The sequence below is a fragment of the Castanea sativa genome, chromosome 10 (assembly GCF_040712315.1).
Source record: "Castanea sativa cultivar Marrone di Chiusa Pesio chromosome 10, ASM4071231v1".
In the NCBI taxonomy this organism is placed as follows: domain Eukaryota; kingdom Viridiplantae; phylum Streptophyta; class Magnoliopsida; order Fagales; family Fagaceae; genus Castanea; species Castanea sativa.
The window spans coordinates 2974180-3087768 of NC_134022.1; the positions used below are offsets into that span (position 1 = coordinate 2974180).

Here is a 113589-nt window from a genome sequence, read left to right on the forward strand (position 1 = left end):
TAGAGAAAGAGAGGGAATTCACACCTCAATCTAAACTCAAATATGAAATTATAACGTTCTATTAACAAGCTATTTTACAATCCGTGTACATGGATATCTATAGCCCAGGAGTTAGTTATTGATGATAACATCATCCTGATTAACTAACATTTATCACATGTTAGAATACAATTCTAACATATTAATCACAGGCTAGATTTAACTTCCAAAAATCTGGCCCGTGCATGTGCCTTTAACGAGTTTTCCCTCTAATTTTCAAAAACTACAACAAACTTGGCACATGTAGATTTAGCTACAATAACAATACGACATTGTGAAATTCAACCCTTAGGCTTGGCTGGCCTTGTGCCACATCACTCCTCTGTACCACGTCACCATGTCACATCATCATCATCTGAGTAATGCATTAGAATCCAGCATAAATATTGGAGTCAGTAGTTGTGCAGCTCTAATGTGTAAAATCTCACTCCTCCAAACTTTAGGTTGGCTCTTAGTGGGCTAAGGAACACTCTAGTAGTCACTGACCATTTTCTCGGATTGGTAATGAGTCCCAGGTTGGGTCTCCAACATAAACTGACACGTGTCTTTGATTTAAAAAACCCCTCAACAACCCCTCAACACTCTGGTAGTCACTTGCTACCCCCACTAGAAAAACCACCATGCCATCTTGCTAATACTACAGCAATTCACACATGCAAATGCCCTAGCCCATCCATAAAAGAAAAAAAAAAAAAACCCATCAATGCCTACACAAAATTCCACTAACTCGCACAACAATCCAATCAGGACCCATTCCACATGGCCATTGCAAAACCATACATGCATGCGGCTTTGCCATGAACCGCCATGAACTTCACCATTCACAACAAAAGCATATAGCCCAATGCTACCATAAAGCTACCAAAACCCTAGGCAAGCCAACACCCACTATGCACATGCAGCCACCATGACCAAGAAGCCTCAAACCAAACCCCACATCCATCATTCAAAACCGCCTACACTGCCAAACAACACCAAAACCCATCCTTCAAAACCAAAAAACCCATGCGAAACCCAGACCAACAAAAACCATCACTAATTCAAAGGCCCACGCTAAAACAATTTCCCGACATTCAAACTCACATGGCCAAGCCATACCCACGTGAATTCTATATTAGTTGATCAGCCACCAAACATTAAGGGATGGAGTGAGTGATTTTGGTTTCAGAACTGAAACTTTGAGGTTTATTTACTAATGTTTGTAGCAAGAAATTGTGGAATGGAAGTTATAATCTTCAGGTTTGTGCAATGAAAGAGAAGAAGAAAAGAAATAAGAGAGAGGAAAAGCAAAAAAAAAAAAAAAAAAAAAAGGAGAGAAGAAAACAGAATGAAACAGAATAGTAAAAGGAGGTGATGGAGAGATACAGCTGGAGGTAGGTTGTTAAAGGAGAGAATAGTTGGTCAACAATGAGGAAGGAAGAAGACAGTTGAAAGGTAGCAAAGACAGTAGAGGGAAAATTTTGAAGGAAAGAGGGGGGAAAAAAAGACTATCTCCCAAATAGCAGCATTTTATACACTTTACAACAAAAATGTAAAGGAAATTGACAGGAAGAATGGATTGCCCAGGTTTGCCAATGTGGGGGACCAAATTGACTATTCATGTAGAGTTCAAGGACTTAATCATAATTTAGCCTATTTTATTCTATGTTTTTTTCGGTTTTTTCTAGATTCAATGGTAATTTTGTAATTTTGTGATTATTTAAGTGTCAGTTGTGGGTCATAATTGTGGGCTTTGAGTTTTATTTTATTATAAGGTAAGTATTATTAGTTTTTAAGGGCTTTTATGTGTGGGTTTTATTCAAATTCAAATGGAGTATCTTTATTATTCAAAGTAGGAGTTCCAGCTTTACTAGGAAAAGTGTCACTGTAATATAACATATATATATATATATATATATATATATATAGAGAGAGAGAGAGAGAGAGAGAGAGAGAGAGAGAGAGGGTTGATTAATTTAAGAGATTTTTTTTTTTTTTTTTTTGAGAAAGAGACTGGGTATTTTTAATTGTTAATATTGAGGCACGTTAACCTTAGTGTGTTCCTTTCATCTTTACAAGTCTCTTTTCTATTTCCTTTGGCATTCTGTCACTATTCATGTGTACTGTTCATGTGTCTGCCCACATGTACTGCTCACATGTATTGTTCACGACAAATCACATTAACTGTTCATAGCTTTTGGACAAGTTCGATATCAATTTCTTCTCACCTCTATTGCAACCCTAAACGTCCTAGTTCCCATATCCTAATCCTTCTTTCTAAAGTTCTAAACACTAAGTATAAATCCTCCTAACCTTAAGCCTACCACAAGCACATGTAAACAGGCTCCCCAATGAAAACAGGTGGTGATGCCAAACACCCTTAGGTGGTGATGCCGAAGGTTTGCAGGTAGGTTCTAGGTGGTGAAGCTTAGAATTTGTTTGGTTTATCCCTTTGTTATCCTTATTTTCCTACACTGTTCTACATCATTATCTATAATAGAAAATCCCCTAAATGTTTGCCTTTTCAAAAGCTTGTCACATTAGAAATAATACAATGGAATCCTGTATTTCATGTGAAACCTACAGGCTAGTCTAAAGAATGAAATAAAGAAAAGAAACAAAAAAGAAAACTGAGAAGGTTGTTTTCTACACCATGAACAGAATCATGAAGTGAAAACTACCACTAGAAACCAAAAGTACATCAATATGTAAAATTTTTATAAAGGATTCAGAAAGCTTCTGAAGTGAAGACTAATTGATCTAAAAGAAGTACCTATATAGTAAAATGCCTATAAAAATAAAAAGGTATCAAAATAGTAAAATACCACTATCAAACAGAAAAAGGGTGGGTTAGAATTGGATGATAATGAGTAGAAAAAGATCAGACTTCATGAGATGAGCCTAATTAAATTGGATGGGATCGCAGATGAATTGCTAAAAAATGAGAAGAATGTAGCTAGAATCAAGACCAACATGAGCATAAAAGAGTGAAAGATATATTGAAGATTGTAGGCGGCAATGCAATTTTCGGAAGACAGAAAAATTAGAGAGAACAGAACCTCCAGGAGGAAGAAAGATAATCACAAAGTTGCAGAACAGTCTTCTACAATAGAGTAATACATGCAACTATCAACTTAAGTTTTGTAATTATAGATTTCTGCTTCCATTGCAGACTGAAATAGTCTATGTTTTTTTTGTGAACTACAAAGTTTCTAGTAATCACAACTGCCAATTGATATCACTACCAGTTTTAGAGAACTTGAGCTTCAGTTTGGACAGTTTTTTTCTATTAAGCTTAGCAATATATATACACACACACAACGTAGAGCTTTTGTTAAATTTTGATGGTGGGATAGAAGTTCTTAACTTAGTATGCAATATTTAAATCTGATTTAACTTTATTGGAATTTTTTTTTTGAAGAGAACTTTATTGGAATTTAGTTTCATGGGAATAGTTATAATAATCCAAGGCTATAGTTGTCTTGATTTAGAAGGTATAGTATCTTTTTGAAAATATTTCAAGTCTGAACAGATTAGTATTCTTTCAAAGGGATTACAATGCAAAGAGTGGCCTTCAAATAGTAAATTTGAATTTCTCTTATAATCCAGCTAAGATTATAAGAGAAAATGAATAAAAAACAATTTTTAGTTTTATTTTTATGTAGCGATGGACAACGTTTCAATAAGGGTATTAAGGACATTGTTCATTGTTAAAAAATTGACAACTTATTGAGCTCGATGCATGAGGCTTTGGGTGAGTTTAGCCAAAGTTTTTAGCTAACCTAGTGCATTTTAATGGGATTCTTTCATTTGAACTTTTGGCAATTGCTAACGATATATTAGTGCATTTTACTCTATAGTGGGACTAAATAAGGCCTTGTGTTTGACGCTGCAACTATCAACAACACATTTGATCTTAATATGGTTAAAGTGCTTAAAGCTTTGTATTTCAATTGGTTGAATTTTTTGGTATTTATAATAGGGATATTTAAGATTTATCTATAAAAAAAATATTTAGGATTCAAATTATCTCTTTGATTGTAACTATCAAATTAAGAGAAAAAAAGAAGTTTAAAATGCAATTATTTTAAATAGTAGTAGGTACTAGGTGCTGTCAAAAGTGACGAAGAGGTTCTATATTTGTGGTAAAAACATTGGGATTCCACGTTAGATGCTGCCAATTCTTGGAATTAAAGAGGGAAAAACTATTTTCCAACCTTCTACTTTTTCATGCTCTCATCCTATTTGCATGCAATTCAGTTCCTCAATCAAACAGGTTGTAAAGCAGGATTTTTGTAGCTGCAGGTTGTTTACAACAATTGGTAAATTCAATTTTAAGGCTATGGCTTAGCAAAATGATTCTTAATAAATCTGTGAGATTGATGTGAAAAAATTAATATTAAATATTTGTGGGCTTACTGTGGTTTTAGTTGGGCGTAATTGGTTTCTTACTTTGATCCAGCATCAGGAACCTTCACACTTTGAGCGAGAACCAAATTAAGACAAACGACAACATTTTTTATCAGTTTTTGTTTTTATTTTTTTTTTTAAAAAACACTCAAAACGACGTCTGTTTGTGATATATAACTAAACCCTATTTTCTCTAAGATTGCGAAGTGAGATGCCTATATCTGCAGGAAGACTGTCCAAAAGGCGATTTGATTGCAGTGAAAATTTATTATTGGTGAGATAAAGTACCTCGAGTACAGAAGGATGGTACCATATAGATCAGTGTTTCTGAGAATTAGATATTCCAGAGAAGATATGTTGAAGATGGAAGAAGGTAAGACTCCTGTTAGTTTATTATTTTGTAATCTCAATATCTCCTGATTGAGTAGGTTCCCAATTTCTTCAGGAATTTCAGCTTTAGAGTAGCTAGACATAAAGAATTAAAATGGAACAATTTAGAAGATGCAACTAACATAGATTAATTTTTAGTATTATTTTGATGGGAAAACAAAAAATGAGTAGGATTGTCACATTCCAACTACCTCTCAAACATAGTTATGTTCCCAAATCCCCAAATTATTTATCCTTAAACTATACCTTTGAAACTATTTAGGCCAAGGGACAACCTCTCAAGCCTCAAGCATGGTAATGTTGCCAATTTCTCTTGGTATGCCTACTGTAAACATATTTGAAGACAAACGATAGAATTTGAAGCTTCCTGCCTTTGTATAAATGGGAAGGAATCTGTCCAGCTAACTTGTTGAAAGAAAGGTAAAGGCATTGTAGAAATGGAACATGATAGCACATATAAATTGGAAGGCTACCATTTAAGCTGTTATTTATGAAATGATGCTTTGCAATGAGGAGGTATTGAACATAGTGGATGGTATGGAAACCATGAGCTGGTTATTATCCAGGTATATTATCTTCAGGTACTGAAGATAACAAATTTCCTCTAGTATATGTCATTGGTGCTTAGACTCAATGTCTCAAGGTTTGAGATGTTGGAGAGGGAAGGTGGGATTCTACCTGTGAAGCCATTGTCTTCAAGAAGTATAATTCACAGCCTAGATAACGTTCCAAGCCATGTTGGAAAAAATCCACTAAGATTGCTGTACTGCAAATTAATGAGATTTTTAATCTATGCAATTGACTTGGTTCATCAGGCAATGGGCCACTAAAGTTGTTGTCACTGAAGTTACTGCATGGTTGAGTCTAGCATATTACTTAATCTGAATCCAATACATTCTTCAAATGAGATATCACTAATTAAATGGGAAACATTTTTGGTCATATCAAAAGAACTTCAGAAATTGATTTATTTTCTTTGATGCGGTTTAGAACCGTCAAAGGTTGAACCTTTGGCATATAGGTCAAATTGCTTAACAAAATAATGACATGACCATATTTCTGAAATTTCATAAAGTGAATTTCAATTTTAATATTTTTCTAGATTAAATTTGGTAATCTTTTTATATTTGGGATCTTAATGCTACAAAAGATGTCTTGCTTGATTTGTGTTAAAGCTAATTTGTATGTTATATACTTTATCTCCTCATCAATTTACCGTAGTAGATGATGAATTTGGACAAATGTCAAGTTTTGAGAAGTATATTGTATCTGGGATTGAGATTCATATTTACAATTGTTTTAAGCATATTCCATGTGGATTTACTTTTCTTTTGTTGCAGAAGATGTTGATAATGAGTTGGCAAATTTCAAGGCATGGTTTTACTATGTTTATTATAAATCCTGAAACCCAAAAGTATGCTCCACCACAATTTTGATGAAATATATTTTTCTGTTTAATGTTGTTAACAATTTCTAATTTTAATATGATTTTTCTCAAAGAAAATGTAGTGATACACATTGAGAAGACTTTGAAACCCAATAGCATTGGTTTATTTTGTTGTCAAGGACTTTTAGAACTTAAAAAAAAAAAAAAATCAATGTATTTCTTATGAACTTAGTTTTTTATTTTATTTTTTTTATTCTTTGGTTTAATAATTGATTATTATTTTGTTTGGTTTCTCAATGCATATGAAATCTTCTACAAAATATAAATTTACAAGAAAAATAAGCTAAATAATAGAGAAAACTTTTCAAAAGAAACTTTTATTAATAAAAAAAAAAGGCTACATCGCAAATTCCATTTTCTAACTTTGCTTAAAATACAACTTCTCACCGCACACCTTTGGTACAATGGTCACTCTACAAGTACAAATGCTTGTGAGGTGTGGGGGGCAAAGGCCAGAGATCGAGTTTTCAAGGGGGAGCTTCACATGCATATACACTTAGATTAGACCAGAACAGAATTCTATCTTGTATAAAAAAAATTCCCCTTCTCAGTCTCAGTCTTAGTCTCAGTAGTTAGTATGGGTGTAAAGAACTTGTGGGATATCTTGGAATCATGCAATAAAACTCTACCACTTCACCGTCTCCAGTAAGTTTCCCACTTTTCTTTTCTCTTTTTCTCGTCAACCAAACAGACCCTAATGATTATTTTTCTTTTGGGATTTATGTTTGGTTTTTAAAATTTTGAATTATGGGTTTTTAGGAACAAGAGGGTCTGCATAAATCTCTCTTGCTGGATGGTTCAAATTCAAAACGTTAGCAAATCACACTCTTGTATAAAAGAGAAGGTTTATCTCAAAGGTCTCTTTCACCGCCTCAGAGCTTTCATTGCTGTTAATTGCACCATTGTTTTTGTTACAGGTACTTAATTCATATGCTTTTGTCTTTCGGGGTTTCTTCAATTCTGTCATTTACTTTTAAAACTAGATTTGTGTTTTTAATTTAATCCTTTACTTACTGTGAAGATTGGTTTTTGGTTTTCTGTCAAATAATGACTAATGGGGCACTTGATTTTTTGGAATAGTTTGCATAGATGAAAATGAGACTCTTATAATGTAACAGTTCTCTGTATACATTCTATGTACATGGGATTTGGCCCCTTAAGCGGTTAATGTATGAATTCTTGCTTATCTATTAAGTATATGAAAACAATGCATTCAGTTAAGATGTCATTGCTTTCAGAGCATGGCATTTGACCACATATCTTAATTTTAAGTAATCTTTGCTGCCTGTAGATGGATCCATTCCTGCTATTAAGCTATCAACTTATACACGCTGCTTAAATTCAGGAAGTGAGGTGAGAATCCTTGTGTGCAAATGCAATCATTGTATGTTGTTTACTTTCTTTTAAACTTATTTTGGGTCCTTTTCTCTTTTGGAAAGTTCTTCATACTAACTTCATTTGGTTTATGAAGGCAGGTTACTCAAGATGATAGAAACTTGCAAAATGTTAACTCTCTACAAAGAAATATGGGATCCGAGTTTTCATGCATGATTAAAGAGGCTAAAGTTTTGGGCATGGCACTTGGCATTGCTTGCTTAGATGGGTAATGTCTACTGTTAAAGTAAAATTTTTTAATATAGGATTATAGAAGCAAGAACTCACTAATTTTTTGTCAAATAAAGGAATATTAAAATTTATCTACATGAAATCTCTTAATGGGTTTAATGAATAAAAAAGTGTAACGAATGGGCACTAAAAGAATGAAATAATTATAAACAATTTATTTTATCTTATTAATCTAACCAATATTGAAAAAAGCATTTTTGTCTAATCTAAAATTTTCAGGTCTAGTATGGTTTGTTTTGCGTGATATTATGGTAAATCATGATGCACCACATCATTCAATAAAACTATATATGGGAATTGTGGGTTCCAATTAGCTTAATTGGTAAAATCTCTTGTCGTTGAATAAGAGATTTGTGGTTCTATCTCTGTTTGCATCAAAAACCAATTAGTGTCTTAGTTTGATGATAAAGGACGCTCATCAGAAGCGAACGTCATAGGTTGAAACTCTACCCCTTAAAAACAATATATGAGAATATGTTTCCTTGAAAGAGGAGAGAAGGGCTTTGATTCATGGAAATACTTTTGGGAAAAAAATATTAGTGCCCCCCCCCCCCCCTTTCTTTCTTTTCGTCTATTGTAAACAAAAAGACCTGAACTAACTCTATATATGTTTTTGTTTTATTTATCTAAAATTTAGGATCGAGGAAGCTGAAGCATAGTGTGCATTACTACTCCGAATCGTTACATGTGAGTACACTTTTTACTATTAGTCATGTTGGGATTATTCCATAGGAGATGCATACTATGCACTATCATATTCTCATTATAAAACATCATTGACGTTGGTGTCATCATTATCATTTTTCATTAACATTACTATAATGACCATCAAGATGGATGTTTCACTTCGGACTCAGATGTCTTTCTTTTTGGTGCAAGGACAGTGTACAAAGATATATGGTTGCATATTGAAATTTCTTAGAGTAACTTATTTTTTGTGTGCTAATTATGCATCCATTTTGCTAATAAATTAGGATATGGTGGTTATGTCACTTGCTATGAATTGACAAACATAGAGAGACGGCTTGGATTTGGAAGGAACTCATTGGTAAATTCCTAATTGTCAATGTAAACACTTATGAAGCTTTTTAGAACAAAAATAATAATAATTCTTTTGCTATGCAATTGATTAACAATGACAACAACCAAACCTTAGTCCTAACTGTTTTGGGCTTACTACTTCGATATTTGTTTGATTGGTCACGTGTGTGGGGTCTCAAATAATACCTCTTTTGTGTAATTTTGTAATTCTTTTAGGTTATGAAGTGCTTATCATCACGAGTCAGTTGAAACTTTTTTCATTAATAACTTATTTTACTAATAAGAAAAAGTGAAAAAGAATATATTAATGGTGGAAATCACTTTTTCGTCCTTACATTTTCAGTCAATTCTCACTTTAGTCCCTACATTTTATTTTTACCGAATTTAGTCCTTATCCTGAAAAACACTTCTCAGTTTGGTCCCTTCCGTTACTCATTTAACAGAATTATCCTACATGGCAAACGGTCCAACAGTAAATGCTGACATGTCCATTAAAATAATATTAAAAAAATTATTTACATTTTTAAAAATGCCATGTAAGTGCACAATTTGTACCCGGATCCAAAAAGAGTAATGGACTTAGGCCCAAAGAGCCTTATACAATGAAATTTGTAGAGTATGGATTTGAAACCTAGGCTAGGGATACTGGAAAGTTGATAAACATGCTAGAATGCCGCAGTCTATGCAAGAAACAGATGAATGTGACAAAATTTTGTGAATATCACTTCTTGTCAATAGCTCAACATTCAACACCATGGACCATAGCTAATCTTATAGCAGTCTATTATTACTACTACAATTTACTTTTTGGTATCGTTCAGGACAAAAAAGAAGAGTTTCAGTTTAGAGTCAATTACAAAATACTCACACCTATCATTTTATCTTCATAGAGCAATCTACCTTATTTTAATCACTCCATTCGTATATATGCTGAAAATTTCAGCCAATTTCATGCATTCTTTGCATTAAACCATAAGATCAAACATTAAGAAGTTTACTTGAACCTTTTTAAACCCTGATTAGCTCATAATCCTACTATCAAAGCTCCTAGTCACCTACCTCTAAATATGAAGGGGAAATGAGAGGGATTGAGGTGGGGTAAACAAACTTTTATAGAAGAATAAGATAACAGGGCGTGAAGTTCAAGTTCATGTTATTTAGTCCTGAATAATTGATGTGAAATGATAATCTCTGTTTGGTTGTTTAAACTATTCTGAAAAAAATCAAAGTAGCAGCATAAGATCTAGAAGAATTCAACAAATATGAGAAATTTGCAAAAACTAAACGTTCTCACCGTTAACCAATAGAAAAATCCACGTAGAAGATTCAAAACTTTAGGAAGATCATGATGTACTAAATTTATCATTTCAGCAAGATCTGCAACATCATAAACCAATTCATAAAACATTCAACAGTATATTTCATTTCAAACTGTACAAATATTTCATTGAATCAAGATCCACACATATGAGCATTACGTAAGTTTGTAAACATTAAGCACAATTACAAAATTAAGGAAACAAACACATAGAAAAGCAAATAGAATAATTTGAGATTCACTCAGCAATCATAGAAAAGCAAATAGAATAAAATGAGATTCACTCAGCAATACAGATTCTGTCCTTTGGTCATACTTGGAATTGCAGTCCTCACTAAAATTGCAAAAGATAGCATTGCATCAAATGATTCAAAATAACAAGGATCAATGATCAAGATCATAAACAGAGAAAGGAAAAAATGAAAACAATATCTGACATAATTCTCATAAATTTTCAAGAACGCTGCAATTAATTGAAATAAATGGAATTAGAAAATAGCCAAACCAACATTAGGCATTAAAAGATCCCACGTACGTATAGGCTATAGCTAAACAACCATAATGGAAAATTGATGGATCTTGACAAAAGAGAAATTAAGTCAAAGATAGCTGTCTCACACTCTCACTCTCACCAGCAGCTTTACAAAAGAATTATCTACATCAGGGATCAATGTGGTAAACAAAGTGAGAAATGGAACATGGTAGGCCACTAATCCCAGAACTAAATGATGGGCTAGGTTTATGTTCAAGCGATTAAAAAAATATTCAGACAAAGTTAAATTCTGATAAGATCATTCTAATCACATTCTATGAAATAGGCCATGAGATTAAAAATATTCATGGATGTTGATTTGAGTTGTCACATAATGAGTTAGAGGAAATTTCCTCTAAACCTGTTTGGGGGAAAATTGTGTCCAAAAAGGGGGAGGGGTCAGCTACTTCAATCCTATTTGCAATCGTAATTGGAATCATGTGATATAGCATGCAAAAAATGTTGTAAAAAATATACTCCATCTGTCAAGCAATAAATGAAATTTTGCAAAATGACACACATTAATGAAACAAAATAAACATTGTAATCTTCCAAAACGCTTTTAGGAGGGCAAAGTGTTTTGAATTATCCTACGCCTCCCATCTTGGGCAATTTACAAAGATTATTATGCCTGTTTTGTTTGATTAAAATGCAACAAACAATGTGTTAGAATGTGTTTTACATGTTTATCATCGCAGCCACAATCCTTCAAAGAAAGATAAATCAAAAAGTCAAAAATAAAAGCAGCTATTAAATCCATATCTAACTTACCAGAATAGTGATCTCGATATGATTTTCCGAGACGACCTACATCATATACTTTTATCCTGCCACGCAAGTCTCTATGGCGTTGCATTGGTTTGCGATAAGAAAATTCATGGAAGAGTACCTCATACTCCTTCTGGTTGTAAGGCATTCTAAGAATTTCCATCAGTTTCTCCTTAAACTGAGAATTACCTCTTCCAATAGTTCTCTTAGCATGCCACTGGTGGTGTACATCCTTCTCAATGATACAAAGAGCAATACAAGAAAATTCCAAACAACATAAAATCGACAGGTAATGAGCCAATAGGGTACAAAATTCATATACAAAAAGAAAGCAAAGTTGTTGTGAAGTTAGATACATACAGCTGAGTTCATTAGCAACTTATTTGTAACAGCAAGCTTATCCGTATCAGCTAAAGTTTCGTAAGCATCATCCTCTAGTTTCACCTAGTGACATGCAACCCAATACAAGTTAATTTCATAAATAAAATCTATTGCAAATACATATACAAAAACCTTTCTTCTTCTTCTTCTTTTTTAGCATTATAACGCTAAAATCATATGCAAACAAGGAAAATTATGAAAAGTAGCCAAACTAGGTACGTACAGCTGAGTTTGCTTCAAACTTTGTGGCATGAAGTGAAGTTTCACCGCCAACGTTTTGAGCTTTCAATCGTTTCCCCCTTTTGGCCAAAATATCCGCAGCAATGTCATCTAATTTCTGACGATTCAAGAACAACTGATAACTTTCAGAATTTAAACTGGAACCCTCACCCATCCCATTAGAAAACTGATTTGCAGGTTCTAAATTCTCCATCTTTATCGCCTTCAAAATCTTTGGTTTAGTATGTGGAACTTCTGGACTTTTCGGTTCTCCTCTCTTCACAGAATTCCTCCAATCTTCTTTTCTTGAAGTCACTGAATTCCTCCTATCTTCTTTACTTGGAATCGTTGAGAATATCATATCTTCTTCTCTTGGAATTGCCAAGTTCCTCCTATCTACTGCTCCTCTTAGAGTTGTCAAATTACTCTTATTATTTTCTTTTAGAGTGGCCCAATTGATCCCATTTCCATTAGACAGCGCGTTGTCCTCCCCTTCGTACTTTTTATAAACAGGGATCACACCCTCTCCAGAGATTTCCAGTATATAAGAATTCCCATCTACCCTCAAATTATCCAAAAACATCTTGTATTGTGGATCTAAATCATTATCGACATCATCATCTTGTTTTTCTTCAAAAGACTTCCCATCTTCCCTCAAATTATAAGTGAACATCTTGTATTGTGGATCAAAATCATTATCACCATCATCATATTCTTTTCCTTCAAAAGACTGGGATTGTTCTTCACTGTACTTTCTCAAGGCAAACAAGAAATTGTTGTAATCCTCGTCTATTAGTGGACCATCTTTACCATCATCCCCCATGGTTGTTCTAGGTTTCTTTGAAGCACGAGAAGAAGTGGGCTCAAACTTGCGACGACCAAAGAGCAATCTCTTCAATGGCCTCTGCAACTTCACATCAATAATGCAGTCTAAATTTTCGGGAATAGACAGCTTGTCTGAAACTGGAACAAAGGATTTCTCCTTAGCCTTAGAGGCTGCCATTCTGGTTTTAGGAACTGCAATACACAACAAGTGCCAAGAATAAAAACAAGCAATGTCCCTGCCTTTCTGCCATATATCTCAAGGGGGCATGACATGACACAACATGAACGAACAAGGGAACAAAGCAAATCACGGTATAAAAATGTGAAGACCCTACCAATAGCCTTTTATAAGAAAAACCCAGATTCAAATCCTCCTAACCATTGAATTTCACACACACACACACACAAAAACCCCAAAATGCAGCAAATAGAAGTAATAGTAGTTCCATTATCACAAGCCTCAGAAACTAGAGTATGAACAAATTGTACAAATAATAAGCCTTTTTTATGATCTTTATTGTACAAATGATTCTCATAAGCTAAAGTTACAGAAATAATTTCATCATACAAGGAAATTGGAATTTTGGTAACTCCAAAAATCCCCAATTCTTAATTTCAATTCTACAAATAAAAATCAGAAGATAATCACAACTAAAGTTCAATTACGTGATTAACAATCAACAATTTGGATTATATATAAAAATGGGGCCTAAAAAACCCTAACCCTAACAATGCAATCTCTTGAAAGTGCAGGAGAAATTACCAACCGGTCGGAGATCGACGATATTCCGGCGACGGAAGGTGACGTGGGGATCGGAATCCCGGCCACTGAGGCTTGCTTTTGCTGGTTTTGTCGTCTTCTACTGTTTTTTCTTTTCTTTTTTAGAAATTAATTTTTAAATAATACTTAGTTTTTAAAATTCAACTATATAGCTTTTTTTCTTATCACATTTCACTATGTTTTGAAATTTGAATTGGTTTAGAAAAGTACTAAAGTTACAAACTATTTATCTTTTGATTTTTCATTTTTATTGAACCCAAAAGGCCTTTTAAATTTTTTTTAATGTTAATCAAAATTTCACTTACCATTTTTTCCAAGAAATTTAAATAAAAAAAATTGATCAAAATTGAATTAATTTCTACAACTTCTTTCTTCTAAACAAATAAAATAAAATTCTACAACTTCTCATTAATTCATTTAAGTCCTATCACTTTCTTTCCGTCTATGTTCAATGTGGTCCTTTTGCCCGTTTCCATTAAAATGTGCTGTAAATGTTTAAATATTTATAACAATGAATTATTTGGACAAAATTAGAAAGTGTAATTTGTAGTGTAGTGAGAAAAAAAAATATTTATTGTATTATTTATACTTAAAACAATATTTTAAATTATGTTTTTTTTAGAAAAAAAAAAGAGTAAGAATTTGATAAAGTGAGTTGAGTGGAAGGTTCTATTTTTATGTAAGTGCGTGTGAGATTTTCAGTAGTTTTTCATACATATGTAACCTTAGTCATTTATAATTTTGAAAAAATAAATAATTAGTTGCTTGAAAAGATCTAAACACCCAAGTTAGGGGAGAAAAAAAAACCGATAATTTTGAAATTGACAAAACTATAGTACAAATCCTTAAGTGCTTTATCTTAGGTTATATAATTGAATTCAACCATTGAGTTACATGGACTAATATGATAAATAATAAATATAGTGTTATCTTTTTTAATGATAATTAAATTCAACAATGCAATTTATTAATAAATACAAACACATGATTAAATTTAATCTGGGAAGTAAGAGTATTTAAACATATATTTTTGCAATCTATAAAATGGTGAGCCCTACACTTGAATTTATTGTTTAGCTAATATTTTCTAAATATTAGCTAAAATTTATCCAAACTCTTTTATCTCTTAAATTAAGGAGCTTATATTTATCACAAGAATTCTCATACTTCAAATTTAAAACTTATAATTAAAAAAAAAAAAAAGTACATGATGAACTCTATTCTCTTATCATTATCCACACAAAGAAAAAAATTATCTTATTAATGTTAACTAACTTGTAACCCTGTGCATATGCATGAATATAATTAAAATATATACGTTAAAATGCATACAATAATTATTACCTATATAATTTAAATATTATTGATAGTTATTCTTTTCTTTTTTTTAACTCTTTAAAAAGTCCATATATTTTTTTAAAAAAAATTTATGTTCATTAATTCTAAACTCTTTGGTTTTTGTATGGTACTTTACTTTCACGAAATCAAGTATTTAGTAAATTTTGTTTTTCACTTTTTTTTTGTAAATTTTATATTATTAAGTGGATTATAAATATTTAAGATGGTAATTAGTATTTAGATTGTGAACTATAGAGTGATTTTTCTTTTTTTTTTTTTCTTTTTTTATGGTGCTTTACTTTCAAAAAATCAAGTACTAAATAATTTTTTTTCTTTTGTAAATTTTATATTAATTAGATTATAAATATTTAAGATACTAATTAGTATTTAGATTGTGGACATGAGAGTGATTTATCTTTATTTTCTTTTTCTTTTTCATTTTGTATGGTACGTTACTTTCAAGAAATCAAGTACTCAGTAATTTTTTTTTCTTTTGTAAATTTTTTTCATTTATTCATTTTCAACTATATTTTTAAAATTCTCAACTACTATATTTTTTAAATCTCCCAAGGTTATCATTTTTGGTAACATTTTAATTTGAAATTTATCAAATCTATAAAATTTGGAATGAAATTATTCATTACTTTTCCCTACAAAACTCATTAATTTTTTAGCCTAGTTTTAATTTTTAGGTTATGATTATTATTCATTAACTTATCATTATCCCTTTCTAATTTTTCTTTTAAAAAACCTATCAAATTTTAATTTAAGGGATTATTATTATTATTTATTAGAAAATACCTCATATCATAATCCAGTAATCTTCAACTAGCCTCTAAGCATGCGCTCACAAGTGTGCTCAAAGGCTTTTCTATTTTTTGGGTAAAGGTTAATAATTTGAATCCATTATAATTTGGGATTACTATATTTTTTTAATCATAAAATATACGCGTGTGCTCAAAGGCTTTTCTATTTTTTAAGTAAAGGTTAATAATTTAAATCATTATAATTTGGGATTACTACATTTTCTAATCATAAAATACCTAAGAGTGTGATGAGTGTTATACATTTGTGGATGAAATATTATGAGTTATTTTATCTTAACAAACTACATGCCCAAAAGAACACCTTACGAGTTATTTTAGATTAGTCTACATGCCCAGGCTGAAGGAAATTAGTAAGAGCAATTGGAGTCAGTAAAATTTTCATGAATTTAAAGGAGAAGAGAACAGCTTAAGAAGAAGTTACCATCTCGATGTTAGGGATGTGGGAAATTTGGAGCCACTCCTCTCCTGTCTCTCTTTCGCAGCATTCGTCTAGAATCGAACTCCCCCAAATCTTGAATTTCTGTAATGGAGTTATAGGAATGAAGTTCGGCAGTGACTTTAACTTTGGGCAATCGTAGATCTTCAAAATCATTTTTTGCTTTTGGGTTGTGGGTTTGATATGGTTTGATTATGGTGGTTTGTGGGTTGTGGTTGTTGTGGGTGGTGGCGGTGCTGCTGCCTGTTGAGTTGTGGTGGTTGTGGGTGAAACGGGAAGGGAGAAGGGGAACGGGAGAAATAGGGTATGAGGAAGGAGATTTGTGGGTATGGTGGGTTTTGATTGAGGAAGGTGAAGGCAGAGAGCTATTTTTGGAGGAAGGAGAAGGTAGAGAGTTGGTTTTTGCGTTTATCGAGTTTTAGAAAAGTTTTATTTTGCGTGAAAGGTTTTTTTTTGTGTTTATGTTCTTTTTTATTATAAATATTATGCTGATATAGAAAAATTGTGGGAGTTTCAGAGGTTTCGATTATATATATATATATATATATATATATTTATTGATGATATGATGTAATTATTTCAAAATTTTATTGCTTTTACACTTATTTCTATAACAAAAAAAAAATTATTATTATTAAATAATGAACTTGTAGTTGTTAGTTATTTTTATTTATTTATTTTTTATTATTATTATTATCACTTTTTAAATGTAACAATAATGTTTTCTTTTCCTTTCCCCTAGCTTCTTTATTATTATTTTTTTTAACCTTCGTTTTCCTTTATAGATTTTGAATACACATTGATGGCAAAGATTTTCTTTCTATTTTTCGAATGAATTTTATATAAAAGAAATTCACCAAAAATAGAAGAAAAAAGTTGAATATAATTTGGTGGGGTTGCGAAGGGGTTGAAATTCTTACGTATTATGATATTATCCGTCGACCCTTGGCTCTCAAGTCTCAACCGAATCAAGTTTTTCTTACTTTGATGACTTGAGATACATTCATGCGAATCAAGTTTTCTTGCTTTAATGACATGAACTACTTATCCATAGATCTAGTTTCTAAATCCTTTCATGACTTCTTAGAACATATTGATTCTTGACGAATTAACTTCTAACACTAGCAAGCGTTATTCAACATTTTTTCTTCCTTAATAATGAACATATGTTAGTTGGGATGCAATGGCTAGGACTTATTAAGAGCATTCACATTAGGCTTAATGAAATTTTAGCCAAATTTAGTATAAAATTTTCACTTTTGTTAGTTTAGCTAATATACTATTTACAAACAAATACATCAATTTCAATACTCTATCACTATCCCATTTTAATATTATTTTCTCTCTTCATAAATATCATTTTTTTTACACATGTACACCATCCTTCCCAAACACCTACCAAAGATCAAAACACTCAGCTACATCAGATAAATTTCACATTTTATCTTTGGAATCACTACTGCTTGAGATAAATAAATAAATAAATAAAATATTTATTTATTTGGGTTAAATAAATAACAACACAACCATTGTCGTCCCCCTCCGAAACCTCTGTTGATCTATGTTGATTGGAAATAAGCGAGAGGCATACGCATGAGATAGAGAGGAAGCACGTACGCAGAGTCAAGCAGAGAGAAAATGGGTAAAAAACAATTTTTATTTTTATTTTTATGTAGCAATGTACAATGTTTCAATAAGAGTATTAAGGACATTGTCCATTGTTAAAAAAATTGACAATTTATTGAGCTCCATGAATGAGGCTTTGGGTGAGTTTAGCCAAGTTTTTAGCTAAACTAGTGCATTTTAACTAGATTCTTTCATTTGAACTTTTGGCAATTGCTAACGATATATTAGTGCATTTTACTCTATAGTGGGACTAAATAAGGCCTTGTGTTTGATGCTGCAACTATCAACAACACAATCTTGTTATAAACTTTTTTTTTTTTTTGGCTGGATGACTTGTTATAAACATATCAAGAGTTCTTCCAATTTAACATGATATTATATGATCGCTTAACAAAAGGAAATGTGAAATGTTACAAGTTGTTTTCACCAAGGTCCAACTTTGTAGCAAAGTGCAATTCCTGATTTTTATAGGTATGGTTCCAGAAAATTTATTATTGGTGAGATAAAGTACCTCAAGTACTGAAGGATGGTAACATATATCTGTTGGGAGACTACCATATAGATAATTGTTTCTGAGAATTAGATATTCCAGAGAAGATATGTTGAAGATGGAAGAAGGTAAAACTCTTGTTAGTTCATTATTTTGTAATCTCAATATCTCTTGATTGAGTAAGTTTCCAATCTCTTCAGGAATTTCAGCTTTAGAGTAGCTAGACATAAAGAATTAAAATGGAACAATTTAGAAGATGCAACTAACATCGATTAATTTTTAGTATTATTTTGATGGGAAAACAAAAAATGAGGAGGATTGTCACATTCCAACTACCCCTCAAACATAGCTATGTTCCCAAATTCCCAAATTATTTATCCTTAAACTATACCTTTGAAACTATTTAGGCCGAGGGACACAACCTCTCGAGTCTCAAGCATGGTAATGTTGCCAATTTCTCTTGGTATGCCTCCTGTAAACATATTTGAAGACAAGCGATAAAATTTGAAGCTTCCTGCCTTTGTATAAATGGGAAGGAATCTGTCCAGCTAACTTGTTGAAAGAAAGGTAAAGGCACTGTAGAAATGGAATATGATAGCACATATCAATTGAAAGGCTACCATTTAAGCTATTATTTATGAAATGATGCTTTGCAATGAGGAGGTATTGAAAATAGTGGATGGTATGGAAACCATGAGCTGGTTATTATCCAGGTATATTATCTTCAGGTATTGAAGATAACAAATTTCCTCTGGTATATGTCATTGGTGCTTAGACTCAATGTCTCAAGGTTTGAGATGTTGGAGAGGGAAGGTGGGATTATACCTGTGAAGCCATTGTCTTCAAGAAGTATGTTTCACAGCCTAAATAACGTTCCAAGCCATGTTGGAAAAAATCCACTAAGATTGATGTACTGCAAATTAATGAGATTTTTAATCTATGCAATTGACTAGGTTCACCAGGCAAAAGGCCACTAAAGTTGTTGTCACTGAAGTTGATGGAAACTAAGAATGAGAGAATGTAAGGAGGAATGGTGCCAGTTAGACCAATGTTAGGAAGATTCAAAGCTATGACTCTTTGGTACCAAGCACTACAAGTGACTCCCATCTAGATGCAAAAGTATGTTGTTGTAGACCAGTTATGTGACAAGGGATTTTCAGGTTCAAATGAGATATGGGACTTGAAAGCAAGAAGGGCATATTCATTTGTTAAGTTTGTTAAAGATTCGGTTAAGCAGGCTCTGAAATGGTGTGCTAATAACACTGAAACATAAAATGGAATCTATGTAAGAAGATGGAATCTAGGTAGGTCGCTTCAAGGGGACCATAGCCAAGAGAGAGCGAGAGAGAGATTTGCACAATTGCAGTATATTCATCAATGAGTAGTTACAATCCAAGTGTACCTTCTTATATCAGACTTGGATAACCCCAGATTATCAGCTAAGTAAGCTAACCAACCCAACTAACAATTGCTAACTCGTCATACCAGTCAATCACAGCCTCAATGTTACTATACAACCCGCACACAATACAATTTGTATAGATTCCTAACAGAAAACTAAGGCAAGAGAAGCACAAGAATTATGAAAGATAGAGACAAGATGAAGCAATAATTAAGGAAGACTTATGTTAAAAGGAAACTTAACTAGTTCATGGCAGACTACAGCAAATGCTTATGATTAAATAGGCTTTTTAGCCAAAACAAGCCATCAATGCTTAGCTCAAATAATTTTTCTGCCTTTGTTTTTTTATCTCTAGTAATTAACAATGGAGATCATTTAAATATCACCATAGAAAGAAGTGGATTATTGTTTTCAGTATGATTTTCATGTATGCTAGCGCCATACTTCTATGAGGATTCTAAATAGGACCTTCAAAGTTCATTAACTACAAACTTTCTTACAAGTGGGAGAAAGCATGCCACAGGACATTATTGAACTGACTTGCAGGTTGCAAGTTTCATGCTCATTTTCATACGTTCAATACAGGTGACAAGACATGCTTTCGTATTACAGAGACCTTTAGCCAAAGCAAAGCTTACTATTCACATCCCACTTCTTATAGATTTGAGATACCTGTTCTGAATTTTCAATTAAGAAACTGCATACCAGTAGCAGATAGATGCCTAGGAACATGCAAATATAATATCAAATGTCATTCTGGCGAAGGTGCAAAACTGGGTTGAGCTGTAGTACTTTTGCAAAGATAATGAAGGAACCAACATAGCCTAGCCCGGTGATGGGTTCAACCATCAATGTCCTCACACAACCTTTGGTTTCGTAAACATCTTCTACTTCTTTCTTCCACCCCCCCCCCCTGGTGAATTAGAATCTATTCATCACAAACAATTACAACAGTATTAATTAATAAAGCACAACATTTTGTGTCCTAAACATATTTTTGTTTTCTTTAGATGAATGGGAATTTATTTCTTAAAAACAATTACAGCAGTATCAAGACAAGCAGACTACCAAAGAATCAAAACCATACAAAGATCCCTATAAAAAAAAAGGGGATAAAATCCTACAGATAATAGGACAACATATCATCAAAAGAAAACGGAAGAATATACCAATCCAACTGTTAGGACTTAAGAATCAGATAGTCTCCTATTTATCAAAAAAAGAAAAAAAAAAGAAAAGAAAAAAGAATCAGATAGTCTCCATCTAACCTTTCTTTCTAGATGAATCCTCAATATGCCTGCTTGATGCCAGTCTCCATCTAACCTTTAAGACAATAATCTTGAAGATAGTTCCTTCATCTTTAGATTGTTACCATGCCATTGAGTGTTTTCTACATCCAACTGTGATATAAATGAGCAATCCAAGCAACTTTAAGAATGAGAACAACAATGTTCTTTTGCCTTTTAGAACTCCAATTGCCCAAGCTAACTCTGCATCCCAAGTACTAGGTTTTCTAGGAATGGAACAAAGCTTAATAGTTACTCCCAAATATGTTTTAATATCCAAGAGAATAGAGACGATGATCTCTACTTTCTCCATCTTCTAAAAATGCAATGAAGTACACCATCTTGGTAAATCCCATTGCAGCCACCAATCGCTAGTGGATAATCCTATTCTTAATAGCTAGCCAGTAGCCAAGCAGTGAAACTATGCTTGCGAACATATTCAGAAAACTACAGAAGCCTGCACTACTAAATTTTCGGTAGAGTAACTCCAATAGCACTCCATGTTTCCTAAAATTCGAATATTACAGATTTTGCAACTTCTGAAGTGACATTTTCTTCTGTATTCTTAATTTCTTATCAATGTTTCACCTTAGTATACTGCCAACTTTAGTTACCTACAATATGCCAATTTTGTTTCTTCAATGAATATACCATTTCATCCTCATCACTAAACAAGAAAAAAAGAAAAAGAAAAAGATGAACCACAATATATCTATCATCCAGTCAAAGATAATTAAGTACCATTCCCATCTTCAGTAAGACATATGAGAAATTGTCCACCTAAATAGGAGTCTGAAAATTTATAAAATTTCCACATGGCAAATAGCTAGTAAGTGTCCAGAATCCCATACAGTACCTTGTAAGGGATCCAACTAATAGCCTTGAAATTTGTTAAAAAAACATGATTATTTTTTCAAGTTATGCACAATTTTGTTGTTCTTCCTTGAGACTTTACAAAGTGATCGCTAGGAGATTCTAAAGAGAGCTAGCAAGATAGCCGGATCCCAGATGAACAATGGGAATAGATCAACTCTAAAAAAAAAAAAAAAGTAACAAAAACAAAGCCTAGGTGTCATTTCAAGGTATAGTATGCTCATTTTATTGAATCCATTGCTTGTCTAAACTAAAATTTAATTTTACAATATTAATCTATAAGGATTAAGTGAAACCACAAATTGGATTGCCTTTGATGTTCATAGGAAGAAACACCATATTCATATATGCTAATGGAGTGTATTAACTAACACAAAGATGTTATAGACACATCCAAATACTGATTAACATGATCACATAACATTTGCACTAAATATGAAGAATCATGCAACATGTACTTACAATGAAACAACACCCTAAAGCTTGTGCCCATGTGATCTAGACATCATCAAAATATTGATTAACATGATCAAATGACATTTGCACTGAATATGAAGAATCTTACAACATTTAATTAAAATGAAACAACACCCTTAAGCTTGTACCACATATGATCTAAGAATTGAAAGTACATAATTCTCCACTGCTTGTTCAATAATAAAGGACCACATACACTCCAAAATTCAACCACAAAGCCGAGTGCCAGGCTGACATAGAACCAATCAACTTCAAGTCCACCAGTTTCTTTACTGCTTATGTTTTCATTGTTGGGTTTTACACCATTTGTAGTACAATTAACTGTAAGGGGTGGTCCACAAAGTTTGTTTCCAACATAACTAGATGGATTGAGGCTTTGTAGCTGAGTGCTCAAAGGGATTTTCCCGGTCAAATTGTTGTTTGACAAGTTCAAATGATTTAAAAATGTCAAACTTGACAGGCTTGAGGGAATTTGACCTGAAAGTTGGTTCAAAGAGAAGTCTATAGATTCCAAAGATCCCATAGTACCTATATTCTCAGGAATACTTCCAATTAAGAAATTATATGACAAATTCAACGATTGTAATCCTTGAAGACTAGTAACTTCTTTGGGGATCTCTCCTGATAAATTGTTCTTGGAGAAGTCTATGCTTTTTACCAATTGAAGAATGGTGCTATACTCTAGAATGTTCCCCTTTATAACAAGCAAGGCACTTTCAAGAGGAAGAGCTCCACCAAAATAATAAGATTGATTATAAGAATTCAAGTGGTCATTTGAAATATTATTTGTGGCCATGGCACTAAAAATTTTAACACATCTAGGTATGCTTCCAAATAGCTTATTATGTGAAAGGTCCAGTATCTGGAGTGAAGTTAGAGTACATAATTCTTTTGGTATGTGACCATGGAAATAGTTTGAGCGAAGGCTAAGAATCATCAAGCTCGTACATCTATGCCCAATCCATGAAGGTATGTTTCCAGCAAACCTATTTTCAGCAACATCAATAATTACCAACACTTCACAATTTTTCAAAGATGATGGTAATTTTCTAGAGAATGTGTTGTTGTATAGGTGCAAAGATTTAAGATAAGTCAAAGACCCCATGGATGCTGGAATACTGCCACTGAAATTGTTGTTCCTCAAATTCAAGACCTCCAAGTTGTTCCAATTCATCAAACAATCAGGTATTATTCCTGATAAAAGATTGTTTTCAAGATTGAGATATGCTATCATTTTGGGCTCATTCACCTTGAAACAAAAAAAGTGAGAAATAGATCCAGAGAATGAATTGTTAGAAAGATCTAACACATCCACGTGAGAGGATATATAAGGTAATGGACCTTTGAAATGGTTTGAACTTAAATTAATCACTGAAGCAGAAAAAATCACAGGACTTTTTGGAATTTCTCCATGGAATAGATTGTGGGAGAGATTTAGATAGTAGAACTGTGAAGACAAGTTCCCAAATGAAGGAGGAACCACATCTGCAATCCTTGTATTAGAAATATCTAACAACCACAGATGCCTTTGTGAACAAAGCCATGGGGGAAATTTTGGCCCTAAATTCCATGATCGCAAGGATAAAAACTCAAGCTGAAAAGGAGGAACCCAATTTTGACTTACTTTTAAAGTCAGTTGATTTCCAGATGCATATAGTACCCTCAAACTGGTTAAATTGGAAAAATGAAATTCAGACACAACACCTTTCAACCTATTAGAATCAATATATAAAGTCTCAAGTTTGGAAAGCTGTCCAAAACTTTGAGGGATTGTTCCGTTGAATTGATTGTATGAAAAACATAGGTATGTCAAAGATGAAGGATTTGACAGAGACACTGGAAGTGGACCCGAAATTGAATTATTCCAAAGAGAAAGATGTACTAGTTTTTTAAATTTCCCAAGTACATTAGTTAAATGACCAGAAAGTCGAGCATGATTTAATTCTAAGCTCTCTAGTCTAGACAACCTTGATAAAATTTCTAAGATCTTAGATACCTCTTGATTCAATCTGTTGGATGGCAAGTCAATTGTAATACTAACAGCAGATGTTAGGTTTCCAATGGCACTGGAGATTGTACCCTGCAAATTATTGTAGCCCAGGTTGAGAAACTCAAGACGACTAAGACTATACAACCAATTGGGAATTGAAGAGTTGAAATTGTTGAAAGATAGATCGAGGTGACTAAGAGAAGTCATGTTTTGGAGATCAACAGGGATTGGACCTTGAAAGTAATTGTAAGATAGATCTAGAGAAACAAGATTACGAAGACCAAAGATCCATGATATGATCAAAGTGTTTTCAAATAAGTTCAATGAAAGATCGAGGGTGAGGAGAGATGAAGAGTTAGCAGTGGGAGTCGGTGGAATGAAAGGCCTAAGTTGGCAAAAAGACAACCGCAAGTCCAACAAGGAATAGAGTGTGTTTGTGACTTGAACCCAATCAAAGGCTTTGCTAAGATTAACAGAACTCATATTGAGATGTTGTAGCAAAGGAAGACCAGAAAGCCATTCAAGGTTATTCACATATAAACCATGAGTTCTGGAACTTTCGAGATTGAGAAAGCGCAAACTGGAGAGATTTCCTAGTTGATGAGGTATGAGTCCCACAAATCCCGCATTAGAGAGATTAAGATGGGTCAAACTCTTCATTAAACCGAGAAAGGAGGGAATAGCAGTAGAAGTGAAATTATTGAAGCTGAGGTCAAAGTAATTCAAATGCTTCAAATCAAGCAGAGAAGGATTTAGCTTACCACCAAGCACTGACGGCACATAATAGCTTGTAAGATTGAGTTGGTGGACGTGAGCAGTGAGGTTGTGGCAGACGACACCCTCCCATAGACAACAATCCCCATGGGCAGTCCAAGAGGAGAGCCGGTTTGAAGGATCAATAAGATGTTGCTTGAAGCTAAGAAGAGCCTGTCGCTCGGTATCGATGCAACGAAGCTCAGAAAGTCCGGTGCAAAAGAAGAAGAAGAGGAAGTTAGGAAGAAAGAGAAAGGCAAGGAAAATGAATGAAACGGGTCTGAAGGAAGCCTCCATTATGAATAGAATTAGAAGTAGATAGTTGTGAAAACAATAGTAGTAATTGGTTGGTAATTTATAGGAGAGTGATGATGAGGAGGGTCTAGTGCAAATTAGTTTCTTTCAGCTCTCTCTTTCTCTCTGTTTGCTTTTGTTTTTTGTTTTACGCTTATAAAATTCTACCCATCATTATCTCCAACCAGGCGTATGACTAGTCGTAGTCCAAAGTCCAGCATTGACTGACTTTGGTAAGTACTAATAAGTAATAGGGCCCTCCATTTTTATGTTGATATGGCCACATATCATATCAATTACCTTACCTGCCCGTATAGAAATTTCATTAGTCAATCTTTTTTTTTTTTTTTGGAAAGCAATTTCATTGGTCAATCTTGATAGGCATTGCTCGTAACTTTTATAAAAATTCAGGAATGATTAAGTTGAGTTTTTTTGGGATGGGTGGGAGCAATAAATTTTAACGGAATACAGTGCTTTCTTGATTTATATCAGAAAAAATAATTGAGAAATTTTTGTTTTTTTGATAAAATATATTGAGAATTGAGAAGCACCTATAGTATGCTAAATTACATATTAAAAAATGATAAAAGTTAGTTTGGAGTTTATCTTGATTTTATGGCTTTTTTGGCCAAAAAAAAAATACTATTATTTTTTTATTATTACAAATTATGGTAAAAATCTTATTGGGGAATAGCCTCTCTTTATAAACATTATTTTAAGCATTAAAATATCACCATTTGCAATAAAATTGATTATATCACATTTTGCATTGAAATGGCTTGAAAACACAACTTTAGTATAAACACATTATACACTAAAATTGCAAATTTTGAAGTTTGGATACAAAACATGATTTTTTTTTTTTTTTGAGACTATTTTTCAGAAAATTTTTCCACATAAAGTAGTATTATTTTTTCAAAAATCTCTAGATTTTACTTTAAAAGTGTTGCAAGAAAAGGGAGTATAAAAGGTTTAATGATATTATAACTATATGCAAAATATTACTTACTGGTGTATGCAAAATATTAAAACTAAAGTTGTTTGACTTTTGGCTAACCACATAAGATCATGCTATATAAGCCTTTGGGACTTCAATTTATAATATAGATAATTATCATGAAGCATATACTATAGATTTTCAATTTACTTCCTTTAGATGCCTAGAGGTTTTATATTGTTCTAATTAATCTGAATAGTTTCAAATGCCATATTTTGGAACTTTAGAGTTGATTGATGACATGTTTTCTATATTTCCAACTCAATGCTTTTGAGGAAATGTTCTTCATAGAGAATTGGACAAAGAGTTGAGCTTGATGGTTTAGGACTTGTATATATTTAAAATCCAAGCAATATGAAAGAGAGTCCTCCAACTTGCAAAACGTGATAGAGACAATTGGTCTTATACTAATTACAAAATTATGACTATTTTTATTTGTATAAAAAAAGATTAAATAGAGGTTAAACAAAATATCCAAAACTTTGAGTCTCCATTTAAAAACCCGAATTAGACTAGCTCCTAACCATGATGGGGCTACTACGCTGCCACAATTGTGACTAAGATCAAAATACAAAACGATAATTCTGAATTCGTGATTATTCAAATAATGATAAATTCATTTTACTACTTTTTTTATTTTAGGAAATTATAAATTTATAATTCAAGACTTTGAACCTCTAAAGTCTTGAAAAAAGAGTTTTGAAAACTTTGTCTTTATTGTCCAGAGTCTTTGGATTTAGAGTAATCTATACGCTGTGAAGAACTTTTCATTTATTATTTTGTTTTGTAAAAAAAAAAAAAATTATTGTTTGGTGTTGTCTAACACAATTGATGGGGAGTATGCTTGATAAAATAAGAAGGATGTTAGTTTGAATCTCTCATTTTTCCTTCCTTGAGGCCAAACATTTTTTATAATTTTTTTATTAAAAATAAAATACAACAAAAGGCTTGTCTTCCACTAAAAAAGTAAAAAATAATAATAATTTTGTCTTATTGAAAGCATTCAAAATTTCTAATCAATTCATGATTCATGTTCATAGAGTTTAGACTACAAAAAGCAACCACACTCATCTTTCTCACAAGTCACAAAACATAAACCCTTTTGCATAGTCTTCCACTACAAAAAAAGAAGTCTTCCACTACAAAAAAGAAAAAGAAAGAAAAGAAGTCTTCCACTACAAAAAAATAAGTCCTCCACTATAAAAATCAAGTTTTTCATTTTTAAAGACATTAATAGCATGAGGAATATTTTAAACACAACAGTTTTTACAATAGCCGATTAGACAAATTTTTATCGATTCTTATTTGAGCATGTCATCAATATCGTGTTTTCACTTATCAAATTATTAATAATAATTTGTCTTTTCAATATTTTTGATTTTTTTTTTTTTTTTTTGTGTGTGGCATTAGAATTATTTGAATTCTTCTTAAGCAAGATAAGTTTTTTTTTTTTTTTGGAAGAATTTGAGTAACACAAGTGATTAGGGAGAGTCCTTCATTAAACTAAGTCATTAGTTTGAATCTGTCATTTTTCTGGAAAATGAGAGATTAATTGATGGTTTATTTATTTTTTAACAGATTAATTGATGACTTAGGACTTGTGTGTGTGTATATTAAAAGGAGTCCTCTAGTTTGCACGATGTTAATAGAGACAACTAGTCTCATAGTAATATGAAAGGAAATACTAAATTTGCTATCAAAGTTTCTCTCCTCTCTTCCCCCCTAATTTTGAACTGCCAATGCCAATTTTTTGTGGAATTCAGCACTTAGGGTAGCAAATTCTCCCAAGTCTCTTCTCAACTACCTAAATTAGTTGACACAATCAACATAACACCTATAAACTCAAATGTTAATAATATTTAGTTGAAAGACTCATAAAATTTGAAGAAAAATAACCAAAACTTTGAGTTGCTTATTCGAAAACCCAATTTAGATCAAATGCCTCCTAACCATAATGGGGCTGCTATGTTGCCACCATTGTGATCAAAATCAAAATACAAAATGATAATTCTAAACTCCTAATTGTTCAAATAATGATAATTCAATTTATATACTTTTCTGTTTGGAAAATTACAAATTTATAATCCAAAGACTTTGAATATCTAAAGTCTTAAAAGAGAATTTTGGAGACTTCGTTTTTCTTTTCTAAAGTCTTTAAAGCCTCCTTGATGCTGGGCAAAACTTTCCACACATTAGCATCTAGTTTTCTCCACTGTATAGTTTTTCCAAGAAAATGTAGTTCTAGTAAAGTAAAGTTTATGGGTCTTCAAAATCTTGTCCACCGCCTAGTTTTTCCAAGAAAGTGTAAACTTTCCACACATTATAGACTGATAGGGTCTAGTTTTCTCCAAGAAAGTGTAGTTCTAGTAAAGTAAAGCTCATGGGTGCCCAAAATCTTGTCCACCATCTAGTTTTTCTAAGAAAGTGTAGACTTTCTACACATTATAGTGTCTAGTTTTCTCCGAGAAAGTATAGTTCTAGAAGAGTAAATCTCATGGGTCCTCAAAATCATGTCCACCTAATTTTCCACATGTTAGTGAAAGTGTAATTCTAGTAACATTAAAGTCTTCTTTTTTTGATAAATAGTAACACCAATGTTGAATACATTCAATAGCATTTTTCTCCATCTAGTTTTTTAGTTAATATAACTTATAAATATATTTAACCCAAAAAGCCTAAACCCAACATATATGAGCTCAATTATGATATATTAATCACTCATTCCTTTCATCATTATTCGATGTTGGACTTCACTCACACGTGTACATCCAACATCTAACACTCTCATATTAAAAAAAAAAAAAATCTAATTCTCGAGTTCTAAGAAGTGACAAAGTTGATGTGGATAAAAAATCCATGTAGAAGTCAAGTTTCTTGAAATAAATTATAAGATTGTTATAACTTATAAGAGAACTTGAGTCTTAAAGGATTTTTATAATATTTAAGTTTCCTTTAAGGAATTGAGACTCGAATTCCATGTGAATTTTTATCCGAACTCGAGTCTCCACGTTGATTTTTTTTATCCACATCATATTCGCTACCTCTTGGAACTCGAGTCATCGAGAAATGAGTTTCTTGAGTGAACTTGAGTCCTAGAGACTCAAGATGCTTCATACCTAAAATGTTTGTTTTTTAGCCACATAACAAAATTGTTAACAATAACTGTCCAAAGGGGGAAAAAATCCAGGTTTTCTTTGCTAATGGGGTGAAATTTTGGTAGGGTACTGAAAGTCTAGATATAATTCCCCAAGTCAGAAAAAAAAAATACTATTAAAATGTATCAATGTCAATTAGTTAAATTCATGGAGCAGTATAGTATAGGCATCTTTGAGGTCTTATGTTAGTCGTTTTGGTTTTAATTGATTTATATGCCGTTTATTTAAATAATTTTGATTGTATTTCTCCTAATTTTTCAGAACTTTTTCAAAACTATTGATGGATTTGATCGAGATCTTCTTGTTTTAAGAAATCTTGGGCAATTTGTTTGAACTTATCTTATTTTTTAGACCCTTAACAAGAAAGAGCCATTTGTTTGAAAAATGTGTGTTGTTTCTCTAATTCACTTGGATAAAATGCTTCTAAATTAGGATAAAACTATCTTGTCTCATTGTCTTTGGTTTCTCTCTCTCTCTCACAGGGGAATCTTTGCGGAAAGTTAAAAAGGCAAGCAAACCAGTGACGATTATGATGGACCACGTGAAAACGGAAGCTCTGATGAACTACAACACCCGGCCACAAAGGAATGAAAGGTTCACATACTTTATGGCCCATGGTGACTATGATTGTGAGGAGTACTTGGATGTGGTGACTTGGAAGGTTGATGGAATTTGGAAAATGGGTTCAAATACTCTGTAAATCATTGGATTTCTTGAATGCAAATTAATTGTTATTTTTTATATTGATTATTGTTGGTTGCTGCATTATCATTTCCCCTTTCCTTTGGCATATACACTTTGTTTTTAGGAAAGTGTCTTGGGTCATTTTGGTTGGAGTAATTTAATTTAACAACAAAACTTTATAAATTATTTTGTAAAACAGAGTCTTATAATATAAAGCAACTTTGTATTACTTATTTGTGGTAATTGCTCAATTCATGTAAGATTATTGGACTTGTTCGCAATGAGAAACTGTTACACAACTAGGAGACAAGAATACAATTGCAATTCATTGTAGGCTAATGATTCTCGTCCTCTTATATTCAAACCTAAAATCTGCACTCTTGATGCCCATACTTATTAAGTCATTTAATAATTTTCAAATTGTAATATATGCATACCACTGCAAACAATATAATTGGAATTAAGTTCTATGTCTTTACATATGACATATGTGAACTCATACCTAGATTGCAATCAGATGACAATGCTAATGCGACTTGGTCACAGTAATTGGAAAGTACAAGGTTAATAATTTAGCTAGAGGTAGCATCTAGCTTCCTCCCATGCCTAAATCCACTTGTTAAATATTTTCCACAGTTGTGTACTAACCTTCAATCAAAGAAAATGTCATTTTATGTTTAAGAGTATAACTTACTTTTGTACTTGTTAGGGGTCTTTGTGCAATAGTGGCACGCGTCTTGTTTTGATATGTTAGTGGCTAGACCTTGGTTTTTTGGGAGTAGTCGAGTCCGGTACTAATGCCAATGGGTTGTCCATTGCTTGCTACTGTTACGTTTTCTCCTAGGCAAAAGACAATATTATGAGTAATGAAAATAATAAATTAGTGTGAAAAATAGTTTTCTCATGTATGGATTATTTTAGCATGATTTGAGTTATGAAGCATAGTTAAATGTGAGAAAATATGTTTAGATAACTTAAGCAAGTCCAAGCAAGTATCTTTGACAGTATTAAACAAATATATTTGTCTCTGCCCAACTTAGTTTATGTATAGATTTAAATCCATGCCAACAAATACATTAAGCAAGATTATATGCAGATTATATTTCAGGCATGGTTTTGCTATGTTTATTGTAAATCCTCAAACCCAAAAGTATGTTCCACCGCAATTTTGATGATATATGTTTTGTGTTTTCAATTTAATGTTGTTAACCATTTTTAATTTTAATAAGATTTTTCTCAAAGAAAATGTAATGATACACATTGAGGAGACTTTGTAACCCAATGGCATTGATTTATTTTGTTGTCGAGGAAATAGAACTTAAAAAAAAAAAAAACCAATGTCATTTCTTATGAACTCAGTTTTTTATTTTATTTTTTTATTTTTTGGTTTAATGACTGCTTATTATTTTCTTCAGTTTCGTAACGCTTATAAATCTTTTACAAGACTTAAATTTACAAGAAAAATAAGCTAAATAATAGAGAAAACTTTTCAAAAGGAACTTTTATTTTTAAAAAAGGTTACATTGTAAATTGCATTTTCTAACTTTCCTTATAAGTATTTATAGAAAGGATTTAATCCTTTAAGAGATGAAACAAGTCAAATAACATAGTCCTACGTCTTCTTAGAGAAGAGAAAACAACTTAATTAGGAAAAAAAAAACATAAAATCCTAATTCAAACTATGAAAAAGAAAATTCTAGTACAACTAAGGGAAAAAAAAAAAAAAAAAAGTCCAGCCCAAAAGTACCAAATTTTGTAACACCATAAAAAAGGCCCAAATCTGATCCATTGGGTCCAATCATTCTCTCTAGTCACTCACTCACCATGTTCAGTACACAAGTTGCAAAAGAACCCACACAAATCACCTTCGCCATTTTCATATTTTTAACGGATAAGTAAAACTTCATAGTGTTCAAAATTCCCCCTCTCTCAGTCTCAGTAGTTAGTATGGGTGTGAAGAACTTGTGGGATATCTTGGAATCATGCAAGAAAACTCTGCCACTTCACCATCTGCAGTAAATTTCCCACTTTTCTTTTCTCTTTTTCTCGCCAACCAAACAGATCCAAATGATTAATTTTCTTTTGGGATTTATGTTTGGTTTTTAAAATTTTGAATTTTGAGGTTTTTAGGAGCAAGAGGGTGTGCATATATCTCTCTTGCTGGATGGTTCAGCTTCAAAACGTTAATAAATCACACTCTTGTATGAAAGAGAAGGTTTATCTCAGAGGTCTCTTTCACCGCCTCAGAGCTTTCATTGCTGTTAATTGCACCATTGTTTTTGCTACAGGCACTTAATTCATATGCTTTTGTCTTTCTGGGTTTCTTCAATTCTGTCATTTACTTTTACAACTAGATGTGTGTTTTTAATTTAATCCTTTACTTATTGTGAAGATTGGGTTTTGGGTTTTTGGTTTTTTGTCAAAGAATGACTAATGGGGCCCTTGATTTTTTGGAATAGTTTGCATAGATGTTTGTGTTGGTGATTTTTCTTTTTTAAAATGAGACTCTTATAATGTCACTGTTCTCTATATACATTCTACGTACATGAGATTTGGCTCCTTTAGTGGTTAATGTATGAATTCTTGCTTATCTATGAAGTATATGAAAACAATGTATTCGGTTAAGATGTCATTGCTTTCAAAGCATGGCATTTGACCACATCTCTTAATTTTAAGTAATCTTTGCTGCCTGTAGATGGATCAATTCCTGCTAGTAAGTTATCAACTTATAGACGCCGCTTAAATTCAGGAAGTGAGGTAAGAATCCTTGTGTGCAAATGCAATCACTGTATGTTGTATTGTTGTTTACTTTCTTTTAAACTTATTTTGGGTCCTTTTTTTTTTAAAGTTCTTCATACTAACTTCATTTGGTTTATGAAGGCAGGTTACTCAAGATGATAGAAACTTGAAAATGTTACCTCTCTATGAAGAAATATGGGGTCCGACTTTTCATGCATGATAAAAGAGGCTAAAGTTTTGGGCATGGCACTTGGCATCCTTGCTTAGATGGGTAATATCTACTTTTAAAGTAATTTTTTTTTCAATGTAGGATTATAGAAGCGAGAGCTCGCTAGTTTTTTGTCAAATAAAGGAATATTCAAATTTATTTGCATGAAATCTTTTAATGGGTTTAATGAATAAAAAAGCGTAACAAATGGAAATTAAAAGAATGAAATAAATATAAAAAATTTATTTTTCTTATTAATCTAACCAATCTTGAAAAAAGAATTCTTGTCTAATCTAAATTTTCAGGTCTAGTATGGTTTATTTTGCATGATATTATGGTAAATCATGATGCACACCTTCATTCAATATATGGGAATACGTTTTCCTTAAAAGAGGACAGAAGGGCTTTGATTCATGGAAATGCTTTTGTGAAAAAATATTAGCACCCCCCCTTCTTTTTTTTCTTCTATTGTAAGCAAAGAGACCCGGACTAACTCTCTCTCTCTCTCTCTCTCTCTCTCTCTCTCTCTCTTTGTATATATTTTTATCTAAAATATAGGATCAAGGAGGCTGAAGCACAGTGTGCATTATGAAACTCAGAATCGTTATTAGTCATGTTCATGTTGGAATTATTCCATAGGAGTCTTAGGAGTTGCATACTATGCGCTATCATATTCTCATCATAAAACATCACTGACATTGTTATCATCATTATCATTTTTCATTAACATTACTATAACAACCATCAGGATGGATGTTTCACTTTGGACTCAGATGTCTTTCTTTTTGGTGCAAGGACGGTGTACAGAGATGTATGCCTTGGTAAGTAGATTCACATTTGGTTGCATATTGAAATTCTGTTGAGTAACTTATTTTTTGCGTACTAACTTTGCATCCATTTTGCTAATAAATTAGGATATGGTGGCTATGTCACTTCCTATGAAATGACAGACATAGAGGGATGGCTTGGATTTGGAAGGAACTCATTGGTAAATTTCTAATTGTCAATGTAAAATACTTTTGAAGCTTTTTAGAACAAAAATAATAATAATTCTTTTGATATGCAATTGATTAACAATGACAACAACCAAGCCTTAGTCCCAATTGTTTTGGGCTTGCTACTTCGATCTTTGTTTGATTGGTCACGTGTGTGGGGTCTCAAATAATACCTCTTTTGTGTAATTTTGTAATTCTTTTAGGTTATGGAGTGCTTATCATCATGAGTCAGTCGAAACCTTTTTCATTAATAACTTACTTTACCAATAAAAAAAAGTGAAAAAGAAATGACAGAGTATATTTTGGATAGGATAATATGATGGAGAATATATGTGGCCAACCCTAAATTAGTTTATTGAGGATCTATAGCCAATCCCAAAATTTTGGGATTAAAGTTTTGCTGTTGCTTTTGATTTATAGCTATGCAGGTGTTTTGATCATCAGTTCCAAATATTTGGTTTTACAAAATGGAAGACTTCACATTGCTGTTACCATTGAACATTTTTTGGTCTTCTAGTAAGTAAGCATGATTCACAAAGGGATGGTCAGCACTTGCAAGTTATTGATGTATATTTGAAGCCCAAGTGCCCACTCGGCAGATTCTGATGCTGTGCATGGGTAAAAATGTCAGTTCTGTTGTTTGTTGGGGCTAATGCTGGTTACTGCATATGTGAGAGTGTTTAAAAATGTAATATGTTCGGACCTTTTTTATTTTTATTTTTTCCTTTTTGTCCCTTTGTTTAACTTATAGATGATTTGCTATACACTATCTTTCATTTATTTTTTCTGCTCCAGTCATGTTTTAAACTCTAACCAACTCAACCGGTCAATCCCCACCCAAACCCAAAAGAAGCTGAACAGCAGCTGTAAGGTTGTGGCTTTTGATCATTTTACAGATATGGGAATGCAACATGTATTTATATGAAAGGATCAATTAGGTAAACTTCTTTAAAAGAACCCAGTCTTTCTGATTCCATTAGAGTTTTGGAAATAATGATATTTGCTGGTTTATTCCCCCCCCCCCCCCTAAATAGAATGTCATGTCTTTTTCCTTGACTTTTCTGATGAAAGCAAATATGATGTGATATTACTCCCAGCATGCCAAGCATTGCTGTTTCCAAAATCTACATCCACACCATGTGATAGGATTGCATTTTCCATTATAAATGAGACTAATATGCAACTTCTTTTGGTTTCGGCAGAGCTAGTTTACTCAGCCAAAATTCTATGTACTCTAGCTGATTATGATGGCATTTTGAACTAGAACTTTGATTATGTCAGTTGAGTATTTGGGCAATGGAAAATCTTTTAATGATAAAAACACTTTAATGCAATGAAGCACTTATCTGTAGATCAGTTCCATATAATCTAGTCTCTAATATTATTATGGTAAGAATATTTTAGTCTTAGCTTGAAATACTCAATAGGGTTCACCAAAAGCAGTGAAACTCAAGCTCTTAGCTTACCATCAGCTGGGTAAGTTTTAGCTTTTCCTACACTGCCTGTATTATTCTTAGCCCATCTATAACTGGATTCAGATTGTGTTAGTGTGGTGCTTATATTGCAAAATCTTGGGAGTGAAGTACTGAAGTTGCTTTTTTATTGCTTTGCCTTTGTAGGGTCTTGCTCAATATCCTTTTTAACATGCCAAACTTCAGCAGATATGCACTTAGTTTTTTGAGTGGCATCTTGAGAAAACAGGTTCTTCATTCATTCCCTTGTTCATATTTCATGCCTTAAATGCTCATGCACACATACATTAAATGTAAGAATTTATACAAGCACTTTGTTGATTTTGGTTGTCTTAAATAGTTAGAGTTTGTAGTGGCTAAATGGAAGTCAAGGATTTTGGCTATTGTCCTGGTAACTCCCAAAACAAATTTCTCATGTGAAGTCAGAATGTTGGATCTTTCCAATGGTTAAAATTTTTGGTGTGTTTTTTTCGATGGTTTAAGTTTTAAAATTGTTCAAGTCTTTCAATGTGAATCTAGAACTTGGTGGATTAGGAAAATGTAATTTTAGGATGCTTATATTTGAGAATTGTCATGCCAGATGTTTCAAGAGCATGAACCCTGTCCATCTGTGTGCATCATTTGTTTGTAGTCTGAAAGAATTCACCTTTGTTTACCCAAGATATCTGCGGAATGTTATGGGTGCTACACATCTTAGTTAAGAAACTTAACACATTTTGAACAAGCACAAGTATTTTACCAAGAGCCTTGCAGATTAGCAGCATTGGCTAGTCTCCTTCCTAAGAAGAACCAGGATTTGAATCCCTTCTCCCCCACCTGTTGTAACATTTGAATTAAAAGTAATATATGAATTAAAAAAGAAGAAGAAGAAAAGAAAAAGCACAAGTAATTCAAAATGCTTGCCATACCTATATCTAATTTTTTAACATTTTTTTTTATAGATAACGAAAAAATTTTATTAAAAAAAAATAGCCAACTCGAGTACATTGGAGATGTATTGTGGGGGCAAAAAATCAAGAACCAAAATTACAATGATCAAGTAAAAGAGTAAGAGAAAAACAAGAAAAACGCGACAGGGCTACACTCCAAAAAAGGAGTGTGTAAGAAAAAGGACTTAATCTCTAGCAAGGAACATTCACATTCCTCAAAACAGTGAGCATTTCTTTCCCTCTAAATACACCACATCAAACAGTGTGACACAAGTCTCCAAAAATCTATATTGCGATGCCGTCCAAAGTTACATTGCCAAGATTCAAACAACTCAATAACCTTAAGTGGCATAACCCAATGCAGCCCAAGCAAACAAAACACCAACGACCACAACTCACATGCTAAGGGATAATGAAGTAGAAGATGATTCACTGACTCTCCACACCTTTTATACATGTAACACCAATCAAGAACAACATTACGCCTTTTGCGAAGGTTATCAATTGTAAGAATCTTACCTAAAGAGGCTGACCATGAAAAGAAAGCCACCATTGGAGGAACCTTCGATTGCCACACCAACCTTCCAGGGAAAGAAAGGGAAGGAGGGTAGAATGAAAGATAAAAACTACTAACCTCAGACCCTCTACTCCTAGCTAGCTTCCAACAAACCTTATCAAGACCAACGCCCAACACTTTCGAAGAGTAAACAATGTTCATGGACCGAACAAAAGATTCTTCCTCCCAATCTTGCGGTGAATGACGAAAATGGAAATTCCAATGCAGCTGCCCACCAGACCTGCCCATAACCTCCGCCACTAAAGAATCCCTTGCCTTGCTAAGACTGTATAGTTCTAGAAAGGCCTCTTTAAGGGAACAATCTCCACACCACAGGTGCTTCCAAAACTTCACCTAGTACTATCACCCACATCATATCGTAATAGTTTAAAGAAGTTCACCCAGCCTCTTCTAATAAACCTTCAGAGCTAACACCATAAGGACTAATCGCATTTTTTGTGCACCAACCACCCTAAATATTCCCATATTTTGCATTTATGACCCTCTTCCATAGCGCATCTGTCTCTAAACCATACCTCCATAACCACTTGCCCAACAAAGCAATGTTAAAACTTCTCAATCGTCTGATACCTAGCTCCTCAACCTGCATTGCCTTGCAAACCTTCGCCCATTTCACCAAGTGAAATTTAGAATCACCATTCATACCACTCCAAAGAAAATCTCTCTATAGTTTCTCCATACGATTAGCAACCTTCCCAGGTACAGGAAGAATGGAAAGGAAATAAGTAGGTAAGGAGGATATGGTGCTTTCAATAAGAGTGACCCTACCTCCCTTAGATAAATTAAGCCTCTTCCAACCTGCTAGTCTTCATTCCATCTTCTCTAATAAGATAAGTGGAAAAAATGGATTTTGTCTTGCATTCTACTGTTAAATTTTTTATAATTTTCACTTTATTATGTAAAAAGTTTTGATAGTGAGTAATGAGTAATGACTCCATTTTTCCCATAAGCAATAATAGGCTGAACGTTAAAGTGCAAAAGTTCACTACTCAGGGAAAAACCACTTAGAACAAATGGCCTAAAAAGCTGGTTCACACTTCATGGAGCACTTTTCATTTGGCACTTTCTAAATTTTTAGACCTCAAATTAGTGTTTTATTCCATGAGTTTGTTTTAATATGTTGTCGTCAATAACCATGTGCCGCTGTTAGACGCTTAGGCCATTGATAACTCCTTCAACAAAATTATAGTGCTGGTAAATTGCCATTTGGCTCCAAATATGAAGCACAAGATATATAATTAGGGCATGCAGAGACTTGCTCAAACCATAGTTCGTGATATTAAAGGCAATATGAGAAGTAGGCAATTGTAATAAACATTTGAGGTATGCATACGTAATTGCCAGTTGTAACTTGGTTGTTAAAGCTGAGTTCTGTCTTCATTGCCACACTAGGCTTTGTTCTCTCTGAAACGTGACAATTGGAGATAGGTGCTAGATATTTCTTGAATAAGAAAATAAGTCAATATATAACTCCTTATTTCATTTATCAAAATTGAAGGACGGTGAAATTTACTTATTTACATAAACATGAAATAACAAAGGTGATAGACTGATAGTGAAAACAAGGGATTGCAAGTCGTACTGATCAATCACATACATAATAAAGTGAAAATTATAAACATTTGAATTAAGAAAATTTTGTCTCTTTTTTTTTTTTCCCCCTCAAGAAGAATGTAACTGAAGAGTGAGGATGAGAGAATAGCGATTCCAGAGCCTGCAATTCCTAACTAAAAACAGCCTTGGCTTACAAATCTAACCGTTTAGCTTTTAAAACTTTAGATGCTGGTTGATGATTTGGAAAGCAGGTATAGATTTGGAGGTCAATGCACAATAAGATATGACATCCTATGTTGTACATTATTTATAAATAAATAAAAAACAAACAAACAAACAAAACTACTACTTGGGTTGTAAAGTAAAAACTACACTTAAAAGCATTTACATTAGTTCGTACAAAGGTTTTTGTTTATTTTAGAATAATAACCTGCTTTTTCTATTTTACATATTTTTCAAAACTCCTCACATCAAATTATCTATTTTACACTATTTTTTTAAAATATCCATTTTTATTTATTTTTTTAAAATTGTTTCTTTTTCTTTACACATAACAATCACCGTCTATTCTCTTCCTTCATCCTCAAGATATGCTAAAAAAAAAAAGAATAAACAACTAAATGAATAGTATCATAATAAATTTTCATAGTTAACTTGTAAATTTACACAATTTTATATAGACTAATGTGTGTTATTGTAGAGTTTGCACAAAATTCAAGTACATCATTTTATTTATTTAAGACTACTTCACATAATTACCTACTCATGAAACTTGTAATCCTTACCAACAAATGTGGAAACACGGATGTAGTGGTCACTTCCTCAAAGTAGAGCGTGTCTCCCAAACTTGCAACGTTTACAAGATTATCAACTGCAGAATTTAGGGAAAAAAAAACTACTCTATTTGAAAAAAAATAATAATGTAACAGTATTTTGTGAATATGGTAGTGTAAGTGCACAATTGTACCTGGACCCACAGACGAATGTTGGGTCAGGCCCAATGAGCCTTATACAATAAAATTTGTAGAGTATGGGTTTGAAATCTAGGTTCGGGATGTTGGAAGTTTAATTAACAGGTTAAAATGTTACAATCTGTGCAAATGATGAACAAGAATGACAAATAGATCTCCTCGGACGCAGGCCGAGGACGATTTGTATAAATGTTCTCTTTCTAGGCTAATGTTTACAATCCTTAGCTCTTATTTTTGTTTAGCAGAAAAGTGCCGATCCCCTCTCTTTCCTCTCTTGCTTCCTTATATACTTCTTCTCTACTGACTTCTCCACGTGTCATATAAATCTTCCCATTAGATACTTGTCCCATCCGCCACCTTCTTGAAGTCTTCAAACAATAGCAGGAAAGCTGAATTCTACTGTTCAGAGATTATTTCCCCATTAATGCGGCCAGGGAGGTAGATGCAGGGTCTTTAATGTGAAGCTAGCAGCCTTTTACTTAGATATTTCCCACACATTCTTGCGTCCAAAGGGTGCTGGGATCGCCCTCTTGCCCACTAGTTATTTCCAGGATTCTGCCTTTAACCTCCTTGGCAAATCCCAAGATCTTCGCCGAGCCCATCCGAGGAGACATTCATCCTCGGACAGCTCCTCGGACGTCTGTCGTGTAGGCTGACTCATGGGCTTAAAAACCCCCTTAATAAAACAAACTGGTACTAGCCAACCAGGCCCAAAGCTCAAATGTTTATTTGATAGCCTTTACCCCCCACAGGTAGTATAAAAAACAAGTTTATTTATTGAGTCAAAGACCCTTACAAGTTGCAACTCCAATGACATGCCTATACCAACTCTAATAGCCTTCTTACATGAGCGAGCATTAATGTGATTTCAAACTCTAAAATTACACCTCACATAAGTGAAAGAGATTCCATGGGTTAATGAAAATTAATTAGAAGCATGTTTTATAGTCATATATACAGCAAAAAAGATTCCCTATGTCTAGCTTGTTATATTAGATCCTATAATGTTTTCAAGTGAATATTAGTTTGTTCAAACAGGGTTTATTTTCTTTAAATTTTGAGCATTAGAAAAGCATGTCATGACACTCAAGTTAATTTTTGGTCATTTAAAGCATGCCATATCAAAGTGTGCAAAGTGCACACAATGGTAACAATTTAATGCAAATGCTGTGATGCCATGTATTATAGTTGTTGTTGTGGCTGCAAATACAAACTTGTTTATCAGAATTCAAGTTGTTTTATGCTATATGCAATCATCAACATCCAGTCAACGGTTTTGGGTGAGACATACCATGCCCCTAGAAGTTTATTGTTTCATTAACAAATCTCCTACAATTCTCTTCCTTGACAACATCTGCAGCTATAATTGTGATATGCTTTGCACTGATACGTCTTGCATTCTCACTGATCACTCGGAGCCTGTTCTCTCTCCTAGCAACAAATATAAGATTTGCTCTCCTCTTTGCATATTCTTATGCAATTTGCTGAATTCACAGGCAAGCCAGATATGGCATGACCTTATTAGACTCTGAAAAATATTATTTATCATGAAAAAGAGAGTGTATTTTAATGTAAATCAAGTCAAATGAACCACTTATGTGATAGGCATGCATAACTCCTTATTTTAGTGGAGAGTCCATATGAAAGTAATTGCATGGCACTCACAACTTGGTATCTAAACAAGTTGTGAAAATTTGTGGAATAACTTGTATCCATACTATATAGACGTGGCAAAATGGGCAGGTCGGGTTTGGGTTGCAGGTCAAAAACGGATCATTTTAAGCGGGTTAAAAAGGGGTTTGGGTCAATCGGGTTGTGGGTTGGGTCGAGTTGACCCGTATTTTTCACATGATTTTTTTTTAAAAAAATTTTATAAAGAAAACACCATGTATTTTCCATTTGGAAAGTCATGCAACGAATTTCTTGATGTAAATTGTATTATTTTGAATTCATCACTTGTATCAAGAATGAATTCAGTTAAACTCATTAATACTTATTCAATAATTTTAAAATTATACAAATTCTAACATTGCTATCTAAAACAAAATAACACAAAGATAAGTAAAACAAATACACAAGTTTTATTTCTACACAATATCAACATCCCAAAATATAAAACAAAATCATAAACGACTTATTGGATAGCTCATTTGACAAAGAATAAAAACATATAAGAAATTTACAATCTTGAAAATTAATTTTTTAATCTATTATCAATTGTGGTTGTCACTCTATTTCAATTTGAGATATGCATTAAAATTTGATTGTTTACTTATTTATATATGGTCTCTTTTATGAATATCATATCATTGTTAAGCAACACACTCTAGAAAATATCATAATTTATTTTGAAAAACCTTTTATTTTGGACATAAATTGTTCAAAAATAGATCTAAACATTCATAATTTATGCTAATTTGATACTTTGGCTTCACTATTTTCACATTTGTGAATGTTTCTCATACATGTTTACAATTTTAAATTTATGTTTTTAATTCTACTGTAACTAGATTATTTTGACATGTACTTTGCTATTTGATATTTAAAAATCTTTATTTATTACAGAATACTCAGCCATTCATTTTTCAAATAATTTGCATGTAGTTATGTAAATGTCCCAATTATTTCCTTAAAGCTCGCAACAAACAATTAAACCAATATTGTCTTAATTTTTTTTACCAAAAAAAAAAGTTAAAAAATGGTTCGGGTTCAGTTTAGGTCGCGGGTCGGGTTGACTCATAAAAAATACGGGTTGGGTCACGGGTCAATCCGTTTTTACTTCGGGTAAAAAAAAATCGGGTTTGAGTTGGGTATTTTTCAGGATGGGTCGGGTTGGGTCAGAAAATTTTGATCCATTTTGCTATGTCTAATACTATAGTTGTATAGTCAACTATTATGTAAAGACACAAAATTTTACAAATTATGTTTAGTACATCACTAGCATATGGATCCACAACTAACACATTTTTTAATGTACACCAACCGTAATTGGCCAACTCAATGGCTGTAAGCAATGTTTTAAATTACTTATTCCTAATTCATATTAATACTAAGCCTTGTTTTGATAATTAGGATTGAATTTGGGCCCACACTTTACAAAATGATGCCTAGGTCAGAGATAATCTTCTTTAAGGATCTTGAATGCTATCATTTTAGGCCAAATCGGCCCAATACCACCTTTTTAAAAAAAATTTAGGAAAAAAACACTGTTTCGGAAGTAATTGGGTAAATACCACTTTTTCCAGTACTCGAGCTCACTAAACTCGAGTACTAGATTTTATACTTCCACCGTGGCATGCCAGCATGAAATCTCTATTAAAAAATGCCACTTAGTACTTGAGTTTGGTGGATTTGAGTACTGTATAATCTGGTACCCGAGTTTGGTGGACTTGGGTACTGTATAATCTGGTACCCGAGTTTAGTGGACTTGGGTACCAATCTGGATTGGCCGCCAGCTTTTGATGGGATAATGCCATTTGATACTCAAGTTTCATGTACTCGAGTACTGTTAACAGTACCTGAGTTCTTGAAGCTCGAGTACCAATCTGGATTGGCCCGAATTTGTTGAGTCATGTCGATTAATACTCGAGTTTCACGAAACTGTCTCCATCAACTTGATTTTTTACAGTATTATTAGTAAGCTCCTGCTCCTTTATATCCTCATTATTTGCACCTGACAATTTCTGCTTTTGGCACCGGTGAGGAATGTAACTATGAACAACTGATTTGATATCTATCACAAATGAAAAAACTAGATTTTAAACTTCTCAACAAGTGCAGGCATTTGAATGTCATGTCCAAACAAAAGAGAGAAATTTCACGGCAATTACATTACAAAAGGAATGAGCCCATTCATTGTTGCCAAACAACATAACAAACTAGCAAAATATATGCAATATTCTTGCCAAATTACCCAGATAAAGCCACAGAATGTGATATAACTATGACTTTGTTCCTTAGCGTCTGACATCTCAGCATCCTCATAAAAGTAAATAAATAAACTTTAAACAAGCTTCTTAAATTGAAAAATGGGAATTTTGTATTTCGTATGGCTTTATCGATATAATAACATAATTACACAACACTCAAAATGTTGAGCTCCACTTTAGCCATTCAACTCTAATTTTCAGCATCCCAACTATTTTCCCCTTTCAAGCTTAATGGCAATACACGACAAGAATGATCACTTCTGTTTATGTTCCGACTACTAATCACAACCGTTCCCCGACCGTCTCTTGAAAAAATAAGACTCAAATCAGTGTTGAATTAAGCATGTCTTTACTTAACAAGTACCTCAAGATGTTAAAAAAAAACATTAAAAAAGAATGAAAAGTGGCACAATGATTTTTAGAATCATGTCTGCAAAAACATTAGGCAAGGATAAGATGTGGCATTGTAATTGAACAAGGAGAAGTCCAAGTCAAATCATGCACCTTTTTTTAAGCGGATAAAAACAAATCTATTAAAAAAATGAGGATGAAGCTATAATATACGGAAACATTAATTATAAAGTTTCAATATCTTATGCTCAAGGTATCCAGCTCAAGCTGACTTGTATGTAAATTTATAAAATGGTTTCAACTAAATAGGAATAACTGAAAACACAGCTTGATTGCGAAGGCACAAAATACAAGTTGGAGAAGAGTCTTGAATCCTAATAGGGCACAGAAGGAGAGTAACCATTTACAGAACATTCAATGAAACTTCTGTATTACAAATGTAAAGTTAAAAGGATAAATAATAAGAAGTAAAGCAGGAAACTGAGACAAACTTCCCCAGCCAAGGAAAAGCCTTATCCACAAAATGCAAAGGAATAGTCAACATGTTTTAAGTGTATTATTAGAATATGATTGCTGGGACAACACTAAGCCTACCTATCAGTTCCAACAACTATGAAAATCAGTCAATGATTTGAGCATTTCAATTGACATTGTGATACCTTATTTTCTGTCAACTAAGGAGCCAAGGAGAGTGTCATTATGAAAGTACATCAAAAAGCTATATTTATAGGGATGCAGATCCACACAAGCACAAGCAACAAATATTTCATCTAATATTGAAATTACTCTCCAAATCAGTACCTGCGAGAGGAAAGCTTTTCGGATTCCATAGTTAGAATCAATATCCAATCGCCCTCCTTTACCAACGGGAATAGCTTGTCTATATCTACAATATCCTACAGTTGTATTCCCATGAAAGGGCGGTGCTTCGGCAATTGTGGCATGCGCAACCCATCTAGCAATATGAGTGGCATGTTCTTGAACCCAATTTTTTTCGTGCTTGCCTTGGAGTGTTATCTTGTGAAGTTCAATTGAAGTATCAACATTGTTCGGTACGCCTTGCTTCATCCCAAACTGTCGAAGAACACATTCGGGGTGATGGCCTTCAACCACCCAAAAATGTATGAGCTGCACGATGGACCTCCATATGTGTTGGCTTGCCGTACAATATGCGGGCAGGGAACCCAAATAATCTCTATATGGCTCCCAGACAATCTACAATGATCCAACAAATGCAAACAACCATATTAACAATATATGTGTAACGAATGTGTAAAAAATGTGTAACAAATCTGACCAATACATGCCAAAGTGGTTCCCACTTGTAAGGCACGATACCTGATTTGGCCGGAGTGAAGCAAGCGACACACGATAGGCGCGTAGGACATGCATTGGATGGTCAGTTGTTATCTTAGCCCATTTCCATCTACCAAACAACACAGACATAACCTTCATATTAGTTACTTACATAATTCTCATGCGAAAAAAATTAATGCGGAAATGTAAAATGATAACGAAGTTGAAGATCCTACATACCTGACAGCAAGTGGACCTGGGGGCAGTGCCTGGTGTGGATGCCTCATCACAGGACATATTTGTGGAAACCTTGCCCACGCCCATGCCCACAACTACACTAATAGCAGTGCACCACCAATTTGCTTGGCTGTCTTCTCTGATGCCTTACAGAGGTGTCTATATAGCCAACTTAGTGTTGCACTACCCCAACTATAATTCTTTCCATTGCTGATTGGATTGAAAAATTGTAGATACATGATTGAGAGCCATTCGCCAGACTTGTCCATAAACAATATACTACCCAACATTTGGAGTATGTAAAACCAAGCATACTGTTGCACATGCACCTCAGTGGCGTCAGCAAGAAGAGGGTTGCGAAACTGCTCCTCCAGCCATTTGGCTTTTATCCTCAGCCCTTCCAACACTGCAGTGTTCTTTTTTGTACCAACTGGTCTGTCCGGTGAAGGGGAGTACTTAGCAATTCCATGTAAAAGTCACACCAGTTGTCCATATGGGTAAATCCTACCACCGGCAAGTCATGTACAAGTACCCCCATGATGACCTCTATGTCTTGTGGCGTGATGGTCATCTCACCGTGGGGCAAGTGGAATGAGTGCGTCTCTAGCCTCCATCTCTCCACTAAGGCCGTGATCAGTGCATGGTCAAGGTCCATATGTGGGACCTGAAGTAGCCCATCTAACCCCGCATCTGTGATATAAGTGGCAATCCGTGGATCTAACCCACCATCAAACAGACCTTTATCTCGGTGACGACAAGTCAGAACACTTGGCACTTCCTGCAAACAAAGCAGCTTAGTATTAATAATAGCATTCACTAACCACGTAATAATTACACTTCAAACATAACGCCCAAAATCTTTCTACTACATAGGTATTGACTACGATTTTCAACACAAGTGCATACCTCGCCTACCAAAGGAGCATCCCAAAGCAAACTTGAACGATGCATAGGTTGCCTCATCAAGACAGTCCCTATAGAGGGTCCTGCTCGATGTGGGTCCATTCCTGGCATAAATTAAAGGTGATTAATGGCCCATTAGCATATTCATCAAATACCCATAAGCTAAATCAAAATGATAGCATCTCACTAATTTTTTTATTTGTTTTTATATCAATAATTTTTTTATGACCTTTAAGAGGGGAAATGCTATTGTTGAGGGTGGCTCAAGTATAATTTTACTGAACCAAATTGCTAAAGTCAGTACCTATATATACATGTTCTCTTTCTTCATCCCTTTGTTTTGTTTTAAGTTATATTTAATATTTAGTTGTATTTTAAAGTTAGTATTGGAATTTGTATATCAATGAATATGAATATACCAATTGTTTGATTAATTGCAAAATATAAACAATAGGCTATATATATATATATAAAATAAATAATGACCAATAATTATTATGACCAAAAACAAAAGCTAATCTTTGTGCTAAAAAAGAATGGAAACAATGGTTTAAGTTTCTTACAACAAAACAACCAATTAATTATAAAATGCAAGCAAATATCTCATTCTCAATTTCTTTTGTTGCTTCATTTCAATCTAAACACATGAGCATAGATTTTTTTTTTTTATAAAATTTTTAAAATAGCAAGTTTGCAACCCATCCACCTCCCTAATCATAATGCATGAAAGAATGAAACATTCATTAGATTTAAAATAATCAATATAGATGTATTAGGGTATACTTTAAAATAAAAAGAATGATGGTATAGTGGTCCCTACATTCATGTATTCCCAGAAATAAGATTATTTGAAATACTTTGGTCAAATGAATTGAGCTATAGATGAAATTATGCCGACCAAAACATCCATCCTTACTAAATTTTAAAAAGAATGTTAGCATATTAAGGTTATGGTTGTAATGTAGGAGATCCATTGCCCAATAGGAATCAAGACTAAATACACTATAATTAGCATATCTCAATCACTATGGAGAAAAATCTTTGCAATTTATTGTGCAGGTCATTATAGTGATTCCCATTAACATTCTAGTTAGTATAATTCATCCAATGACAATATAACTAGGAGTTAGAGCAACGACAATAGTTGGGACACCCACAGTATTGAAAAAAATTATAAAAAATTATCAATTTTTTCCTTCCAAGTATATCATCCAGCCAAATAGCCAACAAAGCACTAGCTATGGCACCACCTAGCATTGTGGATATGATCAATTTTTGAAACCATTGACACTCATCAATGGTTGGAAAATCTTGGCACATGTAAAATAGCGCTACTAAGATTACACCTATAATCATGAAATGTGTGTAATTTATTTTTATGAGATTCTGCCTACAATTAATCATGGAATACATTTATACATGTTTGACTTCAAATTAGTTTTTCTCAACTCTACTCATTATAATTTTTTCTCTATCATATAAGATAGGAGGAAATTTAAGAATAAAATTTTGGTATGGAAATATTGATTATCTTAAACAAATTATTGTTATTTATATGTTTATTAACATGTTTAGTATATAGTAAGTGCAAAAATTTACTCCAAAGTAGAGATTGGGTTTAATGCCACCTCTTAATTTGTACTATGAGCTACTGAGATTAATTTGATACAACCCCTCCCAAATCATAGTGCATGAAAGAAATGAAAATTCATCAACTTTAAAGACATTGGTACAAAAGCATTAGGGTAGAGTTTCAAATGAAAAGAATGATAGAACATTGCTCCTCACATTCACTTATTTCATAATTAGATTACATAATTAAATTCACAATTTTCTAACTTAAAAACTCATGGAAAGAACAAAAAAAATTACCAAAATTGCTAATATTTGAGTGCGAGAACGCCGCCGATGAGATGCGCTTGTCTCCGGTGGAGTGGGTGCAAGGGCGCCGGCGATGAAATGGGTTTGAGAGTGCGAGGTCGTCGGCGATGAAATGGGTTTGAGAGTGCGAGGTCGCCGGCAATGAAATGGGTTCGAGAGTGCGAGGTCACCGGCGATGAAATGGGTTTAAGAGTGCGTGGTCGCCGGCTCCAAATGGGTTTGGGTTTGTACGTTTTGGGTGTGGAGAGTGAGAGTGTGTCTGGTGAGTGAGAAATGAGAGATTAGATTTGAACTTTCACCGGTTTTAGTGAGCAATACTTGAGTTTCATGTACTCAAGTACTGTTCACAATACCCGAGTACATGAAACTCGAGTATAATGGGCATCATATACACCCAAAGATGGTTGCCAATCCAGATTGGTACTCGAGTTTCAAGAACTTGGGTATCTTTAACAGTACTCGAGTACATGAAACTCGAGTATCAAATGGCATTATCCCATCACAAGCTGGCGGCCATTCCAAATTGGTACCCGAGTTTAGTGGACTCGAGTACCAGATTATACAGTACTCAAGTGCACCAAACTCAAATACTAAGTGACATTTTTTAATAGAGATTCCATGCTGGCATGCCACGGTGGAAGTATAAAATCTAGTACTCGAGTTTAGTGAGCTCGAGTACTAGAAAAAGTGGTATTTCTCCAATTACTTCCGAAACAGTGTTTTTTGCCTAAATTTTTTTTAAAAAGATGGTATTGGGCCGATTTGGCCATCATTTTAGTATGAAGGCCCAATAGTCCGGTGGACCCAAAAAATAAATTTTTAAGGAAGAAAAAAAAGATTCATTTAGAATAATAAATAAAAAGCATAAATAATCTTCCATACTTCAAAGAAGGAAATCCTAACTATTTATATAATATAAATTCTAATAAACATTGAATACTAGACGTGTATTGATCAATGAGTAGTTACAGTCCAAGTCTACCTTCTTATATCAGACTTGGATACTACCCCCAGATTATCAGCTAATTAAGCTAACCAACCCAACTATCAATTGCTAACTTGTCATACTAGTCACTCACAGCCTCGATGTTCCTATACAACCCACACAATACAATTTGTACAGATTCCTAAAAGGAAACTAAGGCGAGAGAGGCACAAGAATTATGAAAGATACAGACAAGGTGAAGCAATAATTAAGGAAGAATTATGTTAAAAGGAAACTTCCCATCATCCCCCTGGTTCTAAAGACTATTTATAGGAAGCATTCAATCCTTTAAGAGATGAAATAACACAGTCCTACTTCTACTAGAGAATGGAAATCAACCTAATTATGGGGAAAAAATAAATCCCAACTGAACTAAGGAAAAGAAAATTATGGTCCAACTACAAAAGCATAAAATAGTGGGATATCTTGGAATCATGCAAGAAAACTCAGTTTCAAGTTTATTTAATTAAGATATCTCTATTAACTTCTAGTTTTTATTTTTTCTGTAGTCCACCTTCTCTCCTATACACTAGTTATAATTAAAGAGAGCAATAATTTGAGATAAAGTAGTGGCGGTGATATGAAAATCATCAAATAAAGACTTACTTCTCTTTCTTACTTCCATTGCATCTCTGCACCATCCTCTAGCATAAACTTACCTCCAGTTATTTCACTTCCAATCCAACCATGTGTTGCAATTTTTATTCAAACATCATCTTTTACTTCAAATCTCAGTGTCTGATAGAAGTTTACAAAAGCTGCCTTTGCAGCCTAGTGGTTCAATTTTCAAAACACCAAAAGAAGAAGAAAACCAGTAAGTGCTGTCATTTATTAAGGGAAAATGGCATCCAGTGAGATGGAAGAGGGCAAAACAAAGAAAATGCAAAGGAGAAATCAAATTGACCTCATAAACTTGTGTTGTATGTGTGTGTGTGTGTGTGTAACCGTGTGCATATGATACCGATTGGTTTTGATAAAATCTATTATGACAAAGTTAGGAAGACCATGAAATTGAATCATCATATTCATTCTTCTAAGACATTTCTAGCTATGAGTTAATGACGTGCAGATTTTCTCCTTATTATGGTGTTGTATAAACAGTGAAGCTTACACTAAGGTCATGCATAATTTTTATTCTGATTTTATCGTCTGCATAATATGGTAAATTTATCCCGTCAGAATCCTTTTTTATTTTAATAATAATTGCAGACTCGCACGATGCATGAGAATAAATAATTATTTTGTATTGTAATATAATGTATAATTTTTACTCTAAAATTTTTTCAAGATAATTTGTTCTCTGTAAATATTAAACAATTTCTATTTGGTCTTTTCTCAAAAAAAAAAAAAATTCTATTCGATCCAATTAGGTCTACTTCAGTTCAATTTGGTCAACTCGGTCAATTTTGACCCCCCTTCAGTTCATTTTAGACTAATTGAGCCTTAAATTGATTCTTTTTGTAGGTTTTATTTTTTATTTCAGATCAAAATTTCATTTTTTTTCTTGATTTTTGGGTTGAGAAGCATGAAATTTTATCATATTTAGGCTAAACACTTTAGTTTTGAGTTAAAAAATACAAAGAAAATACTAATATAGACATTAGAAATTAGAAATATGAGCCTTAAAAATGCAATAAAAATTATAAATAATTAAAGTGTTATTCAGTCCACATTAGTTCTATTCAGTCTATTCAGTCCTCTTTGCTCCAATTTGGTCCTATATAGTCCATTCTATCCTCTCAAATTAAATTCGGTCCATTCAGTCGAATTCAGTCTACTTCGGTCCATTCAGGTAAAATTGGACCTATTCGGTCCACATTGGTCCTATTCAGTTAATTCTGTCTACTTTGGTTCTATTTGGTCCTATTCGGTCCATACTACCCACTTTGATCCACTTTAGTCCTATTCAGAACATTCGTTCCACTCTGCTTTTATTCGGTCCAATCTGTCCACATTGGTCCTATTCGGTCCACCTTGTTCCTATTTGGTCCTATGTCCATTTGGTCCATTCGGGTCATATTGGTTCATTTTGGTCCACCTCAATCTATTTTTGTGCACTTACATCATGAGAAAGCACATGTTTGGGTTGAAGGCACCTAATATAAATCCAAATTTATTAAAAAAAAAATTCAAACTCATAATATCTAAAATTTTAAACATAGCATTTGTTGTGTATATCGTTCAATGCACTAATTAATTAAAATTCATATGTAATATGGAAAACATATCCACTTGTCAAAACTATGGTTTCTAAGACCATATTTTTATAATATAATATAATATAAATGATTTTCTAACATCATGTTCAATTTAAGTTCTTACTTGGCTAATGTTTGGTTGCCATTGACCAAAATTTTCATATTAATACTATAGCTTGAATTGTGAGTGATGGCATGTTTTTTGCTCGATTCATGTAATTTTCCGATTTCATACTTTCATGTACTTCTTATGTTTGTTTCCATAGTGATTTAGAGATTAATGGATGCTTGGAATGACAATTCCGTATTTCGAAATTCATAATTTACCATTTTTGAATTTGTTTTTTTATTCAGGAAAGATACTTCATCAATATTTGAAGGTTGTAGCTGCCATACATGCCAGAACCATAGAAAAGCATACATTAATCACCTACTCAATGTTCACGTAATGATGGCTTAGACCTAATAGAAACGTACAAGTTTTCATTGGTCCCGATAATAATGATAATAATTCCTATTGTTGTAGTAATAATAATAATCCTGTTTAGTTTATTATTATTATTTTTAAATCATAACCCTGTCCTTGATGTTGCAGACATTACACACATCATTTTTTGAGATTCTTCAACACAATAAGAGAATAAATTTAAGGCAGGAAACTTTGAGCAGTTTCACAGACAGTTTAATGAGGAACTCAAATGTAAATAGGAGGGATTGAATCCTAGATATTAATAAGCGAAGGGCTTCTAATTACATTTCTATTGGAGTCTAGTTTTGTCATAATCTTGTCCTTGATGTTGCAAACATTTCAAACGTCATTTTTTTGAGATTCTTCTGCACAATAAGGCAGCAAACTTAGAGCACTTTCACAGTAATCTACGCTTTTTTTTCCCTCTTCTCATTGCAAATTAAATTGGAGCTTCATTGCATAAGTTGGAGTTCATAAAGAAAATGTTGAGAACCAGTAAGAAGATGGAATCTAGGAAGGTTGCTTCAAGGGGACCTGGGCCTCCATAGCCGAGAGAGAGAGAGAGATTTGCACAATTGCAGTATATTCATCAATGAGTAGTTACAGTCCAAGTGTACCTTCTTATATTAGACTTAGATACTAACTAACCCCCAGATTATCAGCTAAGTAAGCTAACCAACCCAACCAACAATTGCTAACCAACCCAACCAACAATTGCTAACTTGTCATACCAGTCAATCACAGCCTCAATGTTACTATAGAACCCACACACAATGCAATTTGTATAGATTCCAAACAGAAAACTAAGGCAAGAGAAGCACAAGAATTATGAAAGATAGAGACAAGATGAAGCTATAATTAAGGAAGACTTATGTTAAAAGGAAACTTAACTAGTTCATGGCAGGCTACAACAAATGCTTATGATTAAATAGGCTTTTTAGACAAAACAAGCCATCAATGCTTAGCTCAAATAATTTTTTTGCCTTTGTTTATTTTCTCAAATAATTAACAATGGTGATCATTTAAACATCACCATAGAAAGAAGTGGATTATTGTTTTCGGTATGATTTTCATGTATGCTACGGCCATACTTCTTTGAGGATTCTAAATAGGACCTTCAAAGTTCATTAACTACAAACTTTCTTACAAGTGGGAGAAAGCATGCCACAGGACACCATTGAACTGACTTGTAGGTTGCAAGTTTCATGCTCATTTTCGTATGTTCAAACAGGTTACAAGACATGCTTTCGTATTACAAAGGCCTTTAGCCAAAGCAAAGCTTACTATTCACATCCCACTTCTTATAGATTTGAGATACCTTTTTTGAATTTTCAGTTAAGAAACTGCATACCAGTAGCAGATAGATGCCTAGGAACATGCAAATGTAATATCAAATGTCATTCTGGCAAAGGTGCAAAACTGGGTTGAGCTGTAGTACTTTTGCAAACATAATGAAGGAACCAACATAGCCTAGCCCGGTGATGGGTTCAACCATCACTGTTCCTCACACAACCTTTGGTTTCACAAACATCTTCTTCTTTCGTCCAACCCCCCCCCCCCCCCTGTGAATTAGAATCTATTCATCACAAACAATTACATCAGTATTAATTAATAAAGTATAACATTTTGTGTCCTAAACATATTTTTGTTTTTTTTAGATGAATGGGAATTTATTACTTAAAAACAATTACAGTAGTATCAAGACAAGCAGACTACCAAAGAATCAAAACCATACAAAGATCATTATAAAAAAAAAGGGATAAAATACTACAAATAATAGGACAACATATCATCAAAAGAAAACGGAAGAATATACCAATCCAACTGTTAAGACTTAAGAATCAGATAGTCTCCTATTTATCAAAAAATAAAAAAAGAATTAGATAGTCTCCATCTAACCTTTATTTCTAGATGAATCCTCGATATGCCTGCTTGATGCCAGTCTCCATCTAACCTTTAAGACAATAATCTTGAAGATAGTTTCTTCATCTTTAGATTGTTACCATGCCATTGAGTGTTTTCCCAATCCAACTGTGATATAAATGAGCAATCCAAGCAACTTTAAGAATGAGAACAACAAAGTTCTTTTGCCTTTTAGAACTCCAATTGCCCAAGCTAACTCTGCATCCCAAGTACCAGGTTTTCTAGGAATGGAACAAAGCTTAATAGTTACTCCCAAATATGTTTTAATATCCAAGCGAATAGAGACTATGATCTCTACTTTCTCCATCTTCTAAAAATGCAATGAAGTACACCATCTTGGTAAATCCCATTGCAGCCACCAATCCCTAGTGGATAATCCTATTCTTAATAGCTAGCCAGTAGCCAAGCAGTGAAACTATGCTTGTGAATAGATTCAGAAAACTACAGAAGCTTGCACTACTAAATTTTCGGTAGAGTAACTCCAATAGCACTCCATATTTCCTAAAATTCGAATATTACAGATTTTGCAAGTTCTGAAGTGACATTTTCTTCTGCACTCTTAATTTCTTATCAATGTTTCACCTTAGTATACTGCCAATTTAGTTACCTACAATATGCCAATTTTGTTTCTTCAATGAATGTACCATTTCATCCTCATCACTAAAAAAAGAAAAAAGAAAAAGAAAAAGAAAAAGAGGAACCACAACATAGCAATCATCCAGCCAAAGATAATTAAGTACTATTCCCATATTCAGTAAGACGTATGAGAAATTGTCCACCTAAATAGGAGTCTGAAAATTTATAAAACTTTCACATGGCAAATAGCTAGTAAGTGTCCCTTACAATGCCTTTTCACTACTGCCCCTCAGATAGGTGACCTGATATTAAATGAATAACATTTCTCTAAATAAATGAATCATCCAATTTTAAATATCCCAAAATTAAAGGAAAGCACTGCTGAGAGACATGTTATTTTGAAGAAAATTAACTATTATTTGGAAGACGAAAACAAAAGTGTCAAAGTAATCTTACAACTATATAAAAATATTGTGTACATTTTATGAACATTTCAAGAAAAAAAGGTAGAAAAACTTGAAAATCAGGATCCAAGGTAAGTTTATTTATTTCTTTGAGATTTAAGAAAATAACTCTGAGAATATTCTCCTCAAACATTGAAGGCCAAATTTGGCAGGGGATAAGTAGAGTTTAGAGACCCACTATTTTGTAGCCTAGGCTTCCTTCTTAGAAATTTGATATAAACAACATGTATAGTTTGCATAGTCATTACAATCTTGAATCGTTTTCGTTGAGAGTTTACAAAGTGATCACTAAAAGAGATTTTAAAGAGAGCTAGATGAACCCTTAGCTCATCTATGGGGGTAATATATCAACTTTTATTTTCAAAGTACACAAAACAAAGGTATATATGCTCCATACAAATATGGGATAATAAAAGACTCTTAAAAAGTGCTAGAGAAAAGAAGTATATTGGAGCACCTTGGTATATGTCCCAAGGCTATTATTGGAAAAAATCCAATACCAAAAGACAAGCAAGTTGCCATATTTTTGGACAAGTGTCATTTCAACCATCCAGCTTAGTACAAATCCCTCTCCAGCTTGGTACAATTCCCTCTGAACCTATTCCAGTCTAGATCAAGGAGCCCACAATGTGTGTAGTTCTGCAACGAAAAAGGTACAATTGTGAAGAAGCTATTGTTGTTCAAGCACAGGGGTTCAAGCTTATATAAGGGAGCCAATGAGTTGTGATTGTGAATCACATCTGAAAGGTTATTGTTCCCAATTTAATTGGGTCAAAATAGCTAATGCATCTAGCATTGATGAAATTCTCTTGAAAGAGATTTATCTGATATGTCAAGAACTATTGTTGTAGACCATTGATACATTTAGAGCTCAATCAACAAGTTCATAATAAAGTTCCAGAACCAGTTTAGAATTGTCTGAAATTCCTATTTGTGAGATGTCTAACTGCATAAGATTTCTGTATTGGTAATGATGCAGGGAATTGTGGACCAATTGGACAAGCACTCACTGCAATGGCATTGAGTTCAAAAGTAGGATCCCCACTGGGGCTTACATTCATGACAATCGGGTGTGAAAATGTAAGGTCCATGAGTTAAACAATTTTTCAAGAGATTTAGGATGGGGCCACAGAAGTTGTCATATATAGAATAAAAGATATGCAAGATGCCTATAATGGCCTAAGAAATCTGGGATTTGCCCAGACAGCTGATTGTTGGACAGAAAAAAGTTTAACATTGCAAAAAGATTTAGTTTGGCACTCGGTAATTGGTGTTGTAGATTACTAGAGTCTAGGACTGGTATGAAAGTCTATTGTGCCACTGAAATGATTCATAGAAAGATTAGCCAAGAGCTTCGTAGCTCAATTGACACCTCATGATGTTTCCAACAAAGACATCCGAGGTTCAAATCCCCCTCTCCCATTTTCAAAACTATTATAAAAAAAATTAAAAAAAGATTCATAGAAAGATTAAGCTCTTCAAGGGATAGACAATTAACATTTACAGGGACTGACGAACGTCATGAAGTTGGCATTGAGATAACCATAATGTTAAAAGAGAAGGGAGCTGATTCATTACCAACACTTGCATAAAAATATTGCATAGAAAAAAGATGAGAAACCAACACTAGACTATTCATATAAAGATCATTTTCTTGTAGATTAAAAAAGCAAAGCTGTGATAGATTTCTAAGCTCCTGAGAAATGAATACTCCAAATCCTGCAAATGAGAGGTCAAGAAGTCTAAGTCTCTCCAAGTAACCAAAATAATTAACTCAATTTATTTATTTGTTCTAGCTCCAATAAAAAGGATTAATCTTGCCACCCAACAGTAATCTATATTTATCAGAAGAATATTAATTCCTAGAAGGAGGTCAATCCAATTTCCACTTACATTCGCATGTTAGAGTCCAATCCATCTTCAGCAATCTTGAACAGACAAAGACAAGAGCCCGTTTAAAGGACTTCTACCAGCTTTGAAACTTAAAAAGGGCTTGATTTTATTTCTCATTGCAAGTTAGATTGGAGCTTGCATAGGCTGGAATTGTAGGGATTACAGAGAAAACAATGGCAAGAGAAGCACACAAATTGTGAAAGATACAGATACGATGAAGCAATAAGTAAGGAAGAATTGTGTTCAAAGGAACCTATACACATTTAATAGTAGGCAACAACACAAGCATATGGTTAAATAGGTTATTTAGCCAAAACTGGCCATTGATGCTTAACTAACAAATAATGTTTATGTCTTTGTTCATTTACTCTAGTAGTGATCATTTAAATATCACCTTAGAAAGAAGTGGACTACTGTTTATGATTTGATTTTCTCACCACATGAGAATTTTCATGTATGCTTTTTTAATAAGTAAATTTTCATGTATACTAGGGTCATGCTTCTTTGTATACTTTAAAATAGGACCTTAATGTATACTACAGACTTTCTTGCAAGTGGGAGAAAGTATTCCACTGGACACTATTGAACTTGACTTGCAAGTTGCATGTTCATCTTCAATATGATGTTTGAGAAATTGTGCACCTATATAGAGAACCAAAAATCTATAAGACTTCCATTGATATGACCAATCCCAATTAAGTTTCCAAATCCCCTTGCAATACCTTTCAGTGTTGGCCCTTTGAAAGCATAACCATGACTCTTAAAAAATGCACTATCCAGTTATAAATATCCTGAAACTCAAGGAAAGCACTGCTGAAAGGAGAAAGTTATAGTAAATTAAATATCATTCGGGAGACCTGAGTAAACAGAAGCATAGCAGTTGACTTACTACCTTATCAAAATATTGTATACATTTAATTAACATTTCAAGAAAAACAAAAAAGCTAAAAAACTTTAAATTCAAGATCCAAGGCAGTTTTTATTTATTTCTTTAAGAATATCAGAAACAATTCTCCTCTGACATCAAAGGCCAGATTTGGCAGGGGAGGAATGGTAAACTTTAGAGAGCCACCATTTCATAGCCTAGGATTCCTTCTTAAAAACCAGTTGTAAGGGATGAAACTAATAGCCTTGAAATTTGTTAAAAAAACATGATTATTTTTTCAAGTTATGCACAATTTTGTTGTTCTTCATTGAGACTTTACAAAGTGATCGCTAGGAGATTCTAAAGAGAGCTAGCAAGATAGCCGGATCCCAGATGAACATTGGGAATAGATCAATTTTTTTTTTTTTTTTAAGTAACAAAAACAAAGCCTAGGTGTCAATTCAAGGTATAGTATACTAATTTTATTGAATCCATTGCTTGTCTAAACTAAAATTTGATTTTATAATATTAATCTACAGGGATTAAGTGAAACAACAAATTGGATTGCCTTTAACGTTCATAGGAAGAAACACCATATTCAGATATGCCAATGGAGTGTATTAACTAACACAAAGATATTATAGACACATCCAAATATTGATTAACATGATCGCATAACATTTGCACTAAATATGAAGAATCATACAACATGTACTTACAATGAAACAACACCCTAAAGCTTGTGCCCATGTGATCTAGACATCATCAAAATATTGATTTAACATGATCAAATGACATTTGTACTAAATATGAAGAATCTTACAACATTTAATTAAAATGAAACAACATCCTTAAGATTGTACCACATATGATCTAAGAATTGAAAGTACATAATTCTCCACTGCTTGTTCAATAATAAAGGACCACATACACTCCAAAACCCAACCACAAAGCCGAGTGCCATGCTCACATAGAACCAATCAACTTCAAGTCCACCAATTTTTTTACTACTTATGTTTTCATTGTTGGGTTTTACACCATTTGTAGTACAATTAACAGTAAGGGGTGGTCCACAAAGTTTGTTTCCAACATAACTGGATGGATTGAGGCTTTGTAGCTGAGTGCTCAAAGGGATTTTCCCAGTCAAATTGTTGTTTGACAAGTTCAAATAATTTAAAAATGTCAAACTTGACATGCTTGAGGGAATTTGACCCGAAAGTTGGTTCAAAGAGAAGTCTATAGATTCCAAAGATCCCATAGCACCTATATTCTCAGGAATACTTCCAATTAAGAAATTATATGACAAATTCAACGATTGTAGCCCTTGAAGACTAGTAACTTCTTTGGGGATCTCTCCTGATAAATTGTTCTTGAAGAAGTCTATGCTTTTTATCAGTTGAAGAATGGTGCTATACTCTAGAATGTTCCCCTTTATAACTAGAAATGCACTTTCAAGAGGAAGAATTGCACCATTATAATGAGATATATTATAAGAATTCAAGTGGTCATTTAAAATATTATTTGTGGCCATGGCACTAAAATTTTTAACACAACTAGGTATGCTTCCAGACAGCTTATTATGTGAAAGGTCCAGTATCTGGAGTGAAGTTAGAGCGCATAATTCTTTTGGTATGTGACCATGGAAATAGTTTGAGCGAAGGCTAAGAATCATCAAGCTCGTACATCTATGCCCAATCCATGAAGGTATGTTTCCAGCAAACCTATTTTCAGCAACATCAATAATTACCAACACTTCACAATTTTTCAAAGATGATGGTAATTTTCTAGAGAATGTGTTGTTGTATAGGTGCAAAGATTTAAGATTAGTCAAAGACCCCATGGATGCTGGAATACTACCACTGAAATTGTTGTTCCTCAAATTCAAGACCCTCAAGTTGTTCCAATTCATCAAACAATCAGGTATTATTCCTGATAAAAGATTTTTTTCAAGATTGAGATATTGTATTATTTTGGGCTCATTCACCTTGAAACAAAAAAAGTGAGAAATAGATCTAGAGAATGAATTGTTAGAAAGATCTAGCACATACACTTTAGAGGATATACAAGGTAACGGACCTTTGAAATGGTTTGAACTTAAATCAATCACTGTAGCAGACAAAATCATGGGACTTTTTGGAATTTCTCCATGGATTAGATTGTGGGAGAGATTTAGATAGTAGAACTGTGAAGACAAGTTCCAAAATGAAGGAGGAACCACATCTGAAATCCTTGTATCAGAAATGTCTAACAACTGTAGATGCCTTTGTGAACAAAGCCATAAGGGAAATTTTGGCCCTAAATTCCATGATTGCAAGTATAAATCCTCAAGCTAAAAAGGAGGAACCCAATTTTGACTTACTTTTAAAGTCAGTTGGTTTCCAGATGCAAAAAGTATCCTCAAACTGGTTAAATTGGAAAAATGAACTTCAGACACAACACCTTTCAACATATTAGAATCAATATGTAAAGTCTCAAGTTTGGAAAGCTGTCCAAAACTTTGAGGGATTGTTCCGTTGAATTGATTGTCTGAAAAATCTAGGTATGTCAAAGATGAAAGATTTGATAGAGACACTGGAATTGGACCTAATATTGAATTATTCCTAAGAGAAAGCTGTACTAGTTTTTTAAATTGCCCAAGTACATCAGTTAAATGACCAGAAAGTCGAGCATGTCTTAATCTTAAGGTCTCTAGTCTATACAACCTTGATAAAATTTCTAAGATCTTAGATACCTCTTGATTCAATCTGTTGGATGGCAAGTCAATTGTAATACTAACAGCAGATGTTAGGTTTCCAATGGCACTGGAGATTGTACCCTGCAAATTATTGCTGCCAAGGTTGAGAAACTCAAGACGACTAAAACTATACAACCAATTGGGAATTGAAGAGTTGAAATTGTTCCAAGATAGATCGAGGTGACTAAGAGAAGTCATGTTTTGGAGATCAACAGGGATTGGACCTTGAAAGTGATTGTCAGATAGATCTAGAGAAACAAGATTACGAAGTCCAAAGATCCATGATGGGATCAAAGTGTTCTCTAAATAGTTCCTTGAAAGATCCAGGGTGAGAAGAGATGAAAAGTTAATGGTGGGAGTCGGTGGAATGAAAGGCCTAAGTAGGCAATTGGACAACCGTAAGTCTAACAAGGAAGGGAGTGTGTTTATGACTTGAACCCAATCAGAGGCTTTGCTAAGATTAACATAACTCATATCGAGATGTTGTAGCAAAGGAAGACCAGAAAGCCATTCAAGGTTATTCACATATAAACCATAAACTTCGTAACTTTCGAGATTGAGAAAGTGCAAATTGGAGAGATTTCCTAGTTGATGAGGTATGAGTCCCACAAATCCCGCATTAGAGAGATTAAGATGGGTTAAACTCTTCATTAAACCGAGAAAGGAGGGAATAACAGTAGAAGTGAAATTATTGAAGCTGAGGTCAAAGTAATTCAAATGCTTCAAATCAAGCAGAGAAGGATTTAGCTTACCACCAAGCACTGACGGCGCATAATAGCTTGTAAGATTGAGTTGGTGGACGTGAGCAGTGAGGTTGTGGCAGACAACACCCTCCCATAGACAACAATCCCCATGGGCAGTCCAAGAGGAGAGCCGGTTTAAAGGATCAATAAGATGTTGCTTGAAGTTGAGAAGAGCCTGTCGCTCGGTATCGATGCAACGAAGCTCAGAAAGTCCGGCGCAGGAAAAGAAGAAGAGGAAATTAGGAAGAAAGAGAAAGGCAAGGAAAAGGAATGAAACGGGTCTGAAGGAAGCCTCCATTATGAGATGAGATTGATAGAATTAGAAGTAGATAGTTGTGAAAATAATAGTAGTAATTGGTGGGTAATTTATAGGAGAGTGATGATGAGGAGGGTCTAGTGCAAATCAGTTTGTTTCAGCTCTCTCTTTCTCTCTGTTTGCTTTTGTTTTTTTGTTTTACGCTTATAAAATTCTACCCATCATTATCTCCAACCAGGCGTATGACTGGTCGTAGTCAAAAGTCCAGCATTGACTGACTTTAGTAAGTACTAATAAGTAATAGGGCCCTCCATTAGTCAATCTTGATAGGCATTGCTTACCTGCCCATATAGAAATTTCATATCAATTACCTTACCTGCCCATATAGAAATTTCATTAGTCAATCTTTTTTTTTCTTTTTTTTTTTGAAAGCAATTTCATTGGTCATTCTTGATAGGCATTGCTCGTAACTTTTATAAAAATTTAGGAATGATTAAATTGAGTTTTTTTGGGATGGGTGGGAGCAATAAATTTTAATGGAATAAAGTGCTTTCTTGATTTATATCAGAAAAAATAATTGAGAAACTTTTGTTTTTTTGATAAAACATATTGAGAATTGAGAAGCACCTATAGTATGCTAAATTACATATTAAAAAATGATAAAAGTTAGTCTGGAGTTTAGCTTGATTTTATGGCTTTTTTGGCCAAAAAAAAAATTCTATTATTTTTTTATTATTACAAATTATGGTAAAAATCTTATTGGGGAATAGCCTCTCTTTATAAACATTATTTTAAGCATTAAAATATCACCATTTGCAATAAAATTGATTATATCACATTTTGCATTGAAATGGCTTGAAAACACAACTTTAGTATAAACACATTTTACACTAAAATTGCACATTTTGAAGTTTTGATACAAAACATGATTTTTTTTTTTTAAGAGACTATTTTTCAGAAAATTTTTCCACATAAAATAGTATTATTTTTTCAAAAATCTCTAGATTTTACTTTAAAAGTGTTGCAAGAAAAGGGAGTATAAAAGGTTTAATGATATTGTAATTGTATGCAAAATATTACTTACTGGAGTATGCAATATATTAAAACTGAAGTTGTTTCACTTTTGGCTAACAACATAAGATCATGCTATATAAGCTTTTGAGACTTCAATTTATAATATAGATAATTATCATGAAGCATATACTATAGATTTTCAATTTACTTCCTTCTAGATGCCTAGAGATTTTATATTGTTCTAATTAATCTGAATTGTTTCAAACGCCATTTTTTGAAAGATTAGAGTTGATTGATGACATGTTTTCTATATTTCCAACTCAATGCTTTCTAAGAAATGTTCTTCATAAAGAATTGGACAAAGAGTTGAGCTTGATGGTTTAGGACTTGTATATATTTAAAATCATTTCAAATCCAAGCGATATGAAAGAGAGTCCTCTACCTTGCAAAATGTAATAGAGACAATTGGTCTTATAGTAATTACAAAATTATGACTATTTTTTATTTGCATGAGAAAAGATAAAATAGTGGTTAAACAAAATATCCAAAACATTGAGTTTCCTTTTGAAAACCCAAATTAGACTAGCTCCTAACCATGATGGGGCCACTACGCTGCCACCATTGTCACCAAGATCAAAATACAAAACAATAATTTTGAATTCCTAATTATTCAAATAATGATAAATTCATTTTAATACTTTTTTATTTGAGGAAATTATAAATTTATAATTCAAGACTTTGAACCTCTAAAGACTTGAAAAGAGAGTTTTGGAGACTTTGTTTTTATTGTCCAGAGTTTTTTAATTTAGATTAATCTATATGCTGTGCAGAACTTTTCAATTTAGAAAATTGTTTCTTTGGTACTTAACTTTCCACACTAACAATGAATACACTTAATAGCATTTTTGTTTGTTTGTATTTTCAAGAAAGTGTCTTTCAAGAAAATTAAAGCTTGATTGCAAGACCTTAGAATTTTGACAACAAACAATAGGAGACATCGAAATTTAATACCGTGTAAACTGGGTTCTCTATATTTCCAACTCAATGCTTTCAAGGAAATGTTCTTCATAAAGAATTGGACAAAGAGTTGAGCTTGATGTTTTGAGTTGTATATATTTAAAATCATTTAAAATCCAAGCGATATGAAAGAGAGTCCTCCAACTTGCAAAACGTAATAGAGACAATTGGGCTTATAGTAATTACAAAATTATAACTATTTTTTATTTGCATAAGAAAAGATAAAATAGAGGTTAAACAAAATATCCAAAACTTTGAGTCTCCGTTTGAAAACCCAAATTAGACTAGCTCCTAACCATGATGGGGCCACTACGCTGCCACCATTGTCACCAAGATCAAAATACAAAACAATAATTTTGAATTCCTAATTATTCAAATAATGATAAATTCATTTTAATACTGTTTTTATTTGAGGAAATTATAAATTTATAATTCAAGACTTTGAACCTCTAAAGTCTTGAAAAGAGAGTTTTGGAGACTTTGTTTTTATTGTCCAGAGTTTTTAGATTTAGAGTAATCCATATGCTGTGCAGAACTTTTCAATTTAGAAAATTGTTTCTTTGGTACTGAACTTTCCACACTACCAATGAATACACTTAATAACATTTTTGTTTGTCTATATTTTTCAAGAAAGTATCTTTCAAGAAAATTAAAAATTGAATGCGAGGCCTTAGAATTTTGACAACAAACAATAGGAGACACTGAAATTTAATACCGTGTTAACTGGGTTTTCTATATTTCCCGCTCAATACTTTCTAGGAAATGTTCTTCGTAAAGAATTGGACAAAGAGTTGAGCTTGATAGTTTAGGACTTGTATATATTTAAAATCATTTAAAATCCAAGCAATATGAAAGAGAGTCCTCCAACTTGCAAAACGTAATAGAGACAATTTGTCTTATAATAATTACAAAATTATGACTATTTTTTATTTGCATAAGAAAAGATAAAATAGAGGTTAAACAAAATATTCAAAACTTTGAGTCTCCATTTGAAAACCCAAATTAGACTGACTCCTAACCATGATGGGGCTTCTACGCTGCCACCATTGTGACCAGGACCAAAATACAAAACAATAATTTTGAATTCCTGATTATTCAAATAATGACAAATTCATTTTAATACTTTTTTTATTTGAGGAAATCATAAATTTATAATTCAAGACTTTGAACCTCTAAAGTCTTGAAAAGAGAGTTTTAGAGACTTTGTTTTTATTGTCCAGAGTCCTTGGATTTAGAGCAATCCATACGTTGTGCAGAACTTTTCAATTTAGAAAATTGTTTTTTTGGTACTTAACTTTCCACACGAACAATGAATACACTTAATATTATTTATGTTTGTCTAGATTTTTCAAGAAAGTGTCTTTCAAGAAAATTAAAGTTTGATTGCGAGACTTTAGAATTTTGACAACAAACAATAGGAGACATCGAAATTTAATACCGTGTAAACTGGGTTCTCTATATTTCCAACTCAATGCTTTCTAGGAAATGCTCTTTATAAAGAATTGGACAAAGAGTTGAGCTTGATTGTTTGACTTGTATATATTTAAAATCATTTGAAATCCAAGCGATATGAAAGAGAGTCCTCCAACTTGCAAAACGTAATAGAGACAATTGGTCTTATAGTAATTACAAAATTATGACTATTTTTTATTTGCATAAGAAAAGATAAAATAGAGGTTAAACAAAATATCCAAAACTTTGAGTCTCCGTTTGAAAACCCAAATTAGACTGACTCCTAACCATGATGGGGCTACTACGCTGCTACCATTGTGACCAAGATCGAAATACAAAACGATAATTCTGAATTCCTGATTATTCAAATAATGATAAATTCATTTTAATACTTTTTTTATTTGAGGAAATTATAAATTTATAATCCAAGACTTTGAACTTCTAAAGTCTTGAAAAGAGAGTTTTGGAGACTTTGTTTTTATTATTCAGAGTCTTTGGATTTAGAGTAATCCATATGTTGTGCAGATCTTTTCAATTTAGAAAATTGTTTCTTTGGTACTTAATTTTCCACACGAACAATGAAAACACTCAATACCATTTTTGTTTGTCTATATTTTTCAAGAAAGTATCTTTCAAGAAAATTAAAACTTGAATGCGAGGCCTTAGAATTTTGACAACAAACAATAGGAGACATTGAAATTTAATACCGTGTAAACTGGGTTTTCTATATTTCCCACTCAATACTTTCTAGGAAATGTTCTTCATAAAGATGTTCTAAAAACATTTTTATAAAAAAAACAAAAAAAAAACAAAACAAAACAAAACAACTATACTAGAAATTGTTCGTATTATTCGATCCCTTCAATAAATGATGAACATAATGATTTCAGAAAAGTATATAATTCAACAATAAATTTGACAAAATACTTCATCAACAAAAAAGTATTAAATAGTAACATTAACTAAAAAAATACACAACGTATAACTTGAATATTAACCAAATGTATGTTGTGTATACACGTATAAGGACGTGTGAAAGAGTTTCTACTTTTCCTTTTTCTTTTTTTCCTTTTGGGGAAATAAAGAAGACAACAAATAAAGCTATTAAGGTCACACAAGGGTCAAAAACCCATGTAGATCAATTGGCATCTACTAATGTTTTCAACATAAATATCTAATGTTGAAATCTCCACATCCTCAACTATCAAATTATTTAAAAATAAAGGTGACAAAAGGAGCATCATAAACCTCCCCAAGTATTGCAAATCAAATAGATAGGGATCATCACAAGTTTGGCAGGTTTGGGTGAAGGTTGCACCCATCATCTAATACTGTTCGGTTGAACGTGTTTGACGGGTTATTAATCACCCTTACAAATAGTGAGCAGTGTTAATGGAAGCTGTGAGAATAAAAGAAAAGCCAGAAAGCATGTTTCAAACAAAGAATCCCTAGAAAATAATTTTCAGCAATACATATAAGTACTTCCAGAATTCTTCTTTTTACCTTTCCTCATGAATTTACATGTCAAAGCATACTAACATTTGCTTATTACAATCTGGAAGGCCGAGTACAATAAAGTCAAGGATTGTAATTAGTTATTTAATTTAAGAAAAAAAATCTACCAAAATGATATTCTTTATTTTTCTAATAAAACTTATTACTTAAAATAAATAAAAAATTCTACCCGTCATTATCTCCAACTAGGCCTATGACTAGTCGTAGTCCAAAGTCCAGCATTGACTGACTTTGGTAAGTACAAATAAGTAATAGGGCCCTCCATTAGTCAATCTTGATAGACATTGCTTACCTGCCCATATAGAAATTTCATATCAATTACCTTACCTGCCCATATAGAAATTTCATTAGTCATTCTTTCTTTCTTTCTTTTTTTCTTTTGAAAGCAATTTCATTGGTCAATCTTGATAGGCATTGCTCGTAACTTTTATAAAAATTTAGGAATGATTAAATTGAGTTTTTTTGGGATGGGTGGGAGCAATAAATTTTAACGGAATATAGTGCTTTCTTGATTTATATCAGAAAAAATAATTGAGAATATTTTGTTTTTTTGATAAAATATATTGAGAATTGAGAAGCACCTATTGTATGCTAAATTACATATTAAAAAATGATAAAAGTTAGTCTGGAGTTTAGCTTGATTTTATGGCTTTTTTGGCCCAAAAAAAAAATACTATTATTTTTTTATTATTACAAATTATGGTAAAAATCTTATTGGGGAATAGCCTCTCTTTATAAACATTATTTTAAGCATTAAAATATCACCATTTGCAATAAAATTGATTATATCACATTTTGCATTGAAATGGCTTGAAAACACAACTTTAGTATAAACACATTTTACACTAAAATTGCAAATTTTGAAGTTTTGATACAAAACATGATTTTTTTTTTAAGAGACTATTTTTCAGAAAAAATTTCCACATAAAATGGTATTATTTTTTTCAAAAATCTCTAGATTTTACTTTAAAAGTGTTGCAAGAAAATTGAGTATAAAGGTTTAATGATATTGTAATTGTATGCAAAATATTACTTACTGGTGTATGCAATATATTAAAACTGAAGTTGTTTGACTTTTGACTAACCACATAAGATCATGCGATATAAGCTTTTGAGACTTCAATTTATAATATAGATAATTATCATGAAGCATATACTATAGATTTTCAATTTACTTCCTTCTAGATGCCTAGAGATTTTATATTGTTCTAATTAATCTGAATTGTTTCAAATGCCATTTTTTGAAAGATTAGAGTTGATTGATGACATGTTTTCTATATTTCCAACTCAATGCTTTCTAGGAAATGTTCTTCATAAAGAATTGGACAAAGAGTTGAGATTGATGGTTTGACTTGTATATTTTCAAAATCATTTCAAATCCAAGCGATATGAAAGAGAGTCCTCCAACTTGCAAAACATAATAGAGACAATTGGTCTTATAGTAATTACAAAATCATGACTATTTTTTATTTGCATAAGAAAAGATAAAATAGAGGTTAAACAAAATATCCAAAACTTTGAGCCTCCGTTTGAAAACCCAAAGTAGATTGGCTCCTAACCATTATGGGGCTACTACGCTACCACCATTGTGACCAAGATCAAAATACAAAACGATAATTCTGAATTCTTGATTATTCAAATAATGATAAATTCATTTTAATACTTTTTTTATTTGAGGAAATTATAAATTTATAATTCAAGACTTTGAACCTCTAAAGTCTTGAAAAGAGAGTTTTGGAGACTTTGTTTTTATTGTCCAGAGCCTTTGGATTTAGAGTAATCCATATGTTGTGCAAAACTTTTCAATTTAGAAAATTGTTTCTTTGGTACTTAATTTATCACACTAACAATGAAAACACTTAATAGCATTTTTGTTTGTCTATATTTTTCAAGAAAGTGTCTTTCGAGAAAATTAAAGCTTGATTGCGAGGCCTTAGAATTTTGACAACAAACAATAGGAGACATCGAAATTTAATACCGAGTAAACTAGGTTTTCTATATTTCCAACTCAATGCTTTCTAGGAAATGTTCTTCATAAAGATGTTCTAAAAACATTTTTATAAAAAAAACAAACAAACAAAACAAAACAACTATACTAGAAATTGTTCGTATTATTCGATCCCTTCAATAAATGATGAACATAATGATTTCAGAAAAGTATATAATACTACAATAAATTTGACAAAATGCTTCATCAACAAAAAAGTATTAAATAGTAACATTAACTAAAAAAATACACAACGTATAACTTGAATATTAACCAAATGTATGTTGTGTATACACGTATAAGGACGTGTGAAAGAGTTTCTACTTTTCCTTTTTCTTTTTTTCCTTTTGGGGAAAAAAAGAAGACAACAAATAAAGCTATTAAGGTCACAAAAGGGTCAAAAACCCATGTAGATCAATTGGCATCTACTAATGTTTTCAACATAAATATCTAATGTTGAAATCTCCACGTCCTCAACTATCAAATTATTTAGAAATAAAGGTGACAAAAGGAGCATCATAAACCTCCCCAAGTATTGCAAATCAAATAGATAGGGATCATCACAAGTTTGGCAGGTTTGGGTGAAGGTTGCACCCATCATCTAATACTGTTCGGTTGAACATGTTTGACGGGTTATTAATCACCCTTACAAATAGTGAGCAGTGTTAATGGAAGCTGTGAGAATAAAAGAAAAGCCAGAAAGCATGTTTCAAACAAAGAATCCCTAGAAAATAATTTTCAGCAATACATATAAGTACTTCCAGAATTCTTCTTTTTACCTTTCCTCATGAATTTACATGTCAAAGCATACTAACATTTGCTTATTACAATCTGGAAGGCCAAGTACAATAAAGTCAAGGATTGTAATTAGTTATTTAATTTAAGAAAAAAAATCTACCAAAATGATATTCTTTATTTTTCTAATAAAACTTATTACTTAAAATAAATAAAAAAATCTACCAAAATTGTCTACCCGCAAAATAAATTTCCAATACTCTCAGTTGAACCTTAACTTTTGTTGAGAGAGAGAAAGCGAGTGATGTGAGAAAAAGAAAACTATAGGACATTACACCAAGAGCTGTATAGCTCAAAGGCATAGCCTGCTCTCCTTTATTAGGAGAACTAGATTCAAATCCCCCTTCCCATTGTTGCTATCGAATTAGAGCAAGAGATTACAGATATCACTTGCACTGCAAGATAAGTTAGTCCCTGGTAATTTCAAATTCAGCACCAATTGGTAGATGATCACTTGGGTGGCTGTAATTTGGTAATCCACCAACAACATCAAATGAGTCTAGTTCTGGAAGCTCCAGGAAACTGACTGGTTTTATGTTATCAGTAGGGGAAAATAATATATAATCAAGAGTATTGGTGAAGTCCGGAGTGCAGTTTGTAAATGGTGGTTCTCCTCTCGTAAAAGCATAGACACTGCACAAGGGAATATGCATGTCCTCTAAACACTCCACAGCCGGTGCAAGTGGAGAGTTTCCTGAAATGAGGAATTGGTAAACCTAAAACAAGAAGAATGTTATAGCCATTTCAAGAACTTATGAGCTATAAACATTAACTCATCTCTATAAAAGCTTACAAACTAAGGTAAAACATTATATGAATCTAGCAACCAAACAAAGCCACTTGTAAACCACTTGGGTTTCTTTGACTACCAACTACCAAGTTTATTGGACAATTTGTCTGGCTAGCAGCAAAACCAACCAAGCTCAGCTTCTATTTCATGCTTAACTTTTGCTTCTTGATGCACTTAAATGAAAAACAAATATATTAATTCAATTTAAACGTTAGATATATATCCAATCACTAAAGACTTCTCTTTTTGTCTTTTTCTTTTTTTGTGTAATTATCCCTCTAAAAAGAAAATATATAATTTTTTGGTGAAAAAATTTATGAATAAAATCATATACATTCATTGTGACTTTATGTACTTGAAATTATTGAATGTGAAACTCTGAAATTATTTGCTGTCTATGCAATTATGCTCATTACTTAAGGATTAATTATATTAATTCTTTTTTGTTTGTCTTTATTAATTTCTATTTTCTTTTATAAATTTTGAAAATACTTTTGAAAAAATTAATTAAATTTTGGTATCATTTTTTTTTATAAGTAATAAAGATTTTCTTATCAAGGCTGCCATATTTTATTCATTTATTATATTTATTTGTATTTTAGTTAATCATTAAACTATTTATGACATCATCACATTCTGACATCCAGTGTAACCCTAGTTCCACCTTGAACCTCTTCATTCAGTCGCCCCCTTTTTAATTTCTGTTTTTAAAACATTTGTAATAAGAACCAACTGTTTGGAATTTGGACCAAAATCAAACTAAGGGAAAATCTAAACCAATACCAAAAAAGTAAAACTCAAAAAAAAAATCAAGGAAAAATGTAGAAAACCAACTATAAGCTAAATAATAGGAAACTAGATAAATCAAGGGGTTGGAAATTCTGACAAACCTTATCCCCTGGGGTTGAATTGAAGTCACCAGCCACTACTACTGAAGGTGTACATTCAAGTCTTTTGGATATCAGTGTTCTAAACAAAGCTAAGCGTGATAAAAGATATTTAGCTTGAGCAAGCTTGACATCAGCCCATTCTGGATCCCTGCAGCAAAGCATCAAAGTTACTTCAACTGATAAAATACAGAATATAACATACTTATGGAAGATTGAACCACTTTACCAGTAAAGGTGTGTGTTTGCCACAATAACAACATGGTCTGGAAGATCTTTGAGTTTGAATGCAGCCATAATCCCAACACAATCACGTTTTAGTCTCACACGAGGATCATTAGGATCTCCACGATCCTCTGGGGCCTTTTTTAATTCTAAACCTAGAAGAAGATCATTGATATTAGATGCCAGCATACCATGTCAAGTACTAAGAATGTAATCTGCAACCTACTGAAGTTCTAGGGTGAAACATGTCATCCAAAGAAAAGTAAAGATGAAAACCCTTGTGGGTTGTATCATGAATTTTTTAAGGAAAGGAATGTAAAGAATAAGACAAAATCTGCAGGGATTAGGGAAAGGAAATGAAAGAAATGAGTAGAGTTCAATTTGTTGTTTAGATGTTCATGATAAAAAGTTTAAGAAATCCATTATCCATTATTTTGTTAATTAGTGGATAGGGAAAGGAAAGACCAAAAGAGTATATTTTTATTTTACCATTATGTATCTTAATTTTAATTAGAAGCCATGTTGTGAGGGTGATGCAGGACAGCTTAGGCTTCACCACCTAAAACAGTCTTGTAATCCTTCCTTAAGCTTCACCAGAGGGTTGTTTGGAATCACCACCAAACAGAAACACAAATTTTCACAAATGAAATTTTATTAATATAATAATATTCTACATACAAATAAATCATCTGGGGCTTTCAGGAAGTAAAGATAAACTCAAACTACTAATCCAAGAAAGTAGTCTAAACTAATCCAAATACATAAAGATAAATATAAAGATAAACTTAGGTAGTACAAGGTTAAGCTTAACTTAGGGGATTTTCTTTATCTTTATGTATTTTGATTAGTTTGGATTATTTAGACTACTTTCATGGATTAGTAGTTTTGAGTTCAGCTAGTATTAGTTTTAATGAATGTTATCTTTATCTTTATTTCCTGAAAGCTACAGAGGGTTTACTTGTGTGCAGACTATTATTTATTACTAAAATTTCATTTGTAGAAAATTGTGTTTCTGTTTGGCAGTGATTCCAAACAACCCTTAAGTGGCCAAGCCCAAGGAAGGATCACAGGACTGTACTAGGTGGTGAAGCCTAGGCTGTTTTGCATCGACTTGGTATCAGAGCAAATTTTGATCCCCACTGCTCCTAAACACAAACATCCAACTGATGCAAAACCAACCACAATTGTGAATACGAATCAATACACGGCTCACGTTAATTTCAAGTTCTTACCCCACAAAATCATGAACAGACCCAACTGACCCCTTCTGCCACATGAGATTTATGCCGCCACCAAAGTTCACAAAGAAACAGAGAAACCTGCTACTACCCCTTCCAAGCCCATCATCCCTATTCGTGCCTGACTCTAAATCCCGAAAACATCTCTCAACCACCACAAAACCCACCACCACTGCCACCAAAAAACCCAACCCCAACATCGCGGCCACCATCAGAAAACCTAGATCCAGAAAACCCGCAACCCACACCATCAAATAAAATCCGCAAGACATCAGTGCCGCCAAGAGACACTGTTGCCAGCCTCTGACGCCACCACCGCCAAAGACATTGCCACACAAGGATTGCCAATCTCTCCACACCGTGACACGAGGTTTGGAGGTGTACCCAAGATCCATTCCAGTCAACCCACAAGTACCGATTTGGTCGCCGAGAGTTGTCACCATCGAGACCCATGATCACTCCTCCAACGGACCTAGCAAATCTCTCAAAACTGCCCTCTGATGTCTTAGTTCAACTTCTAGTTTTTGTAGTTAAGGCCTTTGTTTTCACTTTTCACATTTCAGTCTTCTTTTCTTCTTGATTTATTGTTTTAAAAAAAAAAAAGAATCAACAGCAGAAAAGATCCAGGCAGAGTCAAATGAGGAGCCCACATAGAGTTCTTCAGCCAGGCAATTCATGTACATTGACGGCCAGGTTACTAAGACAGTCCAAACCAAGGTGTGGAACCAATAAAGGCAATTAGGAAATTTATTTATTATGTAGTTGATGCGACACCAACCACATTGATTGACATATCAGTTTGTAAGCTATTTGTAGTAAAAATTATATTATTTTAAGCACTTTCCGAGACAATAAATTGAACCACTAACAAAGGGTGCAAAGGGAGAAACCCCCAGCCAAATGCTATCTACCAACAAAGTTCACTCAAACCTACAGGATTGACCAAGATGAACTTCATATGTATCCTTTTGTCATTCGGAGCTAATTTGAACTGAGCTCTGAATCACCTTAAGGTAAAAAATTCTATCCTCCATGGTTACTTAGGAGAGGAAGTTTATATGAATATTCCTCCAGGTTTTAGGAGTCCCTCAACTCAAGGAAAGTTGAGCAGAATGAAGGAAGCATTGTACAGATTAAAGCAATCTCCTAGAGTTTGAGCGATTTACTCAGTTTATGTGGGGTTATGGATAGAAACGCATCAAAGTGATCACCCATATTTATAAAGCATTCACTTCAGGTTACAGCTCTTATTGTTTATGTTGATTATATAAATGTAACATGTGATGACCCTAAGGAAGACAAAAAATTAAAAGAATATTTAGCTACTGATTTTGAAATAAATGACCTGAGAGATTTGAAGTATTTTCTAGGTCTCGAAGTAACAAGGTCCGAGCAAGGTATATTTATATCTTGCAGAATGTGTTTTTGTCATCTCCTATTAGAAATGGAAATGCTTGGCTGCAAGGATTGTGACGCCCCAATAGATGAATCATAGACTGGGTGAAGATTCAAGGGATGTACTAGCTGATACAGAGAAATAACAACGCCTAGTTGGAAGACTTACTTATTTCTCACACACTTGTCTAGATATTGCCTATTTTGTCAGTGTGGTCCACAAGAATCAATATAAATGTTTACCGAACTCTTCTGTATCTGAAATCATCTCTTGGTAAAGGATTACTCTTATTTTAGTCTTGGTTACTTATCAGTTGAATCCTACACAAATGCACACTATGCTGGCTCCATTATTGACAGAAGATCTACCTCATGGTACTGTAACTTTGTTGGAGATAATTTGGTCACTTGGAGTAAGAAACAGGCAATTGTAGCTAAATCCAGTGCAGAGGCAGAATTTCCAGCACTGGTTCATAGTATTTATGAGTTTTTATTTATTTATTTATATAAGTGGTATTTATAAGCCTCTTTGGGAGGAGATTATTGAAATAATTGGGGTTTTATACTCAAGAAATACTGCTCACAATCCTGTACAATATGATAGGATCAAACATATTAAGTTTGACAGTTAATCAAAGAAAAGCAGGGCAATGGCATCAATTGTACTCCATTTACAAAAACTATGAACTAACTAGTAAATGTCTTAGTCAAAGGAGTTTCAAGTAGAGCATTTCATACTATTTTAAGCCAGCAGGGCATGAGCAATATTTTTGCCTCAACTAGAGGGAGAGTGTTGGAATACATTTTTTTTTTAATAAATAAGTAAAATTTTATCAACTTAAAAGAGAAAAAGCACCATACAGTACACAGGTTGTATACTATAGGTGAATCAAAATCCAATAGAAGTATAGCAGAGTTTTGGAATAATAGTTTATACTAAATGTCTCTACTTGTCAGGGCATATCTGTAATTTATATATTAATTGCTACTTAAGAGCAATAAAAGTATAAAACAAGTGTTAGGGTTAATTAAGAAACCTCACACACAGCTTTTCCAAACCCAACATTCTTATTCTCCACTATTGACAATAAATTAGGAAAAAAAATCTCCTCAGGCAACTTCCTCAAGCCACACATGATTTCAAGATTTCTTTGGCATTTGAGTTTGCTTTTCTCAGAGATTTTTGTGACCCTCTCTTGATACTAACAAGAAGACATTGCAATGTACCACACTTTTTTTTTTCTTATGTTAGCCAGACAAAAGTGAACCGTGAATAACTTTAGCTCCAATAAGGGAAAATGTCAAAAAACAGAAAAGACGCTTGCTCAAATTATTAACAAAAGGAAACTTGATATATAAAAGGACAAAAAAATTACCATTTTCTGGTTCAGGTCTTATATTTCCACTAGTTGGCACATCATATTTGTCATCACCTAAAATCTGTCCTTCTTGAATTGAATTTACCAGATCATTGTATTCTATTTTCTCCTCTAAAACCAACTCTGCACTGAATCAAAAGCAGGAATGAAGTTTAAGAAGATGTACAACTAAGATAAATTGGTACTAATATTATGAGCATATGACTTTGTGAAGTTGTAGAACGATCAGTGATTAATACTTTTTGCAAAGTTACCATCTCGTTGTTGGATTGAGGTCCCAAGTCATTTTGCCAAGAAAAAGTTCATTTTATTATCTGAATGTTCACCTTTTTCGGAGGGCAGGATTTTCCAAGACAATATAAAAATGTAATTTCAAATGAGTTTACAAGTTTTTAAAAAAAAATTGAGAAACTTCTTCAACTTTCACATGCTTTTTAGAGTGGACAGATATGAAGCATGGACGCTCCAAAATCCATGGCATGTGCCAGATATGGACACACCAAGACACTCTTGCATGCGTATCCTTAGTGTGACAGGAGAAAATTTATATCTTATTTTACTTATGGTTTTAAAGATTTTAATTGATTATTTTGAAATTTTAAAATAAACATAGAATATACCTAAAGATGTATATTAATTAATTGTTGTATTCCACCGCTCATTTCCTAATTTTTCAAGAATTTTCTTGTCATAATGTCCTGTTTCTGTGCTTCTTGGGTGGACAAACATACGTGTTTGTGTTTGAAACTCCTTTCTTTCACTCATGTTTTGACAAAGAGTTAAAAAGGCCTTTAAGGCCCTTTGCCACTGATGTTATTAAGCCAAGGCCATTCACAAATTAAAATTGATTCAGGTTGAAAGCAGTATGACGCATAAAGGCATTGAGAAGAGACTAGATACTTGTTTCACATGCCTAGTGAAGAAATCTAGCCACTAAAATTTGCAGGGATTAAGGCTTTGTTTGATTACACAACCATTGTGTGCCATTGACAACCTAAAATTGTGTCATTTGGGAGTAAATATTTTTTTTCTCTCTGTTTCCTTTTCCTTTTCCTTTTTTATCTTTTTCTGTTCTTTTGTTCTCTCTTTTCTCTCCTTCAATGCCACCCCTTCTCTCTCAGCCACCTAGAACCCAAAAGGCCTATATCACAATTCCCAAATCAAGCCCTATAACAGCAACACTATTATCACCCAAAATCACCACAACCAAAGCAAATCCATTTCCCTACAACTTCACTTTTTTGTGCACACAAAACACATTCAACATCTGCTCAGGGCTATTTTTTTTAACAAACATCCTGTGGCAAGATCCCATCGGAGGAGACTTACCCAGTCAGCCCAAAAAAAGGACCAAGGCATGTACAAGCACATGTACCCAATAAAACCACACTACACGGGTTTGCCTAACAAATCTCAAATCATCACTACATGGCATGGGCTTAAGGTACATCACAGTACAATCGGCCCAAAGACTTATCCTCATCACTACACAGCATGGACCACTAAGCCCAACAAAGTTCCTCAACAAATTGGGCCTAAAAGGCCCAAAGAAGCCCACTCCACATGGGCCAAGAAGAGGGCACCTGGCCACCCATTTGCTAGGTAAGGCTTGGTCCACTCCAAAGTGATAGCCCATAAACAAAATTGGCTCAACGCATCCCAAGAAGAGGGAATAATATAGCAACTACTGGGAGACTAAACAACTGTTCGACTGGTCATCTCCTAGTTCAGACAGAACCAGATGGACAGCTGGACAATTTAAACTAAAACTCTAAAAGACAAAATGTCAAGATAAAGTAACAACAGTACACATGGGGAGCAATTTAAAACCTTTGCGATTTGACACCTTGACATAGAGAATGTAGGAATGGAAAAAAGGAAAGGAAGGTTCCCTTCCTTGTGTTTGAAATTCCAGTCATAACTTGAGAAAGCCATGATTGAAACTCCATAAGAGGCGGGAGAGAGCCACTACATTTCTTCCTCCCTTGACCACCTCTCTCCATCATGAAAATGGATAATACTCAGTTCATGAACCAAGCACATGAATCACGGGAGGGAAAACTTAGAAAATCATGATTTGGAGGTCATGAGGGTATGTTTATTTAGTGATTCAACAGCGTCGAGAAGCATGGAGCTTGGCATGTCCCCTCCTACCACTTTGGTCTTTGAAAAACACGTGTACACTGTAGAGCAAGCAAACTCTAACATGCATTATTCACCACTGACATTGCTTAAGATAATGGGACCTTCCTTACCCTTAACATAAAAACCTGATTTAATGCTTAATTAATGCAAGCCATTCACTGTCCAGCCTTTTGAATGACTTGCACTGATTAGGAAAGGGGGCCAGATGGATAGAGGAGAAACAAGACTTGCCATTCTTGTCTAAGGAATAGGAAGAGTGGTCAAAGGACCAGCTCTACTATCTCTGTTATCCTTCACCAACTCACTCCCAAAAATTCTATAAAAACATAGAGCATTCATCAATATTACACGCTACCTCATATGACAACAAGTTCTTCTAACCAAAAATACCTTTTAGTTGATATACACCCACTCCCACAACAGAGCCTTCATTATAAACAGATCCTTCCGTACCGTCACTCAAGTACCCACACATAGCCTAAACACCAAACACAATGATACTTCACCATGAGGATTATCATCTAAGCATGCTTTGTGTATAGGAGTTTGTTTGAAACCTTGCTGTGCATGGGTGGACAGACTTTCTCTTCCTTTCAAGCTATTCTAAGTTTTACCTCTCTTCTCATATGGTTTTAATGGAAGAAATCATATAATATTTTTGCTTGACCATGGATGGATAAGATGTATTTATTACTACAGTGTTTGTTTCATTTATTGACTACATGCTAGAATAAGTAATGTATTGGCTGCCAAAGTTGCTTTAATTCATTTACCGCTGGATTTCCTAACTTCGACTTATGGCTAGCTAGATGTTTAATGCATATTGACATTCAGTTAGAATCAATTAGTGATAATTTATTGCTACAGGGAAATTGTAAGAAGATTTTTGCATTTCTAGAGAAAGAGAGGGAATTCACACCTCAATCTAAACTCAAATATGAAATTATAACATTCTACTAACAAGCTATTTTACAATCCATGTACATGGATATCTATAGCCTAGGAGTTAGTTATTGATGATAACATCATCCTGATTAACTAACATTTATCACATGCTAGAATACAATTCTAACATATTAACCACAGACTAGATTTAACAACTTCCTAAAATTTGGCCCGTGCATGTGCCTTTAATGAATTTTCCCTCTAATTTTCAAAAACTACAACAAACTTGGCACATGTAGATTTAGCTACAATAACAATACGGCATTGTGAAATTCAACCCTAAGGCTTGGCTGGCCTTGTGCCACGTCACTCCTCCGTACCACGTCACCATGTCACATCATCATCATCCGAGTAATGCATTAGACTCCAGCATCAAATTGTCTAGATCATATTGGATTCAGTAATTGTGCAGCTCTAATGTGTAAAATCTTCACTCCTCCAAACTTCAGGTTCGCTCTTAGTGGGCTAAGGAACACTCTGGTAGTCACTGACCATTTTCTCAGATTGGTAATGAGTCCCAGGTTGGGTCCCCAACACAAATTGACACGTGTCTTTGATTTAAAAAACCCCTCAACAACATCCCCAAACCCAAATCTCACAAAACTCAAACTCCACTTGCTACCCCCACTAGAAAAACCACCATGCCATCTTGCTAATACTACAGCAATTCACACATGCAAACGCCCTAGCCCATCCATAAAAGAAACAAAAATCCCATCAATGCCTGCACAAAATTCCACTAACTCGGCAAAACAATCCAATCAGTACCCATTCCACATGGCCATTGCAAAACCATACATGCATGCAGCTTTGCCATGAACCGCCATGAACTTCACCATTCACAACAAAAGCATATAGCCCAATGCTACCATACAGCTACCAAAACCCTAGGCAAACCAACACCCACTATGCACATGCAGCCACCATGACTAAGAAACCTCAAACCAAACCCCACATCCATCATTCAAAACCGCCTACACTGCCAAACAACACCAAAACCCATCCTTCAAAACCAAAAAACCCATGCGAAACCCAGACCAACAAAAACCATCACTAATTCAAAGACCCACGCCAAAACAATTTCCCAACATTCAAACTCACATGGCCAAGCCATACCCACGTGAATTCTCCATTAGTTGATCAGCCACCAAACATTAAGAGATGGAGTTATTGATTTTGGTTTTAGAACTGAAATTTTGAGGTTTATTTACTGATGTTTGTAGCAAGAAACTGTGGAATGGAAGTTATAATCTTCAGGTTTGTGTAGTGAAAGAGAAGTAGAAAAGAAATAAGAGAGAAGAAAAGAAAGAGAGAAAAGACAAAAAAAAAAATAAAGGAGAGAAGAAAAAAGAATGAAACAGAATAGTAAAAGGAGGTGATGGAGAGATACGGCTGGAGGCTGGAGGTAGGTTGTTAAAGGAGAGGATAGTTGGTCAACAATGAGGAAGGAAGAAGACAGGAGAGAGGTAGCAAAGACAGTAGAGGGGGTGAAGGTGAAGGAGAGAAAAGAGAAAGGAGAAAGAAAAGAAAATAGAGGGAAAACTTTGAAGGAAAGAGGGGGGAAAAAAGACTAACTCCCAATAGCAGCATTTTATACACTTAACAACAAAAATGTAAAGGGAATTGACAGGAAGAATGGATTGCCCAGGTTTGCCAATGTGAGGGACCAAATTGACTAATTTTAAACCTTAGAAACCAAATTGACTATTCATGTAGAGTTCAAGGACTTAATCATAATTTAGCCTATTTAATTCTATGTTTTATTTGGTTTTTCCTAGATTCAATGGTAATTTTGTAATTATGTAAGTGTCAGTTGTGGGTCATAATTGTGGGCCTTGGGTTTTATTTTATTATAAGGTAAGTATTATTAGTTTTTAAGGGCTTTTATGTGTGGGTTTTATTCAAATTCAAATGGAGTTTCTTTATTATTCAAAGTAGGAGTTCCAGCTCTACTAGGAAAAGTGTCACTGTAATAAAATATAAAAAAAAAAAAAAAATATATATATATATATATATATATATATATATATATATATATATATATATAGGGTTGATTAATTTAAGAGACTGGTATTTTTCTTTTTTTTTTGAGAAAGAGACTGGGTATTTTTAATTGTTAGTATTGAGGCACGTTAACCTTAGTGTGTTCCTTTCATCTTTACAAGTCTCTTTTTCTATTTCCTTTGGCATTCTGTCACTATTCATGTGTACTGTTCATGTGTCTGCCCACATGTACTGCTCACATGTATTGTTCACAACAATAATCACATTAACTGTTCTAAACACTAAGTATAAATCCTCCAAACCTTAAGCCTACCACAAGCACATGTAAACAGGCTCCCCAATTTATCTTACATCATCATTTATTGAACTATGAGTTTGATGTCCACAAAAATAAAAAATTATTGCTCTCATCTATTTTGAATCAGTAAAGAGGAAATTTAATATACCTTTTCTGCTTATAGAAAATTCCACATCCATCACGCTTCTGCCCATTTCTCTGCACATAAATACTAGAATATCCAAGACTCTCCATATTCCCCTTGTAAAAGCTATCATACTCATCAACTTCCTGATAAAATTGTAACATATAAGTCACAATAACTAACTTCCCAGACAATATTTATGTATGTTTGCATGGGCCCAAGCATGAAAAAAATATTAAGGAAATTCATCTTACTAACTAGTTGGATTAAGAAGACTGTAAATTTTTCTCAGTGTGTGAAGTGGACATCAAACAGACCGCAAAAAAGGGGACAACAAGTGAAACAAAACCTGCAGGCAGAGAAAATCAGCCCCGAAGTTCTTGAGAACAGATAAAATTGCCTGCGAACGAGCTTTCCACCTGTAATGAGCACAATTTACATATATAAACTTATTGATTTTCTTCAATGTCAATAAACCTCCCGCAATTGCAAATTCAAAATCTACAAGGGCAAAAATGTAAACTTATAATATTTGAACATTCAAAAAATCCATAACTCTCCGTGTGATATGGCCACCAGCAGACTTCCCAATCATTGCAAAGGTCAAAAAGCAAAGTTAATGACAAAAACAATTATACTTGAAAGTAGGATACAAGGTCAAAAAGGAAAGTTAATGACAAAAAATATATAAACACACACACACACTTAAATCAATATACAAGTCCCAGAACTGTGGCAGGAATAATCACATCTGCTTCTTAAAGCAAGAAACTAACAAGGTCTAAAACATTTCGAAGTAGAAGGCTTACCTGATGCAAGAAGCACCAAAATAATTTAAGATTCTATTTTGAATTTGAAATTATTTCTGTTTTTCAATTTTGAATGTAGAGGGTTTTAAGGGATTTAATTAGGTATTTTCCATATTGGTGTAAGTTGTAAAACATATTAAAGTCATGCTCTTGTAATTGTGAAAGGGAGTATGATTTGGAATAAGAATTTTATGAGTTGCAAATGGGCTCCTCTTTGTTTTGGTGGTGATGCCTAAGGTTTGCAGGCAGATTCTAGGTGGTGAAGCTTAGAATTTGTTTTGTTTATCCTTTTGTATCCTTATTTTCCTAGACTGTTCTACATCATTATCTATAATAGAAAATCCCCTGAATGTTTGCTTTTTCAAAAGCTTGTCACATCAGAAATAATAAAATGGAATCCGGTATTTCATGTGAAACCTACAGGCTAGTCTAAAGAATGAAATAAAGAAAAGAAACAAAAAAAGAAAACTGAGAAGGTTGTTTTCTACACCATGAACAGAATCATAAAGCAAAAACTACCACAAGAAACCGAAAGTACATCAATATGTAAAATTTATATAGGATTCAGAAAGCTTCTGAAGTGAAGACTCATTGATCTAAAAGAAGTACCAAAATAGTAAAATGCCTATAAAAATAAAAATAAAAAAGGTATCAAAATAGTAAAATACCACTACCAAACAGAAAAAGAGTGGGTTAGAATAAGATGATAATGAGTAGAAAATTATCAGACTTCATGATGTGAGCATAATTAAATTGGATGGGATCACAGATGAATTGCTCAAAAATGAGAAGAATGTAGCTAGAATCAAAACCAACATGAGCAAAAAAAAAGTGCAAGATATATTGAACATTTTGTAGGCGGCAATGCAATTTTCAGAAGACAGAAAAATTAGAGAGAACAGAACTTCCAGGAGGAAGAAAGAGAATCACAAAGTTGCAAAACAGTCTTCTACAACAGAGTAATACATGCAACTATCAACTTAAGTTTTGTAATTATAGATTTCTGCTTCCATTGCAGGCTGAAATATTTTATGTTTTTTTGTGAACTACAAAGTTTCTAGTAGTAATCTTAACTGCCAATTGATATCACTACCAGTTTTAGAAAACTTGAGCTTCAGTTTGTACAGTTTTTTTCTATTAAGCATAGCAATACACACACACACACACACAGAACGTAGAGCTTTTGTTAAATTTTGATGGTGGGATAGAAGTTCTTAACTTAGTAACCAATATTTAAATCTGATTTAACTTTATTGGAATTTAGTTTCATGGGAATAGTTATAATAATCCAAGGCTATAGTTGTCTTGATTTAGAAGGTATAGTATCTTTTTAAAAATATTTCAAGTTTGAACAGATTAGTATTATTTCAGATTAAAACTTATCATACAACCAAGCCCTCAATTTTGCACAGCCTACAGAATTTAAATGTGAATAGCTTCATACAACATATAAATTTTGTAAGAGAACTACTTAGAAATAGGAAATGCCAGCAGAAAAACAGGGTGAATTTTCCTGGGCTGTGTTCAATGATTGACTGCAAAAGTTTGTGAGATACAAATATCCTTTTAAAAAATTGTAAGAAAATACTAAACATTTAGATTATGCAATGGGAAAAAATGTGAGGAAATTTTAACAGGCAATATAAACTTGTTAGTAGGCATATGCAAAGTACTGACCACAATTATAAATGAAACCAATGCATTTTCCTGTTATATATGTTCATACAAAAACAAACTGAGCTCCACACATTTTACAAATACATATATGTCCTTGATCATTTTCATGAAAAATTCATTGTCTGCTATACAACACAACGATCTCAAAGGCAACATCAACTGTTATTAATACTATACCTCATTGGAGCAACCAAAAACAAATGGAAATTATTAATATCAATATGAGAAAGACAAAAAGGAAACTTATCTAGTAAAGAAAAAAGATTGAAATTAATTATTTCACCTGAGACAAGGAGATGGAGAGTGTGGAAACAGAGAACTCTTCACATACACCTACACCAAATAAAGGGAGAAAAATGATTTTAAAACGTCAAGCTCAAAGTTTTAAGCAGTGAAAAGGAAGCTTAAATCTTAATTAATAAGCATTAACAGCTTTCACATTGTAAACTGAAATAATCCTAATCCTATCATTTAAGTATCCAAGTAAAGATATGTACTAAATTAGAACAACTGATGATGCAATCATAGCATGGTACAAGAAAGAATATCCTCTTTGGAAGCCTAAGGCTAAGGCGAAGCCCAAGAATAAGTGTCCACGGTTGTTAATTAGGTTTTTATATTTTATTTGGCTATTCTAGAGTCAAGGGTATTTTAGTAATTTTACAATTGTTGGGTATGAGCTATAGCTAAGCGCCATGGGTTTTATTTTATTAATAAGTTTTATTTACTTTATGGGTCTTTATGCATGGGTTTTGGTTTAATTCAATTAGGTTTTGGTTTATTAGTCAAACTATAATAGTAGGAGTCTTATTACTACTAGTACAACAAAGAGTCTTATATATATTGTGCTCAATGTATTCAAAGGAGGTAGTGTTGATTAATAAAATTATTGAGAGTTTGAACAATAGGCACATTGGCCTTTACTGGTCCTTTCTCCTTCTCTCTTCTCTTTCTTTCTTCTCTTCTTTTTCTTTCTTTCTCACAAGTACTCTTCATTCAGCCACTGAACACCCTAAAATTTCTCTCTAATTTTCTTCAAATTCCCCAATTTGTCCGACATCAACAACTAATATTAGGAAATAAAAGTATATCACATTACATAGTAAACTATTATTGTTCCGAAATAAATTTCATTTCTTTCACATGGATAATATCACTAGTTTTGCCATTGATCTCTAACTCAAATGATACCTTTTTCTGTAAGAGCAATGTAAAGGGTGATATCGTGGGTTCAAGACTCAAGTGTAACTTACTAGTCAAAATTCTTTTTGCTTTTTTTTTAACAAGTAAGAATGTTATTAGAAAAGGAAAAGGGAAGGAACAAGGATGTGTACTAGCCCAAAGAATACAACTCAAAATGAAAAGGTGTCAATAAAATCAGCAAAGGCATAAAGGGGCGCCACCCAGAGCATGTATCCAATTAAACAATGTCTGCAAAATAGGCTCTTTGATGATATTAGGACATTTGACGCCATCAAAGACTCATCTGTTTATTTCGAACACAGATTCCACATGATACACAAGGACAAGGCTTGCCATACCATGGCTTCTCCCTGGCACTGAAACCGACCTTGCCAACACTCAGTTAAATCACAGATTTAGGCATCATCCAAGCCAACCCAACCAAAGTAAAGATAGGACCATATATTGGATGCCATAGAGCAATGGAGGAGCAAATGATCTATAGATTCCCTGCTACATTTACACATACAACACCAATCAACAATTAAAATGCAATGCTTCCGAATGTCATCCACTGTTAGAATTCTTCAAAGGGCCACAATCCACACACAAAAAAAAGCTACCTTTCTTGGAACCTTAGCCATCCTGATGCTCTTCCATTGGAAAGAGACTCTTGTAGGACCCCTAAGAACATTATAATATGATCCCACCTCAAACACTCCTTTCTTTGATGCCAAACCACAATGCTTGGTCTTGACCAAATGAGGTAGGCAAATTATCATATAGTGCCCCAAGAAACATATGAAAAGGTTCTAACTCTAAATCCTGGAAAAGCCAGATGAAGTGAGGATTCCAATGCCCAGCTAGATATGAAGACACTAAGGCATCCTTGTCCACCTCTAAGTCAAACAAGTTGGGACATAAATCCTTAAGGAAGCAGTCACCACACTAAATATTTTTGCAAAACCTCACCTTAGACCCATCTCGAACTCCAAACCGTAAGAAATTGGAATAAGAATCCCATCCTGAGCGTATGCCCTTTCACAACTTAATCCCATGTGAACCCGAATTTGCTTCACTGTCCAAACCTCCCCCTCCCTTCTCCATATTTGGCATAAATTACTCTCCACCACAAATGGTCCCTTTCCACTCCAAATCTCCAAAACCACTTTCCTAAGAGGGCTTGATTATAAGAATTGAGTTTTCTGATACCCAAACCTCCCTCTTTAACAATGGAGCAAACCACTCTGTAGTCCACCAAATGGAATTTATTAATGTCACCAATGCCTCCCCATAGGAAATCCCTTCGAAGTTTCTAAAACTTATTGGCCAAATTAGTTGGCATCATAAAGACTGACATAAAATAATACGGTCGACTAGTTCGTAAAGACTGACATAAAAAAAAAATACGACTAGTCTTCCAAAATAACTTTTAAATGAGCACGCAGGTCCGAAAAAAGTGTTAAGACACCAACTGTATTGCATTATTGAACACAATATAAGTCAATCCTTTTCAATATCAAAAAGGCACTATCAGATAATGATGCAGGATATGCATACCATAAGAATTTAATGGACAGACATGGTAAGGGATCAGCAATAGAATGTTGGCTAACATAAATTCAATGCTACAGACATGGTAAGGGATCAGCAGTAGAGGCTAACAGGCTGTATCAATTAGCCCTAACATTTGAAATTTTTTGTCAAGAAATCAGATTACGGATGCTCTATTTGGAAGTAAGGAAATAAAAGCTAAACGATGAAAAATGTAGGAAGGATGACAAAGTGGAATATAGAAAAGATACCAAATTTACATCATATAGTGTTTGGTAGGAGAAAAAAGTGAGGATAGAAAATTGATATCAATTTCCTTTATTTAACTGAGAAGAAAAATCGGAGGAAAGAGTAAATCAACTGTACGAATTTACTATTACACCCATATTAAACAAAAATCAATTCTTTTTCACTATTTTTAATATTACATGAATTTTTTTTATAACAATATGAATTGTGAAATATCATATTGCATCAAGTAGAATTTACAAAAATAGGATCCAAATTCATTATAGGCTTCCTGTAGTTTATTGAATAATGTACAGTGATTTTTTTTTCCCGTATTAAATCCACTGTATTTTCATAAACAATAATAAGGTAAGAATGAAAATGGTGTTTTTCATATTTGATACGATAAGAAAAAATAAGGGTTAAAAATATTGATTTCATACCAAATTTGCATGAAGTTCATTTTTTGTTATCAATCTTTAAAAAGCTCTTTTTTTTACCTTAAACTATTGAAAATTTTTCACTTTTTGCCCTTCAACTTAAAAAATGTCTTTTTTGTCCCTGAACTATTTACAAAAGTTATATTTTCAACCTCAAACTTTAAATAGATCAGTCATTCCATGCATGTAATCAAAAGTCTCATGCCATGCATATATGCCGCAAATTGCAAGCTTCTACTTACTTAATGATAACATAACCAGTTACACCTTATGAATGCAATGAAAGAAGAAAGATAGTATAAGAAAGTACATTGGATAATTGATATTCATACCTGAGCCAAAATATTATACGAGACAAGACGGAATCTGATGCCTGCAATATAACATTCACATTATTTCAAGTTCAAATTGCGAATTAAAATCATGAAAAATCATACATCATTAAATTTTATTTTTAATGGTCATCTCATACTTGGTGGGAGTCACACCAGTTTCGAGGGTCATGGACTATATATTGACTAACAAACTGTGAGATTTAAAGTTGGATTTGAAGAGATGGAACAAGGAAGATTGGAAGAGTTTAGAACTGTGATTCTCAAAAAGAATAATTTGTTACATGATCTCAATGAGCTGGACGCTATAGAGGGAGAGCAGATAGTTAACAAAATGATCGCAATGAGATTTCTTATCTACTTTATGAAGTTTCATATTTGAATGTTTCTTGAGCTCTTTTTGAGCTTAGAAATTAATATTTTATTGTTTCAATTTCAGTCAATTATCTTTTTCTCTACTTTAATCTTGTTTGTTGCTGGAATTTCTTCTTAAACTCTTCTTTTACACTAAACTGAAGTCCTCAAAGCATCACGATGCCCTCCCCCTATCTCCTTACATCATATAACTAAAAGAAGTGGTTAGGTTTCTTAACTGTCACACCCACCTTTATTGGAACAATCTGATTCCTTCTTCGCCTCCCCTTTTAACTACATTCTACCCCCAACCCCCCATCTCCTCTCTTCAAACACCATATAATTAATAGAAATGGTTAGGCTTCTAAACTGTCACACTCCCTTTAAGAAAAATCTGATTGCCTCTTCAACTCCCCTTTTCACTACACACATCCTTTTTATTGATGAATGGTTGAAAAAAGGCTCATCAGCTGGTTTTCAAAACCTTATAGAGACACAAACTTTTGATGAAACCTAACCATCTTCAAGACCAATCAGAAATCTCCCCTATGCTATGCCAGCTCCTCCAGCTCCTACCCTCTCCTTAGAATCGGCAAGTCAATTCAACTAATTAGTTCACAATAGATGGGACCAAAAGGCATTAGGTTGCCACCTATTACATCCTTCCCCACTACTATGAGCCATAGTGCACCTATTACACCCTGTGAGAGGTTCCTCCCAATACCAAATCTCAGAGTCAGAGTCGGTCATTCTCATAAAAAATGCAAGGCTGAGACACCCTTCGACCTAGGACAAATGACAATTTTTTTTTTGATAAGTAATGAAAAATATATTTAAAAAATTAAAATGAAATGTCACCTGAGTAGAGTATACACGAGACAAAGCATGATCACATGCATACAGTACAAGAGTCCATTAAACCATCGACTGAAAAAACAGAACGAAAGCCTAACACTGCTACCCAGTCCATGAGAGTCTTAAAAAATAAAAAAAAAAGTTTAAGATATGTAACTATTTTTTCTGAATCCTCAAACGTGCCGGTTATTTCTCTCCCACCAAATGCACCACATCAAACAATGAGGGACCACCATCCAAATAGCACTATTTCGATGCCGCCCAAACTTCCCTTGCCAACAAGCCAAAAGCTCAACTGCCATCTTTGGCATGGTCCAATGAATGCCAAACAAAGGAATACCATAGACCACAGGTCCGAAGGAATAGGACAATGAATAAGGAGGTGGTCTATGGATTACCCATTTCTTTTACACATACAACACCAATCTAAAATCCAAATTTTCCACTTCTAAAGATTATCAATAGTCAAAATATTCCCCAAATCTGCAATCCAAACAAAAAACAAAAAAACAACTCCAGAAGGGATCTTAGGCTTCCAGTCTTCCAAGGGAAAGACTAGCCTATTCTTTTAGTCAAAATCTGGTAAAGCGAACAAACCTCAAAACCTCTTCTCTTAGCAGGCATCTATCAAATCTTATCTTCTCCAACTCCCCTCAAAGAGACTCCATAAAATACTATCCATAAAAGTGGATAAAGACTCCAATTCCCAGTCTTGAATGGCTCTTACAAAATTCAAATCCCGAAAGAGAACACCATCTGAGAATTTCATCAAATCAGCCACATAAGCCTCCTTATTTCAACTTATAGTGAATAGTTCTGGATAGCAATTTCTCAAAGTGGTGTCCCCACACCAAACATCTTGTCAGAATTTAACAATAGATCCAACCCCAACCTCAAACTGGATGTGACAAGAGAAAGAAAGCCAGCCACAACTAATAGATTTCCACAAACTCACTGCATAAGTACCAGTGACAGGACAAGAGCACCAACCTTCCCCTTCACACCCATACTTAATCTCTATCACTCTCCTCCACAACCACAGAGACTGTTGCCCATTCCCAAATCTCCAAAGCCATTTTCCAAACAGGGCTTTAATAAAATTTCTCAAACTCCTCTGGTAATCTAGTATTAGAAAAAGTAAACTAAAGATCCAAACCCTAAAACAGCCCAAAGATGGTAAAACAATCACATTTAGCGACCAAAAATAAGAATAGAAAACTTGAAAATGCTCCTAAAAGTAGCCTACAATTTTAAAGCAAATGTTAAAATAGAACAGGCAGAAAAATATAGTTGTACCATCAGATCTACTTCTTGAATTAATATCACTTCCTTCCACAGAAATAAACTCCCGATATATTGGTGATGGTGTCGTGCTCATTTTGTTCGATACTATTCTGCAACAGATAAGACATAAATCCCAATTAAAGGATACCCATGATTCTCAGATCTACGGAAGTTTAACAGTGATAATTGGCATCATGTACTACAATTGGTGAGCTCTTATTTTATTTTTATTTTTTTTAAAGATAAACAAACTTGTTTTAAATGACTAGCTTTTCAAACAATATTTCTGCAACATCCAGTAAAAAGCACTTCAAAAAATACAGCCTGTTGTACAATTCTGAGTATCTACACTTATGCCAATTAAAAAGCATGATACATATCCATTGTTGGAAGAAAACGGCAAATTATCATTTAGGTTTTTAAAAATTTCGAGAAAATACCAAAAATATACTTCATGTATTTTAAAGCAAAACTGAGAAACACATGTCTCGCAAATTCAAGAATTACATAACAATGAGAATAAAAAATAGCTCATACATAACATATCAAATGATACTTGCCATCCCAATCCCATTTGCTTTGGCACTCAATGAATCCAAACAAAACAATGCAGTGAAAAGAACTTAGATTTGGTTTAGAAAAAGGGTTTAAAGGGTTACACAAGTAGTCCGTTTTCAATAAAATCATACTTAATTGTTGAAAAAAATAAAAAAAGAAATTTTGAGCAAGAAAACAAGATTACAGCTAGGAGATGAAAATAGGATTGAAGTCGGAACCCTAGGCTTAAAGAGCTCGAGAACTAATCAAGGTTGCGTTTGGCATTGGCTTAAAAAGCCAGCATTTTTTTACTATTTAACTTATTTTTGTTACTATTCATTAGTCTCATTATCTTTTTGGTACTATTCATGAGTCTCACATTGTTATTTCAGCTACTTTTTTGCTTTATATATAGTACTTTCAGCAAAAAGGTTTCAATTTCAACTAAATAAGTTGTTTCCAAATGGGCTCCAAATCTGAAATTCTATATATTAGATTAGAAAAGGTCACCTATAACGACCCAAAGAAAAAGGTTATTCATAATAGCATATAGTAACCCTAGATTCCTAGCCCTATATAAGAGTTAAATCATAATTATCTAACTTCAGTAAAATCATTGCATCTTTTTTTTTCCTTTGGACTTAATTTCTCCTACATCACAAAACCCATTCGGTAAAACATTTTAAAAGACCCCCCCCCCACCCCCCCAAAAAAAAAAAAATCTGAACAATAAAATTTGACTTGAATTGCATTACTAAGCAACTATTTTTTTATGTGAACTACATACTTATCAGAACTATTTTCTATTCATTTTCTCTGCAAAAAGTAAAGTTCAATGAGCTCCAACTCAAAAGGTAATTCCTCCTCCCACAAAAATGAATGGAGGGTGAAACTCTGGATTCAAAACCCATCAGTGAAGTTAGTTCTTTTGTACCATGTATGTATCTTCATTTTGTTGCAACCATTGAAAATATATGAAGCAGCAATGACTGTTTTTTTTCACAATGAATCACTACAAAACTAAAACTGAATCCAAAAAAAAACCCAAATCCAAATCCAACCCACTTCAGGAAATCAATTTTGAAAAAAGAGAGTGCAAAATATGATATAGAAGAAGAAAGGGTGGAGGGTAGGGTGTACCTTTTGAAGGAGGGAAAAGTGGGTCGGCGGCAGCGAAGCGCAGGGAGAGCCTTTAGCATTTGATTGATACTAAAAATTTGATACTGTCAACAACTCTTGTCTTTTTTACTCTGCTTACATATAAAACTTTTCATTGATTATTCGGTAGAGCCAAATACTTTTTAGACGGGCAGCTTATGTTTTCTTCATCCTCCTCCTCTCCTCTTTCTTTTTTTCTTTTTTTTGTTGATAAGATTAGATTTTTTTTTTTATCATGTTTAATTAGACTTTACCTTTCCAAACCTTTAGTTTTTATTTTATTAAAAAAAAAAAGACTACCGCATTTAATGTTGGGAGAGAAAAAAAAAATGATTGGGTTTGTCAGACTATAAGTAATAAATAAATCAAGTCAATCCGTTTGGATTCAGCCCAAACAAAAAATTCTTGTACAAGACACTGAAGACAGTTTTGTAAAACCTATGTCTCAACTCAATGATATGTAAGTCCCCAGTATCAAGTCAATCCGTTTGGATTCAACCCAAACAAAAAATTCTTGTATAAAATAGTCTCACGAGACCTATGTTTAAATGACACGTGGGTTCTACACGTGTAGGACACACATGTTATTGAGACATAAGTATCATGGGACCGTCTCATACAATCCTTACTTAAACCCAAACAAATTTGAGTTGGGAATTTATTGAACAATTACTAGTTGCTATATCTATAACCCTTATCTAGTTTTTGATAGATTGTGCCGGCCCAGAATGACTAGTATTTTTCCACATACCAAAGCAAACAAATAATTAACATACTTTCTAGCCTCTTTTTTCATATTTCTTTCAATACAAATTAAAAACAAAATATTCAAATATGGAAGTTAAATATAAATAAATCCTTCAATTTAATTTCATAATTAATTCTAATAATCTACCGGTCTAATTAATCCTAAAAAAAATTGTGTATACATGTTGTACAAGAAATATAAAATATGGGTAAATCACTTATAAACTGTGTAGCCCCAACTTATTTGTTTTTTGTTTTTTTTCAAATAATATAAACTTTTAGCTTTTTTACAATAACGGAAATTATTATATAGGTCCAACCCTCTATAAGAAGGAGAAAGTATATTCTCGGAGTATGCAATAACAATCTTAAGCTAGTTTATAGACTTTTGCCCCGAATGTCCATTATTTGTGTCTAGCTTATTAGGTTAGCTTTTATGTATAATTTTTTAAACCTCTTTTTTTCTCATTTTTTCAAAGTATAAGTGTACTTTAGCACACTTTCAATAAATAGCTAAATAAGCTAATGTCAAATACTCAAATGAAAGTTACCAAAAACTATCTTTTAATAAACACTATGCAAATAAGCTTTCGGAAAAAAGTTGTTCCCAAACACACTCACACTTTTGGATTAACTTTTTGCTCAAAAAATTTTTGTTGAAAGTTGGAAAAATTGTAATTGTACTTAAAACAAATTTTAGGCTTTTAAAAATGTGAAATTTATTTTAATTTAATTGCTTCTTAGTACTTTTATTTAATTTCTTAGTTTAGTTTAGTTTTAATTACTTCAACTAGTGTACAACCCTATGTGTATGGTACAATTAAAAATAATTAGAATTATATACATATATGGGTTTAAATTATTCATGTTGTAAAAGTTGATAGGGTACTGATTTTGCCTATCTCCAAGTCGTCCATAAAGGTCGTCCGTAACCCGACTGGAATTGTAAACACCCTCTAGAACCTACCTGCAACTACCTCGTCCAAGCAAGAAGAGCTCTGGATGAGATAAGCACCACCAGAGAATAGACGCTCGTCCAGAGCGCGGACAACCTCGTCTTGAAGGAGTTTGTCTGTCAGACGAGACAGTCCCTGCGCAAGTGCCAAAGTATACTCAACTAAGGAATTCCAGGACGAGAGTATCGTACTTAGGAAAATCTCCGAATATAATGTGATAATTCCTTATCCCACGCATAACTGTCAGGTATCCGTTGTGAAATAGAAGCAATAACTCCTAAATGGTTATGGAAGTTACATTTGACCCTTGCGCCTCCTTGAATCCAGGGGAGGTTCCAATTTCGATAACCGTCTATGAAGGCACTATATAAAGACTGATTCAGACAAGGCAAAAGTATGTGGATTTTACTCCAAAAAAGTTGGAACTCCAAAAATATAGAGAGAAAAACTAACTTTGCCATCGGAGGGTTTTTGGCCGGCAGCCCCAGTCACCTTTGATTCGCTTTTCTTTTTTTCTTTAGGCCACAGAGAGAGCAAGTGGTCCTTTCAAGTCCGAAGCATCCAGCCTACTGATCTTCTTTGCATCATCAAAAGTTATACATTTTTTAAGTCATAGATATGTACATGAGATTTACTCTCTCATTTTATATATATATATATATATATATATATATATATATATATATATATATATATATATATATATATATATTTTTTTTTTTTTTTCCTTTCCGGATACACAAATGAGTTTACTCTTTTTTTTTAATGGTTTATTTATATTAGACTCTTCATATTTTGCACAACATTAACTCACTTAGAGCAATTGCATCAGTTGGTGTATAAGTGTGTATAATAAAAAAAATGCTCAAATTTACACATTTTTTATCAAAAACAGCCCACATCAGCTCATGCATACCCGTCTATATTTTACATGCTCCTTCAAATTGCTACAGTACCGTGTAAATTTACACGGGTACTGTAGCATGTGTATATGATTTTTTTATAATTCTTTCTCTCTCCTCCTACTAACTCTCACCTCCCTCCCTCTCTCTCTCTCTCTCTCTCTCTCTCTCTCTCTCTCTCTCTCTCTCTCTCAGACACACCACAACTCTCTTTCTCTCATCTCATCCATTTTTCTTCCTCTAGCCGCCGATCGCCGCCGATAAGAACAAGATCGAGCAAGCCGAGTCGCCGGACGGCCATCGCGAGGAGGTGGCGGTGCTGCGAGGCGTCAATCTTGCTCCGATTGGGTGGGCGATGAATGGGTTTGGGTGTGGGTGAGGCTCGACGGAGTGAGCTCAACGGAGAAGACGCAGTGAGGGAGATGCAGTGAGGGAGACGGAGAAGACGCAGTGAGGCTCGACGGAGAAGACGCTCGCCGGAGAAGACGCGGTGAGGCTCGACGGAGAAGATGCTCGACCGAGAAGACGCAAGCTCGACGGAGAAGACGCTCGCCGGAGAAGACGCAGTGAGGCTCGATGGAGAAAACATAGTGAGGCTCGACGGAGAAGACGATCGCCGGAGAAGACGCTCGCCGGAGAAGACGCAGTGAGCTTAACAGAGAAGACGCAATGGGAGGAAAAGAAATAATAAAAAAATGTAAAAGAAGGAATATTTTATTAAATAAATGTGTAGAATAGATAAACTGACGTGGGTGTTTTGTAAAAGTGAAGGTGTAAAATAGAAAAAGTAGGTTTTTTGTGTAAAATAGACAAAAATTATGAACGAGCTGATGTGGATGCTCTTATAGCAAAAATTTTAAAAAACTTAGATAAAACACATGGCATAAAATTAGTAAACAATAGAAATTCAATTTAGAATTTAATTGGATTTTCTCTCATTTTTTGCTGTAGATAGATAGATATATATATATATATATATATATAAAAATTAGTTTAGAGATATACTCCAAGATAGAATAGCTTAAAATCTGGGGTTTTTTGCCTTGGGATGCGCATGCCACTCGATCCTACGTGCACACAGCTTAAGGAGCATGCGCACACAACCTTTAGTCATGCATACACAAACTCATTTAGAACCCAGTTTTCAATTAAGTTTGTTGTCTGTTTAATTTTCTACCTTTGCGTAATAGCAACATGTGTAGGACTACTTTGATTCCTTAGAAACATGATTTGATTTAATTGATTAATAGTATTATTGGGATTTGAATGATGAACAATGATGATACGATGATGATTAGCCTACTATGATGTGATGACAAATATGTTGATGATATGGTGATAACATGAAGATGTGATGATAAGATGATGTGTGTGATGGCATGGTGCATGAGATGATGAATGAATGATAAGCCCATTAGTGCGTTCCTTAATAGAATCAGGCTACGCAACATGAGCGTGAGCGTGGAGGTAGGTTAACCCATAGGTTGAATGAGCTTAGGTACACCTTCCTAAGTCCATACCTTAACATGAGAACATTTTGCGACATTTGTGATTGATTTGTTTGTTTGCAGAGAAGTTGGTGAAAGAGCAAAGCTTCTGTGAAGACTGTGTTAGAAGTAGCTCTAACGCTTCCCTCTCCACTCTCTCTCCCTTTATTAATTTGTGAGTGTGAGTCTCTTCTACACACTAAGTAGTGTGTGGATATTTGTGAGAGTAAGTGAGGAAAGGCCCATCAGTATTTTGTTTTATTTCCAACAGACTGATCTAGAAATGGCAGTATGATCTCTCTCTGAGCGGGCGTGTTTGTTGTTGTGTGTGTGCGCGCAATTGTTTGTGTATGTGCTTTGCTTTCTAAATCGTTGTTCAATAAGTAGGGTTGTCTATTACTATATATTTTGTGATTAATTTGAATTGAATGGTAATTTGATTCAGAATTTGAACAATTTGATCAGAACAACAAGCTAAAGAAATCAATGATCATATCCGTGCATTAGAGTAAAAATTGCAGAATGCTTTCAATGAAAATGCTAAGCTCAAGGTGAAGCAAAAAGAAGATGAGAAACTCTAAATTCTCTTCAACTAAGAGTCTGTGTGATCAACATACTACTTGGCTGGTCAGATTGAGGATGGTAGGTTTTCCTTCAAGCTCTTGAACCTTTAACATTATGCTTAATGATCACAGTTGTAATGGTTGTCTACCTTTAACATTATGCTTAATGATCACAGTTGGTGTAATACCATCATATTTTCATATTGTCTTAATCATTATTATTATCACCATTAGCATGTCACAGCCTGGATACATTATTCTGGATTTTCAACTTTATTGTTAGTACCAAGCATTACTGCTAGTTTTTAAGTCAAACGTAAAAATTAATTTACTATTGGTAGTTCCCCTACAACATGTTTAATTAAAAGAAGAATAGAAAGAAAAAAAAAAGACAATTGACCAAACTGATTGGTACTTACATAAGCTATTCTTATGTGTTCATTAGCATAAAGATAGAAGATAGGCTTTGTTCTACAGTATTGTTTCCCCCTATATGTAACTTTTTTCAGGAGTCCTCCTAAATAAAGCTTCTCATTTTAATGGACTGGGAACTAATCGAATCCTTCCCTAACTGATTATGTTTGCAAATTTATAAAATTGTGGTATTCCTATGCCCGTTGAATATAATGCAAACCTTTACCAATGCTTGGGGCCAACGAGGGATCAAAGCCCTGTGTTGTTATCTATATATATGACCATGGTTCAAGTTTCTTTAAGACTCTTTCTCATCAATATATTATCCTCCCACTTATAGCAAGGAGCATAGTTTGAGATGCTTAGCTTTGTCCAAAACTTCCCAGTCATGCAAAATGAAATGCTAATCTGCTTGAACTTCGACAATTTCTATAAGACATTCATACATAACCTCAGTAGGTTCGTTCTTCATAGAGTTGAGAAACATATTATCTCCTTGAGAGGTTCTTCACATCTTTGCTTCCAGTAGAAAAATGAAATATCCTGTCTTTAAGGGCAAACCTGTGAGGCTTTTGCCTCATGTTGAGCCTGCCAACTTTGATCATTTTGATTGGATTTTGATGAAATTTCAACTTCTATTTGTAATCAATGGATTGCTTTATAAATACGTTCTTTCATGAATTTTTTTCATACAGATGCTATGATCGAGAAGTTTGAGGCAACTGTAGCTGCCAATAGATTGGTGACACACAGTTTGAACTCTAAATTGGAAGAGGTGCACCTTGAGTTGAAACTGAGAGAAGATGAAATTAAACGATAAATAATCACTCAGCAGAACTTGGAGAAAGAAAAGAGCGTTTTTCAATGGTGCAATGACGAGTTAGCTAAAAAATTAGATATGTCATTCAAGGAGGTAAGAAATCTCGAAGGTTTTGTCCATGTGTCTGCAGCACGGTTGAATTGGACAAACAAAGCTTAACTTTTTCAGACAAGTTTGATCAAGTGAACTCTCTATATGACCCTTGCTTTAAGTTGGTCCAGTAAGAGAAAGACCTTGCTGCAAAGCATTGCCAAAAAAACAATATGATCAACTTCATGATAAGTTCTTATTTATGCATGACATAATAAGAAAAAGATGCATTGCAACTAGTAAATCAGGAATTAAACAATAAGCTCATCGAACTTCAGAAAGTCCGAGAGTCTGCTATGGCACATCTTTCAGAAACTCTGCTTTCAAAGAATATTGAAACAGAAATGTAGGTGTCCAAATTAGAAAAGAAAATTGATACTCTTCCGTCAGAAAAGTTCAAGATCATCTGAGAATAAAATGGTCTGCAAGTTTTGTTCCCTCATTTATGCCTTTTATTAGAAGTCTTTATTGCTTTAATGAGTTTGTTTCATGATATATCGCAGCAAGATTTATAGCTGAAAATTTTCAGCATTAGAAAATAAGAATAAAGATAAACATAAGCAGCATGTAGATTTGCTAGAGAAACATAAGGACTGTTCAACCTCCATTGGCACTTCCACAAACTTAGTTCCCAACTTCCTCCCTCTTGGGTTCCACTCTTGACTCTCCTCTCCTCTGCCTTCAAAACCCAGACCCAGCAAAACCCATTTTCAAAAGCCTCCAAATTTGTCCTCAACCTTGCTGATAGTGTTAAATATTAGCATTGATACACCAATTTAAATATGCTAGTATAGATGTGAAAACGAAAGCATAAAGTATAGAACACAATAACACACGAGGGTTACGTGGTTTAGCTTAACAACCTACATCCACGGAGGAAACCCTAAAGGGCTACATCAATAATATATTAGAATGTAGTACAAATCTTGTGTTACAATGAACCATAACATGTGTATATATAGTAGACTAAATCTTAGACTAATAGACTTCTAGTACAAGTAGAGGACTTAGCTTGCACACAAAGTAGAATTAGGGTTGGACTTATACTAATGGGCTAATATATCTCCAACACCCCTCTCAAATTCAAAGTGGAAGCTTGATGAAACCTTGAGATTTGATAAGGTTGAGAAGATCCCTTGAATGAAGTTTGGCTCTGTGACGGTGGTTTGAGGAAGGCAATGGTCTTGCAGTGTTGATGCGACTTCTATCGGTGGCATAACTATACCGGAGAGATTTGACGGTAGCAGTGGGAAGTCAAAGAGGATGAACGCAGCAAAGAAACACTGAGGAAGACAAAGATTGCTCTTAATACACGGTAAGAACAGAAAACCATAGCCATAGGAAGGTGGCTCTGATACCATGTTAAATATGCTAGTATAGATGTGGAAACGAAAGTATAAAGTATAGAACACAATAACACACGAGGGTTACGTGGTTCAGCTTAACGGCCTACATCCACGAAGGAAACCCTAAAGGGCTACATCAATAATATATTAGAATGTAGTACAAATCCTGTGTTATAATGAACCATAACATGTGTATATATAGTAGATTAAATCCTAGACTAATAGACTTTTAGTACAAGTAGGAAACTTGTCTTGCACACAAAGTAGAATTAGACTTGGGCTTATACTAATGGGCTAATTTATCTCTAACAGATAGAAACCTGATCTTATCAAGTTGTGGAAAAGAATGTCTCCTCCATCAAAAATTTTGAATTTTTAGACCCAGGTTGAAAACCAGATTACCTCCTCAAGAATATTATAATTAAAAAAAAAAAAAGATTCCCTTGAAATAAGACAATATAGTTTAAATGGGCCCTTCTATGGTACCTATGAGATATTGCAACCTCTTTGATTAAGATGATCAATATTAAATATTATGATTATAGTTATCAAACCATATTTTTTAAAAAAAGGTATAGATAAATTCATTCTTCTGTTTTTATGATAAAAACTAAATTCCTTTTCCAACGGGGTTAGTTTAGTTGGTAAGGCTTGAACACTTCACTTAAAAAGTCCAGGTTCGAGTTTCGTTGTCAGCAATCTTTTTTGGTGGGCGATCTATAAATCTAATGCAAGTCCTCTTCTTTAATACCAGTGGGTCATGAATTGGTTAATATGGAATATCAGGGGGTTCAATTGCCCCCCCCCCCCCCCTCAAAGCAGAAGGAGGTTAAGGTAAAGATGAAGAAGTTGAATGTCAATTTAGTGTGCTTGGTTGAAACAAGAGTAAGGGAGGAGAAAACGGGAGAGATTATAAATTCTTTTTTACCTGGATGGAAATTTTGTTTTTTTTTGTCTTTCAGCATGGTTTGGGAAGAATTTGGGTTATGTGGAGAGAAGACATGTTTTCTCTACAAATTTGCCAAATTATTCCTTAAGCCATACACTGTAAAATTCTTTTCGAGGATAAAATGTGCTGCTACTCCTTTATATACGAGGCTAATAAGGGTGTTGAGAGGAATGTTTTGTGGGACAATTTAATTCAATTTTACAGGCAAGTGAGGGGCTTTCCTTGGATCTTGGCTGGAGATTTTAATGTGATTAGAAATGCAAATGAAAAGTTTGGTGGTTTGACTATTGGCTGTTATGAAAATGAGTTTAATTCATTTTTAGATAAGCTTGATGTGTGGGACCATGCTGCTATGGGGTGTTTCTATACATAGAGTAATAGACAATCGGAGGAAGAATTTGTCACTAAGAAATTCAATCGAGTTTTAATTAACCAAGAATGGGGTTCCTGCTTTGGTCATAGTGTAGTTGAGTTTCTTCCTCCAGGCATTTCTAATCATTCGGCTATTTTGTTTCCATGGGTGGTAGTAAAAACTATGGGCCCAAACCTTTTAAATTTTTTAACTATTGATGTGACCATAAAGATTTTCTTAGGTGGGTTGAGTAAGCTTGGGATATTAAGGTAAGTGGTACTCCTATGTTCAAACTGTACCAGAAGTTAAAGGCAACTAAGGTAAAGCTGAAAACAATAAATAAAGATCTTTTTGGGGGGATCACTCAAAGAGTTGAGATGGCAAGAGGAAAGCTTGAGAACTTTCAAAGGAAAATGTTACAATCTAGTAGTTGCTTGCGATCCAAAGGGGTAGAGGATGAATTACTCCATGAGTAATTTCAATTAGTAGTGCAAAAGAGACTTTTTTTCAAGCAAAAATCTAGGAATAAATGGCTTAACTTAGGGGATAATAATTCTTCCTATTTTCACTGCCTTATAAAGACTAGGCAAGAAAGAAATGCCATTAAATGCTTGCTGGATGGTGATGGGAATCGAGTAGAAGAAGTTGACTAGATCAAGGATCTTGTGGTTGATTTTTATCAGAAGCTATTGGGATCCTCAAATGATATGGATGAAGCTGCCATGATTCAAACCATCTCTTCTTTATTCCAAGATCAAATTCCTGAGGATATGAAGTCATTCATGTAGAGAGAGGTCACAAAGACTGAGATTAAAAAAAAGTTTTATTCTCCATGGGAAGTGAGAGAGCACCTAGATCAGATGGCTTTACTGTGGAATTTTTTAAGCATGAATGGTATATTGTAAAATTAGATTTTGTTTCAACCATTGCATCTTTCTTCAGATCAGGGAAGCTTCTTACTAAGGTAAATTCTACACTAATTACTCTAGTACCGAAGATCCCAAATCCGTCAACAGTAGCTGATTTTAGACCTATTGCTTGCTGTAATGTGATGTACAAATGTATCACCAAAGTCCTTGCCAATAGGTTTCAAGCTTGCTTAAATTTTCTAGTAAACTCTAATCAGACAGCTTTCATTAAAGGTAGAAATCATTGTTATTGATTCCGTTCCGTTCCGGTATGCAAACCGGTACCGAGATACTTAACGTTCCACCTCGGGCTAAATTTCGGGCCATTCCGGTCCATTCCGGCCAATTCCGGCCGAGATGTGAATTCCGGCCGGTACATGATTTGGCCTATGGAAAAAAAAAAAAAATTTATTATTTGATGGCTAATATTATGTTATAAATTTTGTTGGCTTATTAGTTATTAATTATTATGGGCTTATGTAATGAGTAATGACTTGTTATAAATCTTCTTATTATTTGATGTTGTATTGAAGTTTAAGACATGAGAGTTAAGACTAAATGTTTTGTATTATTTGATATTTAGTTATTGTCTTCTAAATCTTTTTATTGTGTGATGTTAAATAGATGTTATATTGATGTTTAAGACTTAAGAGTTAAGACTAAATGATTTGTATTATTTGAAATTTAGTTATTTATTTATTAGAATTGACAATTTTATGTTTTACAAGAATATATATAATTTAATTTTTAGGAACCTGAAACACCTTAAAACGGTACGCCGAAATCGGCCAGTACCGAAATATTCCATTCCACTAGACAAACCGAAACGGTATTAATAACAATGGTAGAAATATCTTACAAAATGTTTTACTTGCCCATGAATTAGTTAAAGGCTATCACAAAAATTCTAGTCTAGGTAGATGTGCTATTAAAGCAGACCTAAGGAAAGCTTATGACTCTGTAAATTAGAATTTTATTATTATGTGCTTGATAGCTGCTGGTTGTCCAGTGAAGTTTGTAATGTGGAAAAGGGAGTGCATCACTTATCCAAGATTTTCTATATCTTTAAATGGAAGCAAGGTTGGCTACTTCAAAGGAGGTAAAGGACTTAGGCAAGGTGATCCTATTTCTCTCTATCTCTTTGTTATTGCCATGGAAGCTTTCACAAGGATCATGCATAGGAAGATTCAAGAATCTACTCAGTTTAAGTTCTATCCTTATTGCAAAGCCTTGAAGATTACCCGCTTGAGTTTTGCTGATGACCTCCTCATATAATTACTGCTGCTAATCTTCCCACAATAAATCTAGTAAAAGAAGGCCTTGAAGAATTTAAAGTAGCCTCTGGTTTGGATATAAATCCAAATAAGAATGAAGTTTTCTTCTCAACTGTGCCCCACGATGTAAAATGGAAAATTCTGGATGTGTTGCAATTTAAGGAGGGTACTCTTCCAATTAGATACTTGGAATTATCTCTTATCTCTGGTAGATTAAGGTTGAAGGACTGTCAACCACTTATTGATAAAATTCAAGGCAGAATCAAATCATGGTCATCAAGGAAACTATCTTTTGTTGGTAGGTTACAACTTCTTCACTTTGTTTTATATAGTATTCAACAATTTTGGTCAAGTAACTTTATCCTCCCTAAGATGGTCATCAAGACTCTGGAGTAGAATTTTAATCATTTCTTGTGGCAAGGGCTGGGTACTGGCAAAGGGAAAACTAAAGTAGCGTGAGAAAAAGTTTATTTACCCAAAAGAGAGGGAGGGCCGGGATTGCAAAGAGTTGCTAGTTGGAATAGAGCTGCTATAATGAAACACATTTGGAGCTTGTTTACTAAGGCTAGATCTCTTTGGGTGGCTTGGATTCATGCAAATCTTCTCATAGATAAGTGTTTTTGGATTGTAATAATTCCTCAAGAATGTATCTAGAGTTGGAGAGCAATTCTTAAATTGAGGGATGAAGCAAGGAAGTTTATCAAGTTTGAGGTAAGGGATGGGAAAACCATATTTCTTTGGCATGACCCTTAGCATCTTGCTAGGGTATTGGTTCAAAGATTTGTTCTCGTGCCATTTATGATGCTGCAAGTAATCCTGAAGCTAAAGTAGATTTTGTGCTGAAAGATAAGACATGGATTTGGAGGCCTGCTAGATCTGATGCCCTTCTAACTATTCAGTGTCAACTATTCCTTATTGAGCTTAAAGATGAGGATAAAGCCCTTTGGCAAGCTACTAAATCCGGAAAGTTTTCTTGTGCTGCAACATATACTGAGATTAGAGATAAATCTAGTGAAGTTGAGTGGTGGAAGTTGCTTTGGTTCCACTTAACTATCCTGAAGCATTCATTTATTGGTTGGTTAGCTGTAATCAACAAGCTGTCCACGCTAGATACAATGACCAGGTGGGGGTACTCGGATGATAGCATATGTGTTTTTTGTAGAAATTTCCTTGAGAGAAGAGACCATATCTTCTTTGAATGTTCTTTCACTAGAAGAATTTGGGATGACATGATGAAGTTGTGTCTAGTTTCAAATGCTCAATTTATATTGGTAGACTTGATGGCTTGGGGGTCTAGAGAGTTAAAAGGGAAGGGGCTGAGAGTAATAGCTTGCAAACTTGCTCAGTGGCCAATGGTCTACCATATTTGGCTACAAAGAAATGCCATAGTTGATGAAGAAAGAATTTGGACAGAATAACAGCTAAAGAGAAGTATTATCAAGGATGTTAAAGCTAGATTGGGGTTTAAAACTAAGTTCAAAAAGTCAATTTTAAATGCTACCATTTGTTGTAATTGGGGGATTGATCTAAGTAGTATCTTAATTTGATCCTTGAAATCTTGTGTAGCAGTGTTTTGCCAAAGTGATAGTCTATGTGCTACTGTACTAAAGGTACTGGTTGGGATGCCTTATAGATGTTTTTGTTTAGTTGTCAGGGCAGTAGTTAGTGTGTTTTGCTTTGCCAATTGTTTTGGCTTGCTTTGGTTTTGTGGTTAGTTTTGTTTTGGGTCTTCCTTTGTAATTTGTGTTTTGTTTCTATAAATAAAAGTTGTTTTGGGTCTTCCCCTTACCTAAACTTTTTGTTTACAAAAGAGAAAAACTAAATTCCTTTTCTCAAAGAAAGAAAAGAAAAAAGAATAGATCAATTCATTCTTAATTCCCATAAATAAATAAATAAATGTTAATCTTTGATTTGTAGCCGACAAAAGAGTTTTAATAGGATTCAAATTTGGACAAACATTCCAAACATCCTAAAAGTTCATGTTATCTCTTTAACACTGTAGCCCTTAATGTGCTAACAATTAGTCACGCCGACGGAGTCATGTGACCTCTTTAATCTTTTAATAAGTTTTTTCCCCCTTAACTTATTATAAGCTAATTAGTCACGTCAAGCCCAAGTACCAAGACAATCAAATTCCATTTTTCTTTTTTAATATTTTTCATTGGTAAATGCATCACTCATGCTAGCAATCAAACACCCTAATAACTAGTATAGACTCACCTGCGGTGGTTCATTACGATTAGCTACAAAATTCCCACAATCTTTGTTTGAATAAAAAAAATTTATAATAAGAGTACAAATTTGGTAATAATGATATTTTATATCATTCAATAAGAGATTGTCATATCAACATTTTACTTACAATTTAATACATCCTACCACACCTAATAGTATCTTAATAAACTTTCAATTTTGTTGGATTTATATGAGTTTAGAGTTGATTGGGTGTGGTTATACTTATTCTTAAATATGTGATAAAATGATATGGCATGTTGGGATTAGAGCAGTAAAACATTAATTTTACATCATATCTTTACAAAATTTAATTTCTTATAGTAATCTCTATATATTAAGAGGATTTAGAAAGTTGGTTATTGTCTTCTTTGCTTTTCTTTTTCAAAAATACCCCTAAGTTAATTAACTTATCTTTATTCCTAAAACATAAAAATAAGGTTAAAATCGTAAATTGATTTTAAAAAAATTATAAAAAAAACCTTACCATATTTATAAAACTAAACCTTGTTCTATAAAACATCCCACTGCCCCATGTACACAACCAAAACTACCCCCATGTTCCTATAAAATAAATACCCCATGTTCTAAAAAACAAAACTACCCCATGTTCCTAAAAAAAATAAACAAAAAAACCTACAAAAAAAAAAAGTCTTATTGCACGCACAAAGCGCATGTGATGAGACTAATATGTTTTATACTTTCAAAATCAAGAGTGAGGCTACCATGAGAATGTTCTCATTAGCCCTTCCCATATTTGTCGGATATATATCTAAAGCATGAAAAGTATCATTTATTATTGTTATGTTCCAGTTGAGTCACATCTGCGGTTATGTTATTATACTTTTTCTTTTCAATTTTTTCATTAATTTTGTCTTTTCTTTTATTTTATCTTTTACATTTACTCATTTAAGGTGAATTAAAATCTCCATTATTTAACAATCAGAATTTCACCTTTTTTATTTTTAACTCCTCTTCTTATTGTTTTTTTTTTTTAATAGAAGATAGAATTTCTACTCTAGCATAATTTAAGTGTATATGTGTATGAAGCTCCTTCTTGAAGACTTGAACCTCAGCCCTTGTCCCCCACACCCCACAAGCATTATACTTGTGGAGTAACCACCGCACCAAGGGTGCGCAGTGGTAACTCCTCTTCTTATTGTTAATTTCTCAACTTATTGTTACACTTTCTTCAACCTTTATCTCTTCTTTTTATCTTCCCACTACCTACTCTCTAGTCTCTACCATAATATCACTTTTTCCCTATCCCTTTATCTTCCTTTATGTTGGCTCCTTTTATTCTCATCATTTTATTGTAAATTTGTCATTCTCTCTCTCATTCTATGTATAGTTTTCTCATGCATAAAAAAAAAAATTCTCTCTCTCTCTCTCAATTCTTTTCATTTTTTGGTGGATTTTTTAATTATTTTTCTTATATATCTACTTTAAATTGATTAATTTTTAAGTTTTCTACAATTTATTTTTGTGCTTTAAGTTGTTATCTTTTTTTTTTCTTTGATTGTTAAATTTTATCTTATTGCATTATAAAGATAGTATATAGGAATTTATATGTATGCATATATATATATATATATATATATGAACTATTCCATTACATAAAATGACTTGGATAATTTGGTGTTTATTAGAGTATCTTTTATTTTTACTATTTTTTCTCTCGTCTTATTTTATTCAAAATTTAAATCCAGCCACATCCTCTATATCGTTACATTAAAATATTTTCTCTCCTTTTTTATTTTAAAAAATTAAACATATAGTATTTTACTTAAATTCAAATGAATTAACAAGGATATCAAACCAAATATAACATAATCAAACTAATAGTTATGGATATACTAACTTAAGGACAACAAAATTGAATGAAAAAAAAAATGTTACAATGCATATTTAATGCATTAGAATCATCATCAAATTTGGGAAAACAATAGGCTACCAATGAAGAAACAAAGAGAGAGAGAGAGAGATTTATGGTAAAGAAAAAAAATAATGATATAACGTAATAAAGAGTAAATGAAGAAAGAAAGAAAGAGAGAGAAAAAAAATCAAACGTCAATTAGTAACTTTTAATTAGAAAACAAAGGGCCGTCAAGAGAAGTAAAAAATTAAATAGAGATGATCATACAAAGGACATTAAAAATTTTACAGTGCAATTCTTTACATTCAATTAATTAAATCAATAATCAAAAACTAAATCTAATCATACAAAATTTAAATTTAAAACTAATCAAACTCTAGCTAGAAAAACCATATTTCTTATCATAACAAAAAATGAGACGTTCTCTAATAATAATAGAAATTACATAAGAAATAAGAAATAAAGTTGACAGTTTTTAAAATCTCATTTCGCATATCAAAAAGCCAAACATGCAAAAATATTAGAGTAGCTCATTAGGATGGTGAATGTCCTCCTTTTGGAAATCTGGAGTTACGTGTAATTGACTTGGAGATGTACACAAATTAAATAATACAATTTAATAATAATAATAATAATAATAAAATCATGTTGCAATATGATTATGAAATGCTTTTTTCTTCATAAAATTAGTCCATATTGTAATAATAATAATAATAATATTAATAATAACACCATCCTAAAAAAATTATTAAACCTAACACGTAGGTTTGGGACTAGTTGTACCTAAAAGGCAAAAACACAAACACATACCATATTTTCATAATGCCTAACATTAAGGGGAAGCTCTCACTCTTCTCATCTAAGGTCAAAACTTATATATATTATGGGTAAACTTAATATGAACAGAGATGGCAACCTAATTTAGAAGAGTTTTGGCTAAAAAATTCATGGATAAGAAATTCATTTGAAAGGTCTCATGTTGATGTAGAAGCATGAATACAAATAATATATAATTCACCAAAGCAAACCTAACAAAATGCATATTCAAAGAGAGCATGTCCAAGTGTACACCACATAATCGAAAATATATTGGGTGAGTTTGGATACCGCTTATTTTGCTGAAAACTGAAAACAATGAAAAAATAATAATAAAAAAGTTAGTGTTCATAAGCTAAATGCATGAACAGTGTAATAGGCGTTGGTTATAAAAAATTAAAAAAAAAAAAAAAAAAAAAGTTGAAACGCGTTTTGCCTAGAATCGTGGACACAAAATGCAGTACCAAACCCAACCTTAAGGAAATGTCCTTAAAAATTATTGCGTCCACATTTTGGTCAAAACGCGTTTCAGCCTTTTTTTTTTTTTCCTCTGCATGCCTTTCAGTTTAGGGGGACAAACTTATTGTTCACACTATGCATTTACTATTCACGTATTGTCCAACCACTTTTTCATTAAAAATAGATCCCACAATATTATCCACACGTTTAAAAATTATTTTGCTACAGTATTTTTAATTTTCAGTTGTTTCCAAACGGACCCTTAGGCAACACTTGGATAGCGGCTGCGTTTCAAGAGTCTGCGATTTCAGCTTCTTTTTTATTTATTTATTGAGAAGTGCTCCATCACATCTGTCAGTGGGTCTCGTGTACTGTGCATAGGACCCACTACCACTTTGAACTTCCACACTCCACACATTTCAAGCCTCTGCATTTTCTTTTTTTCAAGCACGTTTTTGTGTGGCTGTGATGTTTCTAGTGGGTTTCGTGCACTATTTACAGAAACTATAAACCTCTTTTTTTAACAATTTTTTTATTAAAAATAAATCCTATAATACTATTCACATATTTAAAAAATATTTTATTATAATATTTTCAGTTTCAAATTTTCAACTGTACCTATACAGACCCTTGATCATCACAAATTTACAATACAAACAAGCCTGAAATTCTCGCCGACGTCAATACCAATACCAAAAGAATACAAAAGCCATAAATAAATGTGAACTCAGATTGCTTAATGCTCTATACATTTTGTATCAGACCAATTATTATGGGCTTAGCTAGCTGGACACTACTAATAAAAAAGTGAAAACTGAAAAGAATCTACTTCATTGACCATGGCAATTCTATATTTTTTCGCGGCAGTGCCATCAGCTTTTGAAATTAATGCTAGCAGTTGGAGTTGGAAACCATGGTTTTTTTTTTTTTTGGCTGAATTGAAAACCGTAGATGATCTAAAATAAAAGGGGTAGTTTGGGTCCAATGCTAAAATATGAATACTTGTCACAACTCTAATGGGTCCAGTGAACTAAAAGCACTGGACCAACCTGCCTCTTTTATTTTAGCTCAACTATGGTTTTCAATTCAGCGGCCAAAAAAAAAAAAAAAAAACATGGTTTCCAACTCCTACTGCTAGTATTAAATTCAAAAGCTGATGGCACTGCCGCAAAATAAAACAAAAAACAATATGAGAGGTGTTACATCCACAACATTTTTATAATATTTTTACAACAAATTATAGGTGGTTAGTTGTTATTGGTTCAAATTTGAACCTAACACTAAGATTACTTTTTTGCCCCAACAATAACAACCAGTAACATCCTGCCACTTAAGATTTGTTGTAAAAATATTATAAAAATGTTGTGGACATATCATTTCTCAAAATAATATAGAATTGCCATGGTCAATGAAGTAGATTTTTTGACATATGTCACAATTTTAATAGGTTCAATACTACTGGACATTGAACTCAATCCAAACCCAAAATAAAACTTGTTTCAGAATTCACCTTCGAAGTCAAAATAAATAAAAAGGAAAAACAAGTTGAACTGCCTAAACTGAAGTCAAAGTGTCAAACTAAAAAGAAAAAAAATATACAAGAGAAATGTTAGGAATATCAATTTTAGTACAATTTTGTGCCACAACTCGCACATAGCAAGTGGTGATTGGTAATGGTATGTTAGTGGACCATGTGAGGACATACTTTTACCAATCATAACTCGCCATGTAGCGAGTTGTGGTACAAAATTGTGCCAAAATTAGTATCCCGACATTTCTCAATATACAATTCTAATTAAGCCTACATGTATATAGAATTAGACAAAATATCACATTTACAAAGTAAAATTGTTGCAATAGTAATTTAAAGTGTTAAATTAACAAAGTCGTGTGGATTAAGGGTTCTCCTCGATCCCTATGCTAGGAGGCTCTCTTATTTGATTCTCTACCTTAAGGCAATATCACTTTCATGACAAATATAAAAAAAACTATCAATAACATTTATTGTTGGGTTGTGTTAACGGCCTGTTAACAACACCACCTTATATAAGGATTAACCACTTTATGTCAGAATTTTTGTCACCTACTCATCTTTATGTCAGTATTTTATCACTTTAAGCTTTAAGGTTAGCTTTATACAATTTATTCCATTTATTTAATTTTTTTATTAAGTGAGACCCACACTAATTTAACCTTAACAAGTACCACACTATTTATTCAATTATTTAATTGGAAAAATTTCCTAATTAAATAATATTAGTTTTTTCCCTAAAAAAAAAAACGCATTTACTATGTTTTTCCTTTCTATTCTTCATTTTAATTTTTTAAATGTCATTCCACCTTAACATCGATCACTTCATTATTTTAATAATTTTATTTTCTGGTTCTAATTTTTTCATTACAAGGACAACCTTAAGGATTAAAATACAATATTTAAACGTTTAATGATCATTTTAAAATATGAGTAAAGATTGAGGAAAAAAAATTGTAATTAAAGTATTAAACCATAAAAAATTAGGTTATTGGCTTTTTTTTTTAATCCCAATTATTCGCTTAATTAAATTTTGTTTTGCAAAGAAGACGCTATTAGAGGTTGTTTGGTTTAGCTGAAAACATAATATATTTTATTTTCATTCCTTGTTTTCTGTAAAATTTAACAATGAAAAAGTATGTTCGAATCCATTTTCATTTTCAATATATATATTAATTTTTAGCAAAAATGAGTTATTGGTAATATATCCTAACTTTCAATAAATAAAAAAACAAAAAAGGACAGCTCATTGAATTTTCATCACTTTTGGATTGTTCGGACAAGTTCAGCTGGAGATGACAGCTTTAATTAGACTTTTGAAATGCACACAAAAATGTCTGAATTCTGAACTCTTAATTTTTTGATGTCAAAATAAAGCATATATTGCTTTACTTTTTACAACTCTACAAATTAGAAGGGTCCCACTTCTATTAAATTATCGTCAATCACGTGCTCCAGTTGTAGCTTGTAGGTACACCACCGTCACCATCCACCGCGCTCATGCTTTTTTGGTGGGACCCCATTCATCATGCCCCATCGGATTTCCTACGCACCAAACGAAACCTCTCGCTCTCTCTCCCTCTCTCAATCAATTATTAATTATGGAGGTTTTTCACTTTTCTTGACATCTTAATTTTTTTTTTAAAGAAAACCTTAATTTTATTATTCTTGCCGCTCCCACACAGTAATATGGTATTGAAATTTCTTTATTCATATATACACTTAGATTATATTATAGTAGAATTTCTATCTTGTATAAAAAAAATCTTATTATTCTTGAATCTTGATTATATAAAAAAAGATAAAATACTATTTTAATCTTTAAATTTTACCAAAATTTTTTTTTTCATCTATAAATTTTAAGAAGTTCATTTTTTCGACCCTAAATTGTTGAAAATTTCATATTTCATCCCTAAACTATTAAAAATATTTTATTAATATCCGTAAACTTTACTAAAAAATTGTTTTTTATCCTTAAATTATTGAAAAGTTCTTTTTTCATTATTATTTTTGTTTCTATACTATTCAAAAAACTCTTTACAAAGTTTAAATATAATCTACCATATCAAATTTGTGACAAAAAATTTGTAAAATAATTTATGATCTTAACACTACTCAGCCTACTCTTATAAAAATGGATCACTAATTTCATAACCAATATCAGAAAAGTTGATGAGTAAAGTTTGCGATAGATATGCCGTCAAAATAATGTCAATGAGATGGTGTAAAAATAAATAATGTATTGCAAATCATGTTTTGTCATTTTAATAAATTGTAAAAAATAATTAATAAAATTTATTGTGATGGTAAAATTCATGAAAGACAAATTACTCAAAATTGAAAATGGTATAATATTAAAATAAAAAAGCTTTATTAATTGGTGCGTGAATGCATTGATTAAGGAATATATTGAATGAGTAATAAAAACAAGTAAATAATTACCCCTGAAATTGAATGTTATGAAACTTGTAGGGATACAATTTTCAGACCAAGCCCAAAATGAAAGGGATCTTGGCCTAATGAACCCAGTACAATAAATTTGTAGAGAGTGGGTCAAAGAGCTAGGCTTTAGTGCTTGGATAACAGTTAATATGGTTTTGGATGATGAGCCAACAAGAATTGAACCCGGTTTGTGCGAGAAAGTTGGTTCTCGGCATAGTCCGAGGAGCTCTGTTCTAGCATATATTGGATGACAATGGTTACAAGAGTTGTTGAGATTGCTATAGTGCTTTCTCTTCTCCTTTTTTTCATCCCCCCTTCTCTGGGATCTCTACCCTTATTTATATTACATCTTTCCCTTCATCTTTACCCTACACGTGGACCACATGTGGACAGTTGATGGTTGTCCTATCAGCCCTCTCTAAAAGTCTTCTAGGGTGGTTGTAAGGCTGTCATAATACTGTTCAGAGGTCACTTCCTCATTAATGCGGTGATAGCAGTTTTCCCTTAGATATTTTTAAGTCTTTATCCCTCTTGTACGTTCATGATGCTCATTGCCATCATTAGAACTTCCTAGAAGGTCATTCTTGATCATTAGGATCTATACCAGATTTGCGTTTGGCTTTATCCGAGGAGATAGTACTCCTCGAACTCGGACCACCCATGCTTCTCAGCCAAAACCACATGCTCTCGGCCAAATCCCAAAATCCATGACCCTACAATAACCCCTCAAAACTCCGGTTTTCTCCTCACATCCGAGGAGAAAAGTGGGGTTTTGAATTCTTAAGAGTTGATTCTGCTTTGATCCTTTGATTTACACTTGTGGGAGTGTCGTTTCAAGCGCCCCATATTTATACTGTGAATTGCTCCTTTCAGAGCTACCAATCTGAGGATTTGGCTATAATCTTGGGCCTGTCTTGACACTTAGTGAGAAACAAATAGATGTTGTGGAATGATAATTCCCCAAAGTATGTGGTCCAAGGACCGAGGCATGATCAAGTTTATAGTTTATATACCTTGAAGCGAGATGTCATGAAGTGTTAACTTTCTCACATCATCTGGTCCGAGGACCGAGGCATGATTGAGTTATAGTTTAAACACTTTGAAGAGAGATGTCATGAAGTGTTAACTTTCTCACATCATCTGGTCCGAGGACCGAGGCATGATTGAGTTATAGTTTCAACACTTTGAAGAGAGATGTCATGAAGTGTTAACTTTCTCACATCATCTGGTCCAAGGACCGAGGCATGATTGAGTTATAGTTTAAACACTTTGAAGAGAGATGTCATGAAGTGTTAACTTTCTCACATCTTCTGGTCCGAGGAGCGAGGCATGATTGAGTTATAGTTTAAACACTTTGAAGAGAGATGTCATGAAGTGTTAACTTTCTCACATCATCTGGTCCGAGGACCGAGGCATGATTGAGTTATAGTTTAAACACTTTGAAGAGAGATGTCATTATGTGTTAATTTCCCCAAAGCAGGAGGTCAGAGAACCCGGCATAGCTAAGGTTCTGTTTAACCACTTCAAAAGATGTCAGTGTGTGTTGATTTCCCCAAAGTAGGAGGTCTGAGGACCCGGCATATCTAAGGTTCAGTTTAACCATTTCAAAAGATGCCAGTGTGTGTTAATTTTTCCAAAGCAGGAGGTCCGAGGACCCGGCATAGCTAAGGTTCTGTTTAACCACTTCAAAAAATGCTAGTGTGTGTTAATTTCCCCAAAGCAGGAGGTCCGAGGACCCGGCACAACTAAGGTTATGTTTAACCACTTCAAAAGATGCTAGTGTGTGTGTTAATTTCCCCAAAGTAAGAGGTCAGAGGACCCGGCATAGCTAAGGTTCTGTTTAACCACTTCAAAAGATGCCAGTGTGTGTTGATTTCCCCAAAGCAGGAGGTCTGAGGACCCGGCATATCTAAGGTTCAGTTTAACCATTTCAAAAGATGCCAGTGTGTGTTAATTTTTCCAAAGCAGGAGGTCCGAGGACCCGGCATAGCTAAGGTTCTGTTTAACCACTTCAAAAAATGCTAGTGTGTGTTAATTTCCCCAAAGCAGGAGGTCCGAGGACCCGGCACAACTAAGGTTCTGTTTAACCACTTCAAAAGATGCTAGTGTGTGTGTTAATTTCCCCAAAGTAGGAGGTCCGAGGACCCGGCATAGCTAAGGTTCTGTTTAACCACTTCAAAAGATGCCAGTGTGTGTTAATTTCCCCAAAGCAGGAGGTCCGAGGACCCGGCATAGCTAAGGTTCTGTTTAACCATTTCAAAAGATGCCAGTGT

General features: G+C 33.4%; 7 protein-coding genes and 1 pseudogene across 15 annotated transcripts; 3 read left to right on the plus strand and 5 right to left on the minus strand.

Moving 5' to 3' along the window:
• The first annotated feature begins 6842 nt into the window (after window positions 1–6842).
• LOC142612907 (single-strand DNA endonuclease 1-like) lies at window positions 6843–8952 on the plus strand. Its single transcript, XM_075785080.1, has 6 exons — window positions 6843–6910; window positions 7025–7182; window positions 7557–7618; window positions 7741–7868; window positions 8529–8578; window positions 8866–8952. The coding sequence occupies exons 1-5, from the start codon at window positions 6843–6845 to the stop codon at window positions 8548–8550; spliced, it is 438 nt and encodes a 145-aa protein (XP_075641195.1). The 3' UTR covers window positions 8551–8578; window positions 8866–8952.
• A 999-nt stretch (window positions 8953–9951) lies between these two features.
• Window positions 9952–13851, minus strand: LOC142614148 (uncharacterized). Its single transcript, XM_075786694.1, has 5 exons — window positions 13743–13851; window positions 12155–13167; window positions 11911–11994; window positions 11554–11782; window positions 9952–10309 (listed from the first exon to the last, which is right to left on the minus strand). Exons 2-5 carry the CDS (start codon window positions 13151–13153, stop codon window positions 10176–10178), a joined length of 1446 nt encoding a protein of 481 aa, XP_075642809.1. The 5' UTR covers window positions 13154–13167; window positions 13743–13851; the 3' UTR covers window positions 9952–10175.
• An 8166-nt stretch (window positions 13852–22017) lies between these two features.
• On the minus strand, window positions 22018–25551 carry LOC142613053 (receptor-like protein EIX1). The gene has a single exon (XM_075785237.1). The coding sequence runs from the start codon at window positions 25549–25551 to the stop codon at window positions 22609–22611; it is 2943 nt and encodes a 980-aa protein (XP_075641352.1). The 3' UTR covers window positions 22018–22608.
• A 6682-nt stretch (window positions 25552–32233) lies between these two features.
• Window positions 32234–41415, plus strand: LOC142614083 (single-strand DNA endonuclease 1-like). Of its 3 annotated transcripts, XM_075786627.1 has the most exons (7): window positions 32234–32399; window positions 32515–32612; window positions 33080–33141; window positions 34080–34152; window positions 34246–34319; window positions 35946–36027; window positions 41190–41415. In XM_075786627.1, exons 1-6 carry the CDS (start codon window positions 32332–32334, stop codon window positions 35967–35969), a joined length of 399 nt encoding a protein of 132 aa, XP_075642742.1. In that variant the 5' UTR covers window positions 32234–32331; the 3' UTR covers window positions 35970–36027; window positions 41190–41415. The 3 variants fall into 3 exon arrangements, 1 of the variants encoding a protein (XP_075642742.1); XR_012840355.1 differs by lacking the exons at window positions 32515–32612; window positions 35946–36027; window positions 41190–41415 and having other exon boundaries at window positions 33265–34152; window positions 34246–34314; XR_012840356.1 differs by lacking the exons at window positions 32515–32612; window positions 35946–36027; window positions 41190–41415 and having other exon boundaries at window positions 33269–34152; window positions 34246–34314.
• Window positions 41416–43804: 2389 nt separating this feature from the next.
• Window positions 43805–61415, minus strand: LOC142613112 (serine/threonine-protein phosphatase 7 long form homolog). 5 transcript variants are annotated; one of them, XM_075785313.1, is made up of 8 exons: window positions 61286–61415; window positions 55499–55680; window positions 53978–54608; window positions 46549–46649; window positions 45646–46420; window positions 45448–45535; window positions 44911–45324; window positions 43805–44063 (listed from the first exon to the last, which is right to left on the minus strand). In XM_075785313.1, exons 5-8 carry the CDS (start codon window positions 45690–45692, stop codon window positions 44037–44039), a joined length of 576 nt encoding a protein of 191 aa, XP_075641428.1. In that variant the 5' UTR covers window positions 45693–46420; window positions 46549–46649; window positions 53978–54608; window positions 55499–55680; window positions 61286–61415; the 3' UTR covers window positions 43805–44036. The 5 variants fall into 5 exon arrangements, 4 of the variants coding, with proteins under 4 accessions (XP_075641428.1, XP_075641425.1, XP_075641426.1 ...); XM_075785310.1 differs by lacking the exon at window positions 43805–44063 and having other exon boundaries at window positions 44403–45324; XR_012840233.1 differs by lacking the exons at window positions 53978–54608; window positions 55499–55680; window positions 61286–61415 and adding an exon at window positions 48418–48718.
• Window positions 58455–61713, minus strand: LOC142613111 (receptor-like protein EIX2; annotated as a pseudogene).
• A 5024-nt stretch (window positions 61714–66737) lies between these two features.
• LOC142614056 (carbon catabolite repressor protein 4 homolog 4) lies at window positions 66738–91358 on the minus strand. Of its 3 annotated transcripts, none has more exons than XM_075786588.1 (10): window positions 91135–91342; window positions 89470–89567; window positions 86965–87005; window positions 83512–83561; window positions 81092–81161; window positions 80767–80888; window positions 75224–75354; window positions 71219–71369; window positions 70993–71140; window positions 66738–66822 (listed from the first exon to the last, which is right to left on the minus strand). In XM_075786588.1, the coding sequence occupies exons 1-10, from the start codon at window positions 91191–91193 to the stop codon at window positions 66799–66801; spliced, it is 894 nt and encodes a 297-aa protein (XP_075642703.1). In that variant the 5' UTR covers window positions 91194–91342; the 3' UTR covers window positions 66738–66798. The 3 variants fall into 3 exon arrangements, with proteins under 3 accessions (XP_075642703.1, XP_075642701.1, XP_075642702.1); XM_075786586.1 differs by lacking the exon at window positions 66738–66822 and adding an exon at window positions 69204–70028 and having other exon boundaries at window positions 91135–91358; XM_075786587.1 differs by lacking the exon at window positions 66738–66822 and adding an exon at window positions 69204–70006.
• Window positions 91359–101755: 10397 nt separating this feature from the next.
• LOC142613508 (uncharacterized) lies at window positions 101756–103378 on the plus strand. Its single transcript, XM_075785882.1, has 3 exons — window positions 101756–101803; window positions 102615–102671; window positions 102725–103378. Exons 1-3 carry the CDS (start codon window positions 101756–101758, stop codon window positions 103376–103378), a joined length of 759 nt encoding a protein of 252 aa, XP_075641997.1.
• Window positions 103379–113589: the final 10211 nt, after the last annotated feature.

What these genes read in the sequence shown, in the direction of transcription:
- LOC142612907 (XM_075785080.1), top strand. Translation starts at nt 6,843, where the DNA reads ATGGGTGTAAAGAACTTGTGGGATATCTTGGAATCATGCAATAAAACT. An exon ending in CTACCACTTCACCGTCTCCA is followed by an intron (nt 6,911 to 7,024) that starts GTAAGTTTCCCA and finishes ATGGGTTTTTAG; the next exon opens with GAACAAGAGGGTCTGCATAA. An exon ending in GGCATTGCTTGCTTAGATGG is followed by an intron (nt 7,869 to 8,528) that starts GTAATGTCTACT and finishes TCTAAAATTTAG; the next exon opens with GATCGAGGAAGCTGAAGCAT.
- LOC142614148 (XM_075786694.1), bottom strand. Translation starts at nt 13,153, where the DNA reads ATGGCAGCCTCTAAGGCTAAGGAGAAATCCTTTGTTCCAGTTTCAGAC. An exon ending in AGTTTGAAGCAAACTCAGCT is followed by an intron (nt 11,995 to 12,154) that starts GTACGTACCTAG and finishes GCATGTCACTAG; the next exon opens with GTGAAACTAGAGGATGATGC. An exon ending in ATATCGAGATCACTATTCTG is followed by an intron (nt 10,310 to 11,553) that starts GTAAGTTAGATA and finishes ATGATGTTGCAG; the next exon opens with ATCTTGCTGAAATGATAAAT.
- LOC142613053 (XM_075785237.1), bottom strand. Translation starts at nt 25,551, where the DNA reads ATGGAGGCTTCCTTCAGACCCGTTTCATTCATTTTCCTTGCCTTTCTC.
- LOC142614083 (XM_075786627.1), top strand. Translation starts at nt 32,332, where the DNA reads ATGGGTGTGAAGAACTTGTGGGATATCTTGGAATCATGCAAGAAAACT. An exon ending in CTGCCACTTCACCATCTGCA is followed by an intron (nt 32,400 to 32,514) that starts GTAAATTTCCCA and finishes TGAGGTTTTTAG; the next exon opens with GAGCAAGAGGGTGTGCATAT. An exon ending in GCTTAAATTCAGGAAGTGAG is followed by an intron (nt 33,142 to 34,079) that starts GTAAGAATCCTT and finishes AACAACCATCAG; the next exon opens with GATGGATGTTTCACTTTGGA.
- LOC142613112 (XM_075785310.1), bottom strand. Translation starts at nt 45,692, where the DNA reads ATGAGGCATCCACACCAGGCACTGCCCCCAGGTCCACTTGCTGTCAG. An exon ending in CCAGGTCCACTTGCTGTCAG is followed by an intron (nt 45,536 to 45,645) that starts GTATGTAGGATC and finishes GTTGTTTGGTAG; the next exon opens with ATGGAAATGGGCTAAGATAA. An exon ending in CTTCACTCCGGCCAAATCAG is followed by an intron (nt 45,325 to 45,447) that starts GTATCGTGCCTT and finishes GGATCATTGTAG; the next exon opens with ATTGTCTGGGAGCCATATAG.
- LOC142614056 (XM_075786586.1), bottom strand. Translation starts at nt 91,193, where the DNA reads ATGCTAAAGGCTCTCCCTGCGCTTCGCTGCCGCCGACCCACTTTTCCC. An exon ending in ACTTTTCCCTCCTTCAAAAG is followed by an intron (nt 89,568 to 91,134) that starts GTACACCCTACC and finishes TATCTGTTGCAG; the next exon opens with AATAGTATCGAACAAAATGA. An exon ending in TTCAAGAAGTAGATCTGATG is followed by an intron (nt 87,006 to 89,469) that starts GTACAACTATAT and finishes GTTATATTGCAG; the next exon opens with GCATCAGATTCCGTCTTGTC.
- LOC142613508 (XM_075785882.1), top strand. Translation starts at nt 101,756, where the DNA reads ATGGAAGCAAGGTTGGCTACTTCAAAGGAGGTAAAGGACTTAGGCAAG. An exon ending in AGGTAAAGGACTTAGGCAAG is followed by an intron (nt 101,804 to 102,614) that starts GTGATCCTATTT and finishes GAATGTATCTAG; the next exon opens with AGTTGGAGAGCAATTCTTAA. An exon ending in GGAAGTTTATCAAGTTTGAG is followed by an intron (nt 102,672 to 102,724) that starts GTAAGGGATGGG and finishes GCATCTTGCTAG; the next exon opens with GGTATTGGTTCAAAGATTTG.